General features: G+C 33.5%; 5 protein-coding genes and 1 long non-coding RNA gene across 6 annotated transcripts; 4 read left to right on the top strand and 2 right to left on the bottom strand.

Annotated features, from left to right (window-relative positions):
• The first annotated feature begins 943 nt into the window (after positions 1–943).
• LOC113510928 (uncharacterized) lies at positions 944–25,068 on the top strand. Its single transcript, XM_052893622.1, has 10 exons — positions 944–1,001; positions 1,125–1,218; positions 10,525–10,741; positions 11,528–11,738; positions 14,344–14,706; positions 17,417–17,602; positions 20,904–21,025; positions 21,672–21,833; positions 22,352–22,522; positions 23,638–25,068. The coding sequence occupies exons 3-10, from the start codon at positions 10,532–10,534 to the stop codon at positions 23,926–23,928; spliced, it is 1,716 nt and encodes a 571-aa protein (XP_052749582.1). The 5' UTR covers positions 944–1,001; positions 1,125–1,218; positions 10,525–10,531; the 3' UTR covers positions 23,929–25,068.
• Positions 25,069–26,310: 1,242 nt separating this feature from the next.
• LOC113512983 (uncharacterized) lies at positions 26,311–42,734 on the top strand. Its single transcript, XM_052893646.1, has 8 exons — positions 26,311–26,622; positions 30,807–31,017; positions 32,899–33,255; positions 33,829–34,014; positions 37,028–37,149; positions 39,177–39,338; positions 41,156–41,326; positions 42,026–42,734. Exons 1-8 carry the CDS (start codon positions 26,419–26,421, stop codon positions 42,314–42,316), a joined length of 1,704 nt encoding a protein of 567 aa, XP_052749606.1. The 5' UTR covers positions 26,311–26,418; the 3' UTR covers positions 42,317–42,734.
• A 16,261-nt stretch (positions 42,735–58,995) lies between these two features.
• On the top strand, positions 58,996–71,523 carry LOC113512844 (uncharacterized). The gene is made up of 3 exons (XM_026896782.3): positions 58,996–59,254; positions 68,050–68,170; positions 68,864–71,523. The coding sequence occupies exons 1-3, from the start codon at positions 59,164–59,166 to the stop codon at positions 68,979–68,981; spliced, it is 330 nt and encodes a 109-aa protein (XP_026752583.1). The 5' UTR covers positions 58,996–59,163; the 3' UTR covers positions 68,982–71,523.
• A 2,934-nt stretch (positions 71,524–74,457) lies between these two features.
• On the top strand, positions 74,458–77,634 carry LOC113512895 (uncharacterized). The gene is made up of 3 exons (XM_026896852.3): positions 74,458–74,759; positions 75,677–75,797; positions 76,529–77,634. The coding sequence occupies exons 1-3, from the start codon at positions 74,669–74,671 to the stop codon at positions 76,641–76,643; spliced, it is 327 nt and encodes a 108-aa protein (XP_026752653.2). The 5' UTR covers positions 74,458–74,668; the 3' UTR covers positions 76,644–77,634.
• Positions 77,635–78,498: 864 nt separating this feature from the next.
• Positions 78,499–90,063, bottom strand: LOC113512893 (uncharacterized). The gene is made up of 3 exons (XM_026896851.3): positions 89,902–90,063; positions 79,971–80,088; positions 78,499–78,707 (listed from the first exon to the last, which is right to left on the bottom strand). Exons 1-3 carry the CDS (start codon positions 89,999–90,001, stop codon positions 78,584–78,586), a joined length of 342 nt encoding a protein of 113 aa, XP_026752652.2. The 5' UTR covers positions 90,002–90,063; the 3' UTR covers positions 78,499–78,583.
• LOC128200379 (uncharacterized) lies at positions 82,451–83,958 on the bottom strand. Its single transcript, XR_008252696.1, has 2 exons — positions 83,655–83,958; positions 82,451–82,621 (listed from the first exon to the last, which is right to left on the bottom strand). It is a non-coding gene; the product is annotated as an uncharacterized LOC128200379 (long non-coding RNA).
• Positions 90,064–108,514: the final 18,451 nt, after the last annotated feature.

Genomic DNA, 108,514 nt, shown 5'->3' with positions numbered 1-108,514 from the left:
TGCTCCAGTAATCATTCCCTAGTGAAAATACCCTTTCAACAGCAGCATTAGTGCCTGAACAAAATAAGAAAGTTTCTATTAAATTTTTTAATTTTTCATGTGGGATATATTCTACTGAAATTCTCATGAAATCCAAATCAGTGTCAAAATAATTTTAAATATTTAATTAATAAAATTGAATTAAATTAATAATATAAAAAAAGGTTTTAGAAATACAAATGAGTATAAAATTATACAAATGAGTACTTCAGAGTACAGGATTTGAAAAGAGTACGGTTTGCGAAAAAAGAGTACAAAACTCAGTAAATGAGTATAGTTGGTCACCTTAATACAGCATAAGTATAATAGAATGTGTTTTGAGTAAAGTTAATGTATATAATAGATTAATATTTCTAAAAATATAGATTTTTCTTATGTATCTATATCTATATGTATATATATGTCAGAATTATTTGTATTAATATGCCGTTAGCATTCTACGACTATGACGATATATATATATATATATATATATATATATATATATATATATATATATATATATATATATATATATATATATATATATATATATATATATATATATATATATATTTATCAATGTTCAGAAGAACCCAATATATAGATATCGGATATTACTCATCTCTTATATATATATATATATTATTTATTGTACTAAGTATCTCCCATATACAGACATTGTTTAGTTACAATTTTTTTATATTATATAAAATAACGATTTCTTTAAAGTTATTGGGCGTTGGTTAATTGAATTTAGACCTCAAACGATATTTATCTATATATTGGTATACACAAAACGTACTGGAAGTGGGTTAATAAATGAACATAAACAACAATGTGTTTGACCATGAATGATCGTGCAGTATGCAATAGCAATTTGTTTATTTTTAACTTCCAATGGAAGCAATTTTAGTCGGTCGCCGGTCTCCGGCGGCGTATAACGTGTGTACAGTATATCGCGAAACTGCAATAATAATTAATGGCAAATAATGTATTAGCCAAACCTCTATAACTAAGAGGAAGGAAAATGTTATGCATTACCAGAAGAGTTAAAACCGATAAATAACCACAAAAGAAATTACAAAAATGAGTAATTAATGCAAACTTTTGTTTTTATTATTTTTAACAGTTTTTTTTTATTCAATTTTGATATTTTACATCACAGTTAACAAAGTGCTGACTGCAATTAAGATATCTGTAAGTATTCTCAGTGTTTAAATCCAATTTGTTTGTTAAATTTCTGTTGTAACAAGTTTGTTATTGTAAAATACTTTGTAACTTTTTGTTGTAGTGTCATGACTAAGGTATACTTTCGAGGATATTGCATAAGGAACGTGATTATTTTGTGTTTACGAATCTACTAATTATATTATATTCTTTTAATTAATTGTTTGTACTCGGTTTTATTTTAATGTTATTAAATATTTATAAAAAATATTATAATTTAGTAGGTTCTATTATTGTCAACAACTATAAATAACTTTGGCACTTATTAAGTATTCTTCTATAAAAACAAAGTCCATTCGGTCGCAAATATATATATTTTTTTAATTGTAAAAAGTTTAAAACTAAGATGGAAGATAGCGTCGCGTAAACACGATCAGTGTTATAGACAGAATTTACTGCAACGCCGATAGCACCCCACATGAGTTGCCATTTTTGAAGACTAAGGTAGTCAGTTATTATATGACTTTATTACATTACTATGCAAATGATTTAGACACTTTTGAAAATAACATTAAGGATACATTAAATCAAGTAAAAATATGGTTGCCAAAAAATAATTTAAAAATTAATTTACTCAAAACAAAAACATTTATTTTAAGACTTGTTTGAGTCCCGTCCTTGACCTTAATATAACATACGAGAATAATAACGTAGAAGTAGATTCTACTATTTTTATTAGACATCACATTAGATAAGAAAATTTTAAAAAAAGGAGCACTTTGTTGTGTTGCCACTTTTCGTCAGGTGGGCCGTCAGTTTGTTTTCCATTTTAAGTTGCATAAAAAAAAAAGATTGTAAATTAAATAAATAAGTTTGTATTTGCACTTTATAAATTGCACCAGATAGCAACTTTACAAACTTCTCTTAGTGTATATCAGGGATTTGTTTCATCGACACTTCGTTTTTGTTTGATTATTGGTGGGAGTTCGTCTGACATAACAGTTCTCAAAACACAATATATATATATATATATATATATATATATATATATATATATATATATATATATATATATATATATATATATATATATATATATATATATATATATAAAGAGCTATTAGCAATGTGCGGTGTCGGGAATCTTGTAGGCCATTATTTAAAAAAAATAGGTATCCTTCTCCTGCTATGTATGTATATATTTGCTATCTATACCTCTGTAAAGCAATACCCAAAAATATTTAATACCAAAAAATTTTATTTTGATTACCATTTGATACCAAAAACAATTTAAAAAAAATAATGCTTTATTTACAGCCGAAAAAATATATAATAAACTTCCCTCGGATCTTTTAGAGCTGCCATTAAAAATATTTAAAATACGGCTACATCTATGACTTCTAGATAGGTTCTTCTAGAGTATCGGTGAATATTATGCCTTTATGTCTTAAAATTAATTGACATAATTATTAATTGTACATTTTATAATATTCATTGTCATAGTTATGTTAATAACATAATTAATCAGCTGTGTTTACAATATTGTGTATTAAATACGAGTATCTTTTGTATAGTGTAAAATATAAATAATCTGTAACATCTTGAATTTGATATGGATTTGTAATTTGTTATTGCCATGACTTACAATAATTAATCTTAATAAAATTAATCAAAAATGTTAATCGTATTTGATTGTATATTTTTTACAACTAACTAACTAAAAAAACTAATTTCTATATTCGAATGATTTTACTAATTAGTAACTAATTAAAATAAAGTACTTTCCTTGTTCTGCTACTACCAAGTCCCTCCACTACTACTATGACTATGTCGTTAAAACTTGTGACAAAAAAAAATAATTATAATAGAATAATCCGAGTGATTTGCTCAGTCGAATAATTAGTAGCCACTTTTGTATTCAATCTATACGTACACTCATGTCTGTAAAGTTTCTTATATTACAAAATTAATCACTCGGTATCATCTTTCACTTGTACCAACTAAAACTCTCAGCACCTTCATTGCTTTAAATGTCTATTTAGCGCAAATAAAAAAAAAATACTAGATATATGTTCCATTTTTAAACTGAATCTATTAACCGTGCAAACAACATTTGGCGGGAAATAATTAATAGGTTAATATTTAATTTATTGCGCATTTCAATTCATGCAGACGATTTATGCATTATCAACATATCAGCTTTTTACTGTCCATTGGTGAATATAAGCCTCCTTGGGGGTTTTGCCAGTAATTGCCACGCCTGGCAGGCGGGTTGGCAACTGCAGTCAGGTTTTAGAGATGTTTTAAGCGGGACGTTGTTGCCCATCCCTCGCCCTCCTTTAGTCGCGTCTTACGACACCCACGGGATAGGTAGTGGTGGCCTTTTCTATGCCAGGACCACACATAATATTATATTTATTTATAAATTATGGTAATTATAATATGAATGAAAAACTTTCTTAGTGTGAAGTTGATATTTACTTTCAATTGACTTCAAAAAGTATACATACAGTTTGATCCTATAGAAAGTTTATCAAAATCAGTAACGTATTTAGTTGTTTTTAAATGAAATTAACTTGTTGATCATAATTATATAGGTACTATATATATATATATATATAAAGTATATATAAATATAGTATAGTATATACCATAGTATATATAAAGATTATCAGTTTTATTGTAGATATTTCTAGTTTTATTATTATGGCAAGTAATTAACTTATCTATTATATCATATTGTATTATATATGGTTTACATTATGTCTAGACGGTACCTATAGAGCTATCCGCGGAATTATTTAACAAAATACCGGAGTTTATTCTTGAGCACTGTTATCTATCTCTAAAATTAAAATAATTTAATATCACAGTGAAATTATTATTCTAAGAACCAATTTTGTTTTAATGAGTGATTATTGAATGGTAACCCCGCCTGCGCTATTGGTATACGCTGGCGGGGCACCAGTGAAGGATGATAGGTGAGGATGAAAAGGCAGGTCAGCTAGCTCATCATGATGAACACACCTGGAATTTAGCACGATGGTTTCCAGGGGGACCACGGGGAGGTCGACCTGCCAGGGTATATTGCTAGCAATGAGATTAGTACGCATTACCAATATATTATAAACTATACACATGATTCTCATAGTCTGTACCATGATTTGATAAACTCAAATTTAAATTATAATTATATAGATAAGTTTAGAAAATGGTTAACTAGAATCGACCCTATTATGAATAATAAAAAAAAAAAAACAATTAATATAATCCATAATGAAAATTTGCTATATGGTTTCACCATAGAAAAGGCTATTCCTTTCTTTCCTATGGGTGTCGTAACAGGCGGCTAAGGAAATTTAGTTGTCAAGCGATGGGCAGCAGCGCCCCTCATAAAACATCTCTAAAGCTTGCGGTTGCCAATCCGCCTGCCAAGCGTGGCAACTACTGGCAAACCCACCTAGGGAGAGCCTTATGTTTAACGGTGGACAGGTAAAAGTTGATATGACGATGACGATGATTTATGTAGTCATTGCATTACATCCGTAAGATTTTCCGTCTCTCGTAGGGGTGTGTACTGCTTTGTTACCTTAGTCACCTCTTACGACATCCTGGGAATGAAGACGTGTGATGACACATCGTATTTTTACACACACTCACACATCACAACGTGATTCAATCGTAGCATAACACTCATTCTGGAAAACAGTGGGTTTTTTTTTAATCGGTGATAATGGAATGGTAACCCCACCCGCGCTATCGGTATACACCGGCGGGGCACCAGTGAAGGATGATAGGTGAGGATGAAGCAGATTAGTTAGCCCATCGTGACGAATTCAACAAGAATTGTTCACGATGGTTTCCAGGGGGAACCACGTGGAGGTCAACCTAATAGGGCATATTGGTAGCAATGGGGCTGTCAATCTCCATTGCTAACAATCCCTTTCTCCTCAGGCAGGAAAACAGTGGGTTATCCCGTTTGGAAATTTATTGAAAAAACAAATATTTATTTATTTGATTAACTGTGTGAGCTTTACAGTCTCCCAATGAGGGGGAGGGGATTGTTAGTAATCCGGACAACAAGTCCCATTGCAGTGTATATTGCTAGCAATGTGACTGGTAGTCAAACGTTATATAAATGTCAATTACGCACGCTTTATTCGTGTTTTTGCTGTCAGGCAACCATGCTTGCATACTTTTATAATTTTCAGTTTGAAAAGTGGGATTTGACAGGAAAAGTACATTGCGCGGAATCATAAACCCTTAATCCGGGGGAGGGGGATTGTTAGTAATACGGATTACTAGTCCCATTGCTAGCAATATACCCTATCAGGATGACCTGCACGCGGTCCCCTTCTTCTGACTTCTTTCTTATATAATATCTTTAGATTCTGTGCTTATATAATATTCTATTAGTTTTGCAAGAGATAACATTATTTATATTATCGTAGTTTCTAGTCAACTATTTTTGTTACCAGTATCAAATATTATATAAATATAGCTCCTTATCATTAATTTTCGTATAAAGTTTGAGACTTTTAATCTACATAGTTGTTGTCTGTGAGTTGCTATTTGGTTTAGGTGTTAAAATTACAAATATTATGATTTATTTTTTAAAGTATATAAAGTGAGAGATGAATGTGTAAATAGAGGCTTTTTGTGCTCGGTTTTCAATGTAAACATGCAAGAGAATTGTTATAAAGACAAATAAGTATTATATATATATATATATATATATATATATATATATATATATATATATATATATATATATATATATATATATATATATATATATATATATATATATATATATATATATATATATATATATATATATATATATATATATATATATATATATATATATATATTTAGAACCGGATCTTACATTTACCACTATTTACATTTATTATAATGCGAAAATGTTTTTATTATTTTATATTTCTTTATCATAAGTTCAGTGACAGTTAGTCTTGATTATCAGATTTTGCGCTCGACATCGCTGATTACACGGCCATTTTTTTTATCAGTAAAATTAATAAAAATACAATTGATATCATTATTATTGATATTATTATTGATTTATTGCGTGTATGAAAAGATTGATGAATTTGAAAGAAGCGAAAGAGGTTTGTTTGAATCGAAGCATTTGGCGTTCCATTGTTTCTGCCTACCCTAATGGGAGACAGGCGTGACAGATATGTATGTATGTACAGTTGATATCAAAAAGTGGCTCAGAAGTGTCTGAAGTCAGATTTATTATTCTATCAGCCTTTAACAACACCTATTCTCGTGTATGAGGGGGCGATGTATTAAATCATATTATACGGAACCTAAAGATCCAGCCCACCACGCCATCACCAGTGTGGATACCATAGTCAGCACGACTTGTTTCCAAGGGCGAGGGATGGGCAGCAGCGTCCTTCTTAAATCATCACCAAATCCGAATTGCGATTGCCAACTCGCCTGATAGGCGTAATATTCATGTTTGGAACATTTAAAACTATGGTTAACTTGGTATTTGAGACTGGGAATCGATCTTGGGACCCCGGACCGCAGTGAAGCATCGTATAAGACACTGCTATGAAAGTACAAGACAACATAGTGGCTACATACGTGACAAAATTTAATAAACTACTGGCAAAACTTCTATTATGGGAAAGGATTATATCCGGCAGTGGACAGTCAATAGCAGATATGAAGATCATGATGATATTTATTACAATAACGAATAGAAATGTAGGATCGTACTGTTATACAGTTATTAGGACTGCTTAAAAAAAAAGTAATTTGTAGTAGAAAGTATTTAATAATGAAATTGTTGCGAACTCCTTACTTATTTTTTAAGGTTTATATTTTTATTGTATTTTTACATTTTTGTTTTTACAATTGTCACTTTTGCTCTTTGCTGTCGTAGTCTATCTTTCGTATTTTCTTTATTATAGTTATTTTCCTTTTAAACCCATTGTTTGATTACATCATAAACATCAATATACAGTCCATAATATCGCCCACAGAAATAATATAAAAGATTATTTGAAGCGACCATCCAAGATGGAGTCTGAACCCGAACTGCCTTTGCGCTCCAACCGAGTCACCCAACTGCAACTAAGTATTGCAGCGCTCAGCATTTTTGGTTACATTTTAGGGATGTAACAGTACGTTTAAATGTTTAGCTAGTTGCCACAATTGCTGATCATGTGGATGATGATTAGGCAGAGTTGCGTGAATGATAGTTTATCTCGGTTTTTTTTTTATTAGATACCTATCTTTTTCTGTTCTCTAACAAATCAAATTGTAAAGATAAGACGCATACCAAAGTTCATTTGTGACAATCCGTGTCGTGGAAATTTTAGTAAAATTTGTCACGTATGTAGCCACTTCGTCTACTCGTACTTCCATAATAGTGTGTTTAACGATGTTTCCCTTTGGTTTTGGATCCCAAGATCGAATCCCAGTCTTAAACTTCAAGTCAACTTTAATTTTAAACGTTCTAAACATTAATATTACGAGGGGGAAGGCATTCTAAGTAATGCGGACTACCAGTCCTATTGCTAGCAATATACCCTGTCAGATCGATCTCCACGTGGTCCCCCCTGGAAATTATTGTGCTGAATTCCAGGTGTATTCATCGCGATAGGCTAACTGACCTGCCTTTTCATTCTTATCTATCATCCCTCACTGATGCCTTGTCGGTGTATACCGTTAGCGCAGGCGGGGTTTACCGATTTTTACGGTAAAACCGCCTTCAATTGTGGCAAGACCAATTATTTTAATTTAAAAACTAAACTACTTAAACGATTTCACTAAAATTTCTATAAAACGAAACTGTAAGTAAAATCCTTTCAGATAAAAAAAAAAAAAGATTTTTCAGATCGGTGTTCAATACAGAACATAAAAATTTAATATTAAAATGAATTGTTTATATTTTTTGTTCTGGCAATGTTGATTTTTCTTTTTTTATCAAAATATTTTTGTAAGTAGCAATTACTGCATTTTTTGTCTATTAACATGTCTACACACAGAAATGTCGTGTCCTGTAATTGTTGGTTCAATATTTTTTTTTATACAACTTAGAATGGCAAACAAGCTGACGGCCCACCTGATGGAAAGTGGTAACCGTCGCCTATAGACATGAGCAGTACCATGGACATAACAGAGTATACTGTTTCGCCCATGATGCCCCCCATGCGTTGCTATTCCTGAGGACTCGGGTGTTATTCTTCTGTACCCAGTAAATTCACGCCAATAATATCCCACCCTTCAAACCGAAACACAGCCATGCAAACACAACTGCTTTACGGTTGCAACACGAATAGGACAGAGGTACCCAAGCAATCGACTTTTGTACAAAGTCACCCTCTGGTAAAATTATTATTTTTTTTTTTATTTATTAAAGGTACATACAACAGGTTACAATCAATAACATTATAAACATTTATATAAAGATAATAGTATGAACTAGTTTGAGACCCAGACAGGTGTACACACAGCATGGTTAAAGCAGTCGGCAAACAATGTTAAATTATAAAGTTATATAAAGAAAGCATATGAATTTGGTAAATAACAGTGAAGTACATGCAAATAATAAAAATACATAAAGATATGGACATGTCAAAGAGACTTGATGGCTGATTGTACAATGCTTTTGAAGGTGTTTAGACGTGAGTTGAAGATATCAATTTGAGGACTTATCAATTTTATTACTATATAAAAATAAAATTAATCCTTTTCTATAACAATCGGTTTACAAAAAAAAAAAAAAAACATTATTATTATTTAGAATAGTAGAATTATAATGGAAAACAACATTTTGTCTGTGTATGTGCTGATTATCAATATGGATAGGTATTGTTAAAATAAATATAGAAATCAATAAGATAACAGTCATGTTTATTAATGACAATAATGAGATTTTATGACCTGTAATTGTCATAAATAAAATCGTCAGACTAGGCGTACGTGATCCGACTAGAGTATTCCATAAAAATAACTTATATATTTATATTTTATTGTGCACAAAAGTTACATTTCTTTTTATGGGTAAAAATGGTATGGTAGCCCCGCCTGTGCTAACGGGATACGTTGGCGGAGCACCAGTGAAGGGTGATAGATGAGAATGAAAACAGGCCAGTCAGCCCATCATGATGAATTCATAAGGAATTAACCATGATAGTTTCCAGGGGGAACCGCGAGGAGGTCGACCTGGTTGGGTATATTGCTAGCAATGGGATTCTCAATCTCCATCACTAACAATCCTTTGCCCCCAACAAAAATTACATTGTTATATTTGATATTAAATTAAGATATACAACAGGCGAGCTCAACTCTGTAAGACTTCTCTTCCAGCAAACCCTGAGTGCAAAGGAGCATTAATTACCAGCGGGCAATAATTATGCAATTCAGAATGGCAAATAAGCTGACGGCCCATTTGATGGAAAGTGGTAACTCTGTTATGTCCATGGTACTGCTCATGTCTATAGGCGACGGTTACCACTTTCCATCAGGTGGGCCGTCAGCTTGTTTGCCATTCTAAGTTGTGTAAAAAAAAAAAACAAAGCCATATACCTAATAGCAATATATGTAATATTGCTCTTGTAATTTCATATTATAATAACATCCAATCGAATAATGTAGTTTCATTAATGTCTGTTTTATAAAAAAAGAAAAATGGTACTATTTTTTTTTTAATTTTTTAAATATTTAAATAAGGAAGGAGTTTAAGGGAAAGTTTATTTTTAAGAAGTTTTTCTTTTTAAGTTTATATAAATGTCAACTACACATCTCTCACACTCGTGTTTCTCCTGCCAGGCAACTATGTTTGCATATTATTTTTCAATTCGAAGAGTGAAATATGGAAGGACAAGTATATTGCGCGGAGGGGTAAACCCTTAATTCGGGGGAGGGGGATTGTTAGTAATGCGGACTACTAGTTTCACTGCTAGCAACATACTCTGTCAGGTCGAACTCCACGTGGTCTGTCCTGGAAATCATTATGCTGAATTTCAGATGTATTAACTCCGATGGGCTAATCTGCCATTTTTTTCTTCTATCAACCCTCATTGGTGCCCCGCCAGTGTATACTATTAGCACAGGCGGCTACTATTAGCATGTAATAAAAAAATCTTAAACCTCAGGAATAGCAATGCATGTGGGTTATCATAGGTATCAAGGTGTGTCACTGTGTAGGTGTCACAGTATCAGACGATCTTGGCGTGTTCACAATTGTACTAGATAACAGGAGTGAGATATGGCCGATACTGCATAATTAAATTACTTATCGCAATTAAAGATAAATAATGTGAAAATAACCTATTCTATTACCAACTGCAGATCGAGGATGACGTCGAGATGTGTGGTGTCTTTGAATGTGGTCTTTAGGACGTTATGTCAGAGTACAAAATACACTAACAGCTCCGTGAGAAGAAAAAGTCTGTGGACACAGGACCGGGTGCTCACGTCGCCCCACAAAAATATAAATATTCCAAATTGTACCCTGAACGAGTTCGTGTGGGAGAATCTGGACAAATGGCCGGAGAGGACTGTTGCTGTGAGTATATTTTTTTTATTATAGATTTTCTTTTATTCTTTTAATTTTGAATAAAAGAAAAACATATAAAAAACAAAATGAATGTAGCAGTGTCTGTGCAAAGGACCTAACTCAGTATATGTCGCAGTTTCAAATCTGAAGCTACGACACTGATTTTCAGTAAGCCCTAAATACGTAACTCTAATTTTCCAATTACCCTGCTGTTTTTTGTTGCTATTTCTTGAACGTATACATACTAAACAATAAGTACCGCGCTTTTAGTCCCCAAGATATTAATAATATTAATAATAAAAACATAATAATAAACAAACTACAGTTATGTTTATACGAATAAATCACATTTCATTTTATATCAAGTTACATTATGAAAAGTCTACATTACCACAAGTCCTTAAACTAAATCAGACCTATATCTTGGGGACTTATTTTTTAAGGGATGATAATGGAATGGTAACCCCACCTGCGCTATCGGTATACACCGGCGGGGTACCAGTGAAGGATGATAGGTAAGGATGAAGCAGGTCAGTTAGCCCATCGTGACGAATTCAACAAGAATTGTTCACGATAGTTTCCAGGGGGAACATGTGGAGGTCGACCTAATAGGGCATATTGCTAGCAATGGGGCTGTCAAACTCCATTGCTAACAATCCCTTTCCCCCCTATTTCAGCCGTTAACTATCCACTACTGGACATAAGCCTTCCCCATAAGGGGAGTTTTGCTAGTAGTTGTCATGCTTGGCAAGCGGGTTGGCGGGTTTATGGATAAATAAACTTGTACAATTGTAGGTGTGTGCAATAACAGGCAGAGGCTACACATACGAGCAAGCTTTTTACTTATCCAATGCGTTCGCCGCCAACCTTCGGACTAAGTTCAAGATCGTCGATGGAGACGTTGTTTCGGTCATGTTGCCCAATATCCCCGACTATCCGCTGGTAGCCATGGGCATTTTAGAAGCCGGAGCCGTGATTTCGTCTATAAACCCTATTTACACTGCTCGTAAGTCTATTTTCGCTTTTTTTCCATTGTATGTAAACATATTATTATGTCACAGTGACATTATATATGTAAATTTATTATCCGAACTTTGCATAGTGACTTGGTGTAAACAAGTACTTATGTACTTGACATATTAAATTTTATTTAAACTTCAATTTATGAGTACGAAAACAAAAACATAACATAGTGTGGAAAAAAATGAAGTTTAAGTAAGGCTTGATTAAATAAATAAAATTGTTAAATAAACATAAACGTTTTTAACTAGATATGTTGTAAAATAAATGGGTTAGTTGTATAAAATTATAATAATATTATTATAATATTGAATATTTTCGCCTAATTTTGTTATGTATTTTATGTGTAGAGTTGTTTGAAAATTCTCAATGCAATTGTATGGAACAATAGACAATGTGTGAGTGTTATTTACAACTAGTGGCCCGTCCCGGCGTCGCACGGGTGGACATTTTTACATTTAAAAAAATGGCCATTAAGGTTGCACACGCGACGGAAGCTTAAAAATGGAGTAACCTCTCCCGTTTTCCCAACAATTCCCTTCACTGCTCTGTTACTATTGATCGTAGCGTGATGAAAAGTATACTATAACCTACCCAGGAGTATGAAGAATAATTGTACCAAGTTTCGTTAAAATCCGTCGAGTAGTTTTTATGTTATAACGAACATACAGACAGACAAAAAATTTACTGATTGCAGTTTTGGCATCAGTATGGATCACTAATCACCCGCTGATAGTTATTTTGAAAATATATTTCATGTACAGAATTGACCTCTCTATAGATTTATTATAAGTATAGATATAGATCTGAAAAAGTTCACCAAAAAAAATATATATACATATATATATATGGCGAACAAAGGAGACCAAAGCAGTCATAGTCATATAGTCATGACTGCTTTGGTCTCCTTAAGTCATAAGTGGTCATAAGTGGGGGGGGGTAAAGAGGTTGTTAGTAATGGGATCTGAAAGCCCAATTGCTAACAATATACCATATCAGATCGACCTCCACGCGAATTAAGGATGTTTGAACACTATTCTTTGTGGCTATATTTTAAGGGCCTTTGAATTGGATAGCATCGACTCTCACAAATACCTAAAATTATTTCTGCGTACTTCATTATCACTAGATAGCGCAACAGTCATTCATGTATGTGCGTGTGTTGTGTTTACGATTATGTGAATAATGTTGCCATTGTATTGAATTAAACAAGTTCAAAAATATTGCTAGTTTTATCTCAACAAATGTAGGAAGTATTTGAAGAGATAAGAGCAATTAAGAATAACATCAATGAATATACTAGTTTATATTTTCTTTTTGACGGGTGAAAATGGTATGGTAACCCCGCCTGCGCTAATGGGATACGCTGGCGGAGCACCAGTGAAGGGTGATAGACGAGAATGAAAACAGGCCAGTTAGCCCATCATGATGAATTCATCAGGAATTAACCATGATAGTTTCCAGGGGGAACCGCGAGGATGTCGACCTGGTTGGGTATATTGCTAGCAATGGGATTCTCAGTTTCCATTACTAACAATCCCTTTCCCCCCTCCAGATGTTAAGTTACTATCATCATCATCAAAATTCAAAATATCTTTATTCATGCAGGTCTATTACAGACTTTTATGATATGTCAAATCTACCGTCAGTTCGGAATGATCTCGAGATGAGAAGAACTGACAAGGAACTCGGCTCGTATTCTTTTCAAATAAATTTTATACATGTTTATAATAATACAGATTCATTTTTAAGTTCAAATTTGGGAGAATAGAGTGACCACCAGCATATGCTATTGCAAAAGCAAATAGTCTAATTAGTAAAAGTCTAATTGTGCCTTAATCCCATCATCATCATCATCATCATCATCATCATCATCATCATCATCATCTGCCCACCCTTATTCCAATTATTATTCGGGGTCGACGTAATATGTTTTCCTCTTCCATTCTTCTCTATTCCCAGTCATTTCCGCATTCACTCCCATTCTGGCCATATCGTCCCTCACACAATCCATCCATGTCTTTTTAGGTCTTTCTCTGTTCTTCTAATCTCATCATCATCATATCAGTTATTAATTGACTACTGTTGATCATAGGGTAATCCTTGGCGGTCGCCAGTAATTGCCACGCTTGGCAGGCGAATTGGCAACTGCAGTTAGGCTTTTATGATGTTTTAAGAGGCACGCTGTCTCACGAGCCATCTCACGAGCATTTATTCGCCTCTTACGAAATGAAGTGATATGGCGATATGGCGAGTTAGTATGGGAGACTCAAAATTTTTTGACTTTTTTGAATTTTTGATACACGACATTTCTGTCGTAAATTCTATAACATGGATAGATTCTTAGTTCTATATATAATAAACGACAATGACTTTACCTTATATATATGTATATATATATATATATATATATATATATATATATATATATATATATATATATATATATATATATATATATATATATATATATATATATATATATATATATATATATATATATATATATATATATATATATATATATATATATATATATATATATATATATATATATATATTTAATTAACTTAAAATCTACTTTATTTTAGATGAAGTTCATCGCCAGCTGTTAGTATCGAATGCTAAAGTTGTAGTCACATTGCCTGAAATATCGAATATTGTTAAGGAAGCTTTTAAACTGGCTAAAATAGATATACCAATAATAGTAATAAAAACGAATGGAGATCCAGCACCTGAAGGGACAGTACTGTTCAATGAATTATCTGAAGATGTCCACGTGGACACGTCTTGTTTGAAGAAAGTGAGGAGAAGTAACAATGACGTGTGCTTCTTACCGTATTCGAGTGGCACTACGGGCTTGCCGAAGGGAGTGGAGCTGTCGCATAGAAATATAGTTGCGAACTGCATTCAAATCAGTGAACCAGCGATAAAACAACACAACGAGACGACCAGTGAGTACTATTTGTGTATTTATACTATTAAATATGTAGTTTTTTTTTTATACAACTTAGAGTGGCAAACAAGCTGACAGTCCATCTGATGAAAAGTGGTAACCGTCGCCTATAAACATGAGCAGTACCATAGACATAATAGGGTATATTGTTTCGCCCATGATACCCCCCATGCGTTGCCATTCCTGAGGACTCAGGTGTTATTCCTCTGTACCCAGTAAATTCACGCCATATCCCATTCTTCAAACCGAAACACAGCCATGCAAACACAACTGCTTCACGGCAGAAACACGAATGGGACAGAGGTACCCAAGCAATCGACTTTTGTACAAAGTCTCCCTCTGGTATTTTATTGATATTATTAGAAAATATGCATGTACTCTTACACAAGAAGGTTTTATAATAAATATCCGATTGATTACGTTGTTTAGCGCATCGTCACCTTCCTACCCTTATCCCAATTATTATATGGGGTCGGCATAATATGTTTTTTTTTTATCCATATTACAAAAGGATTTAGCTTATAGTTTTACGACCGGCCGCCTGCCTGACGTCAACCCTCTTTGGGAAAATTCTACCAAATCAGATTATAATTATAAAATATCTAGGACAGTTGTAATGCAAATTGATCTATTGTTTATTAAGTTCCAAACATATTTAACAGACTTATCATGTGAGAGCGTCATCTGATGTCAAAAGATGAGTCAGGCATGAGTTTAAGTTTTGTTAGTTTAGTTTGTAAGATTACGTTGTTTAGCGCATAAACAACAATAAACACAAAAAAAAAAACAATGTAAAAGTTAAAATTTGAAAATATTTAATATATAATAACAAAAAAGGTTTTTTGTGTACAATAAAGAATAAATAAATAAATAAGGTTTTATAATAAATAGTCAAGTATTTATTATACGAGGTTTGTCCGGAAAGTACGTATAAAAGTTTTTTAAAAATTTTATTTTACAATTATTCAGGTAAATCAATTTTATCCCCTTCAAAGTACTCCCCCTGTGACATAATGCACTTGTGCCAACGCCGTTTCCACTGTGAGAAGGCTCCTTGAAAGTCCTCTGGTTGTAGGTTTCTCAGCTGCCCCGTCGTAGCTTTTTTTTAGGTATCTCATTTATGTCCCCCAAATGCCGCCCCGAAGTACCAATTTGGTTTTTGGGAACAAGAAGAAGTCACACGGGGCCAAATCCGGCGAATAGGGGGTGTTCGGTCACCGTAATGGAATTTTTACTCAAAAACTCACGGACAACAAGAGAGGTGTGGGCAGGGGCATTGTCGTGGTGAAGAATCCAACGCCCCTCTCGCGCCAATTCTGGACGAACTCGTGCCACACGAGCTTTGAGGCTGAGCATCGACGTAGAATTTTCCATCAACTGTCTGGCCTGGAGGGACGAATTTATGGACAATCCCCCTATAGAACATCGAAAAAAACAATCAACATTGTCTTGACATTTGAGCGGGATTTTCTTGATTTTTTTGTTCGTGGTTCCCCGGATGTCTATCCACTCTTTGCTTTCACGGCCATTCTTGCCGAGTTTCGAGAGAAACTTGATTACGACGCGCTGCTCTTCAACGGAAGCGGGCTCCATGCCGACGGGGTTATATAAGATGGCGTGACAAGCCAGTTATATTTAGACCAGAACTGAAGCATTGTTAGGGACATAAGGAAGGGGTCCTGCGCTTACCTGGCCTCCCACCCTCTTTCTCGCATTCCAGAACACTTTTATACGAACTTTCCGGACAGACCTCGTAAAACCTTTTTTTTTGTGGAAGAATGCCAGTGTTTTCTAATGTGTATTATTATGTATACAAAGTTCCATTAAGTATTCATAAACACGACTATTAACATATAAAATTTATTTATATAATATATATATATATATATATATATATATATATATATATATATATATATATATATAATATATATATATATATATATATATATATATATATATATATATATATATATATATATATATATATATATATATATATATAAGGTAACAAACTTAAAAAAAACAACTGTGTTGAAAATCTCCTTCCTTTTGAAGTCAGTTTTTTTTTGTTGGGTGAAAATGGTATGGTAACCCCGCCTGCGCTAACGATATACGCTGGCGGAGCACCAGTGAAGGGTGATAGATGAGAATGAAAACAGGCCAGTTAGCCCATCATGATGAATTCATCAGGAATTAACCATGACAGTTTCAAGAGAGAACCGCGAGGAGGTCGACCTGGTTGGGTATATTGCTAGCACTAGCTAGCTATGTTTGCATGGCTGTGTTTCGGTTTGAAGGGTGGGATATGGCGTAAATTTACTGGGTACGGCGGAATAACACCTGAGTCCTCAGGAATGGCAACGCATGGGGTGTATCACGGGCGAAACAGTATACTCTGTTATGTCCATGGTACTGCTCATGTCTATAGGCGACGGTTACCACTTTCCACCAGGTGGACCGTCAGCTTGTTTGCCATTCTAAGTAGCATAAAAATAAAAAAAAAAATAAAAAATAAAAAAAACTAACAATCCCTTTCCCTTTCCCTCCAACATTGAAGCCAGTTGGAATTATTTAAAAAAAAAATCTAAACAGTATATTTAATTTGTAATGCAATTAAAATTGTATTGGGTTATGTGTATGTCTTATAGGTCAAACATAATATGTACTTACCAAATTTTTTACAAAAAAATCCAATTAATTTTCAGAAACACACCAAGACGTGGTTATGGCGGTGCTCCCATTTTTCCACAGTTACGGGGCGACGGTGACGATGTTCCACAGGATGGTGGTCGGTGGCAAGATTGTGACATTAGCAAAGTTGCAACCAGAGCAGTTCTTACAGAGCCTCGAGAAATACAAGGCGAATATTTTGCACATTGCGCCACCTTTAGGTAAGTTTTTTAAAGATATCAAGAATAGGAAACAAGCTGACGGCGCACCTGATGGAAAACAGCAACTGTCGCTTATAGACATGAACAGTACTATGGATATAATGTCACAGTATACACTGTGATGCCCACAGAATACCTCATACGTTGGACTTTCTAAAAACTATGATTTTTTTAATGGATGATAATGGAATGATAACCCCGACTGCGCTAACGGTATACGCTGGCGGAGCACCAGTGAAGGATGACAGTAAGGCCGTATAATGGGGGAAAGGGATTGTTAGTAATGCGGATTATCAGTACCATTGCTAACAATATACCGTTACAGGTCGACCTCCCCGTGGTCCCTCCTGGAAACCATCGTGCTGAATTCTAAGTGTATTTATCACGATGGGCTAACGGGCCTGTCTTTTCATTCTCACCTATCATCCCGCACTGGTGCCCCGCTATATACCGTTAGCGCAGGCGGGGTTACCATTTCATTATCATTCATAAAAAAATGTAAGACCGTATAAATAGGCCGTGTGGTCCCAGCATAAAATAAGCGACCTCTCCTTTTCCTGTGGGTGCCGTAAGAGGCGACTAAGGTAGCTTAATGGTCGAGGAATGGGTTGCAGCGTTCCTTTTAAAACATCTCTAAAAGCTTAACTGTGGTTGCCAACCGTCTATATAGGTATATATACATATACATTTTTTCGATTTTTTTTTTTGCAAAGTCTCTCTCTGGTATTTACTCACTAGATATTTCTGTAATCTGTGAATTTGCCTAATATTTAATCTAGGATCTGGCACACACATATGTGTATCAAATTTCGTTCAAATCCGTTGACAAACAACGTGATGAAGAAATAAATAACACCAAATATTTATTACTGCAAATTTTTTTATAGTTATTTATTATTATTTATTTAACATTTTATTATACCTAATACAGAAAAGTAAACAATGATAATAAAAAAAAATATTTACTTGTAGTGGTCCGATTTCTTTTTCAAGGTTCTCTTTTTAAAACGAATCAGTGTTGTAAACAAAATAATGTTTTCATGAAATTTATATTAATTAGTAGGTAGTTAAAGATATCGACTAATAACATGAATGTGACGTGCGCAGTCGCTGTATCTTTACGTACAAAAAAAATAACATAATTGTCTTTGATCATGTTGTTTACCACCGCGATATGTATTTACTTTAATTTACTTTACTTTATACCTACAAGATACTTTTAAGGGGTCAAAAGATAATGTATTTTTAAAAACGATTTTATTTTATGATATATTCGTTTATTAAAAATATATTAAGAGTCGAATAGAGCTTTCTCGAAGAACGCTAGACTCGAACTGAACTAATTGTGTGAGCCAGGATTGCCAGATGCGAATTATTTTTTGCGCCAAATTAATATGATTTTTATCTCATCACAAAGTTGTATTGTTATTTATTATTACAAACAAACAAATAAACAATCAAATTTCCTCTTTTTACGGGTGCAAACCCCTTCCAAACCATACTACAACATACCAATACATATTGCACAATAGCTGTTCCCAGAAATTCCCAGAAAGAATGAAGACACACTTTACAAAGGAAATTGATAAAAGGGAACACCACAGGACAGTGAGAAGCCAGTGTGTTTTAAGTCGCGAACGTACGGTGTATATTTTAGGTATCAATCACGATTCATAGATATAATTACTATTATATAATTACTAATTTTAAATAAAGACTTTGTATTAAATTATATTAAACGACATTGTGAACTTGAATAGTATTCGTTTTTTAAAAAACCTATCACCGACCGTCAGAACGTAATTCTCTTAATAATATTACCTACTATAAAAGTACATAGATAAAAAAAAACGCACCGACGAGTATGACGAGTATAATTTGTAGACACATTAGTTTTTATATATTTGAATTTGAACGCGGAATTGTGTGTCTGAATATACATAGATTTTGTTTTTTGTTTTTGTTGAAGGGAGACCAGATGGAGACTGTACAAAAGTCGTTTGCTTGGGCACCTCTGTCCTATTCGTGTTTCTACCGTGAAGCAGTTGTGTTTGCATTGCTGTTTCGGTTTGAAGGGTGGGATATGGCGTGAATTTACAGGGTACAGAGGAATAACACCTGAGTCCTCAGGAATGACAACGCATGGGGGGTATCATGGGCGAAACAGTGTACTCTGTTATGTTTATGGTACTGCTCATGTCTATAGGCGACGGCTACCACTTTCCATCAGGTGGGCCGTCAGCTTGTTTGCCATTCTAAGTTGTATATAAATGGGATAAATTGTGCAATTTTTTTTTGGAAGATGTAGGTATAGATTTAGATTCAAATATTTTATTTGCCATGCAAACAAGTTACTTTCAACTTGTCATTTCCATGTTGTACCATACGTTAATAGTCCGCTGTTGAACGTAACCTCCCCTATAAGGGGATTTTTTTTTTAATGGGCGATAATGGAATGGTAACCCCACCTGCGCTATTGGTATACACCGGCGGGGCACCAGTGAGGGATGATAGGTGAGGATGAAGCAGGTCAGTTAGCCCATCGTGACGAATTTAACAAGAATTGTTCACGATGGTTTACAGGGGGAACCACGTGGAGGTCGACCTGATAGGGCATATTGCTAGCAATGTCGAACTCCATTGCTGACAATCCCTTTCCCCCCTGGCAGGCAGGTTGGCAATTGCATTTTGACTTTTGGTAATGTTCTAAGAGGGACGCTGCTGCCCGTCCCTCCACTGATGTAATATTACAATACAGGAAGGCTTTCAGCAAATGACTTTTTCATTTTTGACAAATATTTTAATAGAGAACATATGGAACGTTCAACAATGCGGAGCGAACAGAGCGATTTTTTTTTATTTGCGACTTTGGCAAAAACCATCAGCCAAAAAGTAACAATTACAAGGTAACAGAACATAAAATTAAAAGACAAATTACAAAAATTACAATGATTATAAATTAATTATAATATACTAAAAAAGGAAGTTTAGTAGAAAGGTATAAGTTACAATTACATATTTAAATTTCACCGATTGTTGAAGTAATATAATTAAAAATTTGATACAAAATGGTATGTTTTAGAAGAACCTGCACTGAAGTAGGAATATTTTGAGCGAATAGAGACAGAGAGAGAGAAAAAAAAATACACTTTTTAATACAATATATATAATAGAGACATAGACCATAGTCGTGTACAGCCATGGGCGTGACAGTATGCTCTGTTTTTGGTTACAACATCCATCATAAGAATTTACATAATTCAGTCATATTTATTGTAGATTTTGTAATTTTCTGTTACAGGATTGTTAATGACGTCCCACCCCGCTGCTTCACCGAAGATTTACCAATACTTAGAGGTGATACTAAACGGAGCGGCGCCATTTGCTGGCTCAGATGCCAATAGATTACTGAGTAAAATTCAGGTATTATAATTTTTTGTAAGTTTTAATTTTATTTGCTATGCATGTTAGTTTGTTTGTTTAGGTCAAACCTTGTATCATCTTACCAGAGAGAGACTTTGTACAAAAGTCGTTTGCTTGGCCACCTCTGTCCTATTAGTGTTTCTACCGTGATGCAGTTGTGTTTGCATAGCAGTGTTTCAGTTTGAAGGGTGAGATATGCCTGTACCCTGTAAATTCACTGCCATATCCCACTCTTCAAACCGAAACACAGCCATGCAAACACAACTGCTTCACGGTAGAAACACGAATGGGACAGAGGACAGAGAGTTAGTTCAGTTTAATACTCATTTATTTTAAATATATAAACACTGAACGGCCATCGGATGAAATCGGTAATCCATTCGAGTATTCTGACATTCCCTATGGTTGACTGGGAGAGAATTTTTCAAGTCCGCCATGTACACATATTTGTACTAATGAATAAATAAATAAATGAAACTTTAGCAAGTTGGAGGCAAATACGTCTAATTGTGGATACTGGCTCAAAACACCATTGAGTAATTACGCAAGAGAAAAATGGAGCTTGCTTGGCTAACTCTGTTCTTAATGGAACATCAAATAAGTGTCTATTTATTTTCATTTATAATAAGTAATATTAATTTTTCAGCGTAAAATAGACTTTCGACAAGGGTACGGCCTGACTGAGACGTCGCCAGTGGTCTCTTTACCAATCATAGGATCGGAGCATTACTCGTCCGTCGGTAATCCAATGCCCAGTACCGAAGTCAGGATTGTTGATAGTAATTTGAAAAATTTGGGCCCTAACGAGGTATGTATTATTCTTGTGCATAAAATACAAAAGTCTTAAAAAAAAAAACTTTTATTTTTTTATTTTAAAATGTACATGGAATGAACGAACGGTCAGGTCATAGAATGAGCTCCCTGTCGAGATTTTTCCAAGATACTAGCATGGGGTTCTTCAAGAAAGGAGTAAAGGGGTTTCCTATGAAAGGTTATGGTAACCGCTTATCAGGGGGGCCGTATGCTTGTATGTTTTAAGAGGGACGCTGTTGTAGACCCCTCGAACGTTAAGTTCTCCTAGTCGCTTCTTACTACTCTCTTTTCTCTCTTAGATGTCCTATGGGAAAGAAAAGGGTGGCGTGTGGTGTTTCTATGCTTGGACCAACCGACAATTTAGAAGAATATATATATATATATATATATATATATATATATATATATATATATATATATATATATATATATATACCCTATTTTTTATGCCATTCAATAAAAATGACAAAAAAATCTTTGGATAATAAATCCAAATTCCTATTGATATTTCAGACAGGAGAGCTCCTAGTACGAGGCCCTCAAGTAATGCGTGGTTACAAGAACAACCCAGAAGCCAATAGAGAGACCTTCACCGAGGACGGCTGGTTCAGGACCGGGGACATGGCTGTGGTCGATGATAACGGAGACATCACGATTGCTGATAGAATTAAGGAATTGATAAAGGTTAGTTATATACTTTTTGCTGCTTTACAGTTTAGAGTACGCAGTTTATGCCTTATTGATCAGCTAGCTTCTATAATGCTATAAATATAGCATTATATAGCATATATAGAATAATAAATATTATATACTTTATTGTATTTATTTATTTAAATGACTTTATTGGTTAAAAGAAAATATGGTACAAAAGGCCGACTTAATGCTAGTAGCATTTTTTACCAGTCAACCTTTGAGATGAATCACGAACGCGGTACTTCATTACAGGGACAGCTAAAAATGTATACCTATACAATATAAATAATGCATATGTTGCAGTCAAAACTCTTAACCAATCAAACGTACTTTTCTTTTATATATATAATTATTATTTATATATTTAATTATTATTTATATATTTATTTATTTACAACTAGATTAGAGATTCTGTAATATTTGTATTTTATTTATTTATTATTAGGGCAGATGTGGTGAAAAATATGTGGCATAATTATATATATATATATATATATATATATATATATATATATATATATATATATATATATATATATATATATATATATATATATATATATATATATATATATATATATATATATATATCTATATATATATATATATATATATATATATATATATATATATATATATATATATATAGATATATATATATATATATATATATATATATATATATATATATATATATATATATATTCTATTATAATTATTCTAATCACTCTATACCAACCGACTCGACCAGACCCAAGATCTACTGTTTACTGAAAACCGACAACTGATGGAAAATAAAGCTTCTTGAGTGGCGATCCCGTATGGGCAAACGTAGTGTGGAACGATTACTGCTGCCACTAGATGGAGTAACGACCTCAAATGCATTGCAGAGAGTCAGTGGATGTAGATGGCTCAGGACTGTTCCTTATGGCTGTCTATGGGGGAGGCCTATATTCAGCAGTGGACGGGTAATGGCTGAAATGATGACGATGATATCATATTGTTAAATGTATAAAAGAAACAAATAAATGCCCAATGTCTGCCATAGTTGTATACAGAGAGTTTTTATATTTTTTTTTTCATGATCTTGGAATGACTATTTACAGGTCAAAGGCTTCCAAGTTCCACCGGCGGAGCTGGAAGGCGTGTTACGTGACCATCCATCCGTACTCGACGTGGCTGTCATTGGTGTACCACATCCGACCAACGGCGAAGCGCCCAAAGCGTTTGTCGTACTCAAAAATGGGCAAAATGCGGACACAAAAGACATATGCAACTTTGTCAACGAGAGAGTGGCCTCATACAAGAGGCTCAACGATATTGTCTTCCTGGACAGCATACCGAAGAGTTTGTCAGGAAAGATTTTGAGGAAAGACTTGAAGGCTAAATATTGTTGAGTTTTATTATTCATTGTTATTGTTATATACTGTATAAATACTCCGTTGGACAAGTATAGACTGTCTACCATAACATGGCACGTTCTTCTTAAATTCAAAGAATTAGAAAAAAATTACAAGATTTCGACCAAGGAATATATATATATATAATACTCCTCAATAAAATACTATTCTATTTTATTCCTCTCTGAAGATGTTTCCTAACAAACATAAATAGATCACGTCTGTACATACATTGAGGTAAAGAGTTGGAGAGGCATGCCATGTTAAGGTAGACATTCTATACTTATTCTGTGACTGAAATTGTCAGGGACCAAAATATTATTTTTTTTATTATAAGATATAGCAATACGATATAATAATTAATTTTAATAATTTTGTATTGTATTATTAAGTAGAGTTTATATAATTTTTATATAATTAACAGATTTTAATAATTTTGTATTGGATTATGTCCCTTTCGTGTTTATATAAAGCAGTTTTTATATTCTGTATTTCGGTTTGAATGGTGGGATATGGCAGTGAATTTACATGGTACAGAGGAATAACACCTGAGTCCTCAGGAATGGCATTGCATGGGAGGGTATCATGAGCAAAATAGTATACTCTTTTATGTCCATGGTACTGCTCATGTTTATAGGCGACGGTTACCACTTTCCAACATTTTTGTGGTCCAATGACTACCGGAAAACCTATGAACAAAGGAATTAGGAACTCCACTAAGAAATAAATAAAACTGACAGGAAATGGAAGTATAAACGGAATGAAAGAATGGATGGAAAGGAAGAAAACTAAGGAAACTAGCTAAATAATTAAAAGTAATAGATGCATAACCTGGAACTTAATATCCGGGAAAAAGCGTCCTCCTAAGGGGGAACCACAATAAAAAAAAAACAACTGCTTCACGGTTGAAACACGAATGGGACAGAGGTGATCAAGCAATCGACTTTTGTACAAAGTCTCCCTCTGGTAAGGTAAAGTAAGTTCATATGTGGTCTGGATAAACTTTTCGTAGGTTTAGTTTAGTTGTGAATATAAAATTATGTTGTACGCAGAGTTATTTGACCATGTTTGTTATTTTAATACTGATTTGGAATATTCTATTATATTTTTATATAAATAAAATAATTTGTATTCCAATGTCTTGTATTTATTGTGTACCTTTTTTTAATGGATGATAGTGGGATGGTAACCCCGCCTGCGCTATCGGTATACGCTGGCGAGGCATCAGTGGGGGGTGAGAATGAAAGCAGGCCAGTTGGTCTATTGTGGTGAATTCAACAAGATTTAATCACAATGGTTTCCAGGGGGAACCGCGCGGAGGTCGACCTATTAGGGTATATTGTTAATAGTAAGGCTTTTAGATTTTATTACTAACAATCCCTTCCCCCGCCCCCCAACTTGTATGTTTTTTTTAATGGGTGATAATGGAATGGTAACCCCACCCGCGTTATCCCCCCCCACGATGTTTTCCAGGGGGAACCACGTGGAGGTGGACCTGTTATATATTGCTAACAGTACACACATGTTACACACATTACAGATTAGTCGTATCTATATGAGATTAGCTGATTAAACGTTTATTAATTAAAACTGACTGTGTGGTCCATAATAACATAATTTTTCATTTCGTAAGTGTGCTACAGTAATACAAAATGGTCACAACTCAGTTTATTGCTTGACCCTCAAAAGAGCAAGAGACTACCGACTAAACCGTCTTTCAAAAAAAGCGTTCACGCTCACTTTTTATCTTTATCCGAGCAGTAAGTGCTTTATATTATTCCCAAATTCGTGTATAATATAGTATATATCATATATGTGTAAGTATATTTGTTATTCATATATATTTATTCGTTTATATATGTAATTTTAGTATGTATATATATCAATAATTAGTAGTACCGCATTCGAGTATTCTGACACTTCCCTATGGTTGACTGGGAGAGAATGTTTTTAGCATTAAGTGCGCCATGTACACATATTTGTACTAATGAATAAAAAAAAAAAAACAAAACACTGATATTCTGTTGTGGCCGTAAGCCAGAAAATTTTCTATGAATAGATTTGATATTATTATACTTTGTTTAGAGGGAGGGGGGTGTATATCTGTTTATAGGCGGCAATTACTACTTCCCATTAAGTGACCCATTAGCTTGTTTGCCATTTTAAGTTATAAAAAAAATATATATACTGTTTTCAAACATGATTATCCACGGAACCCTATTTATGTGTACACAATACATTTGTTCTTACCTAATATTATTTCATATCTCATTATCAGTTTAAATATTACGTAAAATTATCCACAACAACAAAAAAAAAAATGTATATATGTATATATGTGTTAATTATGTATTTTTTATCTTTATTAACGTGCTATGATAATGTGCCGGCATATGCCAATGTACATAGCGGATTTTACATGTCATAAGCAAGACAGATAGTTTCAAGTATTGTGTATTGAACAACGTTGTGTTTGTGGCTTCAAACATGTCTATAAAACAAGGGTTCCGTGTAACAAATGCGTTTGCCAAAATAAATAATAGTGTGTTTAGTGTGGTAGCGAGGAAGATTCATGTGTGGAATGATGATAAAACAGTGAATTCTCCCTACAAGGATGTAGTTATTCCCGAGACGACGCTGGCGGAATATGTTTGGCAAGTTTTGGATAAACACCCCACTAAGACGGCGACGGTAATTAAATAATTTATTAAAATAAATGTTAATATAACTAAAGATGGTCTTACAAAAAAAAAATCGATTGTAATTGTGACAAAACCAATTATTTCGATTTAAAAACTGAATCGATTTTGATAAAGTTTGTTTGGGACCAATCTGTAAGTATATCCTTTTAGATTAAAAAAAAAGAATATTCCAAATCGGTTTACAGTTGACGAAGAGATAAGGATCTCATATTGTAATAAATATACAAAAATAGACAACCATATTGAGAGGGGGGAAAGGGATTGTTAGTAATGGAGACTGAGAATCCCATTGCTAGCAATATACCCAACCAGGTCGACCTCCTCGCGGTTCTACCTGGAAATTATCATGGTTAATTCCTGATGAATTCATCATGATGGGCTAACTGACCTGTTTCATCCTCATCTATCATCCTTCACTGGTACCCCGCCAGCGTATACCAATAGTGCAGGCGGAGTACCATTCCATTATCACCCATTAAAAAAAACACCTTCCTTTCCCGTGGGTGACGTTAAAGGCGACTAAAGGGACTTAATGTTCGAGGATGGGCAGAAGCATTCCAGGTCCCCCCTGGAAACAATCGTGCTGAATTCCAGGTGTGTTCATCACGTTTAGTTAACTGACCTGCCTTTTCATCCTCATCTATCATCCCTCACTGGTGCCTCGCCAGTGTATACCGATAGCGCAGGCGGGGTTGCCATTCCATTATCATCTATTCGGTATTAATTCATCAGGAATTAACCATGATAGTTTCCAGGGAGAACCGAGCGGAGGTCGACCTGGTTGGGTATATTGCTAGCAATGGGATTCTCAGTCTCCATTACTAACAATCCCTTTCCCCCCTAAGCAGGTTAGTTAGCCCATCGCGACGAATTCAACAAGAATTGTTCACGATGGTGTCCAAAGGGAACCGCGTGGAGGTCGACCTGATATTACACCCTGTATTACTAGCAATGGGTTCATTAGACACCATTACTAACAATTCCATTCCCCCGGAAAGGAAGGTGTGGACCATTCTATGCCTGGACCAGACGGCATGCAATATGCATAACGTAATGTATTATTTACGTTTGTAGAGTACATAGCTGAGGTCAATGCGAAGGTAGATACAAAGTACAGTCGCAGATATTATCATATATTAAAACAACGTTTATCCGTGTTTTTTTTTAATAGATGATAATGGAACGATAACCCCGTCTGCGTTATCGGTATACGCTGACGGGGCACTGTCTAATAGGCGAGGATGAAAAGGCAGGTCAGTTAGCCCATCGTGATGAATACATCTGGATTTCAGCATTTTTTTTAACTACTTAGAATGGCAAACAAGCTGACGGCTCACCTGATGGAAAGTGGTAACCGTTGCCTATAGACATGAGCAGTGCCATGGACATAACAGAGTATACTGTTTCGCCCATGATACCCCCCATGCGTTGCCATTTCTGAGGACTCAGGTGTTATTCCTCTGTACCCAGTAAATTCACGCTATATCCATGCAAACACAACTGCTTCACGATTGGAACACGAATGGGACAGAGGCACCCAAGCAATCGACTTTTGTACAAAGTCTCCCTCTGGTGACAGCATGATGGTTTCTAGGGGGGCGGAAGGGGCATGTAGATTTACCTATTAATAATTCCAAGGCATGTAAATGTTAGGTAATTAATGTATTATTATTTGCATTGTTTTATTATGTTTTTTTTTGTACAACTTAGAATGGCAAACAAGCTGGCGGCCCATCTGATGGAAAGCGGTGACCGTCGTCTATAGACCAGTGCACAGTTAAAGGGCGATGTGATGATGATGATGATGAATACATAAATCATTCAATACACGAGTAAAAAAAACCTGCAATTATAAATAGTTATGATAAATAGGTTCGTAATCATAAAATAAGCTTAAATTAAAAAGATAATACCTTTATTATATGCTATAATTGATTAATGATTCAATGCATTATAAAGATAAATATTAATACCAGTAAAGTATAATATTCTGTGATGTTACGTTTTAAATAATAATAATAAAAAAAAATATGAAGCATAAAAATAAATAAAAATCAGTTTTAAAATATACAAATGAAGCCTTTTTATATATATTCTACTTGGACTAGTAGGTTAATACTACTAAAAAAACTAATAACTAGACTACAAACATACATACATATCTGTCACGCCTGTCTCCCATTAGGGTAGGCAGAAACAATGGAACGTCAAATGCTTCGATTCAAACAAACCTCTTTCGCTTCTTCCACATTCATCAATCTTTTCATACATGCTCGCCGGTTGCGGGTACTTTTAATTTGGCCCTTCTTCAGCACGTCGCCTATTTGGTCAACATACGTCCATCTAGGGCGGCCCCTACCGACATCTCCCTTTTTGCTCGATAAATCTCTCTCGTAATTCTTCTTTCATCCATCCTCTCCAAATGACCAAACCAACGCAACATTCCTTTTTCGATTTTTGTCACTACATCGTCTTTCAGTCTAATTAGACTACTAATAAAAATATTTGAAAGTTTGAGTATTCATTTTAGACGTGCTCGCTAAGAAAATAAAAATATTTTTTTAATTAATTCCATTATTCATTCAATTCCATTATTAATTATATATAAAACTATTCTAAATTTCAAGTCGATAGCGTTAATAGTTGCCGAGATATAACACAGACAGACAGATAGATGGATTGACAGACAAAACCACATCATAAAGGTTCCTTTGCATCTTTTTGGTACGGAACCCTAAAAAATAAAGGTACACGCGTAAACACACCTATGCTACAGTTTGTATATAAAAATCTAGTTTTTTGCACGCGCCTTTTTACATGTAGATTTTGGAATATGAAACTCAATGATTTAGACCATTTCTAAATAGCGCAAGAAGATAAAAAATACACAAGTTTTTAATTTAGCCCATCAGAAATACTACTGTGAAAATCGCATCCAATTTGCTGCAGCAATTTTAGTGTGATGCCGAAACAAACGTACATACATACTGGCAAAAATCTAAAAATATTGTTATATGTGCATATATTTTTTTCAATTTTCAAACGTGTACACAACATATAGTCATATGTATAAATGTTGCTGTCAAAACTTTTAACTAGTCAAAAGTACTTTTTTTTTGTTGGATGAACATGGATTGGTAACCCCGCCTGCGCTAACGGGATACGCTTGCGGAGCACCAGTGAAGGGTGATAAATGAGAATGAAAACAGGCCTGTTAGCCCATCATGATGAATTCATTAGGAATTAACCATGATAGTTTACAGAGGGAACCGCGAGGTGGTCGACCTGGTTGGGTATATTGCTAGCAATGGGATTCTCAGTCTCCATTACTAACAATCCCTTTCCCCCGCAAATTTGCGGTTAGGTTAGGTTAGGTACTTTTAACTGTTATTTTAGTCAAAAGTATTGTTAACTAAAGCATACGGTCAAAAGTACTTTTGACTGGTCAAGAGTTTTGACTGCAACATATATACGTATAGATAAACATAGTGATAAGAAAATTAATCGCACCATAAAACTATAGGCCTAGAAAAGGTGATAGTCCTCATGCCAAAGATAAGGAAAGATTATTATTGGGTTTTTGTACAACGAAAGCAACAAATAAATAAAATTATAAATAAATAAAAAACACCTTGAAATGCCAAGACAGATTATCATAAATTGTAGCTAAGAACAACTTCGATCAGTTCAACTTTGAATCAAAACTACCCACATCATAATCGGTCCATACGTTTAGGAGCTATGATACGCAGATACAGACACCTACAAATGTCAAATTCATGACTACTAATACACTACTTTTTTGCGTCGGGGGTTAAAAATAACAAAATGAGAACAAAGGGATATAGAAAGAGCCTCGAATCTGCGACCGTCAAAAGGTAGATAGCTAGATAAATTTTTTTATTATAAATTCCTCAGGAATGGCAACGCATGGGGGGTATCATGAGCGAAACAGTATACTCAGTTATGTCCATGGTACTGCTCATGTCTACGTCATGGCGACGGTTACCACTTTCCATCAGGTGGACCGTCAGCTTGTTTGCCATTCTAAGTTATATAATTGTGTAAAAAAAAAAAACATTAATTAGGTACATTATTACTACTAAAGTTGATATACCAACATCTACATATATACCTAAAGATTATTTTTTAATTTAATATATAAAATTACAGATATGTGCTATAACGAAAAGGCATTACACGTTCGAGCAAATATATAAACAGAGTCAAACATTAGGTGCTAACCTTAGAAGAAAATTCAATATACAAGATGGAGATACTGTCGCTGTCTTACTGCCAAATATACCAGAGTACCCAACTGTGGTATTCGGTATATTAAATGCTGGGGGAATCGTCACTACACTAAATCCCATATACACTGCTTGTAAGTATTTTCTATTATAAGTTCTTAATATTTTAGTCCTTAGGTACCATGTATCCATTACATTTTTTTTCTAATACACAAAATGGTGTTCAAGTAAATGGACGATGTTTTTTTTTGATGGATGAAAATGGTATGGTAACTCCGCCTGCGCTAACGGGATACGCTGGCGGAGCACCAGTGAAGGGTGATCGATATACTTATATTGACATGTAGTAGTATTCGGTTTTGTTTTCTATAATTGCATTTAAATAATTTATTAAAAATACGTACTCGAAAAAAATTTATTATGAGAAATCGATGTTTTTTTAGTTTTCGACTTTTGCAATCAATTTATCAGACTTCAGTTCGGATCAATTTAAAAATTAATCTTTTTCGAATTATTTTCACCATCCTTAATTTTATAAAAAGTCTTCCTTCATTTACACATAGAGTAGATTCTAAGATTTAATACCTTAATCTTTCTTCTAACATGAAAATTATAATTTGATAGTTTGGTAAAACTTAAGTTACGAAACAAAGAGCTAAGTATTTGTAACATAATGCTATTATAAATTAATTTATACTACTTCTTAGAATAATAACTTTGTTGTAATTTACATATGAAATTTTAGTTTTACATATAGAGACGAAGATATAACATAGAGTGGCGCTTTAGTATTAAAGCCACGCACACACGCACTAACTCACGCAGCACACGCACGCACACGCACATGCACGCACACGCACACGCACACACACACACTATACTCAAATTGGTTTTAACTGTATTTAGTATTTAATTACTCTATTTAATTTATTGCTTCATTCTATATTTAAATTTACCATCTATTTTAAATGTGTTAATAAATTGCAAGCTCATTATTTTAATGTAAGAGGGAACAGCATCTAAGAAAGTTTTAGTAAGTTGCAATAAGTTTTGTAGCATAAAACGAGGAAATTGAATTAACTTATTTAAAGTACTGGATCCATTTGGATGGAACTTAATTGGTACCCTTGGTAGTTCTTGTTGGTAATTCAAAGTCTACAATAGTGAAGTTGGAAAATTGCACGTTATAAATCACAATCTTCATTCATAATGCCCACTACTAAATAGAATTGATGAGAGGCTTATAGAACTGTTCCCAGAAGGGGGTTGAATTGGTAAAGTAATGCCATGGTAAATGAATTCTGAGAAATTGAAATGAGAATTTGATAGTTCACCTACTGGAAGGGGGAGTTGTTACTTAGCCCATAGTCTTCATGGCCATATTTTTACGTTCATATTCGATGAGTTGCAGTTCTTGTAATTGCTAATAAAATGCTTGTTTTCAATACTTTCTTGTTCAATATTGAATATATATATTGAATTAGAAAGGTCTTACAAGTGAACATAGGTGAATTACTTTGCGTGAATTTACTAGGTACAGAGGAATAACACCTGAGTCCTTAGGAATGGCAACGCATGGGGGGTATCATGGGCGAAACAGTATACTCTGTTATGTCCATGGTACTGCTCATGTCTATAGGCGACGGTTACCACTTTCTATCAGGTGGGCCGTCAGCTTGTTTGCCATTCTAAGTTGTATAAAAAAAAAGATTTATACAAATAAATTCACTATCGCGCACATTATGTCTAATTAAACATTGTTACTGTATTTAAGAGTGCATTAAAGTTCCCTTATCAATATTATAAATGTCAAAGTAGCGACCATTATGAAATTTGATATACATGACTAAACTATATGATGTAGGCTAATTTTTATGCCAATCAGTGGACATGTTCTGGTCAAAGGAACGAAGTCGCGGGCAATAGATTGTATGTGTATATTATGAAGCTTTTATTTTATTAAGGCTATTATTTCAATGCAACACAATAATTATTAAACTACTCTTTATTTACAGATGAAGTACAACGACAGATACAGTTGTCTGAAGCAAAATTAATAGTAACACTTCCAGAACTGGTTACTGTAGTGAATAAAGCTTTAGAATTAGCAAAAGTGAATATTCCCGTAATAGCTGTGAATACAAATCAAGATTTACCTGACGGCACAGTTTCATATAAAGAGCTTGTTGAAGATAATCATGTTGATTTAAACGTTTTGAAACAAGTAAAGAGAAACGTCAACGATGTAGCATTTCTACCATATTCCAGTGGAACGACTGGACTTCCTAAAGGAGTGGAGCTAACTAATAAATGCCTTGTAGCAAATTTACAACAACAAACTACTGACATGAGAATGTACTCGTTTACAACAGGTAAGTGGAAAGGTATGCACTTGCACTTTGAGATAAAACTCGACACTGATGGACAGACAACGCACCAGTCTAGAGGAGATAAGAATCTTCTATTACTTATTCAGTTGGAAATAAAAGTAATTAGCATCTTTTGAAGAAGTGTTTTAACAGAAACTAAACTATTTCACATTACATAAACATAATTAGAAAATTGACAAACATTTTTTATGGTACTATCTTGAAAGTTAAATGCGTCGTATTAATTTGAGAGGATTACATTTTATTGTCAAGTTTCGATCGAAATTTCTTTGGAAAAAATGGTAGAACGCAACTTAAAAGTGATGCCAATAATTTAATTTTTAACCTAAACATTATAAATAAACAAAACTAGAGCCTGCGGCTTTTCATGCATGGTCTTGTATTGCCCTTTAAATTAAATTAAATTAAAAAAAAATTTTAGTGAATGATTACATTAAAAATAAACCTATGTTCCTAATTTTAGTTTTCTAGTCTTAATAATTTAGGTTGTCTGTTGATAATCAGTTAGAATTACAATTTTATAAATATAAATATAAGTATTGCATTGATTTTCAGAGACCAACCAAGATTCCGTATTGGCTGTGTTGCCAATATTCCACGTATACGGCTTATCTTATGTAATGCTACAAAGTCTCACAGCTGGTCTGAAGCTTGTCACGTTGCCTAAATTTCAGCCGGATACATTTCTTCATTCATTACTAGAGTACAAAATTAACAATCTTTATTTGGCTCCGCCTATGGGTAATTAATTTTATTTATTTAAACTTTAGGTTTGAGCAAAATTTGCAGAATAAGACAGACCATATTTCATTGGCGAATTTGAGGTTATTTATCATTGGCTCCTTGTACGCATGTACTATCTATAGAATCAGTTTTACATAGGCTTTGTTGAAATTACATTTTCCAATTTTTTTTTATACCACAAAGGTCATATATCAAACAAGCATATATCCCGTCTGATCGTAAATGGTTATTGCAGCCTATGGACGCCTGCACCACCATGGGTGTAGCGTGTGCGTGGCTGATCTTGAAGAAATATTAGTATACCTACCCTTTTTGAAGAACTCCATACTGTAGTCTCTAGAGAAAACCTTGGCAGGAAGCCCATTCCACAGCTTGAGCGTTACTATTTAATGAATGATAATGGAATGGTAACCCCACCCGCGCTATCGGTATACACTGGCGGGGCACCAGTAAGGGATGACAGATGAGGATGAAAGCAGGTCAGTTAGCCCATCGTGACGAATTCAACGATAAATTAATCACGACGGTTTCCAGGGGGAACCGCGTGGAGGTCGACCTGATAGGATATATTGATAGCAATGGGGCCTAACCTCTCCATTACTATCAAACTCTTCCCCCCAGCCTGAGCGTTCGTGGGAGAAAATTCCTCTGAAACCGCACTGTACGTGACCATTTAGGTTCAAGCGTGTGAGGATGAATTCTCTGTCGATGGCGAGCGATGCCATGATAAAAGGTGGCTGTAGGCATCACCTCAAACAACTTATGAAATCTTGTATACACAAAAAGTATTGTAAAACGCCATAGGTTTAGATGGGAATAGAAAACGCAAGTAGGAAGTAACTTTAGTTTCTTTTACTTAGCTGTGTTTATTTATTTGTCGTATATGTTATACAAATCTATAAAACTATTTCTAAATACCAAAAACTCTGAGTTTCGAATCGATATTTTGCCAGAGTTTAAGTAGGCTCATTTCATCTGTTCAGACTATTTAGGCAAAATTTTGACATGCGAAGTACTAACAGTTTATTATTTATTTAAATTCAATCTAAAAAAAATGTATTCTATAAAGAAAATATTTATTACTTAGGTAAAAAACGTTGCGTGCAAAGAATAAGAAATTTTAAATTTATATTTAAGTTTCGTGAGTATTGAGAGTTTAAATAGAAATACCTGGAATATTCGAAGTATTAATACTCGTAGTTGTTTGTATTATTAGCTGTTGCACTTCAGCTGCCCGATAACTACATGCTTTCCAACTGTATCGGGTTGACTGGAAGAGATCTCTGTCAACGTAATGTAATTTACAATGTTAATGCATTTATAAATATTGTGAGCAAGGGTGGACTTATCTCTGACAGAGATCTCTTCTAGTCAACCCAATGCAGTTAGAAAACATGTTGCTAGCGGGCAGCTGAAGTGCTACAACTATTAATATTTAGTATACATAAACAAATATACAGTTAAATAAAATATTAAGATACATAATAAAATATTACATAAATACATATACTATATATATATATATATATATATATATATATATATATATATATAAATCCAATTAAGTCATATATGTGTATTCAAAGATATGCATATGTAAGTCTGTACAAATGTATATATATAAATGCAATATGCAAACAAAAAAATCCATCAGAATGTTTCTATTCATATTCGTACTTTGACGTTGGTAATGATACACAGGAACAATAGCTCTCACTGCACACGGGATAGACGTTTTCCAGCGCTGTGGAAATTTAATTTCCGTAGAGTGCGCTGAGTGGTGTTTGTAACAAAAAAAAATATTAATTAATTAGTTTATATTTTAAAACAGCTATAATTGTGATATATTGTCAATAAGAACTTTATCACGTGACTTTAAAAAAAAGGAAATTTTTAATTCGGTTGTATTTTTTTTGTCTCTGTGACGTCATAACTCCGTCAGTTATAAACTGATTTGATTCTTTCTTTATCTGAAAGTATATACCTGTAGATCAGATTTTGAATCCGAACAACTGGTTTTCTCACAATGGAAGTTGGTATTTTGTGGAACATAATTATATTTTAAGTGTAAAAACAAGAAAAAGTTTTTTTTTTGGATTATACCTGTGCTTATAAATATGAGTATTTTGGGATATTTGGAGTGGCGTTAGGCTTTATTTTGGACGTGCTATAAGCTATGAGGATACTAACGAATGAAATGTGGTGACCATAAACTGCCATAGACCGAGTTACAAACCGAGGTTTTCCCTAGAGGCTATAGTATGGGGTTCTTAAAAAAGGTTGTATCAGGGTCGGCTATGCGCACGTGACACCCTTAGTGTTGCAAGCGTTCATAGACTACAGCGACCGTTTACCGTCACACGGGCTTATTTATCACCTTTATGGTAAAAACCTTTTCTATATTTTGCACCATTTATATAAAAGTTTTTAATAAAACTTGGTTTAAATAAATGATGAGACGCAATATAATACATAGTAAACAGGTTGTTTTATTTCAGTTAGTCGTAACTAATTATTTATGTTTTTAATGAAAATTAACAATATGTACATGAGTAGAGTTTTACTTATCAGATAATTGACTCATAGTAACTTTGTTATTATTTGATTATGATTGAAAATTAACAATACGTACATGAGTAGAGTTTTACTTATTAGATAATTGACTCATAGTAACTTTGTTATTATTTGATTATGATTGAAAATTAACAATATGTACATGAGTAGAGTTTTACTTATTAGATAATTGACTCATAGTAACTTTGTTATTATTTGATTATGATTGAAAATTAACAATATGTACATGAGTAGAGTTTTACTTATCAGGTATTTGACTCATAGTAACTTTGTTATTATTTGATTATGATTGAAATTTCCCATCAAATCATTTCTTTGACTTGTAGTAACCTTGTTATTATTTCATTATATTTTTTTTATAGAATAAATTCGATGTGCAAGCGAAGAGAGTGAGCAAAGTTGAACCTGTTTGTACAATGTTTTTTTTTTCTTTCAGTTTTGTTTCTTGGCTCACATCCTCAGGCTACGAGCAAACATTTGGAGTCATTACGTGTTATGGTTTCCGGAGCAGCGCCACTATCTCGGGTGGATTTAGATAAGCTTATGGGTAAAGTCAAGGTACATTCAATTGTACTTTATTAAAATATATTTTATAAGAAAAATGGCAGGTAAGTGTATTTCAATGTTGTTGATGTTATTAGAGAACAACTTGTGTGGTAATATTGTCATCTGATAAAGATTGGTGAAAATATAAACAAATGACGAAACAAACTGGACATTAAGGTAAAAAAGTTGATTTATTGATTGAATATATCGATTTGCTGTTAATTTATTCAAGACAGTGTTTTTGTAATAATTTCAGCAAAATTTGATTATATTCCTATTAAGTTTTATTGAACAAGCAAATAATAGTAGTGCATGTGGTTATCGTACTATAAACACGTTATAACTTTGAGTGTAGTAAATATATTTTTTTATTTAAATCTCTTAGATCAGAGTTGTCCAACCTTTTTTTTGTTGAGCTCCCCCGTATTACATATAATATTTTTATGCCCCTCTCGAATTTTGTTTTTATAGAAAAATACACATTCTTTTAACGACTTTTATTTATTTCAATTTAATATTATTTTAATTAAAAAAATAAAGGTCAAATAAAAACCATGTTTTACTAATATATATAACAGAGAACTAATGAGAAACTAAAAATAGCATGCTTTGTACCAGTTGGTTCTTTTAAGGTTTAGTTAATTTTTTCCCGCTATTAAAACGTACTGCTCCCCCTTGAGATCTCTCTACGCCCCCAGGGGGGCTCGCACCCCTGGTTGGGAAGTTCTGCCTTAAATTCTCAATGAACAATAACACATTGAATGAATTGATATTGATATTGCAATGAAAAGACTAATTACATTGTGAATGAGTCTATAGGAACCGTTATAACTGGACTCCATTGTGGTTTCGTTATTGTTCATAAACTTATAGATTAATTTGTCTATTGTTTATTACAATATTCGCAAATAAAATAATATAAAAATATAATTGAAGTACTAAAGAATGATTTTTTCTCAAAATCGCAAAAACATAAGTTACGTAAACGTATGCAGCAATTAATCATTTAAAACGAGTTTTTGTTTTTTTTTTTATACTGCTAAAGTGACGAAGAAGGTATATATGTATAGAATATAGATAAAAAATATTTTTAATTTATATAATTTAGAATAGTTTCGTCACATGAATTTCGTATGTTTTGCTTAAATTTTTTACGGTATATTGACTAAACAAGAATTATACTTAATCTATGCAAATAATCATTATGTTATTTAAGAGTCGGCACTATCTTTACATTGACGAAACTAGAAAAAGAATCTATGCACGACTAGAATTATCAATACAATAAAACAAAAAAAAAAAAATTCATTGTTCAATTATTAGTATTATTATATCAGTATCAATAAGTACTATAAAAAATGTAGCTTCTTTATAGAGTAAAATTTTTAAATGAAATGGTATGGTTACATAGATTTTATATACATTTTTTTTTCGAAGTGACAAAAGTGAAAAAATTAAAATGTAAGATTTATCTAGCACCGCGCTAGATGAATTTTACATTTTTTTTTGCATATTAAATTATTATATTCGTTCGAAATTTGAATATATTTTTTTCTTGCAGTCAGTTTATCTAGAATAAAAAATTTTGCCAAGCACGATAAAACTAAATTGTGTTTCATATCTTACCTCAAGATGAACTACTCTTAGAATTACTATAATAATATAAAATACGGGTCTCTCTATTTCCTACGATATATGTAATTACCTAACTTATTAAGTAAAATTATATTAAAAAAATTTTTAGAGATTTTGACAATTTTATAATAAATTAGCTAGGATTGATTTAAATTGAAAGTAATTTTCTATATTTTTTTAATATAAATTTAGCTTTTTTCAAAAGCAATAGTGAACAATTTTTACTAAAAAAAAATTGAAATTGGCCCGCAATTGGCGGAGAAATTGGTGGACATATGTAAAAAATATACAGTTGAACTTAGAAGCACTTCCTTTTTCGAAATCGATTAAAAATATACACAATGTCGTTTGTATTAATCTAGATATTATAATTATTATTTGAAATAAGTTCCGTTTGGTTACAGCATGAATTTCACTTCACACAAGGATATGGCATGACGGAAGCTTCGCCTTTGGTCACAATAAGTCCTATAGGAAGCAAGGAATACGAGACATCTGGATTTGCATTGCCTAATATCCAACTGAGAGTAGTTGATGGGGATTTAAAAAACTTGGGTCCCGGCGAGGTCAGTATAGACAATGCTTTATTTACGTCATCATCATACCAGCCTTTAACTGTTCACTGATGAACATAAGCCTCCCCTTTGGGGGGTTTTTTTTTGTAGTTACCACGCTTGATAGGCGGATTGGTAACCGCAGTGAGGCTTTAGAGATGTTTTAATAGGGACGCTACTGCCGATCTCTCATCTTCCCTTAGTCGGCTCTTACGACACTTACAGGAAAGGAAGGGGTGGCCTATTCTATGGCGGGACCACACGGCCATTTTATTTTCATTTATTTATTCATACTGATTAGTTATATAATAGTAAATAGGCCACCAGTTCGCCGCGTGGTCCCGGCATAGAACGGGCCACTCTTTCCTTTTTGTAGCAATATACTGAGCATAGAACTATTTCACTGAACATTGCAACACACACACACACACACACATATATTTACCTGCTTTATTTGAGGAAACGATAGAAACTTTTTAAATCGTATTTTTTTGTTTTGGTTTATAATTAATATCGTCATGCTTAGTTTTTTTATTTATGCCACTGTGTGAGTCTAATAATTCTATAAACTTTCTTTCTTTCTTTTCTTTCTTAAGGAAAAATAATATGAGGGGTCTCAATAAGAGCAACAGATGTCTGTCTGTATTTTTGTTCTGGCATCACGTAAAAACTATTGCATCAAAATTGGATGCCATTTTTACATTTGTATTCCTTTAACGTGCAACATAAAATCTGGTGGATGTTTTATTTTGATACGTTATTTAGAAATGGCCTAATTCATTAATTTTCCTACTTCTAAAATTTATACGTACTAAGTAATGAAAAAAAAAATTAGGAAGTATAATAATTATCACCGGCATCATCATATCAGCCTTTAATCTTCCACTGTTGAACATAAGCCTCCCCTTTGGGGGTTGCTACGCCGGGACCACATGGTCATATAATAAATATTATTATTATAAGAAAATATATTCTATTCTGCACCTGTATGGATATTCATATATATATATATATATATATATATATATATATATATATATATGACCTATTTATGCTTTAATTCCTTCTACCCAAAGGTTGTCTGGAAGAGATTGCTTAGGAATAAGACCGCCTTTTGTACTACACTATACGTATTGAAAATTGTTCAACAAATCCTGTTATGTTGGTGCAATAAAGTGATAAATAAATAAATAAATAATAAATTTGAATGAAATATGGTGCATGAGTAATATGATCTATATTAGGGTATGATCTACTCGTAAACCAATTTTCATTCAAATTTGTTTAGTAGTATTTGCGTGAAAGAGTCACAAACATCTATTGTTACAAAATTTTGCATTAAACATATTAATTGGAATGATTAGGAATTTTTTAAAAAAAAAAATTACATTATGTTTTAATGTAAAACTACTGATTTATCTTGTAATTTAGTCGAGAAAACTCGACTAGTTTCCGGACAATTCGGGACCCTTAGACTCGAGTGGCTGCAATGCGAGCGCAAGCTAACTAACGAAACTAGTCCAGCTTTTTCGATTAAATTGTACGTAAGTAACACCGGTAGTATCTCGTGTGGTTTTGGCGTAGAATAGGCCACCCCTTTCTTTCTTGTAGGTATTGTAAGAGGTGACTAAGAGAGGGCGAGCGTTAGGCAGCAGTATCCCTCTTAAAACATCGCGGTTGCGAATTCGCCTGCCAAGTATGGCAACTACTGGTATAACCCCCCTAGGGGGAAGCTTATGTTCAACATATGATTATGTTACACCGGTAGTTATTAAATTAAATAGGATAGGTTAGGATTTGAAATGGATTAAATTATTATTACAATACAGGTAGGAGAATTACTCATCAAAGGACCAAATCTTATGAGAGGGTACAAAAACAACCCAGAGGCAAATAAAGAAGTGTTTGTTGATAATGACTGGTATAGGAGCGGAGACCTGGTGAGCATCAACGACCGTGGACTGGTCACTATCGCTGATAGATTGAAAGAACTTATAAAGGTAAAAAATATGATTGTTTAAATAATATTTTTTTGTATAATTAAAATTTTACTGCAATGGCGTCTCACTCGTCTTTTTACCATAAACAATACTTATCCTAAATATGTTTAAGAATAAGTCAGATATTTTCATAAATACTAGATATTGACAGACGCTCTCTTTAAGTTTTTAACAGTTACTCTTAATTACTAATATTTTTACATGTTAATAATAATAAAAAAAAAAAGTATCTAAAATGAATTAAGTAGCTAGTAAGTAGTATTGAATTATGTGAAATAAATAAATTAGTAGTGTTTTGGTTTGAAGCGATGTTGTAGTGAAATTATTGGGTATACACATTAGACCTGTTTATATAATTATAGTGGTTTTTTTTTAAATATAATAATGTGTAGTTAATATGTACCTATATAAACCTTAATTAACTTGGATATAAAACATTTTTTTAATACTCGTATTCTTAATCTATGATTGCGGTGAAAGATTATCAAAATATTACTGGCACGTACACGTTCATACTTCTAAATTTAAATTAAAAACAAAATTATGTAAAAGGCGTAGATTGAGAAAGGTACTATTCCTAATCTATAATCGGATTTGAATTAAATTATCGAATGTTTACATAGCTACAAAGTTATTTAGGTAATTTAGTTATTTATCTGAGTGTGCTTTGAATTTTAATGAAGTTTCTGTATTTTAAAGGTGAAAGGGTACCAAGTACCACCAGCTGAATTAGAAAACGTGGTCAAGGAAAACCCAGTAGTCGCCGACGCAGCTGTTATAGGAGCCCCGGATCCACAAACAGGAGAGAGGCCAAAGGCTTTCGTCGTCCTTAAAGAGGGAAGTAAAGCAACCGAACAGGACATAATCAATTTTGTTAGTGAAAGAGTAGCGCCTTATAAAAAAATAAAAGAAGTTGTATTTTTAGATAATATTCCTAAGAACCCATCGGGGAAGATTTTAAGAAGGGTTCTTAAAGAAAAATATTGCTAATTGTTTTTAAATCATTAATTATATCGATAGAGCACTGTATGTCAAAAACTTGTTAACATGCAGCTGCCAAATTGGGCTGTCTCAATTTGACACATTTTTTTATACTTGAAATAAAAAAAAATACGCGCCATTTTTTCAGTGTTACGAGTAATTAGATTAAAAATTACCAAGATTTAATTGATTTAAAAAAAAAATGGAATTCGTAACTATAGCTTCTGATATTATATAAATATACATATTGGTTATAGATTAATATGTGTATATTAATTAAAATGGCGATCATTTGCTATTATTTTCAAAACGAAAACATAAGTCTGTACTTGGAGGTACTTGGATATAGATTAAAGTAATCAATAAAATATAAGCATCATTACGAATCATTACTTTCTCTATCAAATATATTCTTAAGAATTTAGTATATTGTATGTTTTCATTTTTCAATTTAACCTTACAGTTTAATTTCTCCCATATACTGAAAAATAAATGTACATTATTGTGGCAACTACTGGAAAAACTCCCCAATGAGGGGATGCATTTAAGGTTTAGAATCGTTCAGCAGTGGACAGTAGAAGGCTGATATGGTGTGTTAAACTTATTCATGCACATATGGATAAAAAATTATCTGTTTTGATGAAGATAAGGTTTGCTGGAAGAAATCTCTTATTAGAGATTAGCTCGCCATGTTTAAAATGAATTGTGCTTAACATTTTATTTTACGTACAATAAAGAATAAAGAAGCATTCAGGAGACAGTCTATCTATATAGTCTAAGGTTTAAATACAGAATATTTGATGTTTAGTGCAACCAGAGGGAGACTTTGTACAGAAGTCGATTGCTTGGCTACCTCTGTCCCTTTCGTGTTTCAACTGTGAAGCAGTTGTGTTTGCATGTCTGTGTTTCGGTTTGAAGGGTGGGATGTGGCGTGAATTTACTGGGTGCAGAGGAATGACACCTGAGTCCTCAGGAATGGCAACGCATGGGGGGTATCATGGACAAAACAGTATACTCTGTTATTTCCATGGTACTGCTCATGTCTATAGGCGGCGGTTACCACTTTCCATCAGATGGGCCGTCAGCTTGTTTGCCATTCTAAGTTGTATAAAAAAATTAAATGAATATATAAAAAAAAAAGTTAATGTAATTTAAATAAAAAATCTTAAAACATCACCTGTATTTACTTACTTTTATCTTAATTAATTTTACAAATTAATTATTATTTCAGCATGATAATAGAACTGTTCACATACACAAGTGACGGTTATCTTTTTCCATTATTCAGCCGTTAGCCATTTTGTTTAATAAAAAAACAATTATATAATAAAAAAATTGTCCCCTATAAAGATATAACTCAGATATTTCTAGCTATATTTTTTAAATAACGCACGTTACTAGGCTAAATATAGTCAACATATATTTATTTACGTCACTACAACTGTGTTATGTAAATTCATCACAATTAATATACAGGCGCCAAGACGCACATATATTTTATATATTGCCATTCAAAATTACTCCATATTAATATAATATATACTGATTAGCATAAGAATACAGTGAACTGCGATTATTTAGCTTTTTGTTTTCCATTAATAGTGTCATTCGATTTTGATCTTTATTGTTAAATAAATAAGTTTGTATATTAATAAATAATATTTATGGCATTTTTGACATATCAAATTTATTATAGTTTCACATTTTTCAACTTGGAATTTCTATGTTTGATAGACGACCTTGGTGTGTAGTCGTTTTACACAGTACCTCCATCTGCCGGCGTTCATAGGTTCGGCCTTCGTGTAATATAAACTTCATAGAGAAAGTCGATTTTTTTACGGTACTTAGAATGGCAATGTCGTTTGCTTGGGTACCTCTGTCCCACTCGTGTTTCAACCGTGAAGCAGTTGTGTTTGCATGGCTGTGTTTCGGTTTGAAGGGTGGGATATAGCGTGAATTTACTGGGTACAGAGGAATAACACCTGAGTCCTCAGGAATGGCAACGCATGGGGGGTATCATGGGCGAAATAGTGTACTCTGTTATGTCCATGGTACTGCTCCTGTCTATAGGCGACGGTTACCACTTTCCATCAGGTGGGCCGTTAGCTTGTTTGCCATTCTAAGTTGTATAGAAAAAAATACTTAGGGAATAAAATGGTAATTTTTATTTCCATAAGAAAATGTGCATCCAGTAGTTTACGGTAGGGAGTAAAACACTTACCATCAGGTGAGCCGCATGCTCGTTTGCCCCATGTGTTATAAAAAAAGTGCAATGTTTGTTGCTTCAATTAGTTATTGTATAATTTGTAACACGCGAGATGAATGGTATGAGTATACCGTAACAAAGTGAAAGAACCCATTAATTTTATGTAGTTCCCAGTAATATATTTAAAAGTCACTATAATATTGTAAAAACCTAGGTTGGAACGTATTCTGGAATTCGACGCTTGTTTACGCACGTGAAATTAGTTCGATTTTTATTTTTCGAAGAAGAACCGGTCTTTAATGGGATCAAAACTGTCTGATATGACTTCATTTGCGTCAGTAGCAAAACGGATCTAATTCCGTGCATATTTCATTTAATGTTAAATTAGGGGAAAAAATTTAATGCTTGAAGCCGGATATATAAAATATTTTACTTAGCAAAAAAAAAAAAAAATAGAAACTTTAGAAACAAGATACTCCGCAGTCACATTAGATTGATAATATTTGAAAAAAGAATATTTTTTTTGATGGGTGAAAATGGTATGGCAACCCCGCCTGCGCTAACGGGATACGCTGGCGGGGCACCAGTGAAGGGTAAACGATGAGAATGAAAACAGGCCAGTTAACCCATCATGATGAATTCATCAGGAATTAACCATGATAGTTTCCAGGGGGAACCGCGAGGAGGCCGACCTGGTTGGGTATATTGTTAGCAATGGGATTCTCAGTCTCCATTACTAACAATCCCTTTCCCGCCAATAAAGAATATTGATTTTGAATCGAAAAAACTTGTATTGTTTGGGTCTGGAATCCACAAACATCGCGATATAAAGCAGTGAATTACTGCTTCATCACCAGGGTAGTGATCATTACCATTATATATATTACTAGCTGACTCGGTAAACATTGTTTTACCATAAACATTATTTCTAGAACTATACATGAAAATATATAGTATTTAAATTTTTATTTTTGATTGCCATCTTGCAACCCTATTGTGGAATATAAAAATCGCGATTAAACAACAGGGGTTGATCGTAAAAGCGTGAAAATTTAAATCTGTATGTATTTTCCAATGCTAAATCATAATAAAATAAAAATTAACAATAAAAAATAGATGTTAGACGATTCTCAGCCCTACCGAATATGCACACAAAATTTTATGAAAATCGGTCAAGTCGTTTCGGAGGAGTTTGGTAACAAACACCGTGACACGAGAATTTTATATATTAGATATATTGGCCGGCAGCACACCTGCAATGCCGTTAGTGTTGTGGGTGACCATGGGCGGCGGTAGTCACCTACCATCAGGTGAGCCGCATGCTCGTTTGCCCCCTGTGTTGTAAAAAAAAAATATGATTACTTTGGTGAAAATTAATTATACAAGACTATGAATAACTTTAATTTGAATGTCAAAGTTCCATACAAATTAAAGGTCGGAAATCCGACGTGTACTGAATATAATTTTCTATGAAAATTAATTATGTTTTGTGTTAAGATTTAATAAGTTCTGTGCCTGTTATTACCAAATATATTAGATTCTAATGAAGAGAGAAAATAGCATAAATCTGATACAATACCATAGGGGGAACTGTACAAATTTCATCTGCTTGGATTCCTCTAACTAGAAATATTTAGGCAACATTGATATACCTAATTCATTCGATGTTTGTCATGCAATACATCGAATTGATTGGATCTTTCGACAAATATATTTTTATTCGATATATCGATATATTTATATTCTATTATATATATTATATTTATATTCTCAAAGAGGGTTGACGTCAGGCAGGTGGCCGGCCGGTCGTAAAACTAAAAACCAAATCTTTTTGTAATATGGATAAAATTATATTACGCCGACCCCAAATGATTGGGATAAGGGTAGGAAGATGATGATATCGATATATTTATAACTTCGAATCGATTAAAAAACTAACTTTGACTAATACTAACAATAAAAACAAAGGTAAAATTAATTTAATTATTTCAAGTTTAAATAGATTACATTAACAAGTAGTGACACCTGTGAGTGAGCAACTAGTGGAATAACTGTGAAATATATCTATTCTGGGGCACTAGTGAGGAATGATAAGTGACGACGAAAACAGGTCACTTAGCCCATCATGACGATTTCCACTAGAATTAACCACGATGGTTTCCAGATATGGGAATTATATATTCCAGGGGACTATGTGGAGGATGACCTGACAGGGTGTATTGCTAACAATAGGTCAGTTAGACCCCATTACTAATATTATATCAGGGGCATCACAGTACATATATATATATATATGAGACACCAATGATCCACTCACTCCAAATTTATACTATAAGATGAGCAAACTGTAGTGGCAATGGGTTAGTTAAATAGCTCGAAGAACCGCCAACTGATTGGTTCTTGAGTTTTTGATTGAGAACCCCGTACGGGCAAACGCAGTGTAGGACGACTCCCTGCTAGATGGAGTGACGACTTCAAATGTATTGCAGGGAGTCAGTGGATGCAGGTGGCTTTGGACTGTTCCTTCTATGGGGTCTATGGAGGAGGTCTATGCTCAGTAGTGGACAGATAACGGCTGATATGATAATGATGATGATGATATTAATAAGAATAGTTTGTTATTTATAAAACTTAAAAAGTTTAGTTGTTTAAAAAGCACCTTAAGTTTATTTGAACGAATTTCGGTAAACTCTATGTGGAGGTCGTGACCGCACAATTAAAGGGAAACAATTTCATGTAAATTCTTTGCCTACATTAGTGCTGTCTAATACTCGTTACGTGTCGATTTATTATTCGATTTTTTTTATACCACTGAGGTGACAATCAAGCATACGGCCCACTTGATGGTAAGCGGTTGCCGTAGCCTATGAACACCTGCAATACCAGGGGTATTATGCGACATGTAACAATTACACATTTTTGTAAGTGATGATCGATTCGATACTATAGATAGGACTAATCGATTATGATATTGGATTCTAGAGAAATAGAAAGTAATCGATTATTAACTGATAATCGATTGTTAGCGACACTAGACTACATTTAGTTCTGTCAGACATATGCAGAGCGTCGCCTTAACGAACAGGAATGTAAGCATTATTTCAGTAGACTCTAAGAACAAGGAATTACATAGATGGAGTGATAAAATTGTCAATTCATAGCAAGCTAGTGTATAGAAAATATATTTTCTCATACAAAATTCTACTCCTCTTTTTTATCCTTGTGGATCAAATTCGAAAAATCCTTTCTTATTGTTTCTTGTGTAAGTCATAAAAGGAATTTACTGCTTAAATTTGGTATTTTTAGCTTTAGTAGTCTTGATTGTGTGTTGATGAGTTAACGAGAGATGGGAAGCAGCAGCGTCCCAAAACAATTCCAAAGCTTAACGGTTGCCAATCCGCCTGCTAAACGTGTCAACTATTTGCAAAACTCCCTATGGGGCAGGCTTATGTTCAGCAGTGGACAGTTAAAGGCTGATCTGATGATGACACTCGTAAATAACAGAATAAATTATATGACGGTGTCGATGGACAATAAATTATTGTTGCCATGCTCAAAAAGCCGAAATTTTTCTAACGGAATGCGGGTATTTCCATTTTTGGCGCATGTTAAACAGTCTTTTGTCAAATACGTCGCGGCATATATATGTATTTGGTATTTCACGCTAATTTTCTTTCTTTTTTTGGCACTAAATTCTTAGGTATTTTTATTGGTATGTCAATATTGAATTATAGACCATTATTAGTCTCTAGCGGCTTTGCCTACATTAACTGAGATATACTCGTAAGTAACTAGTTACTGTTCGTAATTTTTTTGTGACGTTAATTATTCTTTATTGTACACAAAAGGTTATTGAAATAGACAAAAAAAAAAACAAACATAAAAGTGCACAAAAGCGAGATAATCTCCAAAAGAGATTTCTTCCAGCAAACCCAATATGAGAAAAACTGACAGTGTATTAGTAGTTAGTTACAGTCTTATATGTGTACCGATCGACTTAAATGTTATAGTTAAAAATAAATAAATAAAATGTCTTTACGTATAGGTATAAATAAATAAATAAAGATATATAAATAAGTAAATATACATAAATAGATATACATATTATATATAATACACAAATATAATAAGTACGTAATTCTTCAGACGCGATTTGAAAATCCCAGTGTTTGGGCTATTTCTACTTTCATGAGAAAGTGTGTTCCATAATCTAATTGCAGCCACCACAAAAGATTATTTCCACGAAAATGAAGAATACAACCTGATAATGTAATATAAGTACTTATAATGTCAATAATAGAAACAAACACTGGTTAACTTCAATATTTATACGCAATTTTATTACCAGTGTCTCGCCGCCGAAGGTTTAAAAGCATTTATATATATCTTTAATTGTATATATAAAGTAAAAAGTACAAGTAAGTTTGCTACCTCTTAACGTCGTAACTCCTTCTATTTGAAGTGTTTAAATTTATTCAAACTATCTCGAAATACGTTTATGTTGTACTCATATTATAGTATGCGACATCTAATTAAATTAAATCCATATAAACTGTGTACTAAGGTAACAAATGTATGTTTCAAATAAGAAGCGATTATAACTAGATATTTGTATTAGATATGACCGAATGAAACCTTGTGACGACCAGTAATGATGTTTTTTTTTATCAATATTTGCTTTTTATATAAATGATTTCAGAGGAAACGTAAATTCTATTATCAGTGTATCAATTATTCATTAACAGTCATTAGAGTCAGTGATTGATTTATTGATGATGTCATTGGTAGAAATAAAATTGATTACTAATATCCCTGGACAGCAAAGCGCACGAATATATCTACCAGAGAGAGACTTTGTACAAAAGTCGATTGCTTGGGTACCTCTGTCCGATTCGTGTTTCTACCGTGAAGCAGTTGTGTTTGCATGGCTGTGTTTCGGTTTGAAGGATGGGATATGGCGTGAATTTACAGGGTACAGAGGAATAACACCTGAGTCCTCAGGAATGGCAACGCATGGGGGGTATCGTGGGCGAAACAGTATACTCTGTTATGTCCATGGTACTCATGGTGCTCATGTCTATAGGCGACGGTTATCACTTACCATCAGGTGGGCCGTTAGCTTTTTACCATTCTAAGTTGTATAAAAAAATCTTGACGCAACTAGATAGGCTCTTGACAGTCTGCTATCGGAGGATTCTTGGATACTTCGGTCATGTTGCTTGACGACAGTTCGACAATCTAGACAAACTAATGGTTGTAGGCAAGATAGAGGGAAAAAGACGACGCGGACGATCGCCTAATCGATGGTCGGACCAAGTAACCGCCGTTACGGGACTGTCAATTGCAGCTGCCCTGCGAGAAGCTGAAGATCGGGCAAAATGGAGTAACATCATAAGAGAGGCAGCAGACACCTTTCAAGGACACGACCTTCAGTGATGAAGTGGACGAAGAGAGAGAGAGACTAATATCCAGACGTGGTTTTGTTAGATCTAAAATATTCTATGCTTTATCCAAGTAGGTCTTGGCATAGAATATACCATCCTTTCCGTTCCCATGGGTGTCGTAAGAGGCGGCTAAAAGAGCTTATAATGGTGGGATGGGTAGCAGCGTCCCTCTTAAAACACCACCAAAAGTCAAACTGCGGTTGCCAACCTGCCTGCCAAGTGTGGCAACTACTGGCAAAACCTTTTAATAGGGGGAAGCTTCATCATCATTTCAGCCGTTAACTGTCCACTGATGAACACAGACCTCTCATAAAGACTGCTGTGAGGAACGGTCCCGAGCCATCTGCAGTCACTGACTCCGTGCAAGGAATTTGAGATCGTTGCAATGAAGTCGAGGGGTCAAGAATCTTTCTTTCCAGGCTTTAGAGATGTTTTAAGATGGATGTTTCTACCCATCCCTCGCCCTCCCTTAGTCGTCTCTTACGACACCCACGGGAAAGGAAAGGGTGGCCTATTCTATGCCGGGACCATACGGTTTATAAGTTTCTATAAATGCTCGGAGCCAATTATACTAACATGGTAAATTTACAGGTTATTTAACTTGTTTGGTTTTAAGTTTTTCTAATTTCATTTGAGTTTTACAATTTTATAATATTACTAGCGACCCGACCCGGCTTATGTCCACTGCTGGACATAATCCTCTCCCATAGCTTGCCATAAAGAATGGTCTTGAACCAATTGCATTAACTAACTCCCTGCAATGCATTTCAGGTCGTCGCTCCATCTAGTGGGGGGGTCGTCCTACACTGCGTTTATCCGTACGCGGTCGCCACTCAGTTCAGTACGTGTGTGAAGTACTGCACTAATACTGTCTAAGATTTTAAAATGAACAGCCTATTTAGCAACTTGATGTGCGCAGTTTTATATACGGCCCTCACCTTCGTGTGATGTAATATCGTCATCTCTATGGCAAATTTACGAATCTGCAGTTTTTTCAAATTTGACATTCCTCTAGAAATCTACATTTTGCGTCAAACTACTTATTGTGGCTTATTTTTAAATTTCTATCTCTAACGGTTAAAGAAATGAAGTAGCTCGAATCTTCATATTTTTGTGATATATCCAAAGTAAACTTACTTAGCATATTTTTATAGTATTTTTATAGTATTTTCTATAATAAACACTTTAATTTGAAAATTTCAATAATTATTTTATCAATTTTTCAATCCTAATTTAGTTATTTTACATGAATAATTGCTATAACGTTGTTATTTAAACTGAAGTTTTCTCCAAAACATGTAATTTATACCCTGGTATATTTACGAAAGTGGTACTTTCGTTAGTTTGCCAGATATTAAAATAAATGATTTTCTTATGCACCTTATGAAACTGCCACTTTCGTAGATTTGCTGTACTCAATACCTAGGAACTTTCATGTATGAAGGTGCAAAGTAACGAATATGCATTTATTTATGATACTTGTAATATAATAATAATTAATTAAGCGCATTTAATAAAAAACAGGACTTTAAAACTAAAATGTTAGCATGATCTTTTACAGTAGTCTTGTAACAAAAGTTATTTGCATTCTAATGTTTCAAAACGTTCCCCTGTAAAATGTATCTTTTTCAGTTTCGTAAGTTTACCACAAAGGTGACGATATTATTAAAAAAGATTCCAGTGGGCGGTATAGATGCGGGCACTGCAATTAGTTGGAGCAAGGACCTCAAATGCATTATAGGGAGACTGTGGGTGTAGGGCATGCAGGTGACTTAGATTTGTTCTTCATGACAGTTTTCTATGTGGGCGGCTTATATTTAGCAGTGAATGATTGTGGCTGCAATGATGATGGATGAAGTCGAACATGATTAAATGGAAGGCAAAGGGTTTGTTAATAATGGGAGTTTTTTACACTTATTGCCAGCAATATCAATTATGTTTTCATCACATTGACCGATTGTAATTAATTAACTAGAAGTTTTAACTACCATGGTTTCCAGAAGGAACTGTGTGGAGGTCGATTTGATAGGGTATAGTGCTAGCAATGGAGTTTTTAGTCCTCATATTGTTAAAAATCCCTTCTCTTTTCTTAAAAATCCTTTTTTTAATGGATGACAATGAAGTAGTAATCCCGCCTGCGCTAACGGTATACGCTGACGGTGCACCGGTGAGAAATGATATGTGAGAATGAAAAGACAGGTCAGTTAGCCTCGTCATGAATAATACACCTGGAATTCAACATGATGGTTTCCAGACGGGCCACGTGGAGATCAACCTGATAGGATATATTGCTAACAATGGGACTGCTAGTCCGCATTACTAACAAACCCTTCCCCCTGGGGGTATTAGGGGTTTTTTAATGGGTGATAATGGAATGGTAAACCCACCCGCGCTATTGGTATATACCGGTGGGGCACCAGTAGAGGATGATAGCATAGCGAGAATGAAGCAGGTCAGTTAGCCCTAGAATTAGGCATGAAAGAGGTCAGTTAGCCCATCGTGACGAATTCAACAAGAATTGTTCATGATGGTTTTTTAGGGGGAAACACTTGGAGGTCGACCTAATAAGGCATATAGCTAGCAATAGGGCTGTCAAACACCATTGCTAACAACCCCTTTCGCCCCGGGTTGCTGGGGGTTATTCGACGACACATAGAATCTTTACTACACGCGAGCAAAGTCGCGGTATAGAGGTAGTTTAAAAATATTTGTTATACATTTAGACGGAACTCCAAAAGTCAGATGCCACTACAACGCTACTATAAAAATGTTGTTTACATCCGAAATGATGAATCACGATGTAAAACCCACGCGGGGCGCATTCCAGCGGCGCGCGCGGCTGCGTCCTTCTTAAGGCCGTCCTTAAACTCGATTTATCAATTCGTATATCACTATATTAACATTCAATTTGAATAATTCTAGATGTTATGATACCATTTTTGTTCAACTTCCAAAACCGAAGAGATTCTAAATACAAATATCTACCTTACTAACTACAAAGTGGCATCGCCCTCGTGAATAAGTACATTAAGTATCTAAGCGTATATTTATCATATTTCTTGAAAATAAATAAATAAAGTTTTATGTTTAACCTTCAGGAAAGCAACCGTGAACATTGCATCCAATTTTTTTTGCAGTAGTTTTTCATGATAGTATCAGACAGACAAAATTTCTGAATATTATTATTTTTGATTAATTTTAAACTTCTGCGTTGGTTTTGTTTTCTGATGGGTGAAAATGGTATGGTAGCCCCGCCTGCGCTAACGGGATACGCTGGCGGAGCACCAGTGAAGGGTGATAGACGAGAATGAAAACAGGCCAGTTAGCCCATCATGATGAATTCATCAGGAATTAACCATGATAGTTTCCAGGGGGAACCGCGAGGAGATCGACCTGGTTGGGTATATTGCTAGCAATGGGTCAGGCCCCATTACTAACAATCCCTTTCCCCCAACTGTGATTAAGGTTAATAGTAGATAAAGCTCTTACATTTAGACAATACTTTGTGTTCATGAAATATTACCAAATTAAATTAAATAAGTACACGAGATTAAATGAATAACGGTTATTAATTAAATGAATAAATGATAAAAATAATGAATAACCAGTTTTCGAATCTGTAAGGCTACATCCAATATAACTTTATGGAAATGAATGGAATTGCCATGTGTACATGGGAAAAATGTCCGTCCTTTTATGATACGATTTTCGATGTTTAATTTAATAAACATTTAAATAAAAAATAATAGAACATACATCTGTGTTTATGTAACTGTATTTCACTTGAATTGTTCAATTGTTATTGTATATTTTTCTTTATTGTGCAATAAGGAGCTAAATAAATAAATAAATACACACTATAATCTAAGATACATACATATCTGTCACGCTCATATCCCAGTTATGGGTATTTGTTATTTGGTCCTTCATCAGCACGTCGCGTATTTGGTCGACATACGTCCATCTAGGGTGGCTTCTACTGACATCTCCATTCGTTTGTACTCGATAAATCACTTTCGTAATTCTTCTTTCATCCAACTTCTCCAAATGGCCAAACCAATGTTACATTCCCATTTTGATTTTTGACACTACATTGTCTTTTGGTCCACACTTCTCTCTCTCTCTCTCTCTCACACACACACACACACACACACACACACACACACACACACACACACACACACACACACACACACACACACACACACACACACACACACACACACACACACGCACGCATACAAACACACACACATTATCATAATACGATGTATCATCTATCTATACTTATAATAAATCTGTAGAGAGGTCAATTCTGTACATGAAATATATTTCCAAAATAACTATCAGGGGGTGATTAGTGATCGATATTGATGCCAAAAATGCAATCAGTAAAATTTTTGTCTGTCTGTCTGTATGTTCGTTATAGAAACAAAAATGACTCGACGGATTTTAACGAAACTTGGTACAATTATTCTTCATACTCTTGGGCAGGTTATAGTATACTTTTCATCACGTTACGATCAATAGAAGCAGAGCAGTGAAGGGAAATGTGTCTGTTACATCAAAACTACTGAACCGTGAGGAAGGACATAGGCTACTTATTTTACGAAAAACGAAGGAAACGCGGACGAAGTCGCAGGCAACAGCTAGTCGTCAATAAAATAGTACTGATATTATCATCGGTACAGTACCGGAGTTCCTCCAACTGGATTTGAATACCGACGTATTATAAATGCAAAATGTCACTCGCATTAATCATGGATGCCGAGCAATAATTAACTCAAGTGCTTAATGTGTTAGTTCAATTTAGTATAGCAAGTAGTCAATACGTAACTCGATGACCGAAACCGCCGTCGTGTGTGAATCATTTAATTACGTAATTGATTAGTTAAAAATTTTTATTATATTTTTAATTAGCGAGATTTTTTTTTATGTAAATGCGTGTTCAGAATTGCCATGTTGATCGATCAAATCGATTAAACGGTTTTTTTTTATACTACAGTTATATTCACAGCTCTGTTATGTCCGTGGTACTGCTCGTGTCTATAGGCGACGGTTATCACTTTCCATCAGGTGGGCCGTCAGCTTGTTTGCCATTCTAAGTTGTATAAAAAAAAACAAGTCTTAAATCCGTTGGTAGTATAATCCATCATTATAATCAGCCGTTATCTATCTGAACATAGGCTTCTTCCAAAAGGGTTTTTTTAATGGATGATAATGGAATGGTAACCCTGCCTGCGCTAACAGTATACGCTGGCGAGGTATCAGTAAGGGGTCCATCGTGACAAAAAAATCACTAGAATTAACCACGATGATTTCCAAGAGGAACCGCGTGGTGGTCGACCTGATGAATACACCCTGTATTGCTAGCAACGGGTCAGTTAGATTCTAAAACTAAACAATAATAATAATAATAAGCCGTTTACTGTCCACTATTGAACACAGGCCTCTCCGTATGCATCGTCTACAGGTTTGCATTTCAGCAATCGCAGTTCAGCGTTGATGATGTTTTAAGAGGGACGATATTGCCCATCCCTTGACCATTATGTTCCCTTAGTCGCCCCTTAGTCTAAGCCGGGCCCACTCCTCGATATTTACAAGTATTACATATATTTTAATTTTTTACATAGATGCGCCAATTTTATCACCAAAAATCATAGGTTTAACACCCGCCAAAAATCATACCTGTGACACCAACTTTGCGTTAAAATTTTTGGAGCATAAAATAGGAAAAGGGTGCCCCATTTGTGGAGACACACGGCTGTCCAATATCCATGAGGATTATTTAACAAAATATTTGGTTTATACAGCAATAAAAAATTTACAATAATATAGTTATTGTTTTTTTTTTTATATATAATTTAGAATGGCAAACAAGCTGACGGCTCACCTGATGGAAAGTGGTAACCGTCGCCTATAGACATGAACAGTACCATGGATATAACAGAGTATACTGTTTCGCCCATGATACCCCCCATGCGTTGCCATTCTTAAGGACTCAGGTGTTATTCCTCTGTACCCTGTAAATTCACGCCATATCCCACCCTTCAAACGGAAACATAGCCATGCAAACACAATTGCTTCACGGTTGAAACACGAATGGGACAGAGGTACCCAAGTAATTGATTGTTTGTGACCTTACTAATTCTATAACCTAGGACATACAGGACTTGATTTCAAGTGGGTCATGGGATAAGGAAAGAAGTGTATAATTAATTCAATTAATTATGTTTATTAATAAAAAAATTAATTCATTTTACTATTGAAGTCTAAATAAGTAGTATAAAGATAATTATATTAGTAGGTTCTGTTATCTGTCTGTTTACTATTTTGTTAATATTTTAGACGTGAACTTGTTATTCTTAAAATAGACATTTCTTTAATGAAGTCACTTTTACATAAAAAAAAAAGTCAAGTCAAGGCAAGTCAATCATTTATTCGTATAAACATACGTATTTAGTTGCATGGTATTATATTTAAAAAATAATTTAGTTCGCTATATTCCTCTGTTTTTTTTTATACAACTTAGAAAGGCAAACAAGCTGACGGTCCACTCGATGGAAAGTGGTAACCGTCGCATATAGACATAAGCAGTACCATGGACATAACAGAGTATACTGTTTCACCCATGATACCATGCGTGAATGCACCCCCCATGCGTTGCCATTCCTGAGGACTCAGGTGTTACTCCTCTGTACCCTGTAAATTCTCTGCCAATTCCCACCCTTCAAACCGAAACACAGCCATGCAAACACAACTGCTTCACGGTTGAAATAAGCTGTTATTGATCGATCATACAAATATTGTGAAACCCTACACAAAAATTGTTAAATACAATACAAATTTTCAATTTAAGAAACTTAAATTTAATTATTATGTATTATTAAAAGTAGGCATTACAGCAATCAATGTCACAGTCATGAAAAATGATAATTTAAACAACAAAAACACTAAAATTGATAAAAATACGATTCAAAATCATTTTATGTCAAATGATAGGAAATTATAATAATTAGATTAAAAAAAAACAACACCTAAGGAATAACAGTAATGGTAGAAGATGTCGGTATTGTAGAAAGTTCACATTAGGTTCTAAATTCTTAATTAAGTTAATTTATATTATTAAATCATTTAAATATTGGATAACTGCATAATAGCAGTTTTCTAAGAGAAAGTAGAATAGCCAGTATAGGAGAAATAAGTTCTAGCTAACCCGAAAACCTAGTTTTAGCTATTTATATTTTCATTTATCGGGATAATAATTATCTTACTTCTAAAGTTGGGGTAAATTAATATACATTTACAAAATGTCATTAAAATCGGTTTAGCGTTATCAGATATCAGTATAGAATTTTAAGTTGCGTAAAAACAAAAGAATATTTACATTACAATATATTAGAGGACAATCGAAATTGAAGAACTGATTTAAGTCTAAGGTTCCAAAAATGTTGTTTTACACAATGATTTACATTAAAAACAATCTATTTATTAGGAAGTTTGGACGATTTTGATTAAACAACATTTTTTTTTCTCGTAATTGATTTTCTGAGAAGAAAACAAACAAAAATATTTAAAAGGCGACAACCGGTTTTTATAACCTTGACATTGTTTCTGCACGGAGCATTCGTTCCGAAATATGGAATTGTCTGTTAGTCAGATTTGTTTTAAAAACAATCAGAATGTTATCAAAAATTTTAAAACATTTAACAAGTTATTGTTCCGCAAAAAAGAAACGACGACTTCAATTATGATGAAATTAGCATTAGATCAACAAATGAGAAAATTGTATTTATTTAAAAAAATAAAACCCATTAAAACCTATTCACAGTTTGTGAGGATTTGTCGCGATATACACACAAAAATACAAACGAATTCAGAATCTTTTTCTATTGTAATTCGATTGAAATTCATTTTGAAAAGTTACTCTGACATTGGTTATTGTTTTCTTTAGAAATTCGAAACATCAATAAACTTGGGAATTCCAACATAGTCTAGATAGCATGTTAAGCATAATTTATTTTACAGTGGGGATTTCTGTGTCCTCAATCTGCATCTGCTTGTGTATTAATTTTTTTTTAAATCAGCTTTCGAGTTCAATATCTATTTATCTTCACACCAGGAATGTAATGGGCTAGACAGATGTAAGCTTAGAGATTCTTTACATAATATCTTCTGATTCAATTACTTGCTTAACTTGTCTCGTACCTAAATACAAGTTTGGTGTCTCTTGAATTCTCTCTTAGATACAATAAAGTTTTTTTTGATTAATATTGTCATCTCAGCCGTTACCTGTCCACTGTTGAACGTAGAACTTATAAGGGAGGTTTTATCAACAGTTCCCACGCTTAACAGGAGGGTTGGCAAGCACAGTTAGGCTTTGGTGATGTAAGAGGGACGCTGCTTTCTTGAACATTAAGTTCCCTTAGTCGCCTTTTACAATATCCACAGGAAGGGAAGGGATGGCCTATTTTATGGCTGGGGTCTTAGTCGACTCTTACGATACTTATGGGAAAGGAAGGGGTGAATCTTTCTATGCTGTGACTACATGGCAAACTCGACAACACAGTTTATCTGATCATAACGGTATTTTGGACATAGAGTCTAGACCGGAGATCCAAGGTAAAATCCCTCCCTAAAACTTCTAAATTACCGAATAAATTTTTGATTTCTTTAAAATTAATCATTGCTTGTTTCGTGCTTCAGAGGCATTGTGAAGTCATTGACTGGTAAGTCATGTCAGGGGGTTTCGTGAAAATGGTAACTTAGAAATTCTAGACACTAGAGGGCAATACCTTCACACGAGTAGTAGGCCTTCTCCAGTGCCTGCAGTTTTCCACTTTCGTAGTAAAGAGCTAGTTTGTGTCGATATAAATCCTTCTTTCCAACATCCTTTCCACAAGCCCCAACCAAGCCACCATCTGTGGCAGACAAACACGCAAAAAAGTTTAAATAGAAAAATAATATCTTTATCAGACGTAATCAACAAGAAATTAGGTAATGTTAAAAACAAGTTCAAATGTATCTCCTTGTTTAGTTCGCAGGCGGGCGTGTCGCGAATAAAAACAACTGGCCGCTAAGCTAGTGGCCAGTCGGCGAACGAAGTTTGTACCGTCAAGTTCCAAATTTAAATTTTTTAAAGCACGAATTTTGGATTCGGCGTATTTTGAATTTTCGGACATAGAACGAACATATAAACAATCATTATGATGAGGATTGTATACTTTTTGGCCATTTTGGGTGTCACTTGTGCGGCTACCTTCAGAGGGCATTTGCCAGCAAAACCCCAGGAATTGGGTAAGTGGATTTATAACTTATTATAGAGATGTGAATTATTTTTAATAAGTACGTATTATTTGTTCATTCTGTGTTTCTGGTATTTAAAATTTTGCCAGTATATTTTATGTCTTTTTAAAATCTTTAGATTTCATTTTTCAAATGGTCGTGTCGTCTTGAATGAATTATTGGATGAATAAAGTAGCTTGTATTATATAAACGCATAATAAGAATTTAATAAAGTTACAATACCTCATAACTGTGCATAACTAGATATAATTCTATAATACTTGGAATAAATTTAAATACCCTTACCTTACCCTTAGGGGAAATGTCCTTTTCAAATAAGGGTCTGTACTGTAAAATGTTAAAACTTTAGCTGTTACAATTTTGTGAAAGTGAATCTCATAATAAAATACTCGTATGCATGCTTTTTATATAATTATTACATTAGTGTTAATATAATTATTTACATAATATATTTTAATTTAGTTGCCACTTAATTATATTCATAAGAATTCATTATATATATAATTAAACTTTAGGAAAAAGGCGATAGCTGAGTTTCTTGCCAGTTCTTTTTGGCTGAAATTGCGTTTCGAATAGGCGATAAAGAATAAAATATGCCTATTCATAAATGCTTAAATTTCAGTTTATATTTATAAAAATATTTCTTTCTTTCTTTCTGATATTATTAATATTTTTATGCACTTGTATAATAATATCTTAATTTATTATTTGATGTAATACACAAATTTAATTCAAAATTGTACAGTGATTAGGAAACAATGTAATTAACGTTTATAATAAATTCGAAGGGACATTAAATTAAACGAATTCGGTGTGATAATTATTATAATTAGTCGTATTTATTATATTAAATTAATGTTAAAGATTTGGCTGAAGTAATAAAGAGACTAGCGTCCTGCTCCGATTTTGCATGGTTTTTGTTAAAAATATTATACAGTTCATGTTACTTGTTGACAACTTTATATAGGTGAAAGAATTTTTAAAACTGATTAAGTAATTTTTGGGGTTAACCATCCTAAAGGAATATACAAAACATCAAATCTTTCTTTTTAATAACAATAGTTTAAATAATGAGATTTAGGATGCTCCTAAATAAATGTACACATATTATACAAATTGCGTTACATATTATTTATACATTATACATATTATTATACATTAATCATATCAGCCTTTAACTGTCCACTGTTGAACATAAGCCTCCCCCTTGAGGGGTTTTATCACTAGTTGCCATGCTTGGTAGGCGGATTGGCAACCGCTGTCAGGCTTTGGAGATGTTTTAAGAGGGACGCTGCTGCCTATCCCTCGCCCTCCCTTAGTTGGCTTTTACAGCACACACGGGTAAAGAAGGGGTGACCTATTCTATGCAGGGACCAAACGGATATAATTTTTTATATAACCTCGCCATGAAATTATACTATGATCGTAAAGTAAAATTCTAGGTCACAATTCTCATAAAATATTTGTGTCGTTAACATTTTATCTTAATGGATATCCATCACTTGGGATTTACGTGCAATTTCTCTTATTGGATGTTATGCGCTTACTTCTTTAAATATTTATACTATGACATGTAGCAATTTATACTTAGGGCAATTCATTTTTAATATAGTACGCTATTATGTTCTTTTTTGTATTGTAAATTAAAAATTTAAAAATACTAAAATTATTAGTTAGTAGAGATAGGTAATTCCCGATATATTTTTTTTATACAACTTAGAATGGCAAACAAGCTGACGGCCCACCTGATGGAAAGTGGACATGAGCAGTACCATGGAAATAACAGAGTTTACCGTTTCACCCATGATACCCCCTATGCGTTGCCATTCAGTCAGCGTCAGCTTGTTTGCCATTCTAAGTTGTATAAAAAAATATATTTGTTCTAAAACGTTAGCAATTAAAGAGTCTCCATTCAAAATTGGTATTTATGTATGTGTTAAAACAAATTTCGTTTTTGTTTACCCCCGTACGTAAAACCCGCGTCGTGTCACGTCCTTGTCATGACACATGCTGAAATGAATCCCTTACTTTTAGCGTCACAAGTATACTTAAAATGGCATATTGCACATGAAGAGATTGCGTGCATTCTTACTATTTTCATGCGTATTTGGTTTTTCTTCCATGTTTCTTGTTAAATTATTAAATTATTATATTTCAATTGTAGAAATAATCGGATTGACTCACGTGTATTTTCATCGGAAAAATGGATTGAGTCACGTGTGTTTTCATCGGAAAAATGGATTGAGTCACGTGCAATTTTATAGAAATAGTTATTTATTAATTTCAGAATCATCCGGGAGACTTAATTAATATTAAATGTTATTTGTTCTGCGTATGTTGCATTTATTTTTTAATAAACAATCGAAACTTAACGTGATGAAAAAACTTTTACAGGTAAATAGTACTTCATACCTGCTTTTTTATTGCCGATATTTAAATTTAACTATGTAAGCAACATATTTGATAAATTATATTAAAGATTCAAATAAATCGTTTAAAATTGAAACAATAATCTAAATACATAATCGTTTACTATAATGTTACTAATTACTATTAATATCTTACTAATAAGATAACGGGTGAATTTGTCTTAGTGGCAATTGTCATCCTTATCAAATCAATGCGTAGGTATGTAATTAAGTTATTACTAACTACCTACATAATCCTTATCATCAACAGTTGAGTGTATGTTGCTATGTCAAAAAATGTAAATGTCTATGAAACAATAAAAGTTTTAAAATTCTGTACATGAATTGTGTTTTGGGTGTGTCTAGTCGCTAATTTGGATCCGGCTCGAAGGACCAATGTTCGGAGTATACCAAACTATGTATATTATCCTAAATATATATACATTAAGTTTGACGACCTCCGTGGTGCATTTTTTTGTGGGATGATAATGGAATGGTAACGCCGCCTGCTCTATCGATATACGCTGGCGGTGCACCAGTGAGGGATGATAGGTAAGAATAAAAGCAGATCAGTTATCCCATCGTGGTTCCACAAGAATTAACCACGGCGGTTTCCAGGAGGTACCGCGTGTACGTCAACCTGATATAATATATTGCTAGTAATGGAGCTGGTAAATCCCCATTACTAACAATCTCTTTCCTCCTGGGTGTTATGACGACGTTAATAAGATCCCGATTTCGATTACTGTTCGGGTCAATTTCGCGAACGAATTTTTCTCAATAGGTTCGGGTCTGGGTTCCAGTTGTACCCTAGACGGTCTTAGCTCCTCATAACATAAAGTATCCCTTAGGACAGGGCGATTGGTGTGATAGTGTTGCGTTTTTCATCATTTATTAATTGAATTAGTATTTATTATGATAAATGACCAATTAGTGATATAAAATATATATTAACGCGCATTTTTTTCTAGTAATATACGAAAATGTATAATTTTCTTGACGTCAAATATATATATATATATATATATATATATATATATATATAACGTACGTTGTTTGTTCGTATAAAGTATAAATCTTTTTTTTTTATACAACTTAGAATGGCAAACAAGCTGACGGCCCACCTGATGGAAAGTGGTAACCGTCGCCTATGATAATGAACAGTACCATGGAAATAACAGAGTATACTGTTTCGCCCATGATACCCCCTATGCGTTGCCATTCTTAAGGACTCGGGTATTATTCCTCTGTACCCAGTAAATTCACGCCATATTCCACCCTTCAAACCGAAACACAGCTATGTAAAACACAACTGCTTCACGGTTGAAACACGAATGGGACAGAGGTACCCAAGCAATCGACTTTTGTACAAAGTCTCCCTCTAGATGCAATTATACAGAAACTGATACATTCAAATTGGGTTACGAAATATTTTAGTATTGTCAACTTCTTATCATCTTATAATGTATCATATGTCAAATGTTATCAGCTTACCAGTTCTTTATCTTGCTTAGAAGTCCTATTACTTTGTATTGTAAGTATTTATATATTAAATATCAAGTATATATCTTCATGTATGGTATATAGACTTCAAAACAGGAGGAGGTGTAACCTCCTAAAAAAATATACAGGCGAACATATAAATGTTCACCTGTATATTTTTTTATGTATTTAAAAAAGTGTTATATATCTTATATTACTCACTAATAATATAGCTTTCTATATGTGAAAGAATTTGTAGAATTAGCTAAATATTTTTGAATTTATCGATTGCAAATATACAATAAAATTTTTAGATTAAAAAAAGTAAATTTTATCTCTTTAGAGTTAGGCTATTAACCCTATATCTTAGACTTTACGAGAAATGATTATTCTCAAGCAACCAGTATTGTTTACAAGACGTGATTCCGTTTCGGCTGGTTTGTGACGCAAATCACTGAATTTAAATATCAATTTATATGTAATGATCATAATTTAGATGAAACAGGTATATAAAAAAAAAAAAAAAAACTGCACTGCACGATGTTAATCTAAAACTCTTTGACGTAAACATGTTGATATTCCAGTATTATAAATTGATCATCATCTCTGGCATTTAAAATTGATAGCTGTATTCGTATACTATAATGGTTACGTGACAATACTAGTAATAAGGAAATAGTGAATTTATAATTTTAATAGTAAATTATTTTAGTACAAATTGGGATTTTTTTTAAATATATTTATAAATTTTTTTCACAAATATTAAGCCAGATTTATATTGTGAAGCTGGTTTCACGCCCAATACATAAGAATAAATAATTTAGTCCCTATTCTTGTACTCAGTCCTTCAAATTAGTTTAATGATGAAAATACATGAAACTCAATGAAATATTGATCAAGTTTTATTTAAATTATTAGAGAAATTACTCTCTAAATAAGATTAGAAATAAATCAATATATTTAATCAATAAATAGATTTTTTATTTGCTACTACTATTGAGTATTAGGAGTCTTATGGTTAGGTCAATTATTTTTATGTTTCGATTGTTACTAATTTCATTTAGAGAAGGTTTCTATGATAATTTTAAACACTTGGTTCCTATTTAATTAGATTTTTTTTAAAGAAATGAACTATAGGTTTTTAAGTTTGTTTTCTTTATCAATCTTTCATCAACATCTTCATTTCAGTCGTTAACTGTTTCATTGCTGAAAAGACTTTCTCATAAGCCTTTACAAGTAGTTGCTTTGGCAGGCGGGTTGACAACTGAAGAAATGAATTCAAAGATGTTTTAAAATCAAAGTTGATGTCCATCCCTTCAATATTAATTATCAATCTATAATATTATTAAATCATTAGTTTTATACTGCGTTTATCTATAAAACTGTTGACGAAATTAATGTCGTGAAACTAGTTTCGTGTCACTAATTCTACAGTGTAAATTATATATATAACTTTTGTTTTAAATCGTAAAGCAAGCGGGTTTTTTGAAATAAAGTAAAATAATTTAAATAACATTTTTTTTTCTCATTTTAATTAATGTTATTTTATTATTATTATTTAATGTTATTGTATGCTATGTTTATTTTTAAATAATTAGCTTCTTAATGCTACTAAAAATTTGAAATTAAATTATCACAACTATCGTAATCTAAGAAGATTTTGTAACGTACTTTTAATTTATAAGATCTAATGTATTATATCCAAAATCGTAGCAAATAAAAGTATTGTTATTATTATTAATAAAATACATACAACAAAACAAAGAAGTTGAAACAAAAATAACACACAAATACTCGATATAGTCGACAGTAGCAAACTCCGGTTGCGTGAGAGAATAAATTGTTGAGTTGGAGCGAGTAACAAGAATTAATGTCAGTATACAGAGAATTTACATTTATTTAAATAATATAATTCTGCAATATTTAAATGGAAACTAGGTACGTTTTGAAAACAAAGGAAGTGTGTAGATAAAAAGTGTACTGTTTGTACATATACTAGGTACCAGAGTGCGACTGCACATAAATTGTTTGTACGGGTACCTCAGTCCCATTTGTCGTTTCTGCCGTGAAACAGCTGTGTTCACATGCAATTAAATATTATGACTGTAGCTTCTATTTCCTATTCAAGGTTCTTATGTTAGTAATTTTTATGTTCTTATTTTTTTATGATGTTTAATAAATTCGATGAACCATTATATAAGTGGAAACTTTTTAGGCGTTTTTATAATAAGTTTTTATATTAAAACTCAGCTTCTGGATGGTGTATCACAATGAAGCTTATTGACAAGTTCTAGAGTAGTCGTTTATATATACATACCTATAAATAGACAAGATATAAAGAAGGAATAATACCCAAGTCCTCAGGAATGGCAACGCATGCGGGGTATCAAGGGCAAAACAGTATACTCTGTTCATAGTATTGCTCATGTTTATAGACAACGGCTACCACTTACCATAAGGTGAACCGACTGCTGTTTAACTATTCTAAGTTGCATAAAAAAATAACTTTAATAATAATTCACATTTTGTCTTCTGTTACTCTCATTAAGATCTCTTACTGTGGCTCTTCTGTGATCTCTTATTGTGTGGTAGTTTGTATTATTGTTATTTTTTTTATTACTTGATATAGCCATAGATCAATTACAATTTTATATATGTTTGTATAGATGATGAGTATAGACGAATTGATTGATTTGATCATGAACTATGACCTGCACGCAAATATTTCCGGACACAGTCCGGAACTTTGGCGTAACGAGTTGGGCATCGATCGTTATATTTTGTGGGAGTATTTTATGCTACATGACGACACTATAAAATAAATATGGCGGCCATAAACTGTCAAAAACTTACGAAAAACGTTTTTTCTTTATAAAAACAAGAATCTTTCGTTAATTGTCAATATAACGCCTATTCGTAATAAATTGACTTTATTTTATGATAGTATAAAAATATAATATAGAGTTTTTTTTTTAATTCTTTTTACTATAATCTTATTGGTGTAGCAATTTAAAACACTGCCTCATTTTCAAAAGGTTGCGGGTTCGATACAGATACTTGTATTCATGAGTTTTGTGTTAAAATGGGTATTTTATGAATAATATTTATTATGTATTTAGTAATCTATTAGTTGCCTAGTATCCATAATTAACTGCTCAGTTCGGGACTAGATGGCGTTGTGTATCAATATCTGGAGTATTTCTTTTATATTTATTATTCACAAAATAAAACGACGGCCAATTTTATTGCTATTCGTTCACGGTCAACATAAAGTTAACACATAACAACATACATTTAATTAATTGATACTTCCATTACATATGAATTGGCGTAAAAAATACGGCCAAGGATTTTATTTACAATATTATTCGAGCTTATTGAGTACGATTACTCTGAAGGTCTCTGAAGCCACGGATACTTTAAACAGGCAATTGAAGATATTTTTGTGTCATACGGAAATAATAAATATTTTAGCTTTGTAAACAACGTGCCCTTTATTTTATTGCTGTATTATTTTAAATATAAATTCAGTTTACCTATTATATTTTACAACATAACATTGTACGTTTATGTTGACTTGAATAATATCGGAATCATTATGTGTGTACTAAATAAAGATGGGAAATATACAACAATATCTAATATATTGTAGTTATTCTTTATATTGGCCCAATAACAGATATATTAACTATTGGTTCTTCTTTTCGTTTAAGAGTTTCCTCTTGTCGGTGCAACTAATTCATGCATCTTCCTCCAGCCAGCTCTATCCCAGGCCATATCCTTTATCTCCCTATACGACATGATGCCTAGTGTTTCCTTCATCTGTCCCATGTAGTTAATCCTCGGTCTTCCTCTTCCTCTTTTGCCCTCTATCTTTCCTTCTACTATGCTCTTAAAAAAATCGTCATGTCGTATAAGGTGGCCCAGCATTTTGCCTCTTCTATTCTTTATTATTTCAACCAATGTTCTCTTTTCGTTCACTCTTTTTAGTACTTCCTCGTTCGTTAGTTATCCAATATATAATATCAAATATAAGGATCAGTCCCTAATGAATATATACATATCTAACTAGTATGGGTGGTATCGCAATGGGTGATTATCAATGTTCAGAACTCGATATATAGATATTAGATATTATCCATATCTAGCGCTGAAGATTTTTAAGCATTTTCCAAACGAAAGAGGTTAACAAATTCCTATGAATTTTTTTACGATTATACTATGAGATTACGATACCAGTTCTGAGGTGATTTTTAATAATTATTTTTGGAATTGGTAGAGAGTACTCCCGTATAATTTTTACGACTATTGATGCAGCTGATTTTCTTTGTGTATCAAAATCTTGTACACGCGATATCTTCATCAGTGCTGAATCGATTTGGGCAATTCTTCTTACAAGCTATAGGATTCACTTCCGTATTGGCTATAGTTAATATCGCATTTTTTTCGGGACAGTCTTATTTATTTATTTATTCATTAGTACATATATGTGTACATGGCGGACTTGAAGCTAAAAGCATTCTCTCCCAATCAACCATAGGGAAGTGTCAGAATACTCGAATGCGGTACTAGTAATTATTGATATACATACATACTAAAATTAAATATATACACGAATAAATATATATAAATAACAAATATACTTACATGTATATGATATATACTATATTGTACACGAAATTGAGAATAATGTAAAGTACTTACAGCTCGGATAAAGTAAAAAAAGTGAGCATCAACGTTTTATTCAATTATTTATATTTAACCATGTAATATGTTTAAATACCAGACGAAGACTGAATCAGAAAAAAAAATACAATTCCATTTTCGTATTATATTTTGTTAAAATTCATTATAAGTAGACTTTAATAATTTAATTTTAATTTTCTATTTTTACAGCTGACAAGGAGGGTTGCTATATTCACCAGATTAGTGACGTCATACCATTCGGCAGTCAGCTCACACCAATTGGAGAGTGTATCAGGATACAGTGTGGAAAACATATGATACATTATGCCACGTAAGTTAAATAAATAAATATATAACATGATTAAACGTACACCACGGTATTGTGCTCATGAATTAAAGTAAAAACACTGCTAAACATAAGCCTTATATGGACCCCTATATGGGGTGGTGTTGCCAGGAGTTACCACGCTTAGCAGGCGGGTTTTTTTTATGGATGATAATGGAATGGTAACCCCACCCGCGCTATCGGTATATACTGGCGGGGTACCAGTGAGGGATGATAGGTGAAGATGAAAGTAGGTTAGTTAACCCATCGTGACGAATGCAACAAGTATTAGTCACAATGGTTTCCAGGGGGAAGCGCGTGGAGGTCGACCTGACAGGACTTGCTTAGCAACGGGGTCATTAATCCTCATTACTAACAATCCCTATCCATCCTAGCAGGCGGGTTTATAACAGTATTTAGGCTACTGCATCTCTCGACCATTAAGTTTCCTTAGTCGCCTCTTACGACACCCACGAGAACGGAAGGGGTTGCCCATTCTACGCTGGGACCAGACGGTACCCTATGAATATATATACTTTTTTGTGAAATTGTTTGTCATTCTAAATTGTATATCTGGATATTCTGGGTATTTAGATTTTTATTACGATTGTCGGCAATCGTGTAACACAACTTCACGAAAATTATATTTTAATGGAGAATATTTCATTATAATAATAACCAAATATTTTATAATTACAGATGTGGAGTCGTTGGCACGACTGACCCCGAATGTTATGTAACTGATACGGATGTTAGCAGACCATACCCGGATTGTTGTCCTACCGTCAAGTGTGATCTCGACAACAATTTAATATAATTTAAATATATAAAGTAGCATTTAAGAGCATCTAGATCTTCAGTTGCTATTTATTCTCAATAGATTAACACAAAATTATTTGAAGCTAAATTTTACATTCCGAAATTAGTGGCACGAAATTAGTTTCATGACACGAATATTTTGCGTGCATTGGAGAAGAAATTAATGCTTGAATTAATTTATATTAGTAATATAAAACGTTTCATCAACTGAATAATTTTATTTAAATTCGATTAATTAATAAAAATCAATATTTTATAATAATTTAAAATGTGAAACTAGTTTCGTGCCATTAGACTCATAATGTAAATTAGGCTCAAGAGATTAGTGATAAATTGTAATATACGATCGTTTTAAGAATTTGTTTAGATTTATTTATAAATGACGAATGTATGAAAATATTTTAGAATGATTATCCGTATTTGGGATGTTAAATTGAAAAATTTAACCATGCGACAGGACTCGAACCCAAACTCTTTTATTATAATATTATTGATGTGACCACAGAAAGAATATTAATACGTAGAAAATGTTTCAATGTTTTATGTTTCTAATTAAAATTCTTTTAAAATTGATGTGAACGCCATCTACTGTATTACGCATGTAACTGTGTTAGTTTGAGTGTGTTTGGCGGGTCAAATTTTCATTTGGAAAATTGTGTGATTCATTTGAAATTTGTTTGAAAACAAATCGACTGCGTAAGTTTTTGATAGTTTTGTTAGAAAGCTACAAAATATGGTCACAGGTTTACTTAGCAAATCGTGTAAAATCTATACAACCACTTCATTATTTTGAAATATATATTATAGGTTTTATATAATATCTATCAATATTAATATTTTGTACTGTGGCATATTACAAATACCTGTATAATTATGTTATGGTTGCATAGATTCATTTTCACTTTCGTCATTATAAGGGCAGTGCTGACTTTTAAAATAACGTAGTAATTATTTACTCTACAAATTATTGCATTAATTGGAACTTTTCAACTTAAATAAAAAAAAAAGACTGCAAAAGGGAGAATTTTCAACTACATCTTCCTTTTTGTGTACACGTGCCACGATATGGCTTTGTCAATTCAAAACAAATTTTTGACAATTATTTTCTAAAACGATACAGTTCACGTCAATGCATATTGGTTTCATGTACTTATATAAATGAAGTGGTTATTTGTTCCATCAATTAATTGTATCAAAACATATTGCTTGTTAGGTTGTAAACACAATATATTATATAAAAGTCTACCTACCCACCGACTTGTAACAGAAAATGTTTTAAATACATTTCGAACAAGTAAATTTTGATGGTAGTTAAAACATGGAAAACTAAATAATTGTGTTTGAGGTAGTGACAGTCTGTTAGATCCAGAACGAGAGACTGATGTTATGAATTCGTTACTAGTCTAAATCTATGCATGAATGTGAAATAATTTATAAGATTTATTGTAAAATTTAATTTATTTGTGTAATAATAATAATAATTTGTTAATTTAGAGTAACAAGTATGAAATTACTTCTTAAGGATTCCAGTCTCGTTGATAAAATAAAATGATATTTTTTTTACATCATTTACTTATTTAAATGTATCAAGGAGTTATTATACAAAATATTTATTTAATTATATGTTTTAACATGTATGAGCTTATTAAAGCTACATAATTAACGCGATATGGCTGGAATTTGAACGTATTTTGAGGCAACAATGCGTATAATGTTTTTGAGGAACATAAAAGTAGAATTAAACGTAAGTGGCTGAGATATTTGAGTAATTTAACATTAAATATTGTATTTTAACTATTGATGTATAAAAAATCTCAAGATGCACAATTGAGGATTAAGAATTATAATTTCTAACTCAAATATGCTGAAAATGTTCTTGTATTTTTTATAAAACTACGATCTCTAGACATTGATACCACAGTTACAGTATAGAAGTCCACTTATTGGGTTTCCTACGATAACTACCTATTTTAATTATTTTGGCACTTGTATAAATTTTTTATGTGACTGTGGGAATCTAGGTGTTTTTTTTATATCAATGATTTCAATATCAACATTTATAAATATATAATAATCGAGATATTCTTGATATAGGTACGTTTGTAAAATTTAAAATGTATTTTCTATGAAAAGGTAAAATAAGTTTTTTTTTTTATATCTCAATGTGTAAATATTTATCTTCTCTCTCCTTTATTTATAGAAACTTTAAAAGTGTAATAAACCCATTTAAATTATTGATGTTTCTATCTCTTTCTTTCTAGACATACGATTAATTTGAAATAAAAAATACAGTCTTATGGGTTTATTGATGGTTTTTCGTTTTCATAATTAAGTGATTAAATTTAAGAGGTACTATTCAATTTTTTTTTTAATAACAATTGTTATTGATTTTGTATTTAGATGCTCTTATATGTGTTTACGTGATAGAGTTCCTTTATAAGAGTTTAGATACTGATTGATAATTATTTTTGTTCTAGAAGCTATCTTGCCACCAAATTGTTGTTTTTTTTTTATTTTATTAAAATAAATAATGTCTTGTATTTTGATTTTTTTTTAATGAATTGCAATATTTTCCCGCCAATTTTCATATAATAGTAACTAAGATTATGTAGGTGGAGTATCAAGTGTGAATAACGGGCAAACTTTTAGTTTTTTTTTTTTAGTACATTTGTTCCGTTGTGGAACAGGCTTAGGTCGGAGACCATGCTACCTAGTCTTCAATATGATAATTTGTCTGGAATTCCAACTTTTAGTAAGACACGTCAAAATGGCTGACACATTTGTTTTAAATCAAATCGAGCGCATTTATTTAGTGTTACAAGTAACTAGATTAAACATTTCCTAGATTTTTTAATTATAATCGGAAATTATTTTTGTAATGTAATGTAAATATACATTGCTTACAAATGAATTACCAGAGGGAGATTTTGTACAAAAGTCGTTTGCTTGGGCACCTCTGTCCTATTCGTGTTTCAACTGTGAATCAGTTGTGTTTGCATAGCTTTTGTTGCATAGGTTTAAAGGGTGGGATATGGCGTGAATTTACTGGGTACAGAGGAATAACACCTGAGTCCTCAGAAATGGCAACGCCATGCAGTGTTCCGGTTTGAAGGGTGGGATATGGCAGTGAATTTACAGAGTACAGAGAAATAATACCTGATTTCTCAAGAGTGGCAACGCATGGGGGGAGGGTATCACGGGCAATCAGATGTCCATGTCTATAGACGACGGTTACCACTTTACACATCAGGTAGGCCGTCAGATTGTTTGCCTTTCTTAATTGTATAAAAAAAAATTAGATAATTAATTAAAATGGCGACCATTTTCAATTAACTAAAAATTAACATACATTTTATGTCTATATTCAGATATCATATTATCAGTATTTAGTAAATCAAGCATCATCGTGAATCATTATAGACTATTTATCTGGTTCTTTCAAATATAAAAATTTGTATTAGACTTTATTTATCAATTTAACTTTACTACATAATTTTTCCCATATAATTAGTAATAAATGTGGCAACTCTGTTCACGCATCATAGATAAAAAATTGACTTATTTTTATTGAAGCGTTTGTATAAAGACACTATTTATATAATGCAAGAATATAAATAGATACTTTATAAATGTTAGATTTTATATAAAAATTAAATTTTAATGATTCTATTTGTTGAATAAACTACTTACCAATCTACTTTTTAAGTTACTTAAAATACATCGTTAATTATATATAAAGCTGTATTGTATTGTTTCTTTGCCTTGTTTTTTTTTAATAGAGATAATGTAATATTCCAGTCATAACTTAAAATAGTACAAGGGTTTCCAATTAAATAATAAAAAGTCTAGATGTCTCCCGTCACATAGACCAAAAAATGTTCTATGAAATCTATGCAAATATATTATTTATTGATTTAAAAAAGTTCCTTTACTAAATAAAGTTTTAAATGACAGCTACTGATATCGATATTTTGGACAAAAGCATTCTACAAATATAATAGTTATCGTCATTAATATTATTGTATTGATAATACTAGATGGTTGCATAGATTCATTTTCCAATTACGTCAATATAAGGGCAGTGGCGACTGCTTAATAACAATGTGATTACTATTCTGTGGTGGTTGTAAACGATTAAAATGTTCAGTTCGTCCCGAATTCCACAAAATCAACACTTGACATTATTGTAAAGTGCCTTGACCTTGTTTATGTGACCCGTGGTTTCGTGCAAGGTAGGTATCTACTGATAAAGATAATACATAAATATTTTGTATTGCAAATTATTTATCAGTAAGTATAATTAATAGTGATGTGGTCATCGAAATTTGAAGTTCTATTAATGTTCTATTTTTTATTCGTGAGTTTTTCAATTGATCCAGAAAATACGTTTTTAGTGTCATAATGGATTTAACATCATTATTTCGGCCATTGGCTGTTCACTGTTGAACTTAAGCCTTCCCTATAAGAGGAGTTTTGTCAGTAGTTGCTACGTTTGGCAGGCAGGCAGGTTTGCTAACTGCAGTTAGATTTTTAGAGATGTTTTAAGATGCTGTTGTTGTTCCCTCTTAAGTTTTTTAGTCGCCTCTTACGACACTCACAGGAAAGGAAGGAATGGCCCATTCTATGCTGGGATCACACGGCCATACTAATAATAATAGTGGTTAATTTTCAAATGTTGGCAGTCCCACGAATACTAATGGTAGCGGAATTAAAAAAAATAATCCACTAACTATTTCAAAATTAATTTAAGCATGCATATATATTATCATAACATACCTACAATTGTATCATTGTTTTTTCAATGGACGATAATGGAAAGGTAACTCCGCCTGCACTAACGGTATACGCTAGCGGGGCGCCAGTGAGGGTTTTTTTTTAATGGGTGAAATTAGAATGGTAACCCCGCCTGCACTAACGGTATACACCGACGAGGCACCAGTGGAAGATGATAAGTGAGGATGAAAATAGGTCAGTTAGCCCATCGTGAAGAATTCCACGAGAATTAACCACAATGGTTTCCAGGGGGAACCGCGTGGAGGTTGACCTGACAGGTCACATTGTCAACAATGGAGGTGTTAAACCCCATTACTAACAATTCCTTTCACCCCCGCCATTGAGGGTTGATAGGTGAGTATGAAAAGGCAGACCAGTTAGCTTATTGTGATGAATAAACCTGGAATACAGCACGATAGTTTCCAGGGGGGACCACGTGGAGGTCGACTTGGTTGGGCATATTGCTAACAATGGGACTGGTAGTCCGTATTACTAACAATCCCTTCCCCTCTATTGTATTATTCTTATATTTGTTACATATAAATACAGAAGTAACAAAATTTTTCATCGTGCCTCCCACCAAATTGTTTATAATTACTCCCCTCCATCCAAAGGTTGCCTGGAAGAGATCGCTCTTAGCGATAAGGTCGCCCATTGTTTTCTCATTGTGATTATTTCTTGCAATTGTTTATATTTATAATAAGTTTACTATTGTAATCTTTTGGAGGAAACAATAAAGAGTATCTATCTATCTATCTATCTATAAAATGCGAATCAATAGTTCACTTTAAATTAACAGAGCATCGATAAGCAGATGGCCAGTTGCATTACGTGATTTCAAAACACAATTCTGTATTGCTCTGTTTTCAATCGAGTTTAGGCGTTACCTACTTGTTTTTTTTTTAATTAAAAATGTTACGAATTTTAATTACTATTGGTTTTTTAAAAATAGCATATGCAGCTACTGGACTAACTGATTTGCCACAGAAACCTGCCGAGTTCGGTGAGTTTCTTTACTAATTTAATTAATTAGATTCTCTCAAAGTTATACTTATTTCAACAATAACAACTTTTTGCTTGTATTAAATATTAAATACTTATGGAAGAAATAAATTAAATGTGCTATTTATAACTTGAGGAATAAGTTCATTTGATCACTGTCAATACTTTAATGTTATTATAATTACCAGAGGGAGACTTTGTATAAAAGTCGATTGCTTGGGTACCTCTGTCGCATTCGTGTCACGGTAGGTGAAGCAGTTGTGTTTGCATGGCTGTGTTTCGGTTTGAAGGGTGGAATATAGCAGTGAATTTACAGGGTACAGAGGAATAACACCTGAGTCCTCAGGAATGGCAACGCATGGGGAGTATCATGGGCGAAACAGTATACAGTAAACAGTATTGAGGGTTTAGCCAGTAGTTGCTACGCTTGGCAGGTAGATTGGCAGCCGTAGTTTTTTTTTATGGGTGAAAATGGTATGGTAACCCCGCCTGCGCTAACGGGATACGCTGGCGGAGCACCAGTGAAGGGTGATAGATGAGAATGAAAACAGGCCAGTTAGCCCATCATGATGAATTCATCAGGAAATATATATGATAGTTTCCAGGGAGAACCGCGAGGAGGTCGACCTGGTTGGGTATATTGCTAGCAATGGGATTCTTAGTCTCCATTACTAACAATCCCTTTCCCCCGGCAGCCGCAGTTAGGCTTTAGAGATGTTTTAAGAGGGACGCTGTTGCCTATCCCTCGCCAGAATACAGTTGGGGCTGTCTCGCACTCTGCAGAGCAGTGACTCAGATCGTTTACGAATAATAGTGTAGAAACAATGCATATGCATTTTAGCTAACATTCCCGATGCACTGCAGAATCGAGGCAGCTCCGTTATTGGCCCCATTAATGTATGTTTTTTCTTTCCTCAGCCCATATAGAAGGATGCTACATTAAAGAAATAAACGATGTCGTACGTGTCTCTACATACTTAACTCCTATTGGATCTTGCGTACGAATTGGTTGTTTAATAAACAATTTAGACTATGCGACGTGAGTAGTTTATTAATATTATTTTAAACTTTAGTTACATAAGGGGGATTTTGTACGAAAGTCCTCTGCTTGAGGATCTCAGTCCCACATGGTGGGTGATCGTCCTTCACGGCCTTTGCTCGCACGAGGTCGTCATTCAAGAACCTGAGAGAGACTGTACAAAAGTCGTTTGCAAGCATCCCTGTCCCATTCGTGTTTCAATCGTGAAGTGGTTGTGTTTGCATGGCTGTGTTTCGGTTTGAAGAATGGGAATAATGGAATATGGCAGTGAATTTATAGGGTACAGAGGAATAACACTTGAGTCCTCAGGAATGACAACGCATGGGAGGTGTTATGAGCGAATCAGTATACTGGTATGTCGATGGTGCTGCTCATGTTTATAGGCGACGGTTACCACTTTCCACCAGGTGGGCTGTCAGCTTGTTTGCCATTCTAAGTTGCATAAAAAACCTTTCTTCCCCATAGGTTGTCGGTTCTTCGAGCTACGTGACCAACTCATTGCTACTTTAGCTTGCTTATTAGGACAACCTACCTACTTACCTACCTTTTAAAATATTAATTAATTGAGTAAAAACATTTTTCTATTAGCCACATTTTTATTTTCTTTTTGAATGAACTATTTAAATTTTTAATTCACGTTTCTCTATTTTTAATTGAATTAGGTGCGAACATTTAAAAAACAACCATATTAGTCCAGCCGTAAAGTGTTTAATTATTTTTTTCCTTTACAGCTGCCCCGTTGTTTTCACCGAGGACCCCAAGTGTCACGTCACCGAATCAGACACCAGCAAATCATATCCCCACTGTTGTCCGAATATTAAATGTGACGAAGACAATAAATTATAGACATATGTATATTGATATCTTCAACTCGAGTCTGAATGCCTTTCGAAACATTTTATAAACAGCCGTCAAGTCTCTTTAACATATTTAAATTTTTACACATTTTTGTTCTTTGCATTCGTTCCTTCATTGTTACTTACCACATTCATATCTTTTCTATTTATAATTTAACATTGTTTGCCAACTGCTTTAACTATGCCCTGTATACACCTCTCTGGGTCTCAGTCTAGTTCATACTATTGTTTCTCTATAAATGTGCCAGCTACCAATCTTTTTCAAACCTACGTAGTTTTAGAAAAATAAACAGCGACGTGCTTGATAATCTTCTCGTCTTAGCAATTAATTTTACCGAACAATAGATAGATAGATAGATACTCTTTATTGTTCCCTCCAAAAGATTACAATAGTAAACTTATTATAAATATAAACAATTAAAATTATATATTAATAATATTGTTGTATCGTGACATATTATCTCTGAATTAATTTATTAATATTCATTGTACAATCTTGTACTAAATCTTTCTTTCTCTTACTCCTTCTAAATTTATATATATAAATATCATCAAGCCTACATCTACAAACGATTTTAATATTATGGATTAACCTGTTGTGTATACCTAATAAATAAAAAAAAAAATTACAATGTGAAAATCACTAAATAACCAACGAGAAATAGCTGTATAATATTTTAACTTAAACATATTTGTTTATTTATTTGCTTCTTTTATTTATTTAAACTTTAATGTACAGTGAAACTCTTTGTACATTTGGCGGACTTAAGTCCGCCAAGAACACCATTTGGTGTTAACACCAGATGGTATATATATATCAGTCAACTATTGGGCAAATCGAGAAATAAGTAGGCGGTGCATTATTGAATAGAGGAAATATAAAAAATAATATTTTGTTTGTTCATTTCTTATTTATTTTATTTTGATTTAAATATTATATTTTGAAATAAAATAATAATAAATTTGTAAAAGGTAATAAATTTGTATTGTTATTTTTTCCAGTGTGGTCCCGGTATAGAATATACCACCTGTTCCTTTCACGTGGGAGTCGTAAGAGGCGACTTAGAAGGAAAGGCAGTAGAGTCTCTCTTAAAACGAGAGCAAAGGTTAACTACGGTTGCCAAACAGCCTGTCGAGCGTGGCAACTATTAGCAAAACCGCCCAAGATCGAGTTCTATGTTCAGCAGTGGACAATTAATGACTAATTTTATGATGATATTGATGATGATGATGATGATGATGATGAATGTTATTTTATTTAGTTGAAACGTAAAGGTAAAGAGCTTTTCTGTCGTATTGCAAATGTGTTTGTATGCTCGCCTGCGCTATAAGTATACACTGGTGGAGCTGAGGAAGTTAAAGAACGAGTAAGGATGAAAAACACCAGGGCCTCTAGACAAGTGACAAGCGAATTCGTCGATGGAATCGACATCGCTAGCGAGCTCGTGAGTTGAAGTGAGACATCGGACGTTGCTATCTCATTCTATCTCACGGACTAGCTAGCGATGTCGATTCTATCGACGAATTCGTTTGCCATTTGTCTAGAGACTCTGGTCAGTTAGCCCAACGTGACGGATTGAACGATAAATTAGTCATGATAGTTTCCAGGGGGAATCGCGTGGACGTCGAATTGATAAGGTATATTGATAGCAATGGGGACTAACCTCTCCATTACTAATAATTCCTTTCCTCTGCAACGCATGAGGTGTATCATGGGCATCATAGTGCATCCCATGATATCCATGGTGCTGTCCACTTCTTTATTCTACCGGGTATCACGTTCCATCAGGTGGACCATCAGTTTGATTGCCATTTTAAGTATCATGAAAAGGAAAGTTTTGATGTGATTTTTTTATTCTTTTTTTATAGTGATTAGGTAATTATGAGTAGATTAAGTGTTGGTTAAAAATTGACAAATATGTTTTTTTTTTACTCGTTTAATTTCGTAGAATTTTGAAGTGTGGCATAATCGCAACATTCTGGATAAGGTTTGCTCTTGTCCCCTTCGACATATGTCCAGCCTTCGGCTTCTATAATTTTGAAATCAGCACAACTGAAAGAGAGATTTGTTATTAATATATATATACCTGTTTCACGTGGCTTTGCCTGCACGAATCAGTATATAGAATATCCTATATTTTAAATTAGATCCTAGCCTACTTGTGTATCAGGTTTCATTCAAATCTGTCTACCGGTTTAAGCATGATTTAGTAACAAATATATACCTGCACTATGTGTAAGGTACACAAAAAAAGTAAAATACTGTAACAGGATTATTTATCTGTGCATTAATACACTAAAAAAATTGAAATGTATGTAATACTTCTTACTATAAAATAAATAAATAATAATAGAAAATAATGGAGGAACTTGGTACAAAGACCAGAGGTAGACCATTCGAAAGTAGTTCGGATTAAACTATTTAGAGTCATAAATAGAATGTACTTAACTGTATTTTTAAGTACATACAAATGTACGACCGGACTGGAAACCCCATTATTTTAATATTTTGCTTATTAAAAGCTACGTATTCGCCTGGCTTTCAAGTTAGGATGTCTTATCTTATGAGGAACTAAGCAACGAGTATTAGTGGCATAACCCAGAACAATGAAACTGAGTCAATATTTTTCATACCACTGAGGTGGCAGACAAGCATACGTTCCATGTGATGGTAAGCAGTAACCGTTGCCTATGAATGCTTGTAATATCTGGGACCTCTCAGGGAAGAAACCCCTTAATCCCTTTTTTGAAGAACCCCATTTTTTTTTATACAACTTAAAATGGCAAACAAGCTGACGGCCCAACTGATGGAAAGTGGTAACCGTCGCCTATAGACATGAGCAGTACCATGGACATAACAGAGTATACTGTTTCGCCCATAATACCCCCCCTGCGTTGTCATTCCTGAGGACTCAGGTGTTATTCCTCTGTACCCTGTAAATTCACGCCATATCCCACCCTTCAAACCGAAACACAGCCATGCAAACACAACTGCTTCACGGTTGAAACACGAATGGGACAGAGGTATCCAAGCAAACGACTTTTGTACAAAGTCTCTTAAAAACCTCGACAGGGAGCTCATTCCATAATGTGAGAGTTCATGGTAGGAAATATATGTGAAACCGCGCTGTACGCGACCATCTAGGCTTTAAGGTATGGGATTTAACTCCCTGTCGATGGCGAGCTGTTTGAATTTAAACAAATTCGTTTACTAAATTGAATTCGGTGCCTCATTTGCGAAAAATAAAGTGAAGTCCATTATCACGGAGGTAAATAATTTTGAAGTCGGTTCAAATAAAAACATCAAAGGACTTACGTAACTCCCGACATGTTGCCTGAACCATGGCACGTATAATACATACAGCTACCATCGGCTGGAGCATAAGTCTCATTTATCTTCAAGATTTGACCATCGAAATTACACGTTATGGCATCTGAAAGTAATTGAAGCTAATAATTAAAGAGAATAACATGTTAACTAATTTTTGAGTAAGTTTGTTTCTTTTTTAACTCTTAGCGTGCTAACGGTTTAACCGGGGGGAAAGGGATTGTTAGTAATGGAGACTGAGAATCCTATTGCTAGGAATATATCCAACCAGGTCGACCTCCTCGCGGTTCTCCCTGGAAACTATCATGGTTAATTCCTGATGAATTCATTATGATGGGCTAACTAGCCTGTTTTCATTCTCATCTATCACCCTTCACTGGTGCTCCGCCAGCGTATCCCGTTAGCGCAGGCGGGGTTACCATATCATTTTCACCCAATAAAAAAAAAACGGTTTAACCGATCACTATTAAATTTGTATTCTGTAATAAATATTTATTGAAGTCGTTATTTTTCTCTTTAATTTTGAAATCAGGACAACTGAAAGAGATTTGTTATTAATATAATTAGCTGTTTCACGCGGCTTTGCCTGTATGAATTAGTATATAAAGTATCCTATATGTTAAATTAGATCCTAGCCTTTATAATAGATATTACCATCCCTGTTGTATTGATTGTCGTATAGACTCAGCATAGAATATGCCATATCTTTTCCGTGGGTATCATAATAGGCGACTAAGGGAGGGCGAGCGATGGGCAACAGCGTCCCTCTTAAAACATCTCCAATACCTAACTGAGGTTGCCAACCCGCCTGCCAAGCGTGGCAACTACTGACAAAACCCCCCTTATGGGGGAAGTCCCAGTCACGCGGACAGAATCTCTGGTCATCATCATCATTTCAGCCATTACTCTCAAGTTACATGTACTGTTTAAATTATTTTTCAAATTTTCTTATTTTACGCGTTAACAAATCGGTACTTTTACTTCGCATAAGTTTATTTTTGTTCATTAAGAGTAAAACAATAGTATAATAACTTATAGATCGTGTAACTATCCCAATTGTATTAATTTGTTTTAACACCGTGTAGTTGATGCGGCACACAAAACACGAATGAGAACTAGAATCGCGACGCACGCACACACACTCATTTTGGATGAAACTGTTATTATACGAATTGTTTTTCTTTTTCCTTTTTTAAATTTTATATTCTTTTTTTTATATATAAATATTGTGTGTAGTTTCGTTGTTATAATTCTTAATATTTTTTTTTAACCCCTGTATGGGTGTAGTCGCATATTTGTGTAGAATAAAGTTTCTTTCTTCCTTTCTTTCTAGGTATGGCATCGGCCCGAATGTCGAATCAGTGTAACTCCTTTAAAATTTGATCCTTTTTTATTCTCTTGTATTTTTTTTTTATAAAAATGAAACCTAAATTGTGTGCTGATGCGGTTTATAAGATAACGGACTACATGGTATACTTAAATAAATAATTAAACTATAATTACATGCCACAACATGTATTTGTTGTGTAAGTAATAGCCAAAATTTTGTCCACGGACAAATTATCTATCGCGTACGCAGATCTTTCGACGGAAATTAACTTCGTCGTACTGTGATTTTAATTATGATATTTAAACTTGTTGAATTCAGCTTCGAGTTTTAGAGTAAGGAACTTTTTTGGGTATTGTAGTGTTTGGAGACTTTGTATAAAAGTCGATTGCTTGGGTACCTCTGTCCCATTCGTGTTTCAACCGTGAAGCAGTTGTGTTTGCATGGCTGTGTTTCGGTTTGAAGGGTGGGATGTGGCGTGAATTTACTGGGTACAGAGGAATAACACCTGAGTACTCAGGGATGGCAACGCATGGGGGGTATCATGGGCGAAACAGTATACACTGTTATGTCCATGGTACTGCCCATGTCTATAGGCGACGGTTACCACTTTGCATCAGGTGGGCCGCCAGCTTGTTTGCCATTCTAAGTTGTATAAAAAGAAATCCACTTTGGATTATGTTTTGTTTTGATATTTTCTGAACGTACTCTAATTTACTATTGTATTGATTGCCGTGTGGTCCTGGGATACAGTCGGCCACCCTATTCTTTTCCGTGGGTGTCGTAAGAGGCGACTAACAGTACTTAATGGTCGAGTGATAGACAGCAGCGTCCTTTTTAAAACATCGTTGTAATTTACGATGTAATATTATTGTAATGTACGGTGTAATATATGTAGATAGATATATAATTTATTTCCATTACTTACAGCACTGAAATAACATTAAATATTGTTATATATTTAAAAAGAAATAATAACAAAATATATACAAAAAAAAAACAAAGTTCATAAAAGAGGTATAGATTTACGATGTAATGTATGATGTAATGCATGGTATTAAAAATATTGCCTAAAATATTTTTATTGTAAGTTACGGTAGAGGTAATTTCGGTTTGTTAAAGAAATTCGAATAAAAAAATATTTCAATAATAAAAATATGTATATTATTTAAATTTTAATAAATAAATAAATTAATTTTAATAATCCGCATCGTCAGTAGTGAACACAGCAAAGTCGCAGCACATTGGATACGGTTTAGTCTTGATGCCGTCAAACTTCTCCCAGCCTTTTGTTAGTTTTATTACTTTACATCTAAAAGAAAAAAAAAAGAATACATATATTAACTTACATGAATATTTTCTTTTCGGTTGATCGTACTAGTGGATCGTATTTTTTTTAATACATGACAATGGAATGGTAACCCCGCCTGCTCTAACGGTATACGCTGGCGGGTTACCAGTGATGAACGATAGGTGAGAGTGAAAGGGTAGGTCAGTTATCCCACTGTGATGTATACTGCTAGAATTTAGCATGATGGTTTCCAGGGAGGCTACGTTCCTGTTTTGGTTCAGGATGGTGAGGTCATATCGTCATAGTCGTAGAATACTGACGGATCTTTATATGTAATATTTGTCAGATCCGTCAGTATTCTACGACTATGACGATATGTTGTGATTAAAATCATTGGGATCATTTCTGGGACATCATTTCTTGAAAAAACATTTCTTAAGCTAATATTTTAATTTAAAAGTTACAGTTTTATGGACCATTATAAATTAAATTTATAATAATTTTGACTCAAATCTATGAAAGACAAAAATATTTTTATTCAAGTAAACTTAGATTTAAGCATTATTGAATAAACATTTTATTTTTATTATCGCCCATTCGGAACGCAATTTCAGCCAAGAAGAACGAGCAAGAAACAGAACTGCGGGTCTACCATGAAATGAAATTCCGAAATTTCAGATTCAATTTCTTGTTTTTGTTTATACCAAAATCGGACCAATAAATGGAGTTTAACATTTCGTTCGTCATACATCCTATCATAAAAGTCCAAAGGAACAATATTTTAACATTTTTAATATTTCCAAACGGCATGTATTATGTAATTTTAACATCAAATTTGTGTTTCGTTTGGTTCCGAAATTTTGGAAAACATTTCATGGTAGGCTCTCTGTTGCTTTTTTAAAAAGAATAATTATATATAAAAAAAAAATAATTTGTGTGAAAATAAACTACTAAGAATTATGAAATCATAAAATTTCTATTAGAAATTTTGTTGGTCTATAAAAAAAAGGTTTTGCTCTGATATAGAATTGAAATTTTAACATTAGATATGTACCTATTGAGAAATGGCGTCTCAGAATCGTCTCCATTGGAATTCTTTTAAAGGAGTGTTTTGCTAATGTAATTGGATATTAAAATTTGAAAATAAATTCGTCGAAAAACCATGAAAAGGAGTTTTCCACAATACGGGTAGTCTAGCAACTGGATATAAACATGTACATTACTCAGATTTATCTATACAATAAGACATATTTACGAATACAAATATTTGTATTGTGCAGGAATCGAACCTGTAACCATTAGAGAATGAGTCGGGTGATGATTTGAATAGTCATCAATAAATTCATGCTAAAGTTGAAAGTTATCTATAAATATATATATCTATAGTATATATATTATAGTATATATATATATATATATATATATATATATATGTATATATATATATATATATATATATATATATATATATATGACGAAGGGTTTAAAGGATGGGATATGGCAGTTAAATTACAGGGTGTGGATCTATAACAATGTACTCCACACATGTTTTACCATCAACTGGTGAGTATTTCTCATTTAATGGCAACACCATGTTTAAATCTTTAATGTAGCAACCTTCTTGGTTAGCTGAAAGAAAAGACAAAAATGTTTTACTACAACAATTATAATATTATATGAAGGTGTGAATCGGTAATGTGATGATAAGAAGATGGTCCCTGCTGATGTAGGTAGGTTGAGCGTAAAAATCCCAAAAGGCGACATCTAGCGAGTAGGCATGGAATTTTTCATAAGTAACATGTGAAATTACTAATGAAATGTGAACTCTTAAGTAGCAATTGCTATTTCTCTTTATACAGTTATGTTATACAGTACAAGTAGTGCTGCAAATGAAATGAAAAATCGCAGGTTTTAACAGTGATCAGATTTCATTGCGATGAAATGAAATAAAATCACAGTTAAGAGCGAGCAAATAGACTATATCACACTGATCACAAAAATCATTGTTCATATAAATTTTTGTAATTTAAACCTTAGGAAATAAAATTATATAATTATGATTAATGTCTACTAGTAAGTAAGAAAGATTTTTTTTTAAGTCTCAACCTTTTTGATAGCCCATGAATGGATGCAACATTAATGACATAATGCTTTATGACATACAAGTCCCAGTACCCAGCAGTTTCCATACCACATACCCTTTAAACCGAAACACAGCATGCAATTTGGTTGCAAAAATAGTTAAGAAAGAAGTCTCCATGCAGAAAACTTTGTTCAACTTCTAACTCTAGTGACTCTTTTAATTACTGGATAAAATGGGCATTAAATAGGAATTAACTGCAAAAGGTTTAAGTTGATGACGAATAAAACAGCCACCTTGATTAATAAATCAGTATTTTGATTATATTGGGATTATTGATTCATATCTGATTATGATCCTTTATATTATTGAAGTAAATAATATTTTTTTTAAAGCAAAAAATAAATAATCAATAAATAATAAAAAATAAATAAATAATCCATTTCGCATGTTGTGGATACAATATTATTTATTTACAATTTATTACACCATTTATAAAAATAAAAAAAAAAAGTGAATTTTAATTAGAAATGATACAAAGGCCGCCTGATTGCTAAGCAATCTCTTTCAGACAACCTTTGGGTAGAGGACATTGAGAAAAAGACAAAGGGTAGGTGGTGCACTATTATATAAATTCTAATGTATACAAATATATATAAATTGTTATATTTACAAATTAAAATGATGCAACGCAAAAAATGATTTCCATCATGACAACTTTAATAGGAGACCCACACTAGGACAATTTATTCTTACCTTACGAAGAGAAGAGGATCATTAAAATCGGTCAGATTCGACGAAGATAAAAAATACAGTCGAATATAGGATGTCTTCATCCTTAATTAAATAAAAATGTATGGCAGTATTCCAAAACAATAAACCCTAGCTTTATCCTGTTTCGTGCACAGTTGACTTCTAAAGATGAATTCGTTTCAATGAAATTTAATTATAATGTAATCAAATCAAATCAAATCAAATCAAATGTAAACAAACGAACAATTGATCCAATCATAAAACTGTCTGCTTATATTTAATAGTAGTACTGGGAGGGAAAGGGATTGTTAGTAATGGAGTTTGACAGCCCCATTGCTAGCAATATGCCTTATTAGGTCGACCTCCACGTGGTTCTCCCTGGAAACCATCGTGAACAATTCTTGTTGAATTCGTCACGATGGGCTAACTGACGTACTTCATTTCCTCGCCTATCAACCTTCACTGGTGCCCCGCCGGTGTATACCTATAGCGCGGGTGGGGTTACCATTCCATTATCATCCATTAAAAAAATAATAGTAGTACTAATAAAATATTAATTGATTGATTAAATGTTCCGATTACTTAACAATAGAGATGTTCGAATTTACTAATACGACTACTAATTATTCGACTGAGGAAATTATTCGAATTTACCAAATGATTTTCAAATTATTCGACCGCAAATTTTTGGATTCCACTACTAATTTTATTGATTTTAATCGCTAAAATCATTTATTAGTATAGCTACAATCATTCATGTACGAGTAAGTACGAAGGTAACTAATCGCTGGAATGATGAGACTTTTTGCAAATTTTTTAATTGTATATGCACTAAAAATTTGCAACTGTTGATACTGGCTATCAATAAAAAAAATTGTAGTTTATTCACACGTTAAATTATTAGTGCTTTAAATCGAATTACTAATTAGTAGAATAATTTGATTACGAAAATAGTTTATTATTATTTTAGTAGTCGAATTATATTATTAGTATTTTTTTTTATAATACTTAGAATGGCAAACAAGCAGACGGCCCACCTGATGGAAAGTGGTAACCGTCGCCTATAGACATGAGCAGTACCATGGACATAACAGAGTATACTGTTTCACGCATGATACTCCCCATGCGTTGCCATTCCTGAGGATTTAGGTGTTATTCCTCTGTACTCTGTAATTTCACTGCCATATCCCACCCTTCAAACCAAAACACAGCCATGCAAACACAATTGCTTCACGGTTGAAACATGAATGGGACAGAGGTACCCAAGCAAACGACTTTTGTACAAAGTCTCCTTCTGGTATTATATGTACTAAAAATTAGCAATTGTTAACATCAGCTATCAATAAAAAAATTGTAGTTTATTCACATATTAAAGTAGTGAATACAGGGAAAGGGTTTCTTCATTATTAGTGCTTTAAATCGAATTACTAATTAGTAAAATTATTCGAATACGAAAATTAGTATACCACCAATTTAGTAATCGAATTATAATATTAGTAATTACTAATTATTCGAATAACAAAATTATTCGGATTCGCGCATCGTTAGTTAACAATTTCATTTAGAGAGAGAGAGAGTTTCTGTGATAATTTCAATAAAACTTGGTTAACTTTTTATAAAGTTCTATTGAAACTGACTTTAATTACTAATATTCAAATAAGTTACTTTTATTGTTTTATTATGTTTATTTATTGAAATTAGTATTATTGTTTATTACAATTCTTTTATTTCCTTTTAATTACTATAATAATTTTTACAATCTATTTATCACAGTATAAATTCTAACGTTTACAAAATAACTATTTAGATAGGTATTCATATCTTGTTAGCTGTTAGTATGCAGTGAGCAATCTACGTAATAGAAGGAAAAAATTGCACATTGTTACTAATAAGATATACTTATTATATGTCTAGTGGGATTTCCCTCAGTATAGGCACGTTTATTTTTAATATTTTTTTTTAAATAGATGTAGGTAATTGAAATATTGTATATTCGTAATAAAGTACTGAAATCAAACTATAATTTAAAGTCATTTATAATATCGTCATAGTCGTAGAATACTGACGGATCTGACAAATACTATTACATATAAAGATCCGTCAGTATTCTACGACTATGACGATATGACCCCCTATTTATTAAAAACATTAAACCCTTTATAAAACTATTATATTTTAGCTATTGAAATGTTTTGTCCCTTTCTTTTACACTAATCTCTCAATTTGAAAGACAGTGATAATATACTCTAATAGTAAAAAATGGTTTGTAGGACGTTTTAACTTTATTAAGGGGGTTTAATGTTTAAAAATCAATAATTTAATATTTTTGTTTAATTAATGAATATTTTTGTGGAAGTACAAGGAAATACATGATTAATTAATAGTATATCTGAGTATCATATGCTTTATTTGAGAAATGATTAACTCTCCATACAAAAATTCATTTCCTATTTTTTTTTATACAACTTAGAATGGCAAACAAGCTGACAGCCCACCTGATGGAAAGCGGTAACCGTCGCCTATAGACATGAGCAGTACCATGGACATAACAGAGTACACTGTTTCACCCATGATACCCCCATGTGTTGCCATTCCTGAAGACTCAGATGTTATTCCTCTGTACCCAGTAAATTCACGCCATATATATGGGCGTAAAAAGTTATATAGATAGACAGACTAAACAAACATAATAAACATAATACCAGAAGTTGTACACTTGACAGGCAAGTTGACAATTTTTAGGTTAACACAGGCTTTGTTGATGCTTTAATATGGACGCTGCTGTCCATCCTTCGGCTATTAAGTTCTTTTAATCGCCTCTTACGACACCCACGGGAAAGGAATGGGGGATCCATTCTATGCCAAGATTATACGGCGTGCCGTATTAGTAATATGTCCGAATTAGTAACTATATTATCAAAGTATTATATTATGGAGCAAGTAGCTTGCTTTTTAAATATTGTTTTTTTACAATGCAAGGTAAAATTTAGCAGTTCAGTGGTAGATCCGAGAGCTTTGGAAGTTTGAAAGAAAACAAATAAAAGTTTGAAAGGTACTGTCTGTTTTAGTAATTTACATAAAAGGTCAAGTGTGTGTCGTCGGTAGGGGAGGTAAAATGTTAAGCAAATTTCGATCGCAAGTAGGTATTACGTAGTATGTTGTGTTTAAATGACACTTGGTGAAAATGTAAATTAAATTATAAATTATAATTAAAATATTAAAAAAATCGTAACATTTTTTTATATCACTATGGTGGCAAACAAGCATACGGCCCGTCTGATGGTAAACAGAGTTACTGTAGCCTATGGACGTGACACCAAGGGTGTAACGAGCGCGTTGTTGACCCTTGAGAAACTTTAATGTAACCTTAATCTTTATGAAGAACCCCACGCTGTATTTTCTAGAGAAAGCCTCGGCAGGATGATCATTTCACAACCTGAGTGCTCGCGGTAGGAAACTCCTTTGAAACCGCACTGTACGTGATCTTTCTAGTTCTAAAGTGTAAGGATTTATTTCTTGCCGATAGCGACCGATACGATGGTGAAAGGTGGCTGTAGGCATCATAGTTGACGTTGAAGAGTTATTCAGAGCACAATCCGTTGTACAGGCGGTAGAAGATGCAAAGAGAGGCAAAGTCTCGTCTTAAATTAAGAGCTCGATAACGTTTGTTAACCTGTCTACTGATATACTGTATTGGTACAGATAAGAAGTTATCTAATTTATTGAACATTTAAATTTGTTATTATTCTCATTTGTGTTTTATCAAAACTTGATTGGGTCATTTACAGCCGGACCTCTGCCCAATTTCAGTGGATCTTTCAACTGTGCTTTCAATTTCAAATCCCCAGAAAAGTTGATGTATTGTTTTTAATAACAAAGGGGGTAAACGAGCATACAGCTCACTTGATCATAAGTGACTACCGCTCAAGATCACCCGCATGGGGAAGGAGATTGTTGGCAATGGGGTTTGATAGCCTCATTGCTAGCAATATGCCCTATTAGGTCGACGTCCACGTGGTTCCCCCTGGAAACCATCATAAACAGTTCTTGTTGAATTTGTTACGATGGGCTAACTGACCTGCTTCATCCTCACCTATCATCCTTCGCTGGTGCCCCGCCGGTGTATCCCGATAGTGCGGGTGGGGTTACCATAAAATTATCATCCATAAAAAAAAAGATCACCCGTAACACCAGAGGCATTGCAAGTGTGGTGCTGATTTTTAAAAAGGAATATGCTCTTTTGAAGTCCGGATTCGTTTTAGGTCGTCGTTCGTTTGAGGTTCGGATGTCCCCGAATTATAGAAGGAATCTTTTATAAAAAAATATAACTGATAACATTAACTTTTCTAAAGACTCGAAATCAAAAAACAGTCACCGAAATTAGATACAATTCTTGCTTGCTGAACACCATCCGGTCACTTTTTCGTTAAGGTTTGTGGAAACAAACTGTTTTGCTTAAGTTACTGACCTGACTCAGCTGGCTTTACTACCGGTGGAATTTGTCTTGCTTCACACAATCCTGTGATCACCACCATCAGATAACACAGAAAAACAGACATTTTAAACATTGTTATTGCATATACTGCCTTGAACTTGTAAATGACTAAACGACATTAAAACTGGTATCTCCTTATATACCTCTATGCAACTAAGTTACCTAACAGGAAAATGACCACGTGCAATTTAAACGAATTGATGCAAGTCCATTGATGGTTTTATTATGCTTTTGTTGTATGATTCTAAATATAGCTAGTAATGGATATGAATTAAATTATTGAGTACCGAACTAAGATTGCAGAATCGTAGTTCATCGTTGGAATAATAACTTAAGAAACAAGTATTCGTATCGTTTAAAATAAACTAAATCAAACTAATACAATAAAATTGTATCTGGAAGGTGTTTGTACATTTTTCTTAAAAACACAGGGGAAAACGAGCATGCGGCTCACCTGATGGTAAGTGACTACCGCCGCCCATGATCACTCATAACACCAACGGCAATGCAGGAGGTCTGCCGCCTTTTTAAAAAGGAATATGCTTTTATCTTTAAGGTTTTTTTTTGATGAATGAAAATGGTATGGTAACCCCGCTTGCGCTAACGGGATACGCTGGCGGAGCACCAGTGAAGAGTGATAGATGAGAATAAAAACAGGCCAGTTAGCCCATCATGATGAATTCATCAGGAATTAACCATGATGGTTTCCAGGGGGAACCGCGAGGAGGTCGACCTGGTTGGGTATATTGCTAGCAATGGGATTCTCAGTCTCTATTACTAACAACCCCTTTCCCCCCTATCTTGAAGGTTATGTTGTCGTATCGGTTCGGAAATACTGCTGATGGAAGTTGATTCCAAAGTGTGGTTGTGCGTGATAGAAAGTACCTTGTATGGGAGATATTTAACAAGCAAATATATATCATGAGCGATCTTAATAAGATCAATAAAAGTCAAAGCACTAGTTTTAAAAGTAATTTCGGTTGTATATTATTTCTGGTGTCATGCACAAACTAAGTACTATATCAAATTGTGTTCTGGAAGGTGTAATTTAAATACTGGTATACGTTTTATTTTGACGTCAGGCAGGTGGCCGGTCGTAAAACTAAAAACCAAATCTTTTTGTAATACGGATAAAATCATATTACGCCGATCCCAAACGATTGGGATAAGGGTAGGAAGATGATGATGATACGTTTTATTTTGAAGTTGATTATGTTGGATTTCCTACTTCACAAATCCACTCGTACGAAGTAGTGGGCTGAACGCTAGTGAGTAAAATATAAATAAAACGAACTCGTGTTAAGAAAAATACATGTGAAAGTAAATAAATAAACAGTCATAATTACGTTGATACGCATTTATTCAGTAAGTTAAGTAGGTAACCAATTTTATTATCACTTATCAAATTTCTACCAGAGGGAGACTTTGTACAAAAGTCGATTGCTTGAGTACCTCTGTCCCATTCGTGTTTCAACCGTGAAGCAGTTGTGTTTGCATGGCTGTGTTTCGGTTTAAAGGGTGGGATATGGCGTGAATTTACTGGGTACAGAGGAATAACACCTGAGTCCTCAGGAATGGCAACGCATGGGGGGTATCGTGGGCGAAACAGTATACTCTGTTATGTCCATGGTACTGCTCATGTTACATAGGCGACGGTTACCACTTTCCATCAGGTGGGCCGTCAGCTTGTTTGCCATTCTAAGTTGTATAAAAAAAAAATACAAATAATTTAGTCAAGTGTAGTTTTTTTTTCTCTTTGGTAATATCTAAAGTTTAATATACAGAGGCTAAGTGCGGAAAATGGAGGTGTATTTACATTACATTACGAGTACATTACATTACAAGTTTAATATACAAAAATAAACCATCTTCTATTATGGCAAAATCCGTTATTTTTATTTAAAAATAAATGTACTGAATATTTTTGATAAAATATCTACGGAATCAGTCTGTAAGTTAAAGTCTTTCTGATAAAAAACTAATTTTCCAAATTGGTTTATAATCAACGGATTTATATAACGGAGGTAACACACATAAAAAAATACAATCGAATTGAGAACCCTCTAGTTTTGAAGTCGGTTGAAAACACAATGTGTTATAAATAGATACCTATTTGTTATTTTTTTTACATTGTTGTTTTGATATAAAGACATACCAATATATTTTTATTTGAGTATAAAAAAAATATATAATTTACGCAAGTCGGTTCACATTCCTGTACATCGTCAGACACTATGAAGGTGACTTGTAGAACTTGTTACTATCCTTGAATAAAAAGGTAATTATTGTAATAGGTTATAGGCATACAATATAGATAGAGCATAGAGCCTCAAAAACGGGTCAACTCTTTGACAACTAATTGTCAAATTAGCTGACTCGTTTTTTTTATCATTGTTCTATGTACTTACACATACAATGTATCATAACGTATCTGTATTTAATTATTTAATAAATAATATATGTATTTATGCATTAAAAAGATGCAGAATTTATATGACAAAATAAATATAGAAGTTATAAAGGAATCAATCATAACTATCACGAAAAATTTTATGAAAAACTTGACATGTTTTTTTCAAACCATTTGTATGGAGACACTCTATCTATGTAATTCAAGGTTATATAGATTTATTTTTCTAACACAGAAGGACTAACTAACTTAGTAATAATTATGCAATTAGCAATCTGGCCACCCATAAAAATCTTATCTGTTATGTATCTATCATCTTGCGTAAATAACGCCATCTATCGGAGACATTAACATTTATAAAGTCATTATTTTTATTGATTGTGTAACTATGTTGAATGCAACATAATTACACAATGATTTCACATATCATCATATCATACCAGCTGTTAACTGTCCACTGCTGAACATAGGCCTTACTCATAAGGTAAAGACTTTGCCAGTAGTTACCCCCACGCCTGACTGAACACCCATAATAAGTAGTTTTTTTTAATTGAATAAAAATTGAATGGTGACCCCGCCTGCGCTAACGGGATACGCTGGCGGGGCACCAGTGAAGGGTGATCGATGAGGATGAAAACAGGCCAGTTAGCCTATCATGATGAATTCATCTGGAATTAATCATGATAGTTTCCAGGGGGAACCGCGAGGAGGTCGACCTGGTTGGGTATATTGCTAGAAATGGGATTTTTAGTCTCCATTACTAACAATTCCTTTCCCCCCATAATAAGTAGTTACCACGTCTGACAGGTGGGTTGGCAACCGCAGTTAGGATTTAATAATGTTTTTTTAATAGGTGAAAATGGCATGGTAACCCCGCCTGCACTATCGGTATACGCTGGCGGGGCACCAGTGAGGGATGATAGGTGATGATGAAAAGGCAATTTAGTTAGCTCATCGTGGCGAATTCAACGATAAATTAGTCACGATAGTTTCCAGGGGACTTTTGGAAAGGTGGAGTTTGATTTGATGGGCAATGGAGACTAATCTCCCCATTACTAACAATCCCTTCCTCCCGACCTCTGGTGAAGTTGTAACAGGCATGCTACTGCCCATCTCTAGCCTATTAAAATCTCTTACTTGCCTCTTATGACACCCACAGCAAAGGAAGGCGTGACGCATTCTATGCCGAAACCACACGGTAAATACTGATGACATATGTAAATATTGATGACTGTAATGACAAAATTTTAGATGTAGTAATATTCACAATTATTTTAATGAATTACAAAAAAAAAATAGGTTGATAATACAACATATTTTTTTAAAATTATAATAATCTTGTAATAGCTGACTTTTGTCAGATTAATCGTTGTTTTAATTACCTATATTTACTATACATATTAACATATATACACTATATTAACATATAGGTATGTCGTAAACTTTGACAATGATTGATCACAGTATAAAAAAGGAAAGGAATAATAAGAGATAAATGCTACACAAGTATACCTATCGCCTGGTTCTCAATTCAGAATACCCCGTGTAATGAGGAACCAGGCAGAGACCATATTGGTACACAATCCAGATCACCCAGATTCGGGCAAATTTAGAAGAAATCGTTTCTCTTAATTGGCTTGATGCCGAGACCTCAAAATACTAAGCAATGTGGTTACCACTGACAATTGTTTGAAACTCGACACGTTCATCTTGACGGATATCATCTATGCCACAATTTCTCCCAATTTTTTTTATCACCACCTACTTTGTCAATATGTTTTTCTACAGTCTTCCATCAGGCTCTTCTTTCCTACTGGGCACGCTGGGCACGTGCCCAGGGTTTCGCGATGGATTGGGGTCTCTATCAGTCTAGTCCTTACTCCATTATAATTTCCATTTAATACTATGGTTATAGGGGCCCCATTATGGTAATGTGCCCAGGGCCCCTAGTAGGTGAAAAACGGCCATGTTTCTCATCTCAATTTTATTTACAATCTGTCTTTTATAGATTTTCTTTTTTAATCTTCTCACATTCCCATCTGTGCTACCTGAGTATCGAATGATCTAGTCTCTCGCCCTCTAATTTTCTCTGGCTCATTTACTGCTGCTTTAAAAGTCTCAAACGTTGGGAACCTATAATCTATGTGATCTTAAAACAACATTTTTTACGAAGACACATTATTATTATTACACAATTCACTAATATTATATAAATAACTACCTATATTCGCATTGGCAATTAAGAACAGTTTGTGTGGAAAAAAAAGTAAAATAGCGTTTTCACTTTTCAATTTTTTCTACTCATAAGAACCGTTCATTGAATATTTAAAAATAAAATAAGCTGAACTGGTCTGGGCGTTCTCGAGTTTTCTCGCTATTCTATTCGTTTAGCAATACAGCAAGTGATTCAATTTTATTCATAAATAGTTTACAGTATTAGGCATTGAAAAAACTCCTTTCACACATAAGTCCTCCATTACGACTTTTCAAATCATCTATACTTCTTAATACGTTTTGTAACTCTTCAAACTTGGGCACAGTTTTCAAGAATAAATTGGCCGTGTTCGGTTCAGATGGAGTGTATGTCGTACCAATTTGTCGTTCATAATGTACGAAATAATTATCGTTTATCGATCGAAACACTATATGCTCTTTAAAATGACCATCACAAATACATTTGGAACGTAACGCTTCACTGACATCTTGTGAGGATTCCACAACCACAACAGGGAATACCATCGTTTCGTTTTGAGCGATATTTTTGAACGAAAACACATATACGTTTTCTGTATCCTCGCAGTAGCATTCGGTGCTGTTATGTTTCGATATTTCATACCATTCGCATATAGGTATGAGTACTGAATTAGGAAAGGTGATCACAGGTAACCATTTTCCAAAGAACAGCTCCACATTTTTATTTCCATAGACACCATAAAGCAATATTGCAAATAATAGAGTAGTTAACATTTTTTTCTCTTTTTTTCGTATGTTATTTTTTTCTTTACATTGAAAAACTATTTCTTTCTTTCGTATTATGATATGTTAATTGGATTTTTTTTTAATTTTGATAATTTAAAACAGGATGTATGATGATGTTTAGTATGCACAGAGTAATAACAAATGATATAATTAGGACGTGAGCTAACCTTTTAACACTTTGCCATTATTGACCTGTGTTGTAGATAATCTTTCTTACCCTCAGATAAATATGTACATAAGTTGTATGAAATGATAACTATTTTATTATACAATTAACTATGCTCACGACGTTGTCTTACCACGGTCGCGGGTTTGATCCTTGCACAATACAAATATTTGTATTTATGTGTTTGTACGTTTGTATTGGTCTAAATGATTTAGATATATGATTAAATTAATTATTATATAAAAAGTATTTAAATATGTCTATCAATTATCTATTTTCTTCATTTATTTAAGTATATACTGCTCACTTCACTTATAGGTGCATGAAAAGTATAAATGCGTCATGTAAGTTCATTTTACAAACTTAAAAATTGTAAACAACATTTACAAAAACTATCTATCATTAAATATATCACAATCTGTTTGCTGGGCAATCAGAGAAATGAGCAGAGAAATAGTTTAGTTACTGTAGTACTTTGTAATAGTAATAATAATAATAATAGGAATTGTTACTGTATTTACGAAGTTAGTTTAGTTAATTCCTTATTACGGGACTAGATGGCGTTGTATAACATGTCCTGTAGTATTTACTCATATGTACTTATATATATTTATAAATAAAAATACAACACCAGAAAGTCTTATTTATAATTACTCTAAATAAGATCAATTTATTTAAATATATCTATGCTTTATTTAATTTATGCAGGTCCGTATTCACAGTAATGAATCAAAACATCTTTCCAGGAACACGTTTAGGTGCATTGCCAATAGTTCCGTTCTAAATAGAATACAAGATTGAACGAGTAATCAAGTGCTTACTGAGTGTTGCCAGATTGGATAATTTGGGCTCAATTGTGGGTAAAATATTAAAACGCAATATTCGAGATTTTTTTTTGTTTTATTTCAATGTATTTTTAAGAGTATTTGTTCTCTCCTTATAAATTATATATTATATTTATCCTAAAGTTAGATTAATCCTAGATAGATTCACTATTAGATTAGATTCATTCATAGTGGTAGAATTATAAAGGTTATCACTTTAAAATAAAAGGGCCTAGGTATTTGAAGACTACATTCAACATCATTAGCGTATGAATCATGTAAAAAGTTTGTTAATTCTTTTGTGTCTCGGGGGGTACGTAAGCCCGTCGTTTAGTAAGGTCAGAGACTTTCGGGTACAGCGAAGGTGATCTAATTATTATTACCAGAGGGTAGTAGTAGCAATAATATTTAACATTATTATCATATCAACTGTTAATTGCCCAACGCTGAACATAGGCTTCCCCTTGAGAGGTATTTCCAGTAGTTGCCATTGTTGGCAGGCGGATTGGTAACTGCAATTAGCTTTTTGTTTTTAATGCATGATAATGGAATGGTGGCCCCGCCTGCACTAATGGTACACGATGGTGGGGCAACAGTGAGGGATGATAGGTGAGAATGAAAAGTAGGTCAGTTAGCCCACCGTGATGAATACATAGAGAATCCAGCATGATGGTTTTCAGGGGTACCACATGGAGGTCAACCTGACAGGATATATTGGTAGTAATGGGACTGGTAGTTCGCATTACTGATATTCCCTCCCCTCCACTGCAATTAAGTTAGGTTAATAATAAAAGTAGCTTTTTGCCAGCTTCTTCGTACACGTGGTTATTAAAAGTAAGAAAATTAATTAATTTGACCACTTTTAGATGGCGTATCGAGATAAAACATATACTGGTTGTTAAATTAGGTCCTCAGGTACACAAACCGCAGTGGAAACCGCATTAAATTTAAACTATTTATAATCACTCTTCTTCATCCAAAGGTTGCCTGGAAAAGATCGCTTATAGCGATAAGGTCGCCCATTGTTCTCTCATTGTGATAATTTCTTGTAATTGTTTATATTTATAATAAGTTTACTATTGCAATCTTTTGGAGGAAACAATAAAGAGTATCTATCTATCTGTTTATCTATCTATATATCAATTAGTATTAATGTTTTTTGCGTGATACCGATACAAACACACTGAAAATTTTTAAAAGTTTTTGTTTGACTCCTACTACTTTTACTCTATAACCTCTTATATTCATCATCTCAGCCATTATTTGCTTACTGCTGGAAATAGACATCCCCTATAGACTGCCATAAGGAAAGCTACCAACATCCACTTCTCCCTGCAATGCATTTGTGGTCTTCATTACAACTAGTGGGAGGTCGTCCCACACTGCGTTTGTCCGTACAGGATGACCAGTCAAGAATCTTTCTTCCTTTTCTCGAGTTATGTGATCAGCCCATTGCCGCTTTAACTTGCTTGTCCTTCTTATATTATTATTTTTTTTAATATTAAACATCGCCCAGTTACAATTTTATTATATTAATAAGATAGGAATGAAAAATAATTAAAATTTGGGGAGATATAAAACTTTGCATGTGGCAACCCTGGAGCTTAGTTACCGTAAATGTAGACCGTCTGACGTTTGCGAACTATACAAGTCCGACGTCGCCGTTCTATTTAGTCTGCCAGTGTATCTTCTGATATCTCTTTAGAACAAACGATCTCAGAACAGAATATCTTTCGGGGCTAATAACATAAATTGTTATTTTACTAACAACATAAATGTGTTTGTTTGTTAACTTCAGTTCAATTAATTGTTATAAAATTTGACATATGTATATATTTTATTCGAGATGGAGAGAGGTAATTTCTGACCCGGTCAATCAATATGCTTTGGTCAAGCGGGAGAAGTCGTAGGGAAAACTAGTATTATAAATGTAAAAGTGGGTGTATTTTTGTTATCTCTTAGCGCCTTAGTTAACGAATCGTAATGAAATTTGGTATACAATATATGGAATGGAGCAAATAGGGTACTTTTTATGCCGGTTAATCATGACAAAGTCATGGGTAAAAGCTAGTACCTTATTAAAACACGGTAAACGAAGGAAAACGAAGTTTAAATGTAATTTAATCGAATTATGTATAGAAGATAGATACGTGAAACTTTTAGAACAAAAAATAGAAGAAGACAATTAGAAGCCGCGAGCAAAAAGTGGTCTTGGATAAAATAGTATAACTTGTTTTCATATTTAACCAATATACCTCGGTGACGCGGACATAGTCGAGGGCAAAAACTAGTTGTACCATTATGAAGGCGACTAACCAGTGGACCATTGTCTCAGATAAAACAAAATGAATGGCAAAAGTATGAAAATAATACAACAGTGACTCCACTGTCCGTTGGGAATAAAAACAGTGTCAAAGATTTAATAAATGTGACAAAGTTTTGTATAGTTTTATATCCTAGTTTTATATACAAGGAAAAATGTCACCCGAGAGTGCGATACTGGATGCATGTTTTTTTTTTTTTTTAAAAAAACATGTTAGTTATGAATACACAAAGGTTTTTCAACTTTTTTTTTAATAGAACTAGAAATGGGAAATAATCTGAAAGCACTCTAGATAGAAAGTGGTAACTGTCGCCTATTGACTTGAACACCAATATTACAGAATACATGTTCCTATGAATGCATAAATAAATATACTGCGACATCTCATGTCTTGCTATTTATTTTCGCTGGGGTATTTTTTATCTATTTATTTATTTAAATAAATATAATTTATACATATAAATGACGATGACCTTCATGGTGCAGCGATTTTTTATTTAAATATTTCTATATTTATTATTTCAGCCATTGTCTCTCCCATAGACTCCCTCAAGAAATGGTCTCGAGCCACCTGCATCCACTGACTCCCTGCAATGCATTTGAGGTCGTCACTCCATCTAGTGAAGCGGGTCGTCGTACACTGCGTTAGTCCGTACGGGGTTGCCAATCAGGAATCTTTTTTTCCCCATTATATATTTAAATAATTATAAGTACTATTGTTATAGCATTATTTTTTTAGGTTATGATGTTAATGTTATTTCTTATAAATAAATAAATAAACAAAAATAAATTATATCAATCTGTCTGATGTACTGTAATAAAAAACATAGTTTATTACATCATTATAATATCATTAGAAAACAGTTTTCTGTATTTTTTCTACCATGATGGTGGCAAGCAAGCATACAGCTCGGCTGATGGTAAACGGTCACTGCAGTCTATGGATGCCTGCGACATCTAGGATGTCACATGCGTGTTTTTTTTAACGGATGATAATGGAATGGTAACCCCACCCGCGCTATCGGTATACACCGGCGGGGCACCAGTGAGGGATGATAGATGAGGATGAAGTAGGTTAGTTAGCCCATCGTGACAAATTCAACAAGAATTGTTCACGATGGTTTCCAGGGGGAACCACGTGGAGGTCGACCTAATAAGGCATATTGCTAGCTATGGGGCTGTCAAACTCTATTACTAACAATCCCTTCCCCCCGTCACATGCGTGTTACCTAAAAGAACCTTCATCATCATCATATCCGCCGTTAACTGTCCACTGCTGAACATACGCTTCTCCCAATCGCGGAGTTTTGCTAGTAGTTGTCACGCTTGGCAGACGGATTGGCAATCGCAGTTAGGCTTTAGTGATTACTTTAGGAGAAACGCTGCTGTCCATCTCTCGACCGTTAAATTCCCTTAGTTGCTCCTTACGACTCTCACAGAAAAGGAAGTGGTAGGCCATTCTATGCCGGGACCACACGGCGAATGAAGGAACCTATTTTTTTTTGATGGGTGAAAATGGTATGGTAACCCCGCCTGCGCTAACGGGATACGCTGGCGGAGCACCAGTGAAGGGTGATAGATGAGAATGAAAACAGGCCAGTTAGCCCATCATGATGACTTCATCAGGAATTAACCGTGATAGTCTCCAGGGAGAACCGCGAGGAGGTCGACCTGGTTGGGTATATTGCTAGAAATGGGATTCTCAGTCTCTATTACTAATAATCCCTTCCCCCCAATGAAGGAACCTTAATACGTCCTTTTTGAAGAACTCCACGCTGTATATACAATAATTTGGAAATAATTGTGAAAATTTATTTTGAATAATAAAGTAAAAATAAAATACTAAGTGTAGAATTATGTGAGCGGTGTAATAAAAAAAATAAAGTGTGAGCGAGAGGGTCGATCTCTCGTAGGCAATGAAGGTGACAGGTGCAGAGAAGCACTCAACGCGAGTGTAACAAAAATTTTATTACCCGAAAGATATTACGAGGTATCCGCTCGAATTGCTTGTTTTAGAAAAAAACATGGTAAACGAAGGTATTTATAACTTACCTATTTTATTTTCGTCTAAACCTAGGTCTAGCAGAATAATGCTGAAATCTACTTTTTTTATTTAACTTGGAATGGCAAACAAGCTGACGGTCCACCTGATGGAAAGCGTCCTGTGGTCAGCACAAAATGTACTGCAATGATCATGGTAACCATGCGAGGCTATTTAACTGCCATAATAAATGTACATAAGTGTAAAAGTCACCATGAGTTCTATGCCGGGACGGCATAGAATGGGCCAAGGGAAGGCAAGGTAGAAAAAAACCCTAGGTTAAAAAAAAGATAAAACAAATTCAACCTTCTGTACTGAGAGGAAGAGTTATGCGATCTAGTGACCCTATTGCTTCTAGTATACTCTGTTGGGGGGAAAAGGGATTGTTAGTAATTCAGATTAAGAGCCCCATTGTTAGCAATATGCTCTATCAGGTTGACATCCACGTGTTTCTTTCTGGAAACAATCGTGATTGATTTATTGTTAAATACATCACGAAAAGAGTGAACGAGAAAAGAACATTAATTAAAATAACAGAGAATAGGAGAGGCAAAATGCTGGGCCACCTTATACGACATGACGATTTTTTTAAGAACATAGTAGAGGGAAAAATAGAGGGCAAAAGTGGAAGAGGAAGACCGAGGAACAACTACATGGGACAGATAAAAGAAACACTAGGTGTCGTGTCGTATAGGGAAGTCAAGGATATGGCTTGGGATAGAACTGGCTGGAGGAAGATGCATGAATTAGTTGCACCGACAAGAGGAAACTCTTAAATGAAAAGAAGACATCACGATGGGCTAACTGACTTTCTCCATCTTGATTTATCTTCCATCACTGGTGCCCCGCCAGTGTGTATAGTTAGCTTAGGCGGGGTTACCATTCCATTATCATCCATTAAAAAATAAATACTCTTTTTCTTTCAGGTTGACTTCCACGCGGTCTCTCTTCGATATCATCATGGTTAATTTCTGGTGAATTGGTAATTGACCTGATTTCCCCATCACTTATTATCGGTATTGGCAGGCATAATCACCATTTTATTTTCACCAAAAATTCCATTCAACAATGTATCGCCTACTTATTTCTCGCTTTGCCCAATAGATGGCTTGTAGAAAACACCGTCCGGTGTTTTTTTTTTAATGGGTGAAAATGGATGGGTAATTCCGCTTGTGCTATCGGTATACACCGACGAGGCACCAGTGGAAGATGATAGGTGAGAATGAATGCAGGTCGGTTGGCCCACCACGATGAATTCGACAAGAATTAAACATGATGGTTTCCAGGGGGAACCGCGTGGAGGTCAACCTGAGAGGGTATATTGCTAGTAATGGGGCTACTAGACCCCATTACTAACAATCTCATTCCCCCCACACCGTCCGGTGTTAAGTCCGCCATATGTATATGGAATTTTACTGCGTATTAAATTTTTAATAAATAAATAAATTATATAACAGTGCCTAATGGCACTGTTGAATATGTTTGTGGTATTTGTTATTATTTAAACATAAGACATACTATTCCATTAAAATATATAATATTTACTTGAAAGCCACCGTGACTACTCGTAAAAGGTTTAATATTTGTAAGAAGTTGGTAAGCCTGGTACTCAGCGAATGAAATAAGGAGAAAACCGGATCTAACCGGATCTCGCCGGATTATCTCGAGACTGCCATACCTAATTCTATGATGCTCCCACCTGACATCTTTAGGATTAGTTTCTACATCTGTTTTTTGATTTACGTACTTTGTTGTCATAAGTAGGTTTGCGTAAAGGGCTTCATATACGCGCCTTATATTTTGATATTTTCTTTTATATTTTCTTAAGACATGAAAATGCGAGAAAATAAAATGTAAGGTGACACGTATGTAATGTGTTTATTATTAGATGATTCGCGCGAAATATAAATAGTAAAATACCTTTGTTGGTATCATTTGTCTGTTTGTTTATATAAACTTTATTGGATATTCGCATTATAGCAGATATTAGGTTATAAAGAAAATTAAAAAAGTACACAGGCGGGCTTATTCCTTGAAGGGATTTCTTCCAGTCAATCTTGAGAATTCGAAAGGAGAAAGCATCTTAAGGTGTTGTATTTGGTGTGTGGTGTTAAAGCTATATGTGGTGCAAAAATTTGAGATTTTTGTCGCCATCTTTTTAAGAAATTAAATAATCTCCCACTGCCATGTATATCATTAGATACCTATGTATATTTGTAAGGGAACATGCTGTCTATTTTAAAAGAGTATCAGACTCGAGAACGCGTATAACCAGACCAAATGACAAATTATATGTACCAATGTGTAGGTTAGATTTACATAAAAGAAATGCATACTGTATGGCTATTAAAGTTTACAACCATCTACCAAATTACATTAAAGAAATAACAACTCATACTATGTTTAAACGTAAACTTAAGGATTGGCTGTTATTTAATAGTTTTTGTAATATTAATGAATATTTTACTAAAAAAAAAACAAATGTACTTGACAACCTATACTAAAGTTGTAATTGGCACTTTTGCTCTTAAGTTTTATTTTCTGTTTATTGTCATAAATTATATATGTATTTGATTTATATGAATAATAAAAAGAAATATAGTGTAGAATATATGTAAATTTCTGACATTGTTAATAATTTGCACGCCGACTTGGAGGCAGAATGTATACGGGAAGTGTAAACCTCTTTCATCGAAAACTACCTACATTCTAGCAAAATAAATTCATTTCATTACATTTATGTATAGCGTAACATATATGGTGCATAAATAATATGATAAATAATAAATTTCAATTGATTAGTTATATAATTAGTAGCTGAATGTATACTTTATTATAATTTTCAAGCGACTTCAATAAGATTCGTCTCAATTCGGTTGTATTTTTTATGTTTGTTACCTCATAACTTTGTTAGTTGTAAACCGATTTGGAATTTTTTTTTTATCTTAACCTTTAAATACGTGAAGTTTCAAATTTGACCGGGGATTTTATTGTTTCATTGTTAAATAAATTTAAATATTTTGATTACCGTAATGCCTAAAGTATCAAAAATGTTTTTTAAAATAAATATATAAAAATATCGTTTTGATTTTTTTACTATTTTTCTCCATTATTAACACAGTAAAGGGTACATTTATATATTTTTTTAAATTGATTTAAAAAATCAGGCTTTTAAGGGTTAAAGGATGTACTTATAAATAAGTCCACAAGAATTTTATCAAAATCGGTCCAGTAGTTTAATTTTTATACCAAAATAATTGATATTGCCACAGTCGAAGTCGGTTTTTTAGTATCAACATCATCATAATCTCATTACCTCTCTAATCTTAATATACTGATTAGGGGGGAAAGGGATTGTTAGTAATGGAGACTGAGAATGCCTTTACTAGCAATATACCCAACCAGGTCGACCTCCTCGCGGTTCTCTCTGGAAACTATCATGGCTAATTCCTGATGAATTCATCATGGTGGGCTAATTGGCCTGTTTTCATTCTCATCGACCACCCTTCACTGGTGCTCTGCCAGCGTATCCCATTAGCGCACGCGGGGTTACCATACCATTTTCACCCATCAAAAAAAAAAAAACTAATTAAGTAAAGGAAAGTCAAGGGATATGGCTTGTTTATATTTTTTTTCTGAGTAACGTAATATGTGATCAATACGTTTATAACCACAAACAGTGTATTTGTAGGTTTCTTGCGTAGAGATCAGAAATAATTGTATTGGAATTAGGGTTTCGTGTCTATTCATTCACTTAGCGCAAGTGTTCCCTCTACCCAATACACTCACGGAACCAATTTGGTAAAATCAGCGTTTGGGCATTTAGACCGTTTCATTGTTACATATCACATGGATCTATGAAAGACTGTTTTGTTTAAGTTTTATTGGACGGACACTGAACTAACTGTAAATGCCGACACATGCTGAGTAAGAGCATTTTTAGTGACCGGAATTAATTTTTATTTTAACTGTTTATGTATGCCATTAAATAAATTATTATAAGATAGATATATCTATTTGCATTACTTACAGCACACAAATAACAATACAAACATACACAAAATACATACATGGTAAAAGAGATAAGATAATGAAAAATAAAAAAAAAAAACAAAGTGCAAAATATATAAAACAACAATTTGCTTCTTTCATGCGTGTGCCATGGTAACACAAAATGATCACAACCCAGTTTATTGCTTTGCCATCAAAAGAGCAAAACAGTGATATTCTGTTGTGGCCAATTTACAGGGTACAGAGGAATAACATCTGAGTCCTCAGGAATAGCAACGCATGGGGGGTATCATGGGCGAAACAGTATACTCTGTTACGTCCATGGTACTGCTCATGTCTATAGGCGACGGTTGCCACTTTCCATCAGGTGGGCCGTCAGCTTGTTTGCCGTTCTAAGTTGTATAAAAAAAAAATTTCTTTCTTTCCTTCTTTAAATTATCTACGAATCTGAAAATGAATCGAATATTATGATTGTTTTTATTAAAAATTTTCTCTGCATAATGAACCTTACGACTAATATAATATAGACTAGTCGATGTCTGTGCATGGGAGATATTAAAGAAACAATAATAGAAGAGTTCTTAATAATCATCTGTCTGTCCGGTATCACACAAAAACGACTGCACTAAACTGAACAAGAATACGAAAATAACATATATTTTACTCTTCTGTTATAAATAGGCTATAGAAAGTTGAGAAAAAAAAATACTCCAATGAATCATGCAACCCCTTAGGGGTTATCAATTTCAAGTTATATGTAGTTTTTGAAGTGAGAATTCAATTCATATTTTACATATTGTGATTATTTCCACTATATATTTTATTTATTTATAGTGTAAATGGGGGACTTCACAGAATATAATGTTATTTACAAAATATAAATAAATAGAAAAACAAAAACAGTATTAATACAATTTAATTTTTTTTATAATGTAATTAATTATATAAATATATAATTAATGAATATATATGTAATTTACAACATCCTAACAGGGTTTATGTAGAGGAAAGTTAATTAATGCAGTCACATCTTTACAACTTCAAGATACATGATATAAAGGAAAAAAGGTTTTTGGAGACGACTCCATACTGGAAAATACAATATAGGACTTTCCCCACTAGATGGAGTGACGACTTCAAATGTATTGCAGGGCGTCAGTGAATGTAGATGGCTCAGGGCCTTTCCTTATGGGGGGAAGCCTATGTCCAGCAGTGGACAGGTAATGGCTGAAATGATGATGTTGATGATACATTAATAAACAATTAAGTATTAAGAAATATTTATATTTTCTTTTTTTTTTTTTATTAAACTGTGTATAATAATTTCTTTGTGAAATTGCGGGTAATCGCTGATATTATTAGTAAGCCGGTATTTATGTCCCAACAGCCAATATCGTATTGTTCACGAGAAATAAAAGAAAAAAAAAAACTCTTCACACTCCTTGTTCTAAGCAATGTAACCGGATAAAGGTGCTCGGATTTGCAGCATCTGTTCAATTTTCTACGCTTTAGTTGATTTTGTTTTGGGCCCGAGAAAATTTTCCCGCCAATATTGCTATATGCGTTTTCATTATATTAAAAGGGTCAGGATAGCCCGGTGAACACAGGTACGTTTATGTCGAAGACATTTAACGCATAATAGTATATCGTTTCTGGTCAAAATGTGCCAATTTACTTGACCTAAGGAACTTTAGATACGCAGAGCACTCAATAAGCATATTTTTAAAAGAAGGCTTTTTAATTATTTGTTGAATCAACAAAACCAGCTCTAGTTACAGGTTACTCAATAGTTTTATAAACTCTCAAACCTTCTCCAAAATTTTCTATCGACTCCATCAACTGTCAACCTGTAAATCGTAAAACTCACCATGATAACTCATCGTCCATCAATCAGCATCAGAAAGGTCATTTTAAAAGTCAAGTGGCTCTCAGTACCCACTCAATGATGAAGCCCAAATCCATCATCCATATTATAAGTCAATCAGCTGCAAACCTTGGCATACGCGAGCGTACACCAAAAGCGCAAACGCAAGTGCTTGGGAACTCAAATCCAATACATAGCACAAAAAAATAGTTATTACATAGTATAACTATATATATTATAACTAGTGTTTATGTGTATTTCTTATGTATTATTATGTATAATTATTTCAGTATGTTGCTATAATTTTGTCACATATTTTCACCACATCTGCCCTTCATACGCTTTCTGTTTTTACCTTATAGTTAGCTGGTAGAGAATGCCATATGGCATTAAGCTCGCCACTTGTACAAAGTTTTATTGTGCAATAAAGAATAAATAAATATCTTTTTTGTAAAAGTATAATATTTTTTTATGTAATTTGAATAAATTAAAGAAAGAAAGAAGTATTTTTATTCAAGTAAACTTAGATTTAAGCATTTTTGAATAGTATTTTTTTACATTACTGCCCATTTGGAACGTAATTTCAGATAAGAAGAACGGGCAAGAAACTCAGCTGTTGTTATTTTCAAAAGGTGTAATATTATAATTAATGAATTTGTTTGAATACAAATTACTAAGCAGTAATAAGCATAAGATCATACAATTTAAAATATATAGTATATATTTTAAATTTTTACCAGAGGGAGATTTTGTACAAAAGTCGATTGCTTGAGTACCTCTGTCCCATTCGTGTTGAAGCAGTTGTTCTACTGTGAAGCAGTTGTTTGCATGGCTGTGTTTCAGTTTGAAGGATGGGATATAGCGTGAATTTACAGGGTACAGAGGAATAACACCTGAGTCCTCAGGAATGGCAATGCATGAGGGGTATCATGGGTGAAACAGTATACTCTGTTATGTCCATGGTACTGCTCATGTCTATAGGCGACGGTTACCACTTTCCATCAGATGGGCCGTCAGCTTGTTTGCCATTCTAAGTTGTATAAAAAAATATAATTAAAATAAATGAATATAATAAATCAGTTGTAGTGACCAGAGCGGACCAGTTCACAAGTGTAACGTATGAGTCAGCCATCATTGCTTTCAACCATATTTTAGGAAACTCAATAACCCGGCCCACCACGCCACCACCTGTCTAGACATTTTACTGAGCATGACTTAACCCTTCTTTGCATAATGGTGGAAATTTCCATCCTAACATTGTATGCCTAAAAATTATATAAAATAACAACTTCACTTTAAGTTGATCGTGTCTGGACACCTTTTTAATGACAATTGCAGAAAAAAAAACATAGCTGTCTAATTTATTTTTTTTAACCATTTTTCCTTTAATTTTGAACATGATTTATATCACCTTGATTTATTTCACCAATAAAAAAATCATGCAAAGAAGGATTAAGGCTCCAACTACGTCACAATTAAAATAATTTCATACTTCATACTACATAACAGTTACAGTATCCACACATTACACAGTAAAATGTTATTTATCTTTATTTAACAATTCTGATAGTAGTATATTTGTTGGTACAGCCACTCTGTAGTTGACTCTTGGCCACAGCAGAATATCAGTGTTTTGCTCTTTTAAGGGCAAAGCAGTAAACTGAGTTGTGACCATTTTATGTTACTATGGCACACGCATGAAGGAAGGGAAAGAAAGGATATATATATATATATATATATATATATATAATATGAGCAGTACCATGGACATAACAGAGTACACTGTTTCGCCCATGATACCCACCATGCGTTGCCATTCCTGAGGACTCAGGTGTTATTCCTCTGTACCCAGTAAAATTACGCCATATCCCACCCTTCAAACCGATATATTTTGTTTTTTGTTTTGTGCTTTTTTACTTTCATTCTTTTATCTCTTTTATTGTGTATTATGTGTATGTTTTTTTTTAT

The sequence above is a fragment of the Galleria mellonella genome, unplaced genomic scaffold (genome assembly GCF_026898425.1).
Source record: "Galleria mellonella isolate WM207_F2 unplaced genomic scaffold, CSIRO_AGI_GalMel_v1 utg182, whole genome shotgun sequence".
Taxonomy (NCBI): domain Eukaryota; kingdom Metazoa; phylum Arthropoda; class Insecta; order Lepidoptera; family Pyralidae; genus Galleria; species Galleria mellonella.
This window is presented reverse-complemented; position numbering and strand designations above follow the sequence as displayed.

Excerpts from the sequence above, each read along its gene's own strand:
- LOC113512983 (XM_052893646.1), top strand. The coding sequence starts at position 26,419 with ATGTCTATAAAACAAGGGTTCCGTGTAACAAATGCGTTTGCCAAAATA. Across the intron at positions 26,623-30,806 it reads ACCCCACTAAGACGGCGACG|ATATGTGCTATAACGAAAAG; the intron begins GTAATTAAATAA and ends ATAAAATTACAG. Across the intron at positions 41,327-42,025 it reads GATTGAAAGAACTTATAAAG|GTGAAAGGGTACCAAGTACC; the intron begins GTAAAAAATATG and ends TGTATTTTAAAG.
- LOC113512895 (XM_026896852.3), top strand. The coding sequence starts at position 74,669 with ATGTTACGAATTTTAATTACTATTGGTTTTTTAAAAATAGCATATGCA. Across the intron at positions 74,760-75,676 it reads ACAGAAACCTGCCGAGTTCG|CCCATATAGAAGGATGCTAC; the intron begins GTGAGTTTCTTT and ends TTCTTTCCTCAG. Across the intron at positions 75,798-76,528 it reads AACAATTTAGACTATGCGAC|CTGCCCCGTTGTTTTCACCG; the intron begins GTGAGTAGTTTA and ends TTTCCTTTACAG.
- LOC113512844 (XM_026896782.3), top strand. The coding sequence starts at position 59,164 with ATGATGAGGATTGTATACTTTTTGGCCATTTTGGGTGTCACTTGTGCG. Across the intron at positions 59,255-68,049 it reads AGCAAAACCCCAGGAATTGG|CTGACAAGGAGGGTTGCTAT; the intron begins GTAAGTGGATTT and ends CTATTTTTACAG. Across the intron at positions 68,171-68,863 it reads CATATGATACATTATGCCAC|ATGTGGAGTCGTTGGCACGA; the intron begins GTAAGTTAAATA and ends TTATAATTACAG.
- LOC113512893 (XM_026896851.3), bottom strand. The coding sequence starts at position 90,001 with ATGTTTAAAATGTCTGTTTTTCTGTGTTATCTGATGGTGGTGATCACA. Across the intron at positions 80,089-89,901 it reads AGTAAAGCCAGCTGAGTCAG|ATGCCATAACGTGTAATTTC; the intron begins GTCAGTAACTTA and ends AATTACTTTCAG. Across the intron at positions 78,708-79,970 it reads GGCAACATGTCGGGAGTTAC|TTGTGCTGATTTCAAAATTA; the intron begins GTAAGTCCTTTG and ends TCTCTCTTTCAG.
- LOC113510928 (XM_052893622.1), top strand. The coding sequence starts at position 10,532 with ATGACGTCGAGATGTGTGGTGTCTTTGAATGTGGTCTTTAGGACGTTA. Across the intron at positions 11,739-14,343 it reads AAACCCTATTTACACTGCTC|ATGAAGTTCATCGCCAGCTG; the intron begins GTAAGTCTATTT and ends ACTTTATTTTAG. Across the intron at positions 14,707-17,416 it reads ACAACACAACGAGACGACCA|AAACACACCAAGACGTGGTT; the intron begins GTGAGTACTATT and ends ATTAATTTTCAG.